General features: G+C 42.6%; 4 protein-coding genes across 11 annotated transcripts; 3 read left to right on the forward strand and 1 right to left on the reverse strand.

The window, feature by feature from the left end:
• Positions 1 to 24,427: 24,427 nt before the first annotated feature.
• Positions 24,428 to 70,929, forward strand: LOC137084065 (apolipoprotein A-I-2-like). 6 transcript variants are annotated; one of them, XM_067450000.1, is made up of 4 exons: positions 24,428 to 24,530; positions 25,006 to 25,052; positions 25,278 to 25,410; positions 27,185 to 28,283. In XM_067450000.1, exons 2-4 carry the CDS (start codon positions 25,013 to 25,015, stop codon positions 27,756 to 27,758), a joined length of 747 nt encoding a protein of 248 aa, XP_067306101.1. In that variant the 5' UTR covers positions 24,428 to 24,530; positions 25,006 to 25,012; the 3' UTR covers positions 27,759 to 28,283. The 6 variants fall into 6 exon arrangements, 5 of the variants coding, with proteins under 5 accessions (XP_067306101.1, XP_067306099.1, XP_067306100.1 ...); XM_067449998.1 differs by lacking the exons at positions 25,278 to 25,410; positions 27,185 to 28,283 and adding exons at positions 69,667 to 69,799; positions 69,967 to 70,836 and having other exon boundaries at positions 24,482 to 24,530; XM_067449999.1 differs by lacking the exons at positions 24,428 to 24,530; positions 25,006 to 25,052; positions 25,278 to 25,410; positions 27,185 to 28,283 and adding exons at positions 28,993 to 29,095; positions 41,882 to 41,928; positions 69,667 to 69,799; positions 69,967 to 70,904.
• Positions 64,750 to 69,338, reverse strand: LOC137084066 (uncharacterized). The gene is made up of 2 exons (XM_067450001.1): positions 65,593 to 69,338; positions 64,750 to 65,519 (listed from the first exon to the last, which is right to left on the reverse strand). Exon 1 carries the CDS (start codon positions 67,792 to 67,794, stop codon positions 66,400 to 66,402), a length of 1,395 nt encoding a protein of 464 aa, XP_067306102.1. The 5' UTR covers positions 67,795 to 69,338; the 3' UTR covers positions 64,750 to 65,519; positions 65,593 to 66,399.
• A 606-nt stretch (positions 70,930 to 71,535) lies between the features above and the next one.
• On the forward strand, positions 71,536 to 82,483 carry LOC137084055 (T-box transcription factor TBX1). 3 transcript variants are annotated; one of them, XM_067449982.1, is made up of 7 exons: positions 71,536 to 73,637; positions 73,952 to 74,053; positions 76,708 to 76,879; positions 76,955 to 77,110; positions 79,064 to 79,131; positions 79,256 to 79,380; positions 81,726 to 82,483. In XM_067449982.1, exons 1-7 carry the CDS (start codon positions 73,573 to 73,575, stop codon positions 81,920 to 81,922), a joined length of 885 nt encoding a protein of 294 aa, XP_067306083.1. In that variant the 5' UTR covers positions 71,536 to 73,572; the 3' UTR covers positions 81,923 to 82,483. The 3 variants fall into 3 exon arrangements, with proteins under 3 accessions (XP_067306083.1, XP_067306084.1, XP_067306082.1); XM_067449983.1 differs by having other exon boundaries at positions 71,536 to 73,632; positions 73,951 to 74,053; XM_067449981.1 differs by lacking the exon at positions 71,536 to 73,637 and having other exon boundaries at positions 73,719 to 74,053.
• Positions 82,484 to 83,002: 519 nt separating this feature from the next.
• On the forward strand, positions 83,003 to 111,953 carry bace1 (beta-secretase 1). Its single transcript, XM_067449980.1, has 9 exons — positions 83,003 to 83,825; positions 97,804 to 97,892; positions 97,984 to 98,200; positions 98,927 to 99,064; positions 104,244 to 104,378; positions 105,757 to 105,858; positions 105,947 to 106,096; positions 108,233 to 108,404; positions 110,413 to 111,953. Exons 1-9 carry the CDS (start codon positions 83,553 to 83,555, stop codon positions 110,655 to 110,657), a joined length of 1,521 nt encoding a protein of 506 aa, XP_067306081.1. The 5' UTR covers positions 83,003 to 83,552; the 3' UTR covers positions 110,658 to 111,953.
• The last annotated feature ends 32,226 nt before the right edge of the window (positions 111,954 to 144,179 follow it).

A 144,179-nucleotide genomic window follows, 5' to 3' on the forward strand; every position in this document is an offset into this window, starting at 1 on the left:
AGAGGAGAGAGACAAGGACAAGGAAGAGGAAGGACTGGACGAGGTCAAAGTAGAGGTTGAAGAGTGCATGGTGGAGCCCAAAGAAGGGCCAGAATTAGGGGCACTGATGAAATAAGAGCAACTAGTCCATGTCATAAACCACAGGCTGTCATACAGAGAGGCTGGTGAACGAGAACAGCCAAATCTCAGCCGGGGCACAGTGGTATCCATTATTCAGAATTTCCAAGAAACCAACAGGTAGGATATTGTATAAGGGCTTCTCCTAATGCAAAGTGTAAATACTTTTATGTATTACAGTGGCTCTATGCCTCTGGTCTCTATTAAAGTTTTATAAACTAATTTCGGGAGAAGCACGTTCAGACAATTAAAACAAATTAATACTATGGGTTCAGGCAAAAATTTCCAAGCCCGGAGCCCTCCCTGGACAGCACACCAAATGCGCATAATCTATAATCTATTTAATTGATGTAAGTGTGAACTCGTGACATATGTAACTGTATTATCTAAGTATTCAGCATCTACCTCCTTAAGGATAGCTCCTGAAGGGAGAACAAGAACTTGCTATTGTCAACATGCTGATTGCTGATAATGAAATAAAAGTGTAGGGACTTCTATAAATCTACTCTGAGATGGGTCATTATCTTTTTATTGAAATTCTGCATAAGAAGAAACAAAATGCATGCATTTACTAAACCCAACAACAACAACAATATGTGTGTGTGTGTGTGTGTGTGTGTGTGTGTGTGTGTGTGTGTGTGTGTGTGTGTGTGTGTGTGTGTGTGTGTGTGTGTGTGTGTGTGTGTGTGTGTGTGTGTGTACTTGTTTATATTACATTGAGGGGACCAAATGTCTCCACGATGTAATATAAACCTGAAATCACCTACATTGTGGGGACCAGCCAGCGGTCCCTACAATGTAAATGGATTTATGTGTGTGTGTGTGTGTGTGTGTGTGTGTGTGTGTGTGTGTGTGTGTGTGTGTGTGTGTGTGTGTGTGTGTGTGTGTGTGTGTAGAGGCTTCAAAAGACACACAATCGATAATCAATAAAAATATACCGTCTATTGTACAAACCCAAATCTAAAAAAGTTGGGACAAAGTACAAATTGTGAATAAAAAAGAATGCAATAATTTACAAATCTCATAAACTTATATTTAATTCACAATAGAATATAGATAACATGTAAAATGTTGAAAGTGAGACATTTTGAAATGGCATGCCAAATATTGGTTCATTTTGGATTTCATGAGAGGTTATACAATCCAAAAAAGTTGGGACATGTAACAAAAAAGCTGGAAAAGTTAAATGTACGTATAAGGAACAGCCGGTGAACCTTTTGCAACTAATAAGGTTGATTGCCATGATTGAGTATAAAAAGAGCCTCTTAGAGTGGCAGTGTCTCTTAGAAGTGAAGATGAAAAATGTGGCGAAAAATGGAGCAATATCAGAAAGGAGTTTATCAGAGAAAAATTGCAAAGAGTTTGAAGTTATCATCATCTACAGCGATAATATCATCCAAAGATTCAGAGAATCTGGAACAATCTCAGTGCATAAGGATCAAGGCAGAAAAAACTGCCTCTGGGCCCTTAGACGGCACTGCATCACATACAGGAATGCTACTGTACTGGAAATCACAACATGGGCTCAGGAATACTTCCAGAAAACATTGTTGGTGAACACAATCCACCGCGCCATGCACCGTGGCCGGCTAAAACTCTATAGGTCAAAAAAGAAGCCATATCTAAACATGATCCAGAAGCGCAGGCGTTTTATCTGGGCCAAGGCTGATTTAAAATGAACTGTGGCAAAGTGGAAAACTGTTCTGTGGTCAGACGAATCAAAATTTGAAGTTCTTTTTGGAAACTGAGACGCCATGTCATCTGGACTAAAGAGGACAATGGGGTTGCATGAATAGGGATGGCCTACTGCTTATAAATCCAATAACGCTATTTTTAACAGTTTTTTTTTAGACTTTATTATAATAAAAAGAAGAATTAAGAAAATAATTAACATTGCTTTATAATCTAAAAATGTAAAATAGCTATAGCAAAATAAACAGCAATGTTTAATCAAAACAAATATAAAACATCTATTACCAGTGCATTTACCGGCATTTTTTGTTCCCTTCCAGTCAGAACACTACGAGTTACGTCAGTACTGACAAAATGGGGTTTTCGCTTAGAAAGCCAGCTGCATTCAATCTCAATTAAAACGATCCAATGACATGAAAAAGTCATGGGTTGGCGGAATTTGCTTAATGCAACCCCACCCCACTACGTGGGTATAAACGGCATTGCATAGCAGTCACGCATGTATGTTTCTGCTTCGGAGTGAGTACTACTTGCCTTCCTAAGTGTTGTATCTCTTCAAGACGAGTGTCTCCCCAGAGTGTTGGTGATACGGCGGATTCCACAAGGCGGGCTAGATTCCTCCGGAGATGAGGATTCGGCTGTGCCGCCTACCGCGGGAGTGTCGGTATTGTCTGAGTCTGATCCGGAGCTGACAGCCATGCTAATCCAAGCCTTGGGCTCAAGTGGAATGCTCCGCCAGGTCCCGAGGGTTCGAGGCTGGATGATTGGTAACTGGGGACCGCCCGCGCCGAGCGCGCCTGTCGGCCGTCAGTGCCTTTTTTCCCAGAGGTGCATGAAGAGGTCTCGAAGTCCTGGAAGTCCCCGTTGTCTTTCTGCAATCATTTGGTGGCTGCTTCCGCCTTCACGGCGCTCGATAGCGGCGCGGTTACAGGGTACACTGGGGTTCCCCTGTTGAGGCTTCTGTTGTGATGCAACTGCGTCCTCAGAGCGCCCCTGCATGGTGCGGTGACTCAAAGCACCCATCTGAGGCCTGTAGGTTCTCGTCCTCACTAGTGTGTGCCGCCTCAGTGCCCCGGCACTCTCTGTCCCCTCTGTTGCCAGCCCCCTCCAAGTCGAGACCCCCGTAGGATGCTTCTTCTCCCCGGGTCTCCACTGGCAGGGAGCGGAACTCAACCCCGCCCACTATCCGGGCCGCTTCCATGCCTCCCGGGTCTGGGCCGGTCGTTCTGCTTCGCTGCCCCACGTCGGGTACGCCTGTGGCTTGCATGATCCCCTTCGTTCAGTTCCTGGGGGCCTGCCTAGCGCTCCCAAAGCTGTCCAACAGGCTCGCCCACACCATCAGGCTTGGCTATGCTATTCATTTCGCACAATCTCCTCCCCGCCTCTGGGGAGTCCGCAATGCGATGGTGGGTGGCAATGCCCCTGTCCTACTGGCGAAGGGTGCCATCGAGATCGTCCCTCCGGCCGAGATAAAGTCCGGCTTGTACAGCCCTTCCTTCATTGTACCCAGGGAAGGTGGTGGGTTACGACCAATCCTGGACCTGCGCATCTTGAACCGAACCTTACACAGGCTTCCCTTCAGGATGTTGACAGCAAAACGCATTTTCGAATGCGTTCGTCCACACGATTGGTTTGCAGCGATCGACCTGAAGGACGCGTACTTTCATGTCTCCATACTTCCTTGACCCAGACTGCTTTTCGGTTTGCCTTTGAGGGGAGAGCATACTAGTACACGGTTCTCTCCTTCGCATCCTGAACTATTCTGTTCCTCAGCCACTCGCGACAGCATGTTTGCAAACACAGGGACTTGGTTCTCCCCCATCTTGCCCGTCTGGGCCTTCAGGTCAACCGGGAAAAGAGCAAACTCTACACAGTGCAGAGGATCTCTTTTCTCGGTATGGAGATCGACTCGGTCACCATGTCCATGCAGCTTACGAGCGGGCGCATGCAGTCGCTGCTGGCCTGCCTTCGCCTGATTGAACGCAGGAACATGGTCACACTGAAACTATTTCAGAGGCTCTTGGGGCATATAGCATCCATTGCCAGAGTAAAGTCGCTCGGGTTGCTTCATATGAGACCGCTTCAGCGCTGGCTTCGCGACAGAGTCCTGAGGTAGGCATGGCAACACGGCACGTTCCGGGTCCAAGTGACCTCGGCCTGCCACCAAACCTTCATCACGTGGAGGAACCTCCAGTTTCTACGGGTGGGAATTCCCTTAGAACGAGTTTCCAGTCATGTTGTGGTATCCACACATGGCTGGGGTGCCATGTGCAGAGGTGTCAAAAGTACTCGCATTCATTACTCAAGTGGAAGTATAGATACTAGGGTTTAAAAATACTTCTGTAGAAGTTGAAGTATCAACTCAAGCTTTTTACTTAAGTAAAAGTGTAAAAGTACTGGTTTCAAAACTACTTAAAGTATAAAAGTAAAAGTAATGTAAGGAAAAAAAATGCCATTAAAGACAAAAGCTTAGGCCACACCACAGGGGCCTATAGTGCACTACCCCACCTCCTCAAGAAACATTTTTCTAAAGGTCATAATGACTATAATGTTATATTAAAATGTTAATGTTGAAAAATTTGGGAGGCACTGGCTACCTGTTTCAGCCGCATATATACCCATTGAAAATGAATGCATTTTAGTACAATGGAAATATACCATTATGAGTACTGCTGAGCATTAACATGTGTTTCCTGAAGCGGAAGATATGATGACTAGTTGCCTATAAGTAATGTTATCAATAACCTTTATTGGAATGTAAATGTAGGCTACATGTGTGATCAGTGTTGCCAGATTGGGTCGACACTTTAGAGCCCTACGGGCCCTGACTTTTTTTAAACCCCTAACCTCATACCCACTGTCGGCCGCTGACTGCTTGATTGTCACTTTAAAAAAAATTAACAAACAAACAAATTATCCAAACATTTTTCTAAATTAACTTTAATAAAGAAACTAAACGAAATATAACTACTTGGACATTACAAACAAAGCTGAACTATTTTAATGACTGCAGGAGTGTGTCATAGGATTGTGCAGGGCCTGTGCAGGGCTCAAAGCTCAACAAAACCAGCCCACTTTCCTCCTCTGTCAATATATAGTAAAATGCAATTTATTCCTGTGATCAAAGCTGAATTTATCATCATTACATTTTGTGGAAACCATCTAAACATTTGTGGTAAAATTAAAAAAAGAGAGAAATTAATACTTTTATTGATCAGACATGCATTTAATTGATCACAAGTGATATTGTTAATATTACAAAAGATAATCATTTATTTAATAAATGCAAATAAATGCTGTCCATTGAACTTTCTATTCATCAAAGAATCCTGAAAAATAAAATGTATCATGGTTTACACAACATTTTAAAGCAGCACAACTGTTTTCAACACTGATAATAATCATAAATGTTTGTTGATTATAAAATCATCATATGAGAGTGATTAGTGAAGGATCACGTGACACTGAAGACTGGAGTAATGATGATAAATTCAGCTTTGATCACATAGGAAAAAAAGCTGTTTTAATTTGTAATAAGATTTCACAACATTACCTTTTTAACTATTTTTGATTAAATAAATGCAGCCTTGGTGAGCAGAAGATACTAAACATTAAAAAACTGCATTATTCATATGATAGGCTACTTTATTGTCAATAAATAGGCTACATTGAGATGGCTTGAAAAACACACATAAAGCATATATTGTGGCACTCGTCTGATTGTCTTCGTCACGTTTCAGCTCATAACGATTGTTTTCCTTCAGCTGCAGCTCCAGCGTGACAGGGGTATTACTTCTACGAATCCGCTTTTGGAATTTGGACTTTCTGTGAGAGCGCCCTCCTCATATTTAGATGTGAATAAAATGACAGCAGGTCATGCATAGATTATTTTTTGTCTCTGATTTTAAATCTTAATGTATTCACATTGGTTTCTATGTAAATACACTTGCCTGTGACCTCAAGAAGCGCTCTATCAACCGAGATTAGAGAAGGCTGTCTTTAGCGTCCTTGTTAATTTGGCCGTCGCCGCGCAGGGTAACGCTGGTTCGAATCCCGCTCGGAGCGGGTCGACTAGAATCGGTGAGACCCAATAAAAGTGCGGGGGACGAAAATACATTTTATTATAAGTGAGGGGGACACGTCCCCCGTAATCTACGCCCATGCCACTGCCAAAAGCCGTAATTCATTGATACTGTACAATAATCCGCCGACAAAAAAATAACAATGCGCTTAGCTTTGCTCTGACAAAACTACAGTAGCCTACCCTTGTGAAGTTCATAGAACATGCACTTAGCCCAGTCAAAACTGATTCATCATTGATTCAAACCTCTTTCAGCAGCTGTTGGGGTTGCTAGTTGCAGATGTCCTGAGTGTGTATATTATGATGGACAGGAATCATGATTATATTTATAAAGAGTCTTCGAGTCACAGGTGTAATCCACGTTTTCTGTAGAAACGGCTTTTATATATATACTGTATGTATGCCACTTTAGCATAGCGATCACTTGAATACATCTACGACGAGTTATCGCGCTAAAAACCTGGCTGTCATGAATGAGCGCGTCTGCTGCTGATTGACTGAAAGTGCGTGCTCGTCCGCTGGAACCCGCCCAATCTGGCAACACCGTTTGTGATTTGTGCTTTGAGTCATGTGCAGGCTCGATGGATCGCGTAGTAACCAATAGGGTGTCGGAATGGTATGTGTTTACACTTCTCATCCAACCACAATCAAATTCACACTACCCGGATGACGCGATTTATTTGCATAGTTTTTTTAAACAAGATGAAATAAAAGAGGAGTAACGAGGCTATTTTTAAAAAGTAAGGAGTAGAAAGTACAGATAATTGCGTGAAAATGTAAGGAGTAGAAGTAAAAAGTAGGCAGAAAAATAATTACTCCAGTAAAGTATAGATACCCAAAATTTCTACTTAAGTAAGGTAACGAAGTTTTTGTACTTCGTTACTTGACACCTCTGGCCATGTGCAATGGTCATGCTGCCGCTACGCTCCCGCCGCATGTCGCAACTCGCCCGCCACCTTTTGTTATGGAGTGAGAAGCATCTGAGGTCGCTTCGTGCCATTTATGTCCCCGGGAAACTGAACCGTGCGGCCAACGAGCTGTCGCGGTTTCAGCCTCTGCCGGGGGAATGGCGGCTCCATCCCCAGGCGGTTCAGCTGATATGGGACCAGTTTGGCGATGCACAGATAGATCTGTTTGCCTCCCACGACTCCTCCCATTGCCGCTGGTACTATTCCCTGACAGAGGGGACCCTCGGCACGAATGCACTAGCTTACACCGCTCACCATGACCTGCTGGACTCTAAGATGGTGGGACAGCACGACCTGATCCGCAGGTTCCTCAGGGGGGCGAGAAGATTAAATCCACCTCGCCCTTTACAGGTAAATGGTAAATGGTAAATGGACTGCATTTATATAGCGCTTTCAACAGACCCTATGGCCATCCAAAGCGCTTTACATGTTGCCTCACATTCACCCATCCATACACTCATTCATACACCGACGGCGGTGTCTGCCATGCAAGGCGCCATCCAGCTCGTCGGGAGCGGTTTGGGGTTAGGTGTCTTGCTCATGGACACCTCGACACTTGGTCAGGTGGAACCGTGGATCGAACCACCAACCTTCCGGTTTGTAGACAACCTACATGAACCACTGAGCCACTGCCGCCCCAGCGGCTCAGTGGTTCAAGAGGTACCCTCTTGGGACCTCACAGTGGTCCTAACTGCCCTGAGGATGGCTCCCTTTGAGCCACTGCAGACGGTGGAGCTTAAGTTCCTGTCTATGAAGACAGCGCTCCTCGTTGCTCTCGTTTCGATCAAGAATGTGGGGGACCTGCAGGCATTTTTGGTTGACGAAGCGTGCCTGGAATTTGGGGGGGCTAACTCTCACGTTATCCTGAGACATGTGCCCAAGTTATCCCGGATATGTGCCCAAGGTTCCTACCACTCCCTTCAGGGACCAGGTGGTGAACCTGCAAGCGCTGCCCTTGGAGGAGGCAGACTCAGCCTTGGCACTGCTCTGTCCAGTACGCGCCCTTTGCGCTTACGTAGACAAGACGTGATGCTTACAGACCTCAGACCAGCTCTTTGTCTGTTACAGAGGGAAGCAGAGAGGGAAGGCTCTCTCCAAGCAGAGGTTGTCTCAGTGGATAGTGGACGCCATTGTCCTGGCTTACCAGGTTCAGGGCTTTCCATGCCCCCTTGGGGTTAAAGCACACTCCACTAGGAGCGTAGCTGCCTCTTGGGCTTTAGTGCGTGGGCTGGGCGACACCGAACACATTCGCCAGGTTTTATAATCTGTGAGTGGAGCCTGTGGCCTCTTGTATACTTGCCCCAGATGGCCAGTGACTGGACACACGTTGGTGTCTTTGCTTGCTGCGCCATTCCCCTCCAGAAAAGGACCGGATACGTGCGTGCCTCCCAGTTTACCTTGGTAGCTGAGCCGGTCCCTCATCATGTTAAACTCCGAGACAGGGTGCACAGGTCAGCCCAGGATGCTGGAAGACAGCCGCTGTGGCGTGATTAGACTGGGACCCCCATTTTGTCAGTACTGTGTAACCCGTAGTGTACTGACTGAAAGGGAACGTCTCGGTTACGTATGTAACCCTCGTTCCCTGAAGAAAGGGAATGGAGACGTTACATCCCCATGCCACATCCGCAGTACCGCTGGTATGGCCGGGGCGGTCGGCCTCGGGTCTCCTCAGCAGGTAACATAAATGCATGACTGCTATGCAATTCCATTTATACCCACGCAGTGGGACGGGGTTGCATTAGGCAAATTCCGCAGACCCATGACATTTCCATGTCATTGGATTGTTTTGGTTAAGATTGAAGGCAGCTGGCTTTCTAAGCAAAACCCCCATTTTGTCAGTACTGACGTAACATCCCAGATAGCATGGTGACATTGATTCAATGTTGAAATTCCATCAGAATCATCATTTTGGTTGAGGTTGAAATTTCAATGCTAAGTAATATTGGATCAATGTTGAAAATTCACTGCTAAATAATAACCGATCAATTTTGATAATTCCATGCTTTTCAGTGTTGAAAAGACAAACATTGAATCAATGCTGATGTTTGGTCATCTTATTTATCCACCGGTGAGGCTTACGGTCAATCTATCTGTCCCATTATTCAACATGTTAAGGCAAGTCCAAATCAATTGGCTACATTTGTGTGAATGTGAGCACATTTATTATCCTCAAAGGATACGATGAGTACACCAACGAGTGTGTGGATTAACAAAGAATACATAAATGTAAATTTTGTAATTGTAAGCCTTTCTTTAAATTTTCCTGGAAGAGTTAAAATTGTATGCGTGTTTGATTTCTGACTCTTCCAATAAGAAAGCTGTAAAAACTATGAATCTTTTTAAAAGGTATATTATTTTCCTGCTTACTGGCATGTAATGTTGTCATTCTGTGTTTCATGTTATTATAATACAAAATGTAAAAAACAAATAAAAAAAAAACAAAGAACTTCTACCATAAATTTAGTCTATATCAGTTTTAAATAAATAAAAATGTAGCCTATTATTATTATTTAAATCATGTAGAATGTACATGCATTTCATTATTTATCTAAAGAATACAGAGTTAATAAAGAATTTAGAATATGTGTCCCTATCGAATGTGCCACAATCCAATCCAGCAGGTGGCGGTAATGCACCTTCAAGACATCCACCAATCAACCAGAGCAAGCGCAGCTGAACAGACTTCAATCGCGAAAAAGAGACACAGGACAACGACTGTGTTTTTTAGAGGTAAGTGTCCTACAAAAATATAATTATAAATTGCAACTTAATTTTAATGTAGTGTTTTTATTCATCTTTATGTTTTACAACTTGTGTGCTTCTCCTGAGCTAGAGTGAACTGCAATGTTAATAATAGTCACATGAACGCCCTCGTAAGTTACACAACCAACGGCCAGGATAATCTTAATACATTGAGTTTCAGTTTGTTTTTCACCAAACTATATCATTTGTATTCATTTTTTTTTCTTATGATTGGCATATACACTGTGAATTGCGTCCGAATTCTGACTCGTGCAACTATTTTGTCGTGCGTCGTTTGTTGTGAGGTGTGCATCTATTTTATGTTATGATTTTAGTATTAAGATGATTAATCTGTGCGTGCAACGAGTAAAATGTGCATTTGTGGAAACGGTCCTGCACATGTATTCATTGACTTGTGAGTTGATCCTATTTGATTCATTTGGATTTTGAGACCATATAGAATCGACTCACAAGTCAATGAATGCGCGGCGCGGATCCACAAACGTATTTTACTTGTTGCACACACAGATGAATCATTTTGAATCATCCTATATTCGTCCAGTGTATAAACGAGAGGCGATCGGAAGGTTAGATGAATTTCTGGCTTGTCAGTAATTGTGTTCGCCACTCGTGAGAGTATCTCACAGCTGAAGCAGAACTAGAACTGATTGACCTGTCAGCGCGGTGAGGGGAAATACAATCAGTTCAGCTCTGCTTCAGCTGTGAGATATCATCACGAGAGCAGATCACAATTACATCATTACAGTTTAATCTTTAATGCAGCAAGAAAAAAAAGAAAAGAGTGAGATCTTTAAGTACTGTAGGCAGCTATATCAAACTACAGAAATTTAGTAAACAGTTATGCCTCCAGTTCGTGTTGTAAATAGAAAAAAAATCTCTTCCAAACCACCATGTAGCCTATACAGCTCCGCTATTTGGTCATTCATTTACTTGTTTCATTTTCACACTTTATTTATGTACTATTAAATACAATAATATTATTAGATAAAACACCGGATATATTCACTTTGCTTTTTCATTCATTGTGCGTCTGCAGGTCCTTTAAAGTCTATACTAAAAACCATTAAATAGTCCTGAATTTAATGTTACCGTTTTAACTGGGATATCAAGATTTTAATCAAATTTTAAGTTTCACTTCATTTTGTAGTAGGCTATATTTGTAATGTATAATTAATCACATTTCCAAATATTTACTAACTTCTTGTTGTTTTAGATGCTGTGAATGCTGATAAAGAGGCATCAGAGTTTTTCTTTGCTAGGACGGTGCAAAACTGGCTCCATTGCAACCTGAAAGGCTTCGGGGCATTGCTCATGGTGGAACCCCCTGAGTTTGGAGTATTTTATTCTTTCTTCTACCTTCTTTCTTTCAGTAGTACTGTGTCATTTCTGTATTTATTGGCAAGTTTACATTTGTATTTACTTCCATTTTGCAGATGCACGTTGTCATGTTTTTCCAGGCTCTTCTCATTTGTGTTATAAATTCAGATGTAATTGTTTTAAGTCAATGTGAGATTTCCTGTTGTAACTGTGGGGGCATAAATAAAGACATTTGCATCTAAACTGAAGGATGGTGTTTACTTTGAGTGACTTTTTGATGCAAAATCATCTCGACTGCAGCCACACATGGTCTCTGATTAAAATGAATAAAATAAAGAGACAAATTAACTGGCATAGAATCCTGCTGTACATAAAGCAAGATTGATCTATTTTTCATTGTTGAAATAACATTATTTCACGGTGCAAACCTGATGAAAAATCAATGATATATTTCAATATTGATTCAATGATATTTTGATTGATGCATTAACATTGATTCAACATTGATTCACTTAAATAAGTGGTTTACTTTTAGTTGGAAAACTATTGATTTTAAGCCCATCTTGATTTATTTTTCATCGTTGAAATAACATTATTTCAGGGTGCAAACCTGATGAAAAATCAACATTCTCAACATTGACATCTCAACATTGATTCAATTATATTTTAGTTGATGCATTAGCATTGATTCAACGCTGATTCACTGTTTGTCTGCTATCTGGGATCTCCATTCCTTCCTTCAGGAAACGAGGGTTACATACGTAACCGAGACGTTTTATTTAAGCATATGATAAGAACAAGAAACAAAGTACAAACAAATGGTCAATTAAATACAATAAATATACAATAAATCAAAGATGCAAATAAAATACAGTGCTTTCATTTCAGGAAGGTCTACTAACATTACTGTTTGGGTAATGGCCTACAAAAGACATCTAATAAAGTAATCAAATATTTTAAAGCTGCCAGTATCTTTCTTTTCTCCTTTGTTGTTTGATCCACAATAATGGTACAATCGTCAGAGTTTATTTGACGCTGCCCCTTTACCAACTGCTCTAATAATATACATACTATTATTTCCCAACTACTAACGCCAGTTTAAGACATAAACTGTTTTTAAACCATGTGAAAAAAAATTCTCTGATGATCTGATGAAACAAAGATTGACCTCTTTGGCTTGAATGGCAAGTGTCATGTCTGACAGAAACCAGGGACCACTCATCACCTGGCCAATACCATCCCTACCATGATGAATGGTGGTGGCAGCATCATGCTGTGGGATGTTTTTCAGTGGCAGGAACTGGGAAACTAGTCAGGATCGAGGTAAATATGAATGCAGCAATGTACAGAGACAACCTTGATGAAAACCTGCTCAAGAGCGCTTTCGGCCTCAGACTGGTGTTAAGGTTAATCTTCCAACCGGAAAACAACCCTAAGCACACAGCCAAGATAACAAAGAAGTGGCTACGGGATAACTCTGTGAATGTCCTTGAGTGGCCCAGCCAGTGCCTAGACTGGAACCAATTGAACATCTCTGGAAAGATCTAAAAATGGCTGTGCACCAACGCTCCCCATTCAACCTGGTGGAGCTTGAGAGGTCCTGCAAAGAAGAATGGGAGAAACTGCCCAAAAATTGGTGTGCCAAGCTGTGATTGGTGCCAGAAGTGCTTCAACAAAGTATCGAACAAAGGCAGTGAATACTTATGTACGTGATTTTTTTTTTGCTCTGTATATAAAATAAATTTGCAAAGATTGCAAACAAACTTCTTTAACATGTGGTATAGTTTTAGAATTGAGGAAAATTAATAATTTAATACATTTTTGGAATAAGGGTGTATAACATAAACTGTGGAAAAAGAGAAGTGCTGTGAATACTTTCCGGATGCACTATATCTCCAGAAGCTGCCCAGACAGTTGTGCGCTACTTCTACTTAGATGACTGTTTAAAGAGTGTAGCTAAAGAAGAAGATGTGGTGACCTTGGCTAAAGATCTCCGTACCTTGTGTGCCAGCGGAGGCTTTGCTTTAAGTGGATAAGCAATAGTAGGAAGGTGTTAATGTCAATCCCTGAAGTACAAAGAGCTACTGACAAGAAAGACCTAGATTTAAGACATGACGCTTTGCCAGTCGAGAGGACCCTCAGTGTACAGTGGGACACAAACTGATACTTTCACCTACAGTATGAAGCTGTAAGTGTCAGGATGGTTAATTAGATTAGATTAGATTAGATTCAACTTTATTGTCATTACACAAGTACAGGTACAAGGCAACGAAATGCAGTTTGGGTCTAACCAGAAGTGCAATAGCTGAAAGTGCAGTATTTACAGTGGTTGAATAAGTGCAGGACATGGTTATGTACTGATATAAATAGAGATGATTATTGCTATAAACAGAATATACAGGTTAATATGTACTATATAAATATAATATACAGATAACTATTACTATAAACAGATTATACAGGTGAATATGTACAGTAATGAGTTTAGCAAAGAGACAGCTTTTGGAAAAAAAACCTGTTCTTTAGTCTGCTGGTCCTGGTCCGGAGGGACCTGAAACGTCTGCCAGAGGACAGGAGAGTAAACAGTCTGTAGGCTGGGTGAGAGGAGTCTTTAAGGATGTTGCGAGCTCGATGCAGACAGCGTTTCCTCTGGATGTGCTCGATGGCAGGTAGTGGAGTCCCTGTGATGCGCTGGGCAGTTTTCACCTCCCGTCGCAGTGCCTTGCGCTCTGCAATAGAGCAGCTCCCATACCATACTGTAACACAGTTGGTCAGGAGGCTTTCTATTGCGCAGCGATAGAAGTTCACCAGGATAGTCGAGGAGAGCCAGTTCTTCCTCAGTGTCCTCAGGAAGAAGAGGCGCTGGTAAGCCTTCTTGACCAGGCTGGAGGTGTTGGTTGTCCAGGACATGTCCGCCGAGATGTGGATCCCCAGGAACTTGAAACTGCACAGCAAAAACTCCAGTGTTAAATTAACTCTCCTCAGAGTTTATTTGGCTCCACACTCAAGAGTGTTAAAAGTAACTCTGAAGAAGTGTTAAAGGTAATGAGATAATTAAGAGATTAATTAAGTGATAATTGGCCATTAGTGATGACACCTGATGATAACAAGCAGAATCACTGAAGGAAAGAGTCACCATTTTTAAGTCACCATTATGGAGATCAGTGTTTGCTTTAGTTGGGTTCTTGACCCTTGGCTTTTTAATGTTAGTTATTTTTTCTGGCTGCTTTATTTGTGTGTTTGTAACACATTTTGGCAAAGAAAGCACTGAGAAAATCTGTTCAGGAGTTGATGATGTTTTGATTAACACAATCATCATTTAGTGACTGGATCAGCTAATATCATTCTGAGACAAATTTCTAGCTATATGGGGAATGTTGATTTTAGATTATTAATTACAACAGCTCTGTGAAGTTAATAGGATGAGATTCTGCACAAATAAAGATTTCAAACTACTTTGTTGCGTTAGACACTCACAGACATCAATAATCAGTGTATGAATCTCAACAATGGTGACAAACAGCATATCAGATACACAGTCACATAAAAGTCACATAAAACAGCAAAAAGAAAAATGGTGAGAATAGAAAGAAATCAGTAAATCAGTTCATCTTATAATTTATGCATGCTGCAATGCATGCTGGGAGCCATGGGCGAGTTTTGATTGGTGCACCCAGAATGCACTGCAAAAGCTGTTTGATGGCCACCATTGCTGAGATTCATACACTGATTATTGATGTCTCTGTGTGGCTGAATGACAAGCGATTCAAACCTTTTTTTTTTTTTTAGAACAGAATAATGTTGAAAATCCCTCTGATTATATTGTAAACACCAGAGCATATGCTGTAGAATTACAGAGCTGCTATAATCCATAAAGTAAACCTAACTCAAAGATTAGGCTCTAAATGGCACCAGTGATTCAGCTCATGAGGATTATGTCAAAACATAACCATCACCACTTGGTCACATTTTCTCTGCACTTGTATAGCTGTTTTAAAGCAGCCAGGCAAATATTAATGTTATAAAATCAAGAGCCCAACTAAAGCAAACACTGATCTCCATAATGGTGACTTAAAAATGATGACTCTTTCCTTTAGTGATTCTGCTTGTTATCATCAGGTGTCATCACTAATGGTCAATCATCACTTAATTAATCTCTTAATTATCTCATTACCTTTAACACTTCTTCAGAGTTACTTTTAACACTCTTGAGTGTGGAGCCAAATAAACTCTGAGGAGAGTTAATTTAACACTGGAGTTTTTGCTGTGTGGAGACACGCTCAACAGCCGTTCCGTTGATGTGGATGGTGTCGTGTGTGCCTCTTGAGACTTTCCTGAAGTCCACGATGAGCTCCTTCATTTTGCTGGTGTTGAGGAGCAGGTTATTTTCAGTGCACCATGTGGCCAGGTGCTGGATCTCCTCCCTATAGGCAGTCTCATCGTTGTTGCTGATGAGACCATTCACCATAGTGTCGTCTGCAAACTTGATGATGGAATTAGATCCATACACAGGCTTGCAATCGGAGGTGAAGAGGGAGTAGAGAAACGGGCTAAGCACACAGCCCTGTGGTACACCAGTGTTGAGTGTGATGGACGTGGAGCAGATGGAGCCTGATCGAACATTCTGGGGTCTGCTGGTCAGGAAGTCCAAAATCCAGTTGCACATTGAGGTGTTGATGCCCAGGTCTCCCAGTTTGGCTATTAACTTGGTTGGGATGACAGTGTTGAATGCTGAGCTGAAGTCAACAGCATACGTGCATAAGTGTTCTTATTGTCCAGATGTGTGAGCACAGAGTGCAGTGCCATGGCAACATCATCCTCTGTGTTCCTATTGCTACGGTAGGCAAACTGGTGTGAGACAATGTGGGTGGTAAAGAATCTTTTAGGTGTGCCAGGACCAGCCGCTCAAAGCATTTCATGATGATGGGTGAGTGCTACAGGGCGGTAATCGTTAAGGCACGTCGGGCTAGAGTGTTTTGGCAATGGCACAATGGAAGTGCATTTGAAGCATGTTGGTACAGCTGCTTGGGCAAGAGACAGGTTGAAAATGTCTGCAAAGACCCCAGCGAGCTTCTGCGCACATGCCCTGAGTACACGTCCAGGGATGTTGTCTGGTCCAGCTGCCTTGTGCACGCTGATCCGACTCAGTGCATTGCAGACATCTGTAGAGGAGAGTGTGATTGGTGGGTGGTCAGCTGAGGGTTTGAGCTTGGTGGCAGTTTCTCTGTTGTCTCTTTCAAAGCGAGAATAAAAGTAATTTAGCTCGTTCAGGAAGTTGGCATCAGTGGCTGCGCGAGTGGAGTGGGTGGGTTTGTAGTCACTGATGGCCTGAATGCCCTGCCACATGCGTCGAGGGTCAGAGTTGGAAAAATGGGTGGAAAGAAGCGAGGACTCAAATGTAGTGATGTTAACAGTTACACCAAAGCTCCGAAGCATGTGCCAAAAAATTAAAGGATTTTCAGTGAATCTTTGTATCGATGCTCGATTCGTTCTATCAAAATCATGTGACCAATGATGTCCGAATGCATGACACAGGGCTTGCCCTTGTGGGTTGTTAAGGTGTATTGCATTGCATTGAACCATTTGTTGTTATCGTGCAAATTTTGAAAAGTTGCGAGAAATGTGAGATGTTCTGAAATGTGGGAACACTTTCATTTGACTTTGCCCAATAAGGTTGGTAATATTTTTGGCTTTTGTTCTGCAGTGTAATGTGTGTGTAATCTACTTCCTTTGTTCATGAGTTTTATTTGTTTACAAACAGGAAAAATTTCCACATTCCGAAATTTTGCGAAAACACATTCCGCCGAACTCCAGAACCTGCCGAGCAGACGGAGGCTCACTTTACAATATTCATCATTTTATCGCGATTCGATATTTATTATATTGTTTATCAGCCCATCCCTAGAAAATAGCAGCAATTACGGGCAGAGAAGTCGTGCAAGCATAGATGGGCATCAGAGCGACTGCAACAATGAGCAATTAAATTAAAGGCACATTAACCCATAAACGCATACCTCGGGTCATTACCCTCCTCCTCCTCATTAATTTTTTAAAGTTAGACATCAACCTTCTCAGTATTCCTCAATCAATCTACTTTAAACAATATTACAAGAAAAAAAATAATTCAATTATAACTGAATGCCTGTTTTTCCACTAGTTTTTGGTCAAAATTGTATAGGGTCACTAACGACCCGAGGTGTGTAAGAGTGTACGTATATTTTTTCCTGCACTATGATAAATGAATCTATAATGACGAAATAGGTGCAATTCAGCTTTATTCCACAAGGTGGAATGATACGCAATGATGAAGTGCCGTTACACTGCAGGCAGGAAACTTAACAATAATCGGCAAAACTTGAAATATCTCAGTGATTTACTGCAGAGAGCAAGAACTGAACACAGTCAGATATTAGAGTCACTGAAGACGGATCTGTCAGAGAAGAAGCTGTCAGAGAGTGAAATATTGATTTAGAAGATGTTGAACATGAGTTTGGAGAATATGCGTGAGATGGCGAATATGAGCAGAAGCTGAACGTTTTATTTTTCCATGTTCCATTTGTAACAAGATAAAGCAGACTGTGAAGTAGTAAAACTTTTTACATACTGAATTTCATCCATTCCAGCTGTCAAAAATCCCCTTTTCATTTAGTGTATTCCCCTTTTCACAAGTTTTAAAGTGCCCCTATTATGGATTTTTTTAATGTAGTGTGTAACAGTTCTAAGTGAATGAAAACATCCTGCAAAGTTTTAAATCTGAAAGTGCACTGTATATTGTCTTTCAAAAGTAAGAGTTGACTCTGAGTCAATAAAGCAAGCCGTTTTGTTGTGACGTCAAGACGAAACATTAGCATATTGCCTGTCCACTTATTGCACGCTTAGACACCAGGGGAAAATACTGCAGCAGATACTGGATAGCATCCTGTCGTGAAGACACTGTGATCTACAATGTGTTTATTGTGTTTCATATTGTGTAGGTAATTGTTATTGTTTAGGCTTACTGGCTATATCGTGTAATTACTTATTGAAATACATACATAATGCTGTAATGCATCCTGGGAGCCATGAGTTTTATACTGTGGTGGCTTAGTAGGGTTGAAGCCAAACTCTTCAGGACATCAACTCTCTAGGACCAACTTGCCTACCCCTGACTTAGAGGTACAAAAATGTACCCTTAAGGGTACCACCCTAGTGATGGCCACTTGTAGTTTAAAAGGGACAATTTTGTACTCTTTTTTAAGAGTGTACTGTTATGCACTACACACAATGTATAGTAGAAATTGTATAAGTAATTATAAAAAGACTGTTTTCATAAATAAAATCATCTTAGGCCAATAAGATTGACAGCTGATGAACTAAATTCTTAAATAAATTATGGTAATCCTTAAAGTAATCCTTTTCCAAACTAGTTGAATGAACTATTTACAAATGTATAGTCTTTTCTGATGTTCTACTCTTTACTGTATTTCCATATTTTGACCATTTCCCAGATTTAGGAGGTATGGTGTCTCTCACACTGCCACCATGTCCGATTAAAAATGTAATGGATGCGGTCGGGCAAATGCAGAGTTAACTCTAGTGGAAATGAACCCCAAACTAATGAAATTAATTTTAAATAAAAAAAGAATATATATAAAAATAAACATTTCAAGATATTTATGTGCCATACAATGTTAGGATTTTAGATTCATAAACTCAAGCATATGTATGCATAGTTTATATAATTAGACGATTATGAAAATGATAACATTCTTGGATAATTTTCATGTGGAAAACATGATTTCTTAAAGGTCCACTGAAGTTCTCTGGAACGCGCCGCATTATTCAATGTGTTGACGTGATTTCCCCTGAAACGGCTTCGGCTGTTAGCAGCTCCTCCCCTTTTTTTGAAACAGCCAATAGCGTTTCGTTAATATGCAGTTTGACTAGAGCGCAAGAGCGGACCTTCTCTCTCTGTTTGGTAAAGCCAGTTTCCTCTAACACTGTTTACCATCATAATCTCCTCCATATCGCGTTGAAATGCAGCATTCTGTGCAGAATTCAAATGGGTCGATATTAGGGCTGGGATAAACGATCTTTTTTAAACGATTAATGTAGCGATTATTTTTTCGATGCATCGATTAATCTAACGATTAATTTTTCCTGTCCGATTCGGTTACGATTCGATTACCGATTATCTCCCCATTAATTGCCTAATAGCAATTTATACATGTTGATTTAATTATCTGAATGAAAAAATGAATTCCTTAACATTGCAATATATGTTTATTGCTCTTAAAATTCCAAAGTAAGACTATACAAGAGCAATGCATTCAATAAAACCTTGAAAACATAAAGTAGGCTACACACACACACACACACACACACACACACACACACACACACACACACACACACACACACACACACACACACACACACACACACACACACACACAAATAAATAAGTATTAACCTACAACAAAGAAACATATTATACGATTTTTCTATGTATGCAACTCAGCCTACAGGCTATGCCCATCGATTAAATATCAACAAGTTGGCTAATCAAATCCAGGGACACTGCAAGCGTGAGCGTGAGAGTGTTTTTGTTTCGGCTCCCATGTTAACAGGTTCTGCACACTGACTGTGACGCGCGGAAAACGCGTGCATGCTAGAAATAGAAGAGCGCCTATTTTTCACGCGTGTTGGGAGCGTCTCCAGGCAAAATAGAATAGGAAAAGATGTTTATATATCATTTTGACACGAATACATATTATTAAATTACATTTTCATGTTTGAAAGTCTGTAGGTTTACATAAATGCAGATATAGGCTTAATTTTAATAATAAAAAACGTCAATTATCGATTTTGAAATATTGCAACTGTCAATACAGAACGAAATATTCTGTAGCCTATTTTGCCGTCAATACCATGGATATGTGGCTACTCCCGACGTTTTCTTTGCTGTATCAGTAGGCTATTTCTGTTTAACATTAGGAATAGGGCTTCCCTCCGCATCAATAGCAGCAGCAGCGCCGCGTCAGACACGCTTCAAGTGTGCAAAGGCAGAGAAAACGTCACGCAGCCCCGTGGCTGACCCGCAACAGAAACGCCACGCGCATCCGCGGCATGACAGTGAAAAATGTTACATGTAGAGTGCATTACGGGCGCCAATACTCCGTTTAAAACCAGAATAGTCCTGGGATGAAACTGCTCACTTAGAGGATGGATACCCTCGGTCACATCAGCGCGATTAGACAGTGAACATTTTAAATTTAAAACAGCTTATTATGTAGGTAACGTAGCCAATGTGTCCGATGCTTTCACTTGATACACACGTTTGTTTTTGTGATTAAAATACATCAAATATTACCAAAACATCTGTCTTCCTGTGTGCAGAAATTTGTTTATGTAGCCGTGACAACAAAACGCGTGCGCGCATGCCTGTGATGCTCCGTGCGCACCGCGCGCCAACCCCATAGACTGTGGCCAACCCGCAAGCCTTGCACTTCTGAAAGTCTGAGGAGCCACTCGTGTTGCTAACATAGATATACATAATAAATAATATACTTAATTACATAATATACTTTATTATGTACATCTATGGTTGTTACTACTCTCCGGCGCCGCCATCTTTATTTTGAGTCTGACGAATCAACGCGCATATTTTGCGTCGACGTATTTTTTGCGTCGACGTCATCGATGACGTCGACGCGTTGTCCCAGCCCTAGTCGATATGTTTGTTGTCTGCGCGACTCGCGCATATGATCCGCTGCGCTCTCGTGTCTGTAGTCTAAATTTAGACCAGAGCCATTGGGGTGTGTGCGCTGCTTCGGTGCGTGAAACTAACGTGAAAACAGACTTTATCCGCCTCAAATGAAAGCATATTTACACTGAATCGTTTCCTATCACATATATAGTGTGCTGTGTGCCTTTCACCATGTAGAAATTATTAAATGTGTGTTAACAACTGACCGATTTCAGCCGCAGCTTCAGCAGATTCTAGAGCGGATTCTGATTGGACAGAAGATTTGACGAGAAAGTCTGCGATGATGTCACCAAACTCTGAGATTTGTTTTAGCGGAAGTGGGAGACTGTAAATTTTGAATGCTTATATCTCCTAAATGCAAATTTTGTCATAGTTTTGGAGCATACCAGCTTATTCATAACTTTAAGGCTAACACAGTCATACTAAAAGCTAAACAACTTCAATTTTGATTTCAGTGGACCTTTAATGTCTAGTCACCTATCAGGGCCATTTTATGATTAATTGAAATACATTTCTTACATACAGTTCCTTTAATGCTCACACTGCTGAGACTGCTCTTTCCTAATTAAATAATAGTACAAGACCACATGAAAAATATCTCCACTTTTTTATCCACCCATTCCAACCTGCCTGCACACTCTTCTTCACCTTTTTTTCCACACTCCCCATGGCTCTGGACTGTCACTGCACTAGCCATTATTTGTAATGGAAAGGAGACAAACATAGGAATGTTATTCAAGCATTAATTAAAATTTAAAGAGCGAAAGGTTTGAATTTGCATGGTGGTAACATACTCAAGTTTTTATTGTACATTTTTTTACTATCCCGTTATTTTGGCTTGAAATTTCATTTCTTGGAGATATGAACTGAATTTAGAAATGCTTTTGAAATTAAAATCTTTGCATTTAATAAACAAAATACATTTTTGAAATAAAAATGGAGACAGCATTTGGAGTGGAATAAATGCTAAATAATCCGTTCCCTGAATCCACAGTATTTGTTGTTTTTTGAGTGTACACAAATAAAAGTAAACAGTTTATAGTTTATTATGTCTTGCCCAAATCAAAAATGATGGCGTATTGGTGTGGGAGTTGTTTAAAATGTCATAAAGGGAAAAAAATCCAGCAGAAATAGCCTATTTACTGTAGTTTCATAATTAGGCTATGTTTAAATATTAGCCTATGATACTATTATTTAATTTTATATATGAAAAGTGAGCACAACCTTCTAAGCACAGTGTTGTAGTACTTGAGAACGGTCTTGGTCTGGAGACCGGTCTTAAGATAATTTTTTTTAAGGTCTTGGTCTTGTCTCGGTAACCACTGCATTTCTCCTCTGTCTCGTCTCGGTCTCGAACTTCGAGGACTCGGGATTTTATCTCAAGACCAGTCATGATCACAACTGCAAGGATATCACTAAATTGCCGGTGCATTGTCTGATTTAACAACATTGATGTGATTAAAACTTATAATGCAATCAATAACTTCTCTGTAATGTGATTTCTATTGTTACTGTGCTGCCGGGTTCAAAAGCAATGCAGCATTGTCTCAAAAATGCCCAAAATTGATATAAATGGCCAAAACATTCTAAGGTGTAGTTTTTAAAAAATAACTTAGAATATAATGAAGCAATATCACAAGAGCAATAGAGCTTTTTTTTATGAATATAAGCGTGATTGCAAATGATACTGATTCAAACAATAAGTTTATATTAAATTACACATTTTAAACTGTCTTCGCTAATTTCGGCAATGTTTCATTATTAAATGAATCAGCTGCTTTGAACAAATCGGTTGAATAAATGATTCTGTGAATATTAAAATGTTTTATTGTTAAAATAATCTTAATATTATTTATGAAAGTGTAATTGTACCATTTTAGATGCAACTTCTGTGCCATATGAATTTTATTGTCAGTGACTGGTATCAGCGCTATAGTGTCTTGCTATTCTAATTGCATTTATTAATTAAATATAAGTAATTCCTCAGATAGTAGAGATGGATCTTTTAGATGAATTTAAGGAGCGCTGCTCTGGTCTTTGTCCTGACTTGGTCTCACCCTGCCATGGTCTTGGTCTTGTCTTGGTCTCAACCCCACAAAGTCTTGTCTTGGTCTCGGCACACGCTGGTCTTGGTCTCGACTTGTCTCAGTTTAGGTGGTCTTGACTACAACTCTACCGCACACTATGTTGTTTAAAGAGAAAAATATGTTGTTTTAACGACATAAGCAGGGCTTGACATTAACTTATTTGCTCACCAGCCACCGTGGCTAGTGGTTTTCCAAAGTTACTAGCCACTCAGCATTTTCACTGGCCACAATTTTGCAGTTTGGAAATTACATTTTATATGATTAAAGTTGACTTTGGCATGCCTAAATTACTTGATTTTGAGTCATTTTACATGATTTTGAAGAAATCCCTTTCAAACTTTCACATGCAGAGTGAGATAGCCTACTCTACGTTAAATTAAGCGTCACTACACTGAAGCTAACCCCCCTATAGGAAATGTAGCAAGCTAAGCTACAGCAACTTGGCAAAAGTAGTTTTTTATATCTAAGCTAGTTATTATTTATTTAATTTTACATTGAACCAACTTCATTCCAATCAACGCTATCTCTGTGATCAATAAAATTCGATAGACAAAAAAAACAGATAGACATGCATACTTTTTCAGTTCGGCTATTCAAAAATTGTCTAAATCGATTTGGTAACAAAAACATGTGATCCATAATATTAACAAAACCAGGTGTCAAGAGTGTGTGTATGCTCATCTGTAGCCTATGTGTATGATATGTGTTTGCATTTATGCTCAATTTAGACTTGGGCACTTTAGCAGGAAACCAAGTTAATTTACAACTCAACTCAGATCAGCTCAAAGTAAGCTACAGTAGCAAAAGAATTAAGACCTGCTCCAAATAGTACCAACATGGCAAAAAACAAAACGTGCCTGTGTGTGTGTGTGTGTGTGTGTGTGTGTGTGTGTGTGTGTGTGTGTGTGTGTGTGTGTGTGTGTGTTTGTGTTTGTGTGTGTGTGTTCTCCATGGAAAAGTTTCATTCACTCATATCAAGAGGTGGCCAGGCTGGACCCAGATTCTTTTAATAAGAGGTGTTTATTCAAGAGACACAATAGATTCTTTTAAAACTTGAAGACGATTTCTCTTTTGTCACCGCGCGGATGAAAGTGAAGTATATCCGCGACTTGGCAGTTGGTTTCCAATTTGAGCTTGATCTTCAGAAATTTAGCGATGCTACTGCCCAACACTGACAAGTACAACTGATTGTGCGTGTGACAGAGCTTCTGCACGCTTTTGTTGTCATTCAGCGCGATTCCGCCTATCCCGCCTATCCCGCCTTCACTTACTGCAAGCTGATCGATAAAGAATTGTAAGACAATTTTAATTTTGTGATACGACGGTCTTCGCATTTCATTTGGCTGTAGGTTGAAATTATATTCAACCCGCCAAAGTGGCTAGTGGGAGTGGCTGCCATACCCGCCACAGCTTAAATCTACCCGCATTTGGTGGGTTGGCGGGTGTTAATGTCAAGCCCTAGACATAAGATCTTGTTATATCTTTTAGCTATTTACGATAAAAGATTTTGTTAAAACGACATAATATCTCCGGAAAACCATTAGGTATGCCCACCACTGTTTATAAATGCAGAGTCTGAAGCTGATCATGTATGCATGCGTGCGTTTAAGCAGTCCTCCTATTGAACCCTGTGGTGAGGGGGCGAGGGGTTGAGGTTCAGCTCCAGATACCTGCCCCCTCCCTCCCACTGAGCTTTATAAAACACATATCTCTGGCCCTGCTTCTTCAGTCTCGTCCCAGACCAGCTACATCAACAGGTAAGCAGCCCGACCTCAGACTCTATAGAGTAACTCAGGATAGGCTTTTGTAAAGAAACATCTGGACCGTTTGGACTGTTTGCAGAACAACAAATGTGACTGAATTGTATTTTTTTTATTTATAGATCACTGACAATACATGTTTTGTATTGATTTTTGTGGTTAAAAGTACCAAAAGTAATTGTTTTGGTTTGAAGACTAATGACAAATAATGATAAATGATGGTAGTCTGATAGGCTGACATATATTGTAATGTAAACCTGAGTGGTCTGAGTAGATTGCATATTCTGCAAAAGTTGTATTATTAATCTAGAACAATCACAGTACTAAAAGGTTTAATAACATTAGAATGAATTATGCTAAATCGTGTCTACTCTTTCTTAAGTTAAAAATCTCAGACCTATGAGACCGTCATTGTGAGCTGCTTTAACTATATTACCAATATCTGATGTTTGTTTGTTTGTTTTTGACCCAGATCCACGATGAGGTTCGTAGCCCTTGCCCTCACTGTTTTGCTGGCAGGTATATAAACCAATTGCTTCTTTCAAAAAATTGTTTTCCTTAATCAGGAATTTTGTTAAGAAAATTAGTTTAAAAAAGGACATAAAAAAAGGATTTTACTAGTTTATGCCAGTGGGTTAAGAAATAAACCATTTTAAAACCTTAAAATCTCGCACAATTTTGCTTTTCAAATACTATTCCTTTGTTTCAAACTCAAGCTTATAAAGTGACATTTCCTTTGTCCAGGTTGCCAGGCCCATTTCCTGCAATATGAAGCTCCATCACAGCTGAATCAAGTAAATGTTTTTGCAGATCAGCTGAAACATTTCACACACAAGGTCCTCACTCACTTCGATAATACAGAGTTTGAAGATTACAAGTAAGAAACCACAAAATCTTTTTAATTCTAGATAAATTCTTCTATAACAACAATGAATTTATTTACCAGTGTTAGCATGGTTTTAATGTTAAAGTCAAATTAAAACAACCCATTTATTTTCTGTAATATGTAATTTTCTACAAAAGTGTACCTTTTAAGGTACAAGTAGCCGTCACTGGGGTGGTACCCTTAAGACAGGGATATTCAGATCTTGCCCTGGAGGGCCAATGCGCTGCAGAGAGTGGGTGTGCTTGATCCAACACTGATCAAGCACACTCACCTTGGATTTTCTAATGATCTTGAACTTTAAATGTATGACCAATCACACAATACTTCTTAGACACCCACAAGAAAAAAAATCTGCTCAGGCGATGTGACGAGAACAAGCTGCGACCAAGGCTGGAGAACAAAATGACCTAAAACTTTTTTCTCTGTTCTTGCGGAGTATGTTGCAGCCTTTGAGCACATTTAATAACAAAATGTGCCTCCTGGGCAAGATTTGAATAGCCTTGCCTTAAGAGTACATTTTTGTCTGTCATGGCAAATTCTAAGTCTCAATTGTCTTCAATATGTCAAAGAAAGTCTCACTGAGTCGAAGTTCCAGGTCTAAGGAAGGTAAAATGTATTGTATGAACAACAAAGTGAAACGCCAGTTGAACATCTGACCATCTCATTCTTAGCTCACATTTTTATACAGTTCTAACTCATGATTTCATTGCAGGTGCATTACTCCCCACACTCAACTGCCACAGTTGCTCCATTCATAAACTTATCTATCCTTCTTCGTAATGGCGGCCGACTGCCACTTGTTTTTCTTTCTCTTCCAATAGGCATCATTATATTGATCTTTCTTGAGTCACCTCATAGTTTTTCCACAATTATATACAAGCACCATTTTTTCTATAATCTTCCTTTGTTGGCCCTTCTTTTATTTGACTTTTTTTTTTTTTTTTGATGCATAGTCTAAGTCTACTAAAAATAAATGAATTTCCTCTATACGTCCTAGAGAGTTGATGTCTTGCAGAGTTTAGATCCAATCAATCTAAGCCACCACAGTATAAAATCCATGGCTCCCAGCATGCATTGCAGCATTAAGTATGTTACCATTGTTGAGATTTATATGCTGATTCTTGATATCTGTATGCATCTCAATTTCCCCTTAGAATAGGTTTAAACATCAAATTTCAGAACATCTCATCTGGCAAGACAATTATTTATAAATAATATTAGTCAGTGATGAGTTTAGGCAAACATTTATCTTTATGACAATTTTTGTTTATGGCTTCTTTTTATTTGAACAAATGTGTTTTGTTAAATCTGTAACATAAAACTACAATCTCACATAATAAGTCAAGAGTCAAACTACCCAACTAAAGGAAATACTGATCACCATAATGGTGACCAAACATTTTTAATAAAACATCAACATCTAAAACTGTTAATTCTCAATAAGAGCTTCTATAGATGTCTTTGAGGGTTGGAGCTAAACTCTGCAGGACAGCGGCTCACTAGGCATGAACTTGCCTACTCCTACTCTAAGTAGAGGAAAATAATAATATAATTGTGCCCTAAGGACCAATAATGTACCTTTTAAAGGTAGTTATATGTTTTGTTCCAAGGAACAAAATTGTTTCTCAAATGTACTTTTTTTCTGAGATTGTGTCATAATTAATGCCATTAATATGTCCGAACAGAATTGAGGCTACCTTACATTTTAAAGAACGTCATATAAATGTTTCCATTAAAAACCAACCTAAACCCCCATTCTGTTTAGGGAATTCCTGGGCCAGTCTGTGGACAGCCTCCATGGCTACTTTCAGGCCCGCTTTGAACTCATCACTCTACTTGTTAATGTTGTGCTGGAAAACAACGCTCCCATGCTGAAGAAATGGACCAAGGACATCGAGGACCTCCGCAAGGACCTCGAGCCCAAGCGTGAGGAGCTCAGGCAGGTTCTGGAGAAACACTTTGAGGAGTACAGAGATGAGCTAAAACTTTTCCACGAGGAGTACTTAGTCATGCAGCATAGGCACAATGAAGAACTTAGATCCAACCTGGATCCAATGGTCAAGAGCGTGAAGGAAAAAATTGGAATCATCTGGGAAGAGACCAAGTCCAAACTGATGCCCATCGTGAAGCCTCTACATGAAAAGTTGACGCAGGAAGTGAAGATCAACCTGAAGCGCTACATGGAATATAAGGATAGGATGGAGGGGCTAGTCCTGGAGTTTCGTCAGAGGGCACGATCTGGAAGACTGTGGAAAATGTTGAATGACTTGAACGAGCGTTTGAACTATCGTTTCAAGGCTATTTTTGAGGCTTTCCTAGATTTTTTTAGAATCGAATAAACCGACCATTTTTAACACCACCTTCACTTCCTGCTATCAAGTACACCTCGACCCATCATCTGGATGGCTTCTAACATTTAGATTTAGAGTAATAACAAAAAAAAAAATGTTATCTTGTAAAAACATATGTATGACAATCCTTTCAACCATGTGTTGTGGTTGAATAGTATGGGGTCAAAGGTCAAGTACACTACACTAAATATCATTATTTACATTCTTGTGCCCTGTTCCAGGAATAATATGATTAAATCATGTATAAAATGCCAATATCCTGTTAATCACAACATCATCCTGCAGAGTACACAGATGTCTTTTCTAGAGGAAGTCCAAGCTACAATTTTGAAAAAGTGTAACCTGAAGAAAGAAAATGTTCAGAATGACGTAAAATAATTGTGTAAAAGAAAAGTACTCAGAATGGTTAAAGTCTCAAAGTCAAACCTTTATTTGTCAAATATGCAATAACAGCAAACAGTGGCGACAAAATGTGTTTTTGTATTAAAGGGATAGTTCATCCAAAAATGAAAATGTGATGTTTATCTGCTTACCCCGAGTGCATCAAAAATGTAGGTGTGTTTGTTTCTTCAGTAGAACACAAACCATTGCAGTCTGCCAGTCATAATGCATGTGAATAGATAACAACTCTATGAGAGTAAAAAAAAAACATACTTAGACAACATGCACAAAAACCCTGCTGCTTGTGATGACACATTGATGTCTTAAGACACAAACCGATAACAGTATTTATGTGTTTTGTTTTATTTAACTCATATCAGATGAATCTCATAGTGTTCCCATTCGCTATTACTTCTGTCTGGTAAGGTGAAACAGGCACGATTTTATATATATATATATATATATATATATATATATATATATATAGAGCTTAGATAAAGTGCTCAGAATTGTTAAAAGTCTCAAAGTCAAACCTTTATTTGTCAAATGTGTAATGACAGCAAACAGTGGCATATGTTGACAACGAAATGTGTTTTTGTATTAATACTAAAAAACAAATCTCTTTTTTTTGGAAAAAAGAGAGAGAAAATAAGAAGTCCCTTATGTAAAGGAACAGATGTTAAGACCAAACTGAAAAAAATGTGCCTCATGGGACAAAGTCTAAATTGACTGCATGAAAAGAAATACAAAATGGTCATTTAATATTGAGAAGGGAAGAGGGCCTCCCTCGTAAATGTTTTTTTAACCATTGAACCCTGTGGTGAGGGGGCGAGGGGTTGAGGTTCAGCTCCAGATACCTGCCCCCTCCCTTCCACTGAGCTTTATAAAACACATATCTCTGGCCCTGCTTCTTCAGTCTCGTCCCAGACCAACTACATCAACAGGTAAGCAGCCCGACCTCAGACTCTATAGAGTAACTCAGGATAGGCTTTTGTCAGGAAACATCTGGACTGTATGGACTGTTTGCAGAACAACAAATGTGACTGAATTGTATTTTTTTATATATAGATAATTGACAGAACATGTTATGTATTGATTTATATGGTTAACAATACCAAAAGTAATTGTTTTGATTTGAAGACTAATGACGAATAATGATAAATGATGGTAGTCTGATAGGCTCACGTATATTGCAATGTAAACCTGAGTGGTCTGAGTAGGTTGTCTTGTCAATCTAGAACAATCACAGTACTAACAGCTCTGCAGCAAATTCGAATAATTATGATGTATGCAAATTTGGACCCAAATGTGGGTCGCAGAACTGAAGTGGTTATGAACATTAGAATGAATTATGCTGAATAATGTCCACTCTCTCTTTGGTTAAAAATCTCAAACCTATTCATCCATTGTGAGCTACTTAAAGGGGGGGTGAAACACTCAGTTTCAGTCAGTGTCATGTCAATCTTGAGTACCTATAGAGTAGCATTGCATCCTGCATATCTCCGAAAAGTCTTTATTTTTTTATAATTATATAAGAAAGATGCGCTGTTCCGAGTCTTTCCGAGAAAAGCCGAGCGGGTGGGGGCGTATCGTGTGAGCGGAGCTAAATAATGACGTTTGCGCGCTGCTGCTATTGTGTTGAGTCGAGTGCGTCGTAAAGCTGTGTCATCCCTAACAGCGGGAAAAAACTTTATTCAAAATAAAAATATGGCTTTTAATCAGATACAGCCATACATCTATGATCCGGAATCAGACCCAGAGGCTGCAGTTGAACAGGAGCAGCAGCAAAAACGACTAGAGCAGGACGTCTCTATGTGGTACAAGTTATACACTAACTATATAATATGCTTAGCGGCTTGTGTTATTTACATATTTATACTTGAATTATATCGTCGTATTTTTGTCTTTGAAGGTGTACATGTGGGAAGTGCAGTTGTGCACGTGTGTGTGTGTGTTTACGCGTGGTTTGTGTAGACGTTAGTAAGCGGACTGGTTTTGCACGGCAGGCTAAGTTAGTGTTTACATAGAAAGACATGGAATAGTAGCACATTTGAATGAAGAAGCGTGCTTATTTAGTTCAACATATTTCCCCACTCTTTGTGTATTGTTGTTTGGAGTGCTTTTACAATACACAAACATAAAGTTACACATATAGTGGCCAGCTAAACAAATGTACACGCACTACACATCGCATGCTCCATTGATCAATTAACTATACGTGATCATGTTTGGGCTACTTGATGAGCATAGGCAAAAACACAGACATTTGAATCAGTCTTACTCACAGCCTGCGGTTCTAACGTTGGGACCTTTATCGTTGGGACTGCTCCATCCTTCAGCATTAGGCGATCGGGAAAATCCGGCGTCGAGCTGGGCCTTGTTTATGAAACAGTCGGCACCGAAATGCAGCGAACAGATATAAACATTCGCGCAACTCAGTTGCTGATCCGGAAAAGCAAATTGCATCCACTGTTGCCTTAACGCGGGGTTTTTGGGGAATCTGTTGCAGGACTGTCTTGGTCTGGCAACCAAAAACGCACTTTTTTGGTGACATTGTAATTGTGCACATCACCTGTGCAGCAGCCTACGAGCCAGCGCTTTGATGGGCGTAGCCTGTTACTTTCGCTCTCTCCCTCTCTCTCTCTCACGCTCTTCCGGTAGAATTGTCCGTACGGCCCATACAAGGAAATTCCGCCCCCATTAACGTCAAAGGGGACGCATGATCGCAAAAAACTTGCCGAAACTTATGACTAACCGGAAGTAGTATTTTTGACAAAGAAATACTCCCATCAAACGTCCACCTTAACTTTTGAAACTTTGTCCATGTTTAGTATGGGATTCCATGTCTTTAACAGTGTAAAAAGATCAGTATGCATGAAACAGCATTTCACCCCCCCCTTTAAATATATCTGTTACTAAAAGGTAAAGTAATGCAGGACTAATTCATATTCCTACATTTATACTTCAGCTACTAATATTAACTAATATAGAAACAAGTTTATGGGATCAGATTCCCGCCTTTTGTATTGCAGTCACGCATAAAAAAATAAGCGTGAATCAAATTTTAAAAAACACGTGAAAATATAATGCACAAAACGTCTCGGTTACGTATGTAACCCTCGTTCCCGGAAGGAGGGAACGGAGACGTATGTTGGATTTTGACCAACGAATTGGGATCTGACTTTAGAGACCAATCCTACAGCCAATGCAATTTGACATGCGATCCACGCTAGATCAGCGCTTTTTCGATCAGCCGACTAGTGACTTGGACTACTAGCGGAAGCACAGCGCTTGGCGACGGGACCTCCTTTGGGGAACGAGGGTTACATACGTAACCGAGACGTACGTCGGACTTTGACTGACGAATTGGGATTCCTTTTGAAAACGCCAGGAAGCTGGCCCTTCCAGCGTCCTGCTTGAGCGCACTGTACCGTCTAGTATGGTACGGACGTCAGGGCTCCAAGCAGGGAGGACAGTCACTGCTGTTTCTGCAAGACCCACTCAGTATGACTATTGGATAACGCTGGGAAAACGTCGCTGTTTTGGGAGATGGAACGCTGCGGAGCCACGGCACATGGAGGGCATGGTGGTGGAATACACATAAGGACTAACTTGACGGGGTAGTGCAACATATGGCAGTCTCTGGGGTGGTTCCAACCTAATAGTATGGGGGAAAGAACACGCTCAGAGACGACAGAGCGGGCTCTGTCCAGGGAAAGACATGGGGCTCCGGTTGGGGAGTGGTAGGAACCTTGGGCACGTAAGACTAACGTGACGCATTTCCTGTGAGCACCACTTAATGAACAGGTTCCACTTCAGAGCATAGATGCGCCTCGTAGAAGGGGCTCTAGCTGAAGAGATGGTATCTACGACTGCTTGTGGTAGTCCATCTGGAATCTCTGTGTCCCATCCAGGGACCAGACATGAAGATTCCAGAGGTCTGGACGTGGGTGCCATAGAGTGCCCTGTCCCTGAGAAAGAAGGTCCTTCCTCAGGGGAATGGGCCAAGGAGGGGCTGTCGCGAGGAGAGTAAGTTTGATTTGCGTTTGGTCTTCGCACACAGGTGCATCGCAACCGACTGCTTCGACTGGAGGGATCCCCTCGTAGCCCTTAGCCGTACCACCATCGAGGGTAAGCTCCGGGTCAGACTCGGGCAATGCTGTCACACCCGAAGGGGGCAATGCAGCTTTATCCTCAAAGCCCATTAGCTCATCCCCCGATGCAGCGACCAACATCTCATCGTCCGCCGTAGCCCCAAAAGTGATGACTGGCGCTCCACGCGGGAGGTCAGCGCGCCCGAGGGGCCATCTGACCCGTTGGGTTTGCCCTGACCATCACTCTCAGGTCCCCACCATGGTCATCAGCCAAAGTAGCAGCCCTCTGCTTTGCAGCTGGAGGACCGCTAGATCGGGATGCGCAATGGTGCCCCACCTCTCTTGAGGTACTGGAGTCTGGACCGTAGCACTGCGATGGTCATATTCCCGCAGTGGGAACATGACTCATCCACGAAGGCAGCCTCAGCGTGCTGAATGCCCAGACACGTGAGACAACGAACGTGCCCGACCGCACCCAGAAACACACGGTTTGAATGACATCTTGAAAAAGACGCAGGGTCAAACTGTGTTGCTCTTTTGTAAATGGAAACTGCTCTTTTCGCGTGCTGAAGCACTTAGGGAGATGACCGCAGCTGCACAATGTCCGTTCAGTGCAAGCTGTGTGAGCTCTCAATGTATATATCTCAATGCCCAGCGAACCAATAAGCTCTTTATTGTTTGGGGAAAACGCCCACCGAACCAACAAGCTCTTTTAGTTTCACTTTCACGTAAGAGGAGCATACATTCAGATGTATTCCTGAGTAGAGCACTGTCCAAAGTCATTGTAGTACAATGAAAGTAGACATAAGAGCAGCATGTATTCCGGTTTTTAGATGGATGACAGCTGATTGTTAAGTAGTCTGATGGCTTGAAGATAGAAGCTGTTGTTAAGTCTGGTTGTCCGTGAACGGATGGATCGGAAACATCTGCCAGATGGCAGTGTGGCAAACAGGTGATGAGCAGGGTGAGTGCGGTCCTTGATGATGCTGCAAGCCTTTCTCAAGCAGCGAGTTTGATAGTTTTCCTGTATGCCTGGGAGTTCATGTCCAACGATGAGCTCTGCTGTTCTCACCACTCGCTGAAGAGCTTTGCGGTCCAAAGAAGAGCAGTTGCCGTGCCATACAGTGATGCAGCTGGTCAGAATGCTCTCTATAGTGCAGCGGTAGAAGTTTGACATGATGTTAGAGGAGATGCCAAACCTCTTCAGTCTCCGCAGGAAGTAGAGACGCTGACGGGCTGTTCTCACTATGGTCTCTGAGTGTAGGCTCCAGGAAAGATCCTCAGAGATGTGAATGCCAAGGAACTTGTAGCTCTTAACTGTCTCTACTATCTCTCCATTGATATGAAGGGGAACATGACCCTCTCGCTGTGACTTCCTTTAATCCACAATTATCTCCTTAGTCTTGCTAATGTTTAGAGAGAGATTGTTATCAGCACACCATGTAGTGAGTGCATTAACCTCATCTCTGTAGGATGTCTCATCGCCATTAGTGATGAGTCCTAGAATATTTGTATCATCAGCAAATTTGATGATGATGTTGGAGCTATGCTTAGCATACAGGATGTCCGGTCTTCCGGTCAGGATGTCCAGGACCCAGTTACATAAGTGACTGTTGAGACCCAGATTTTTCAGTTTGGCTATAAGTTTGGTAGGGATGATGGTGTTAAATGCAGAGCTGTAATCAACAAACAGCATCCGCACATAGGTATCTCTTCCCTCCAAGTGTTCTAGTGCAGGGTGTATGGCCATTGCAATGGCGTCATCCATGGATCTGTTAGAACGGTAAGCAAATTGTAATGGGTCCAAGGTGTCAGGCAGAGAGGAGCAGATGTGGGATTTGACTAGCCGTTCAAAGCACTTCATGATGACTGATGTCAGTGCTACAGGGCGGTAGTTGTTGGGCTTTCTGGGATGGTCCTCAAATGGTTCAGATCATTCTTAGAAGAGAGATGTTATTATGTGAGTATAGGTGTCCATAAGTCTGAGTGGACATCCATGACATGTGGCGTCCCACAAGGGTCAATTCTTGCACCACTCCTGTTTAACCTGAATATGCTGCCACTGAGCCAAATAATGAAAAGTAACAATATTGCTTACCACAGCTATGCTGACGACACCCAGCTCTACTTAGCACTATCACCTAATGACTACAGCTCCATTGACTCCCTGTGCAAATGCATTGATGAAGTTAACAACTGGATGTGCCAAAACTATCTTCAGTTAAACAAAGACAAAACTGAAATCACTACATTTGGAAACAAAGATGAAATTCTCAAGGTGAACGCATATCTTGAGGCTAAAGGCCTGATAACAAAAAATCAAGTCAGGAATCTTGGAGTGATTTTGGAGTCAGACCTGAGTTTCAGTAGTCATGTCAAAGCAGCTTACTATCTAAATCAGCTTACTATCATCTGAAAAATATTGCAAGAATTAGATGTTTTGTCTCCAGGCAAGACTTAGAGAAACTTGTTAATGCTTTCATCACCAGTAGGGTGGACTATTGTAATGGCCTTCTCACCGGCCTTTCCAAAAAGACCATTAGACAGCTGCAACTCATCCAGAACGCTGCTGCCAGGATTGTGAGTAGAACCAGAAAATATGACCATATCACACCAGTCCTCAGGTCTTTACACTGGCTTCCAGTTACATTTAGAATCGATTTTAAAGTACTATTACTTGTTTGTAAATCACTCAATGACCTAGGACCTAAATACATCGCAGATATGCTGATTAAATACAAACCCAACAGATCACTCAGATCAGCAGGATCAAAACAGCGAGAAATACCAAGAGTTGACTCAAAGCAAGGAGAGTCTGCCTTTAGCTATTATGCCAGCCGCAGGTGGAACCAGCTTCCTGAACAGATCAGATGTGCTCCAACAGTAGCCACATTCAAATCCAGACTCAAAACACATCTGTTTAGATGTGCATTTACTGAATGAGCAATGAGCACTGTACGTCCGACTGATCACACCTTATCTATGCATCATTTTTTTTTTTTTTTTTTTAGTTTACCTTTGTTCTTTTCTTTGGTTATTGTTATTTTATTATTTTTAATTCTCTTTACATTGTGTTCTTTTTCTTATGCATTTTTATCCCTATTTTAATTCCTTTCTATGTTAAGCACTTTGAATTGCCATTGTGTATGAAATATGCTATATAAATAAACTTGCCTTGCCTTGCCTTGCATACAAAAAATTTAAGTAAGAGCAGAAAACATGATTTTGTGTGCAATTCAGATAATTTTGAATTTGTGATTCAGTTTTGAGCAATATAATTTTAAACTTGTTTAAAGCTTATTTTAAGCTTATTATTTTTATTTCTGTGACCGCGTTGTTTGTGATTCTGATTAACTTTGCATAGATTTTTCAGTTTCCTTTCAAAAGGGAACGAGACGCTGCGTCAGCTGACGCTACGGGGAACGCCTTCAGCGTGACAGGTGTCTGAAATCGCTATCAAATCACAATCCTACTGACCGTCGGCAGCTGGTGATGTCATCACTGTGCGACCAGGAAGTATAAAAGGGCACCTTGCCAACATGACAACATCCTTTCGTCTTCAGGGACTGTTTTGTCTGGTTCGCTGGAAAGTCTAAAATGAAGTGCACACGTAAAGTGAAGGGAGCGTACAGGAAGTGCGCTGATCCGTGTCCCAGGTTTCTCACGCCTGAGGACACACACACCCTTTGAGTACTCTGCCTGGGGGAAGAGCACACGCGGGAGGTTCTCAAGGGGGCTTCCTGCGCAAACTGCGAGCGTTTCCCGTTAAGGACGCTCCGCTCTCGCCTGGCCTTCTTCTCGAGGGAAGAAGAGCCAGCATCTGGGAGCGGTCCCGCTCACGCTGAGGCGGAGCGGCGCCGTCTGTCCTGGGGCTCCCAGATGGACCTGGCTCATCGTCTGGAGAGTACAGTTCTCGCGGACGATCAGCCAGGTCACGAGAGCAGGCTGAAGGAGGAGGAGTCGGATGGAGACTCCTCCTCGTCGTCAGCCCATGCTCTTCCGGTCGACCAGAGGATGGCTGTGGATGAGGAGGAAAATGAAGCTGAGGCTGAATCCTCCCAGCCATCCTGCCCTGTGTATGGGGAGCTGTTAGATGTGATGGGACGCGCGGTGCTGAGACTTCAGCTGCCGTGGCAGAGAGCCAGGGAAGAGGCCGCACGCCCTGACAGATTGGGCGATCGGTTTCTCCCCGACCATAGCTGCCCAGCTCCCGGGAGCCTTCCATTCCTCCCCGACCTTCACGAGCAGGTCGTGGGGGCATGGAAGAAACCCTACTCGGCGCGAATCCATCGGCATCAGCGTTTTAACTTCTCTGATGTTGAGGGATTGGCCGAGGCAGGGTATGTGTCGATGCCGCCCATCGACGAGATGTTCGCGAACTATCTCACGTCCGGGCGGCCATCGACACTAAGAGCTCCAGCCCTGCCGTCGAAACCATTAAAGACGACTTCGCGTCTGAGCGGCAGGGCATACACGTCGGCGGGTCAGGCGGCGGCGGCCTTGCACACAATGGCGGTGTTACAGGCCTATCAAGCTGATCTGCTGAGGGACCTCGATCAGGGGGAGGGCCTACACCCTGATGCGATGGATGAGTTGCGCCGCACCACAGATCTCTCTCTCCGGGCGGCCAAACACACAGCAGTCGCCATCGAACGGTCGATGGCGGCTATGGTCGCCACGGAGAGGCATCTGTGGCTGAACCTGGCGGACATCGGGGGGAAAGAAAAGGCTTTTCTCCTCGATGCCCCGGTCTCGCCCTCTGAGCTTTTTGGCACCTCCGTCGAGGCGGTGGTGGGAAGGTTCAGAGAGGCGAGGGCGCGCTCAGTGGCATATAGAACGTGTATTCCGCTGAGGTCCGGGGCGGCGCCCAGGCAGGAGGGTGTCCCTTGCCCTTCGAGATACGAGGATCGTCGATTGGGCCAACGCAGCAGCGTGGCCTCTCGGGCGCCCCCTCCGTGGAGAAGTAGGACGCAGAAGAGGTGGGACACCCGCAACAGGAGGAGGGACATCGGGGAGAAGAGCCGCTTCCAGCGCCGGAAGCGAGGTGGTGAGTCTCCGCCCCCGAGGGCGCGGAAGTGATGTAAATGTGTCCCCTCCTTTGTTTTTCTGTTGTGTTTCTTTCACAGCGGGTGAGTCCCCTTTTAGGGCAAACATTCTTCTTTTAATGCCGTATGTTTGGACTCTATGCTTCCCTGAGGGATATTTTGTCTACAAAAGATGAAGAAAAGTGTAACAGTTGGAGAAGTGGGCCTGTAGTTCCCCGGTAAAGGTGGCTAGAACGATGTTTGTATAAACACAGTGTGTTTATGTAGGCTGTATGCTAGTGTAGCAACAGTAGTTTATAAGGCTGTTTCTCTTCTGGATATGTGTAATATGAGCAGTTGAGGCCACCGCACATGCCGCGGGCATGTAGCGGTGATATAAACTGACGTATGTTCTCCTGGCGAACTTTTTTAGCTGTAGCCACCTCTGGGTAGCGTTGGCACCTCTGCTAGTGAAATACCTAGATGAATTTGTGAGGTTAGGCTAGCGCATGAACTGCAGTAAGGTCTGTCCCAGTCCTTTTTAGGGCCGTTGTTTGTGGGATTATCAGACCGATGCTAGAGCATCAAGTTGGCCTAGGCTGTTGATGGGATGACGGTGGCTTGGTTGCCCCGGGCTCCTGTCGGTATTCCCGCAGGAGTTTGGTATCCCTACCCGGCCTCCGGCCAATGCCCACCCCCCTTCTGCATTTGGGGGTTGTTATTAATGCAAAAAGGTGTATAGCAGAATGAATCGCGACTCAGCCAGTGGTCGTGGGGACGGGGTAGGCGTCTCTTCGCTGGTGCGCAGTCAGACTGGTTTTGCTAGCCCCGCCCCCCAGAGCTAGTGAGGCCGCCACTTCTGGGCGGCCCCCCAGCTTGGTTCAGGAAATGGCCGGTTATGTGTGTTCAATATCTTTCACTTTTGCTCTATGTCTTCTGCTTCACCTTTTTAGGCTCGGGTCGAGCTGTACTTCGCAACCATGTGAAGGCATCGGTTGGTAGGATGCTCCCCTGGAGTCGAAACACTGTCACGGCTGACGCCCTTGCGCGGACGGCGGACCGCTGGACGACCAGACAGCCGCCCTGGAGGCAGGTGGCGTAAGTTGTACTCCCCTCGATTTTAGAGGGTTCAAGGCGTTTTATGCTGAGTGCACTGCTGTGGGCATTGTGTTTTAGGTCCACGCTGGTAGGTGCTGCCTGAGAGACTGCGCCGTCGCAGAAGGCTGCTATGGGCCGCTGAGGCGGACCGACTATAGAAGGCTGGCTGGCGGGAGAGGCCAGCCGAGGCAGTCCGGGCAGTTAACTCTGGGTCAGGTGGCAGGCCTCAGTAGGCCTCCCTGCGGGTGAGTCGGCTGCAGCAGAAACCTCGTCATAAGTAGGCCCCTAAGGCCTCCCGGGGGATGAGTCCCCAGGTAGTGACTGGATACCCAGTCCTCATCAGCCAGCAGACAGCCACTGTCAGCCCGACTTTAAGGGCTCGCTGAGTTTCAGCACGCCACACATGGCGTCCCCTGAGGGGGTGACCTAGGGTTCCGACCATTGGTTGACAGGATCTGGGCCGCTTCAGGCCGTCCTATGGTCGTTTCCCGGCCCTGCGGGGTTTTCGGTGGGATTTGCCATCGGATAAGCACCGTCTGTCACCAATCTAATAGGGAACTGCCATTCGGCAATAGGCCTCTCCAGGCCGCCCTAAAAAGACCGGACTGTACGTAGGCATCAAACAGGCCTCCCTGGAGGCGAGCCCCGGGAACACAACAGCTCCCGACAGTTTGCACGTTGGATGGCAGGAAGTAGGCCGCTCTAGGCCGCCTGAGGGTGAGCCCCCGAGCTGGGACGCTTGCTAGGCCAGTGTATTATGCTGTCAGGCCTTTTTGGACCTTTTTGGGAAAGGATTCCCGGACCAAAGGTCTCGGTGACAAGCTAGCCATTAGCATGGGTGGCTTCTGGCGTTATAGCCTCATGAGCCCCCTGAGGAACCAGTAAAGCCACCTTCCTGCGGCTCTTAACAGCTAAAAGCTAACAGCTAACACTAACGGTGCCGGGTGGAGGCTCCTCATGGCCTCCCTGGAGGGGAAACGGTTCCCTGGAGCGGGAACGTATAACTGGCTTTGGGCTGACAGCTAGCGGCTTCCCGCCGGTGGGTCCCGGCCTGGGCCGGTATAACTCAAGGGCGGGCTCATGCCCTAGCACAATGAGACTCCGTTTCTGCTGCGCAGTCCCTTTAGGACAGGGACTGGCTAGCCTACAGCATGGGTTACCTACCAAGCTGGCTTAAGAGCTCCATTTGAGGGTCGATTGAGGGTCGTCTGCGAGCTTACGGCCGCTTGAGTCTGATCAGATGGGCAGGCCCCCTTCGGGGCCTCCCGGGTAGATCAGTCCATAGGCCTTTTTTAGGCCTCCTGAGCACCCCTGTAATAAATGTGTTCTGTAGATCCTAGGATCGAGCAGAAGAGACTCCCCTCAATAGCAAAGGTAAGAAGCACTAAGCTGAGTACTGCTCTCCAGGATTCCCATCTCCGAGTTCCGGTCTGAGGAGGACATTGCCATTTTGCAGTCCCTCAGTCTGGATGCTCATGAATAAGAGCAATGTCCGGAGGCTCTGTTTTGACAGACAGGGTTGGCCAAGCTGGGGTGTCCCACAGAAGTGATGCCAGGTGAGGCCTCCCTGGTGGCGTTCGGTGAAGGTTTTCCCGAATAAAGTGATGGGCTGGGGCGCCCTCGGGTCCCCTAGCCACATTCCCTTAAGGGACTCCTTCCTTCGAAGTAGTAGGTCCCAGGCCCTCGAGCAAGCCGAGAGTAGGAAACCTCAGTTAAAACTTGTTTAGGTTCTCTCTTAGGCATGTAGCTTGGGCTATGACCGTAGGGAATGATGTAACTGGCAGCCTGTGTGGCTAGAGGGGGAGTGGTTCAGACTTCCTGCGAACACTCGTCCAGGCAGTTCTCACTGCCAGTAAGGGGCGTGCACTCCCCTCAGCATGGCGGCGTGGGCATATCGTTCCCCGTAGCGTCAGCTGACGCAGCGCGAGTTCCCTTTCGAAAGGGAACGTCCCCGGTTACGTATGTAACCTTAGTTCCCTGAGAACAGGGAACGAGACGCTGCGTCACATGGCCATGCTTCAAGGTGTGCCTGCCCACAGTCCCTTCAGACGAAGCGGATATTGTCATGTTGGCACGGTGCCCTTTTATACTTCCTGGTCGCACGGTGATGACATCACCAGCTGCCGACGGTCAGTAGGATTGTGATTTGATAGTGATTTCAGACACCTGTCACGCTGAAGGCGTTCCCTGTAGCGTCAGCTGACGCAGCGTCTCGTTCCCTGTTCTCAGGGAACTAAGGTTACATATGTAACCGGGGACGTTTTGTGCATTATATTTCACATGTGTTTTTAATTTTTTAAATTTTGATTCATGCTTATTATTTTTTTAATGTGTGACTGCAATACAAAAGGCGGGAATCTGATCCCATACAAGTTTAACAGAAAGTTTAATCAGTAAGTAATTTCAAATTTAGGATTTAGTTCCTTATTAGGTAACCAATAATTACTGAAGGAGGCATCACTCAGAACTAGGTAACTAAGACAAATTATAATAATCACAACATTAACGTGTCTGAAGTGTGAGCAATTGTGTTTTTGACTCTTAAAAGGATAGTTCACCCAAAAATGAAAATGTGATGTTAATCTGCTTACGGATTCAAGATGTAGGTGTGTTTGTTTCTTCAGTAGAACACAAATGAAGATTTTAAACTCCAACCATTGCCATTAATGCATGTCAATGGAGTTTTTTCTATGAGAGCCATTATGAGAGACAAAAACACATACATACGAATCCATATTAAACCCTGTGGCTTGTGAGGATACATTGATGTCTTAAAACACGAAACAATTGGTTTCTCTGAGAAAACTGGCACGTTCATAGATGTGTACGTGTACATAGATGCCTCATTCGACTGATCCGCGCCATCCACGCAGGCACTAATGAGGCATCTATATATATATTATTATATGGCAACGGTTGGAGTTTAAAATCTTCATTTGTGTTCTACTGAAGAAACAAACACACCTACATCTTGAATGCCCTGGTGGGAAGCAGATAAACATCACATTTTAATTTTTGGGTGAACTATCCCTTTAACTTAGTCAAGTGTTACTCAAGTGTTACCTAGTCATGCTGCAGGAACTATATTAGTGATCTGGATTGTTATTTTAAAGTGACAAAATATGTTTGTTTTTTTACTTTAAAATAATGTTCGAGATCACTAGTAGTCCTTGAAGAGTGACTAGGGTAACACTTTAGTAATTAGTGATGCCTTTTATGACTTTATTCAAAATAAAAAAGATGATTAATTAAATCCCATACACACAATAATGTGGTTTATATTTTGTCAGTTAGTTACTAGTAATTATTAATAAGGCTAATCTCATAAAGTAATTATTGATTGCTTAATAAAGAACTATCTCCTAAATTCGATATTACTTACTGTTTAGTTCATTTTCTTTCCAAATGAGTTAATAGTAGCAGCTGAGCTGAATTAGTCCTGCGTTACTTCCTGTATAGTTATTTTTTAATGACGCACCATTTAACTAAAGTGTTACCTTTGTTTTTGTCCCAGGTCCATTATGAGGTTTGTAGCCCTCACCTTCACTGTTTTGCTGGCAGGTATATAAACCCATTTCTTCTCTCAACATAAAACAACAACAACAAAAAAAAAACAATAATTTTGTGGGGGTTTTTTGTTTGTTTGTTTTTCAGTTTAAAATCTATCCCAAGAAACATTTTATTACTAAAATAATTTGTGTGTATAATATATATATATATATATATATATATATATATATATATATATATATATATATATATATATATATATATATATATATATATATATATATATATATATTTTGTTCTTTCTTTAAGAGTTTTTTATTAGTTTATGCCAGTAGGGAAATAAATGATCATCAATGAAAAAAACTTTTTCTGAAAAACATCTTAAAGGGATCATGAACTGTATTGTTTTATAACGTTAACTTGGGTTCACTTATAATGTTAGTATGATTTAAATCAAGAATTGTCAAAATGTAGAAATAAAAGGCATTTTTCTACCCTGATTTTAGTCTCTGATTTGAAAGCTGTGTTTGAAGGGGTGTGTCTGCTGTGAAACTTCAGTTTCAACACCTACTGCTGTGATTGGCTGCTGTGAGACTTAAGAGTAAACGCCCACTGCTGTGACTGGCTGACATATTTGCATATGAAATAGCTCAGTGTTACATGTGGAACTGTCTTGAAAACCACATTTTTACCATTACAGCTCAAGGTTAAATAATCATGAAAAGTGTATATTATAGCCTTATAATTAGATCTATAGCATTATTTTTTTTAACTATTTTCTAACTTGATGGCCAACAACTCTCTGTTACCAATGTCATAGTTACGTTCGGCGGATGATAAACGAACGCTCAAGGGTGCATCTCGTCGTCTGAGGAAGCGCAACGGGAGAGATCTGCACCTACCCCCACCTCTGACACGTTGACCTCCATCACGAACTGACGTGTGGGATCAGGTTCGACTAAGATGGGAGCCGAAACAAAGCAACTTTTAAGGTTGGAGAATACAGCCTCAGCTGAATTCAACCACCTGAACATCGTTCTGGGGGAGGTCAAGGCAGTCAGAGGTGCGGCTAGTTGGCTGAAGTTATGAATGAAACGGCGATAGAAGCTGGCAAAACCCAGAAACCGCTGTATGGCCTTACGGGAATCTGGACTTGGCCAATCTATCACAGCTTTAACTCTGTCAGGGTCCATGCAAATTCTCTCAAAAGAGACAATGTAACCTAGGAGGGAAACAGACCGTTTCTCCGCCTTGACAAAAAACTCATTCTGTAACAGCCTCTAAAGCACTCGTCTGACATGTTGAACGTGTTCCTGGAGAGACAAAGAAAAACATCTATATGTCATCAAGGTACACATATATGAACTCGTCAACCATGTCTCTCAACACGTCATTGACGAGTGCCTGGAAAACCGCTGGGGAGTTGGAAAGGCATAACCATGTATTCAAAATGCCCCCTATGGGTTTTAAACACGGTTTTCCATTCATCCCCCTTCCTGACTGGCTTAAACGTGCAGTATGCAACTTTTGGCCACTAGGGGTCACTCATTCAAAATAATAACAACAGACGTACTTTGATGACGTCGGGAAAGTGCGTGGGCTCATGGGAGTTGTTGTCATTATTGCCACTGTCAACCAGCGAATCTGGCATCTCCAGCAGAAAACATGTTCACTGACAAGGTAATTGTTATATTACATCTCTATTATTGTTAAGTTTAGTTACGGCTTTTCACGTTATGTAATGCCAATCTAATGAAATAGCAGCAAGCTACCGTTACTTAACAAACTTATCAGTAACGTTAGCTAATGTGTGAGACAGAATGTTGTGCGGGCGGTCGCTATGTCAACACACCTATAAGTTGGTAGGCTATGTTGACATATTAACCGTGCATCATAATTTGAGTTACTCAAATTATAGATATGTTGACATGGCATCCGCGATTGTCGAACATTCTGTATATCAACTGTTCAATAAGGAAATACATTTCAATTTAGTTTATCATTACCAACATAAAACATAGTAATTGAGAGAACCAGCACCAGCAATACGTTGTTCATTGGAACACGCGCTGTGTCGCTCCCCACGTTCATCAATCATTCTAATAAACATTTATTTTGGAACTCAGAGATATATGAATAAGTAGATCATTATTAAATCGATATTATATGTAGCTAGTATTAACATATGATAAAAGTGAAGGTCACCTTATATTAATTGACCAAGATAGTGGCATATTACCTTATGAAGCTAACGTTACCTTCTCCAGCTACATATAAAACCAATAATAGCTAGTCCATCTGCGTTTTACACATGTCATCAGCGTGTCACCAAATATACGGATATAAATATACTTTTGAATCAGTTTTAAAAAGTCTCAGTTTCAGTCTCCAAAAACACAGAATCCGCCTGTTTGAAAAGCCGATGCAATACAAAATGTATACGTATTCAGCTAAACGCGTCTCAATGTGGTCAAGATCGCTATGCAATATGCAAACATACAGCATGTTATGATTATATGATTATTATGTTAGCTGAATGGTTACTTAAATTACCTGTTTATTAAAACGAAAGCGAGATCAGCATATCTCTCTGCAGTCCGAGCTTGTCACGAAGATTTCGCCATCTTTCAAAGGCTTCTCCAAGGTTTACACGTCTCTTGCTTCTTCTACTGTCCCAAAATCTTCTCGGGTCATTTTTTTTTCACCTGTACGTTTGCGCTTTGTTGAGCTGGCAAAACGTACAGGCAAAGAGTAGTCATGATCCATTATCGTACAGACTTTTTTATACGGGTGTTCCCCTTATACTGTCAGTGTTCCTCTTTGAGTTTGGGGGTTCCGCCGAGTTCCAGCAAGACGCAAACGTGGATATGACGTGAAAGACGGGCGACATAACGGAAATAAAGACACGGTCCGTGTCTTCGAATTAAAATATTAATTTCTCTGGATTTAGAAGTTAATTGGAACTGTCGGGATAATGTAAACACACAACTTTAAAAAATATATAACATAGATATAGTGATCTTTTATATTTTTAATGCTGAAACATTACATATTGTGCCTTTAACATTTATTGGTTTGCATTATTATTATTTTGAGTTGTTGGTTATTATATTTATTTTGGTTTAGTTATATTGCCAATAACTTGTTGCTTTATAAAATGTTGCTTCTATGTTTGCTCTGTCTTGTTTAAGTGAGCTCATCTTTTGACTTATATACCTGTCTTTTGTCTCAGTTAGGAGGTCAGTCTGTTCTGTTAGGTTCTCCTGAGTTTCTCTTTATATTGAGTTAAAGGTTGTTCCCTTTCGAAAGGGAACTCGAGCTGCGTCAGCTGACGCTATGGGGAACGCCTCCAGCGTGACCGGTGTCTGAGCTACTATCAAACCACAGCAATCCTATTGACCGGCGACAGCCTATGATGTCATCAAGGTGCAACCAGGAAGTATATAAGGGCGCCTTGCAAACATGACACCAGCATCTTCGTCTTCAGGGACTGTTTTTGTCTGAATGCTTCAAATCAAAGGTAATCCAGATTCATTTATTTTCTGCCTGGGATTAAGAGCATGCACAGTCAAGCTCTTGTGGAGTCATTTGTTCGATTGTGTGTAATGTGAGCGAAGTTTTCAATCCGAGATCGCTCCGTTCTCGTCTAGCGCTCTTCCTGAGGGAAGAGCGTTTTTGCATCTGAGATTAGTGATGTGATCCCCGCTCACGCTGAGGCTGAGCGCGGATGCGCGTCACATTCCCTCGGGTGGGGTCGCCGATCGCCGCGAGGGGATGTTTCCCTCCGGCGATCTAGCGACTGACGAGACTAATCACGAATGCTCGTAGGGATGGCTGGTGAGAAGGGAAATTAATTTCTCAGCCATCCTGACTGTGTATGCTGAGCCGATGGCTGTTATGAGCGCGCTGCATGCAGGCTGCGGCCGTCATGTGGGCGCATTAAAGGAGAGATCGCTCGTTTAAACGGAACGATCGATTTCTCCCCGGCCATAAAACCGTCGGCTCAGTTGAGCTTTTCCATTCCTTCCTGATCTCCTGACTGAGATCGTGAGGGTATGGAAGAACCCATATTCAGTGTATTCACGGGCATCAGCGGTGTTAAATGCTGATGTTTGGAGGATGGGTGTTCTAGCTCCAACCCTGCCATCTGAGCTTCTTTCAACTATGTTTCAAGAAGTTTAGATGGCGGGGCATACACGGCAGCGGGTCAGCCTGGTGCTACTTTTACGCCGTGTCGGTGTTGCAAGTATACTGGGAAGACCTGCTGAGGGATCTCAATCAGGGAAAATACCCTGACCCGCGGCGCAGCTGTGCGCCATATCAGCGATAGCAGGGCCTGAGGGCCAGTGTCACAGAAGCGCGGGTGGTGGTGTCCGAGGACCCGCACACCGCTGAGATCCGGGTCCCAGGCAGGCGGGAGGCGTCACGGTATACGGACCAGTGACGGGGCCTGAGTGCCAACATCGCCTCTCATGCTCCCCGCGGTTAAGGGCGGGGCGCAAAGAGGCGGACTCCCATATAAGAGGAATAGTATCACAACGCTGTTGGCGTGAAAGAAATATCCCTCCCTTAGGTGGGTGAGTTAAGAATTACATCTCATTTACTGCTCTTCTTCATTTTCTCCCCAGGCGCTTCTTACATCCGGCCCTGAGGGGGGCCATGACGATGATACTCTAGACCCCGCCTGGCTGGGCTGTGAGAAGCGCACCCTCAGGCGGTTGCGCTCCCAAACATGCATACTGTGAGTAAAACTTATGTGTGGATATCGTCGCGCAGGAGGCGAGCTGGTAAGTCCCCCTTGCGAGGGAAACATTTATTATTTATGTTGTGTGAGACTTCATGCTCCCCGCCAAGGGTTTGGGGATCACGGTATCGATGGAGGACACCATAGGGCCCTGTAGTTCCCCTGTCCGGTGGCTAGAACGATTTTTTTTTTAGATGCCGTTATGTGGCGTGTCTAGAGCTAGCTTTGCTAGGAGAGAATAGCCGCCATTGTATGTACAGCTGTGCGAACAGTTTTTTTGCCTTCTCTCTGTGTGATGAAGCAGTATTGAGGCAACCGCTCATTCTTGTAGGAATGTGCTGTTGTTTTAGGCGAGTGTGCTCTCCTAGTCAAACAGGAAGCTCTTAGCCACCCCAGGGTAAAGCGGTCAACGTTGCCCCTCGTGGAATTTCATAGACGGGAGGGTGAGTTTAGGCTTACGCACGAACTACAGATTTATGTCTAGCCTCGCAGGGCTTAGACGGAGTATTATTGAGGTTTTTTCGCTCCCCCGAGCCGCGTATAATACTCTTATGTAGGCTGGCCCTCTCCGGGCCACTGCATCGGTTGGCCTAGGCTTTTGCGGGATGGTGGGCATTTCTTTCCAAAGAAGGAAAGTAATTATAGCCCGAGGCCCTCGGTTTGAATATTGCAGGGCATTTTCTTTCGCATCCCTAGTCAGCCTCCTCTTACATTAGAGTCGTCCGGCCAAGGCCCGCCCCCTTCTCTGCGTTTTGGGGTTTTTAGTAATGCAGGTTGGTGTGAAGCAGAATGAACAGCGACTTAGCCAGTGGTCGTGGGGCGGGGTTTGGTGTCCCACGCTTGTACGCAGGTGGGCTAGTTTTGCGAAAACCCCGCTTTCCAGAGCTTGTTGTGGCTGCCACCTTCTGGCGGCCCCTGGCCCCATCCTGGAGGATGTTGGGCCGGTGGGTAGCATATTTGTGAATATTTTTTGCCCTCTGCTCTGTGTCTTCTGCTCCACCTTTTAGGGCTCGGGTTGAGCTGCACTCGCAACCTGCGTGCTTCGTAATGGTTCGGTCGGTTGCTCCCCTGGAAGCCGAAGCATTGCCATGGCTGACGCCCTAGCGTGAACGGTAGGCCGCTGCATGGAGGAAGAGCGGCCGCCCTGACGCAGGTGACGTAAGTTGTACTCCCCTCGCTTTGAGGGTCTAGGTACTTTCTGCTGAGTACACTGCTTTTGGCAATGTGTTTAGGCTATGTCTGTAGGCACTGCCGGATGGGACTGCGTCATCGCATGGAGGACCCCGTGAGCCTCCGGGATGAAGCCAGCCCCGGGAGGGGCATGGGCTACCAGCTGGCTGTGAGCAGCCAGCTTGGGCAGTCCTGGCAGTGGACTCTGAGCAGGAGGCCTCAGCAGGCCTCCTTGCGGGTGAGTCGCGACATCGGGCCAATGTGCGCCTGGGAGGAATATCCCCGACGATGTCGGCTTCAGCAGTACCTCGTCGACAAGCAGGACCATCATGGCCTCCCTGGGGTGATTCCCCAGGTGGTAACTGGATGTCTATGTCTTCGTCAGCCAAGCAGACAGCCACTGTCAGCCCGACTTGGAGCGGCCAGCATTCATCCGACCTGCCAGCGAGCATTCGTCGCTGGCATGGCTACAAGCCCAGTTAGTAGGCCTCCCTAGGCCTCCCTGAGGGCCTGCTGGGGTGCAGCAGGCCTTGCCGGGCTTCCCTTGAGGGGGTATTCCCGTGCTTCAGGTGTTAGACGGCAGGAAGTAGGCCTCACCAGGCCTCCCTGAGGGCCTGCTGTGGTAGCAGTAAGCCTCGTCTGGCTTCCCCCAAGGGGTCGTTCCTGGGCTTCAGTCACTGGATGATAGGTAGTAGGCCTCGCGGGGCCTCCCTGAGGGCCTGCTGGGATGCAGCAGGCCTCATCTGGCTTCCCCTGAGGGGGTACTCCAGGGAACTAGCGCTGGATAACAGTTCCTGGGCTCCAGTCACTAGATGGCAGGTAGCAGGCCTCACCAGGCCTCCCGGAGGGCCTGCTGGGTTGCAGCAGGCCTCATCTGGCTTCCCCTGAGGGGGTGGTCCAGGGCCTCGGCCACTGGGTGACAGGGATTAGGCCTCGCTAGGCCTCCCGGAGGGTGAGCCCCGGTTCCCGGTTCCTATGACAGTGAGCATGGTTGCTAGCCAGGGCGGCTAGCATGATCTGCTATCAGGTAGCAGGTCTCACCAGGCCTCCCTGAGGTCGTTCCCTGGTCTCAGTGCCGGCTACGAGTAGCCTGGCAAGTAGTAGGCCCTGCGGGGCCTCCCAGGGGAAATGAGTTCCTTGGACGGAGACACATAACTGGCTCAAGCTGACAGCTAGTGGTTCCTGCCATCAGGCTTCGGTCCTAGCCGGCAGCACCTGATGGCGGGCGCATACTCTAGCACGACGAGTTTACACTGCTGCTATGCGGTCCTTACAGGACAGGGACTTGCATAGGTTGCCTACAGCATGGTACCTACCAGGCAGGCTTAAGAGCTCCCCTCTTAGGAGGGTTGTCTGTGAGCTTACGGCCGCCTGGGCCTGGTCAGTTGGTCGTAGGCCCCTCGGGGCCTCCCTGTGAGATCAGCCTGTAGGCCTTCTCAGGCCTCCTGAGCACCCCTGTAATGTATGTGCTCGGTAGATCCTAGGATCGAGCAGCTGACTCCCCTCGCTAGCAAGGGTGGGAAAGCACTACGCTGAGCGCTGTTCTCCAGGATAGCCCGTCTCTGAGTTCCGGCCTGAGGCGGACACTGCCAGTTCGCAGTCCCTCAGCTTGATGCCTCTCCAGAGGCGAGTTTCCAGAGGCTCTGTTGTTAACAGACTGGGCTGGCAGACGGAAGCGTCCCGCATAGTGACGCCAGGTCAAGCCTCCCTGGTGGCATTCGGTGAAGTTCTTCCCGAATAGTGACTGGCTGGGGCGCCCTCGGGTCCCCTAGCCACATTCCCTTAAAGGAACCCCTTCTGTCGAACAGGTTGGTTCCAGGCCTTTGGGCGGCCGGGGTAGGGTACATGAAGGTGCCCCAAGGCCACAGCTCGGGCTATGACCGTAGGGAATGCTGTCACTGACAGCCTAATGTGACCAGAGGGGGAGTGGTTCAGGCATTTCAGTTGAATTTGCTTGTCCTGACAGTTGTCACTGCCAGTAGGCATGCACTCCCCTCGGCATGGCGGCGTGGGTATATCGTTCCCCATAGCGTCAGCTGACGCAGCTCGAGTTCCCTTTCGAAAGGGAACGTCCCTGGTTACGACTGTAACCTTAGTTCCCTGAGAACAGGGAACGAGACGCTGCGTCACTTTTGCCATGCCTCGGGGCCTGCCTGCGAACAGTCCCTTCAGACGAAGAAGCTGGTGTCATGTTTGCAAGGCGCCCTTATATACTTCCTGGTTGCACCTTGATGACATCATAGGCTGTCGCCGGTCAATAGGATTGCTGTGGTTTGATAGTAGCTCAGACACCGGTCACGCTGGAGGCGTTCCCCATAGCGTCAGCTGACGCAGCGTCTCGTTCCCTGTTCTCAGGGAACTAAGGTTACAGCCGTAACCAGGGACGTTTTGCTGACCTCAGTTTATTTAAGTCTTGTTAGATTATTTGTTAGATTTAATTGATTTATTTTTTATTCTTTATTTGTGACTTTTTGTATTTTTTGAGGTAAAATAAAACACATTCTTTTGTTGGAAAGCTGGTGTCCTCGTGCCCTACTCTCTGGCCTTCTCACACGAACCAAGTGATATGCATTGCATAAATCCAATTTTATGAAGATAGATGCTCCCTGCAACCTCTCAAAAGCTGAAGACATCAGCGGCAAAGGATACGTATTCTTTACCGTGATGTTCAGCTCTCGGTAATCAATACAAGGTCACAGAGAACCATCCTTCTTGCCCACAAAAAAGAACCCTGTCCCCGCCGGAGAAGAGGAAGGTTGGATGAATCCGGCCACTAGAGAATCAGAAATTATTTCTCCATGGCCTCTCTCTCAGGAACAGAAAGAGAGTAAAGTTTGCCCTAGGTGGAGATTTACCTGGCAGGTCTATAGCATAGTCATAGGGACGATATGGAGGAAGAGAAGCAACTTGAGACTTACTGAACACTTCCTTCCTGTTCAGATACTCCGTGGGCACGTTTGACATTTCAGTCGCCTTCTCCTGAAACACAGAAACAGAGACAGAAGAACAAGCAGAGACAAGACAAGACCCGTGGCAGGACTCGCTCCACATGGACACAGAGTAGGAGCCCCAGTCCACACAGGGATTGTGTTTCACCAGCCAGGGGTGCCCCAACACAATAGGTGCGACAGGTGAGTGCATGAGGAGGACGGAGATGGTCTCAGTATGATTGCCAATTGATGAGGGTTATGGGTCCAGTAGATAGGGAGATGTTAGGAAGTGGTTGTCCGTTGAGTGCACTGACGGATATCTGGTGAGGAAGTGATGAGATGGGAAGGTGTAACTTGTGAGCCAGGTGAATATCCATAAAGTTCCCCTTGGCCCCGGAATCCACGAGTGCACGTGTGGTGTGAGTCCTTTTGTTCCCCCATCTCAGTATTACCAGAAGGAGAGTGGATGGTGAGGGCTTCCCGGCAGAGATCCCACCCAATACTAGCCTCAACTTTACCATCGGGCTCGATCTTTTACCAGGCATGAGTGTCGAAAGTGTCTCCGACCAGCACAGTAAAGACAAAGTCCTTGGGACTTCCAACTCTCTCTCTCCTCCCTGGAAAGCTGGACTATCCCGACCTGCATGGTGGGCTCGTGATCGATGGGACCGACCGTGCTGTCCTCCATACTGCCCCGACTTCTGGTGCCTTCATGGTTGTGGACCGTTGGAATGTGTTGGCCCAGCTGGTTGATACAGGCATCCACCCGCAGCGCCAGATAGATAAGCCCGCTGAGCTAAGGAGATGAATCCAACATATAAATCTCTTTTTGAACACGGTCGGCCAACCCATGTAGGAACATATCCCACTGTGCCTCCTCATTACATTTACACTCAGCTGCCAGAGTGCGAAATTTGATCGATTAGTCGGCCACTGAGGAGCTTCCCTGTTTAAGGTCGGCGAGTCTTCTGGCCGCTTCCTTGCCCACTACCTTCTGGTCAAACACACTCTTCATCTCGGCAGCTAATGCAAGGAACTAGCTACAGCATGGTTCTTGGTTCACCCACACCGCTGTTCCCAACAGAGCTGCTTTACGCTTAAGTAAAGTCAGAACAAATGCCTCCTTGGCCTCTTCAGTCTCGAATGGCATGGGCAGTGGCAAAAAATTCATAGAACATTTAGCGAGAAACGCGCTACAAAAATCTGGCTCACCAGCGTAACTCTCTGGAACAGGTAGGCGTGGTTCAGGATGATGACTCCTTTCGGGTGCAATGGGGGAAACAGCTGGTGTGGGCGGCACAGTGGGAGTGCTCAGGAGGTGGATCTGCTGGGTGAGCAAGTCAACCCGGGCACCTGCGTCACGAGAACTTGGACAGCGCGTCTGTTGGAAGAGATGCTCTCCTGCTGCTGATCCATCCTGGCAATGCTATGCTCCACAAAATCCTTAAAACATGTTGCACTTGCTGCTTCCATAGTTGGTCAGATTATTCTGTAATGACAAACAGGGCGGAAGCAAATGCAATGCAAAAAGCAATGTTTATTGAACAGATACTCAAGAGTAGTGAAAGATCGTTGTACAAATGCTTCTGCACGAAGGCAGCAGAGCGGGAACACAGACAGAAGGAGAGCGTGACACAGGGACTGAGATGGGAATCCTGAAGACAGTGTGATGGTGAAGGTGAGTCTATGGTGAGATCGACGAATGAAGAGTCCAGAGTCTAGTACACAGGAAACACAGGGAACAGGCACACACCATGGGAGACTCAAACAACGATCTGACAACATGGAGAGGGAGATAAGGCATTAAGTAGGCTGGTGATGATGAAGTGCAGCTTTCGCTGATCAGGATAATGAGACGTAACGAGACACACCCACACCACACACATGAGACTAGAATGAGACGGCGGATATACCAACCGTGACACCTGTAGTGATCCTGCTTTCTAGAAAGTCACATGGCTACATTATTTGTCTCAACTGTAATTTTAATGTACAGGTACTTTTCAAAAAAATAATAATGTGATAAAACATTAAAAGTAAAAACATAAAACATAAAAGTTCATTATTTTCCATAATGTAATAATACAAATTAAACTTTCATATATTTTCGATTAATTGCACACCAACTGAAATATTTCAGGTCTTTTATTGTCTTAATTTTGATGATTTTGCCATACAGCTCATGAAAACCCAAAATCTCAAAAAATAAGCATATTTCATCCGACTAATAAAAGAAAAGTGTTTTTAATACAAAAAAAGTCAACCTTCAAATAATTATGTTCAGTTATGCACTCAATACTTGGTCGGGAATCCTTTTGCAGACATGACTGCTTCAATGCGGCGTGGAATGGAGGCAATCAGCCTGTGGCACTGCTGAGGTGTTATGGAGGCCCAGGATGCTTCGATAGCGGCCTTAAGCTCATCCAGAGTGTTGGGTCTTGCGTCTTTCAACTTTCTCTTCACAATATCCCACAGATTCTCTATGGGGTTCAGGTCAGGAGAGTTGCCAGGCCAATTGAGCACAGTAATACCATGGTCAGTAAACCATTTATCAGTGGTTTTGGCAATGTGAGCAGGTGACAGGTCGTGCTGAAAAACGAAATCTTCATCTCCATAAAGCTTTTCAGCAGATGGAAGCATGAAGTGCTCCAAAATCTCCTGATAGCTAGCTGCATTGACCCTGCCCTTGATAAAACACAGTGGACCAGGAGAAGCGCGTCGGTCATAGAAGGAGCTCGAATCGCAAGTAAGTCTATCCGAAATACTCTGTATTTGCTGTATTGCTTGGTGTTTTAATTACTAGAAGGAAGATACATTTTCGTTTCTGCACTTATTCCTTTTATTCATAACTTTGTTCCGTGAGCTACTCACAAATTGCACTTTAACCAGGGCAGTTTGAAGCGCGCTGTACGCAATCACCAGCCGTTATTAAATAATAATTGTTGGCTTTTAGCACAGGTAGTGAGTGATAGTTTGGTTTCGATTTGAGTCGTTGGCAGACCGTTGCGTTGATTAATCTTTGGGATAATTATAAGGGCGGACTGTATATTTAAGGCCGAGCAAGTTAGCCGGCCATTAGGAGAAGCGCGTCGGTCATAGAAGGAGCTCGAATCGCAAGTAAGTCTATCCGAAATACTCTGTATTTGCTGTATTGCTTGGTGTTTTAATTACTAGAAGGAAGATACATTTTCGTTTCTGCACTTATTCCTTTTATTCATAACTTTGTTCCGTGAGCTACTCACAAATTGCACTTTAACCAGGGCAGTTTGAAGCGCGCTGTACGCAATCACCAGCCGTTATTAAATAATAATTGTTGGCTTTTAGCACAGGTAGTGAGTGATAGTTTGGTTTCGATTTGAGTCGTTGGCAGACCGTTGCGTTGATTAATCTTTGGGATAATTATAAGGGCGGACTGTATATTTAAGGCCGAGCAAGTTAGCCGGCCATTAGGAGAAGCGCGTCGGTCATAGAAGGAGCTCGAATCGCAAGTAAGTCTATCCGAAATACTCTGTATTTTCTGTATTGCTTGGTGTTTTAATTACTAGAAGGAAGATACATTTTCGTTTCTGCACTTATTCCTTTTATTCATAACTTTGTTCCGTGAGCTACTCACAAATTGCACTTTAACCAGGGCAGTTTGAAGCGCGCTGTACGCAATCACCAGCCGTTATTAAATAATAATTGTTGGCTTTTAGCACAGGTAGTGAGTGATAGTTTGGTTTCGATTTGAGTCGTTGGCAGACCGTTGCGTTGATTAATCTTTGGGATAATTATAAGGGCGGACTGTATATTTAAGGCCGAGCAAGTTAGCCGGCCATTAGGAGAAGCGCGTCGGTCATAGAAGGAGCTCGAATCGCAAGTAAGTCTATCCGAAATACTCTGTATTTGCTGTATTGCTTGGTGTTTTAATTACTAGAAGGAAGATACATTTTCGTTTCTGCACTTATTCCTTTTATTCATAACTTTGTTCCTTGAGCTACTCACAAATTGCACTTTAACCAGGGCAGTTTGAAGCGCGCTGTACGCAATCACCAGCCGTTATTAAATAATAATTGTTGGCTTTTAGCACAGGTAGTGAGTGATAGTTTGGTTTCGATTTGAGTCGTTGGCAGACCGTTGCGTTGATTAATCTTTGGGATAATTATAAAAGCGTCCACACCTGCTATCCCTCAAGCAGTGATCAGTGTGTACTTAATAAGCGTGTCAGCGCTGTCGCGGTAGCGTCAGCGGGAGCGTTCAGCCCTCGTGTTCAGCCGCCTCGTGTGAAGACCGACAAGTGTAAAGACATTCGTTTTCGACTCGACCTACGATCGACTCCACCGTAGAACGAACACCGAGAACGCACTTAAGAATTTATTTATTTCTCTATCCTCTTTCTCCTTCTCTCTCTTCTCACAATGTGCTTTCAATACATACCCACTATTTCTACCCCTCGCTCCACTATCAGACGCAGACGGCAGCGCAACACTGCTAATCTGCGTCTTATTCCTTCCTCTACTAATATCCCTCCCTCCTTTTCTCTGGGTCTATGGAATTGTCAGTCAGCTGTAAACAAAGCTGACTTCATTCCAGCCTTCGCCACTCATTCCAATCTGAATATCTTGGCCTTGACTGAGACCTGGATCCGTCCAGAAGACTCAGCAACTCCTGCTGCTCTCTCTAACAATTTCTCCTTCTCACACACCCCTCGCCACACTGGCAGAGGTGGAGGCACAGGTTTTCTTATCACAAACAATTGGACATACTCAACCCACACCTCTCTCTGTAATAACATCTCATTTGAATACCATGCTATTACAGTTACAGCTCCTGCTAAAATCCATCTAGTAGTCATTTACCGCCCTCCAGGTCAATTGGGCACCTTTGTTGAGGAACTAGATGTGCTGCTGTCCTCATTCCCTGAGGATGGCAGCCCACTTGTAATCCTTGGTGATTTCAACATCCACCTGGACAAACCGTATGCTACAGATTTTCACTCCCTTCTATCCTCATTCGATCTCAAACTTCTTACTACCCCACACACACACAAATCTGGCAACCAACTTGACCTCATCTACATACGCAACTGCACTACAGAAAACACTTTGGTCAAACCCTTACACTTCTCGGATCACTACTTCATCACATTTAATATACATCTCACTACTCTTATGCTTCCACCTCCTCTACCAGTTAGTTTCAGACGAAACCTGCGTTCTCTTTCTCCCTCTCACCTCTCCTCCGTTGTATCATCCTCTCTTCCCTCACCCACACAATTCTCCTCTATGGATGTCAACACTGCAACAGACACTTTATGTTCCACTTTAACCACTTGTCTAGATACTATCTGCCCTCTGTCTTCTAGGCCAGCTCGCGCTACTCCCTCTAACCCTTGGTTATCTGATGTTCTTCGTGAACACCGGACCAAACTTAGGGCAGCAGAGAGAAAATGGCGCAAATCAAACGACTCATCTGACCTGAGTAAGTACCAATCTCTGCTCATTTCCTTCTCACAGGACGTCCATACAGCTAAATCCGCATATTTCCACAACAAAATCAACAGCACCTCAGACTCGCGCACACTTTTCAGAACTTTCACCTCTCTCCTCTGTCCCCCTCCACCACCTCCCACCACCTCTCTTTCTGCAGACGATCTTGCCAATTTTTTCACAAACAAAACCACACTCATCAGCAGTCAGTTCACACCTCCACACACACACACTTTTGAATCAGCCACATCCACAGCCAAACATTTTCTCTCCTCCTTCTCTACACTCACTGAGGACGAAGTATCTAAGCTTCTCCTCTCCAGCCATCCCACTACCTGCCCTCTAGATCCCATCCCCTCACATCTCCTACAAGCCATCTCCCCTACACTCTTACCAGCACTCACACACATCATCAACACATCTCTCTCCACCGGCATCTTCCCTACCACATTCAAGCAGGCTCGGGTAACCCCACTGCTTAAAAAACCCACATTAGACACATCGCTTGTAGAGAACTACAGACCTGTTTCTCTCCTACCATTCATTGCGAAAACACTTGAAAGAGTTGTTTTCAACCAGGTCTCATCTTTTCTCTCACAGTCTAATCAACTGGACGTAAACCAGTCGGGCTTCAAAAAGGGCCACTCAACTGAGACGGCATTACTGTCAGTTACTGAAGCCCTGCGGCTGGCTAAAGCTGCATCCAAATCATCAGTCCTCATCCTCCTTGATCTATCTGCTGCCTTTGACACTGTGAATCATCAGATTCTTCTGTCCACCCTCTCATCACTGGGCATCACAGGGACTCCACTCCACTGGTTTGAGTCCTATCTCACAGGTAGGTCTTTTAAGGTTGCCTGGAGAGGAGAGGTATCCAAAACACATCAACTGACCACAGGGGTTCCTCAGGGCTCAGTGCTTGGACCTCTCCTCTTCTCCATTTACACTACATCACTGGGACCCATCATTCAGGCACATGGTCTCTCTTATCATTGCTATGCTGATGACACACAGCTCTACCTCTCATTTCAACCAGATGATCCCACAGTAGCTGCACGAATCTCAAACTGTCTGGCGGACATCTCGGCATGGATGAAAAAACATCACCTGCAGCTCAATCTAGCAAAGACTGAGCTGCTTGTTTTCCCTGCTAACCCCACCATACAACACGATTTTACCATCCAGCTAGGTTCATCTCTGATTACTCCTTCGGGGTCGGTCAGAAATCTTGGAGTAATCTTTGATGACCAGCTGTCCTTCAAAGACCACATCTCGAAGACGGCTCGGTCATGCAGGTTTGCATTGCACAATATCAGGAAAATCAGACCGTTCCTTACGGAGCATGCAACACAGCTTCTTGTCCAAGCCCTGGTCATTTCTAGACTTGACTATTGCAACGCGCTTCTGGCTGGACTTCCATCTTGTGCAATCAAACCGTTGCAAATGATCCAGAACGCTGCAGCACGTCTTGTATTCAATGAGCCCAAAAGGGCTCATGTCACACCTCTATTCATCTCTCTGCATTGGCTACCACTCGCTGCCCGGATCAAATTCAAAGCCCTGACTCTTGCTTATGGATCTTCCACAAGCGCAGCACCCGCATACTTCGACTCACTCCTACGCGTCTACACACCCACCAGAAGCCTTCGCTCAGCTAATGAGCGAAGGCTTGTGGTACCATCACAGAGAGGCATGAAATCCCTCTCTCGAACTTTTTCTTTCATTGTTCCGGGTTGGTGGAACGATCTTCCGTCCTCCATACGCACAACAGAATCACTCACTTCGTTCAAAAGACAGGTAAAAACTCATCTCTTCCATGAGCACTTAATCTTACATTAAAAAAAAAAAAAAAAAAAAAAAAAAAATTCCCCCTCTATTTCTCCTTTCTTCTTTCCTTTTCTGGTCTTTGCTACTCTGAGCAGTGTACAAATCTTAGTATTTAGGGCACTTTTTGTGTTTCGTTGCCTCTTCTTGACGGATCACTTCCTGTTCTCCTGAGTTGTAAGTCGCTTTGGATAAAAGCGTCTGCTAAATGCATAAATGTAAATGTAAATGTAAATGGACCAACACCAGCAGCTGACATGGCACCCCAGACCATAACTGACTGTGGGTACTTGACACTGGACATAAGGCATTTTGGCATTTCCTTCTCCCCAGTCTTCCTCAAGACTCTTGCACCTTGATTTCCGAATGACATGCAAAATTTGCTTTCATCCGAAAAAAATACTTTGGACCACTAAGCAACAGTCCAGTGCTGCTTCTCTGTAGCCCAAAGTGGCTTGACCTGGGGATTGCGGCACCTGTAGCCCATTTCCTGCACACGCCTGTGCACGGTGGCTCTGGATGTTTCTACTCCAGACTCAGTCCACTGCTTCCGCAGGTCCCCCAAGGTCTGGAATCGGTCCTTCTCCACAATCTTCCTCAGGATCCAGTCATCTCTTCTCGTTGTGCAGCATTTTTTGCCACACTTTTTCCTTCCCACCGACTTCCCACTGAGGTGCCTTGATACAGCACTCTGGGAACAGCCTATTTGTTCAGAATTTTCTTTCTGTGTCTTACCCTCTTGCTTGAGGGTGTTAATGATGGCCTTCTGGACAGGGTCAGGTCGGCAGTCTTGCGCATGATTGCGGTTTTGAGTAATGAACTAGGCTGGGAGTTTTTAAAAGCCTCAGGAATCTTTTGCAGGTGATTAGAGTTAATTAGTTGATTCAGACGATTAGGTTAATAGCTTGTTTAGAGAACCTTTTCATGATATGCTATTTTTTTTAATTTTGGGTTCCCTTTCAGTCGGTCACGTTCGACGTACATCGGACTTAGACTGATGAATTGGGATCACTTCTGGGAGCCCCTATCAGCTTTGAGATATAGAAAACGGGCCAATGAACATTGGCCTGCGTGTTTTGCATATCGCACCCCGCCCTGCTGCGCGGGTATAAAGCGGAAGCGATCACCACGCACTGTTGTCATTCACTTCGGAGCTGAATGGCGTTGATGAAGCATCTGACTGCCTACTACCTAGCAAGAGAGAGAGAGAGAAAGCGTGTGCCGGGGGAAATTGCTCTTGTGTTGGCTAGACGGCACAAGACAGCTCGACAGCGATCTCACTGCTGCTGAGAGAGCTGCTGTTTTCACAGCAAACTGAGCAAATTGCACTTTACACACACACACACACACCACACAGTTGGTTCGGTGGGCGTGTTTCTTTTTCTGGTGAGAGCAGAAAACAGGCTGCACACAAAACCTGTTTATTTCTGCCGCAGTTGATCCCTGGGTGCTTCAACACCTAAAAGAGCTAATTTTTCGTGTTCTCACTGCGGGAACATGACTATCTGGGCGCTTAGGTCGAAACTCGCCTACCTCCGGGAAGGTGGAGTCCCCCTACCCATAGCTCGATCTAGGTCTATTCCTGCCCAGCAGAATATACCTACTTTGATGGATGGCCGGGGTGACCTGAGGATCACGGTTAGGGCAAACCCGTCGAGTGAGCCTCCGCGGGACCCTAATCCCTCACAAGCGCCGCAACCGGTGGTGCTTCCAGGGGACCCCGTCGGCCCCCCATTTGCGTGGCCGAAGGTGTCTTTTGGGGAACCCACGGACGAACAGATGTCAATCTCTGCATCGGAGGGGGAGTTTCAGTCCTCTGTGGATGAAGATTCGGTTGTACTGCCTCCCTCTGGGAGAGTGGCAACGGTCAAGTCGGACCTGGAGTTGACAGCTGACAGCTATGCTTTCCCGGGCCGCTGAAAAGGTCAGGCTTGAGCGGAACCCTCCACCACGTCCCGAAACTGCTAGGGTGGGGGGGTATGGGGGGGTGGCTGGTTCTCAGCTTCCCGCCCCGGTGCCTTTCTTCCCGGAGGTGCATGAGGAGCTGACTAGGTCGTGGAGAGCACCGTTTAGCGCCCGTCGGCGACCTAGTGACTCCTCCCCCTTCACTACCCTTGACGGCGGGCAGGCCAGGGGGTATGAGGGTCTCCCGCCCAACTGTGTCGGACGTCCGCCTCCAGCTGGCGCGGGGATCCGAAGCTCCTGTCCAGGGCTTGTAGGTTCTCTTCCGGTCTGACCGTGTCCGCCCTGCATGCCATGGCGTTGCTTCAGGTGCATCAAGCACAGGCACTCATGGACATGCTCGAGGGCAGTCCTGGCCCAGAGCTCCTCCTGGAGCTCCTGACGGCTACGGGTGAGGAAAACCACCGCCCATACTATTGGCCAGACGATGTCCACTTTGGTGGTCCAGGAGCGGCATCTCTGGCTCAACCTGGCTGATATGAGGGAGACCGATAAGACCCGGTTCCTGGACTCCCCTATTTCTTCGGCTGGGTTGTTCGGCAACGTGGTCGAGAGCTTTCCCGAGCAGTTCTCGGCCGCCCAGAAGCAGACGGAGGCCATCCGGCACCTCCTGCCCCGGCGGTTAGCTGCTGCCTCAACCCCGCCACTGGCTGCAGCACCTCCACCTGCTCGTCGGTGAGGGCGTCCGCCCACCGCCGCAGGCCAGCAGCAGCCTCCACCCGGGCGTAGGCGTGGAGCCGGCCACGGGAAGGACGTCCAACCCGCTCAGGCCGCTGCCAAGCCAGGTGGCAAGCGCCGTCGCAAGAGACCCTGCTCGACAGAAAGTGGCAGCAGCACCACCACTATAGCAGGTAGGCCCCCTCAGCGGAAGCAGGTAAAAGTGTTGCCACGCACACGCAGACCATCCGGGTCGGATCCCTGCATGCAGTTGTGCTGCCCCGCTGTGGGTGCGTCTGTGGTGCCATTAGTCCCGCTGGTGCAGTCGTTGGGGGCCTGGCTAGTGCTCCTCAGCCCGTCCCGCTGGCTCATCCGCACCACAGACTCGGCTATGTGGCTCAGTCTGCCCTGCGTCCCCCCAAGCTCAGGGGTGCTTGCTTCACCTCTGTGTTGAAGAAGCGCGCCCCGGTGCTTCAGGCGGGGATCGCAGTCCTACTGGCGAAGGACGCGATCGATTCGGTCCCTGCAGCCGATACAAAGACCTGCTTTTACAGCCTGTATTTCGTTGTACCCAAGAAAAGCGGCGGGTCACGGCCAATCTTGGATCTGCGGTTCTCGAACCGATCCCTTCACAGGCTACCGTTCAGAATGTTAACGCAGAAACGCATCCTCAGATGCATCCGTCCTCAAGATTGTTCTGCAGCGATCGACCTGAAGAACGCGTACTTTCATGTCTCGGTTCTCCCACGACACAGACCGTTTCTACGCTCTGTGGTCAACAGACGAGCATATTAGAACGAGGTCCCACCCTTCGGGCTTATGGTGCACGAGCACCTCAGCCAGTTGGGGCTTCGGGTCAACTGGGAGAAGAGCGAGCTCTGCCGATTCAGAGGTTCCCTTTTCTTGGTTTGGAGCTGGATTTGGTCGCCCTGAGAGCGCACCTCACCGAGGAGCGCGTCCAGTCTGTGTTGAAATGCTTGAATTCGTTAAAACGCAGGACAGCAGTCCTCCTGAAACAACTTCAGAGGCTCCTGGGGCATATGGCATCTGGAGTGGCGGTCACGCCGCTCAGGGTGCTCCATATGAGACCGCTTCAACACTGGCTACATGGCCGAGTCCCGAGGTGGGCAGGGCTCAGCGGGTCCCTCCGTGTCGTAGTTACACCAAGGTGCCACCGAACCTTCAGCCCGTGGTTGGACCCTGTGTTTCTACGGGCAGGGGTGCCCCTAGAACAGGTGTCCAGGCATCCGATTGTCTCCACGGATGCCTCATCCACCGGCTGGGGTGCCACGTACAACGGGCTTGCGGTTTCAGGTCTGCGGACGGGGCCTCAACTGCAATGGCACATCAATTGCCTAGAGTTGTTAGCAGTTCGTCCTACCCTGAGCCGCGTCAAGACGCCGCTCCAGGGCAAGCACGTTCTGTCCGTACTGACAACACTGCGGTTGTAGCGTAAACTGGTTCCCGAAACTAGTGCTCCTTGCGACAGCACCTCCTTGGCCTATTCCTCTGAGGGAGTACCTCTTGACTCAAAGACGGGGCACCCTCTGGCACCCGCGTCCAGACCTCTGGAAACTCCATGTCTGGTCCCTGGACGGGACGCGGAGATTCTAGGTGGCCTGCCACAGGCTATGGCAGACACCATCGCTTCCGCTAGAGCTCCCTCTACGAGGAACCTCTATGTGTTGAAGTGGAACCTGTTCGTCGACTGGTGCTCTTCTCACCGAGAAGACCCCCGGAGGTGTTCGGTCAGGGCCATGCTTTCCTTCCTACAAGATGGGTTGGAGAGAAGGCTGTCTCCCTCCACCCTCAAGGTGTATGTGGCCGCAATCGCTGCCCATCACAAACTTGTAGAAGGTAAGTCTTTGGGGAAGCACGACCTGATCGGCAGGTTCCTGAGGGGCCATTTCCAGGTCCCATTGGCCTCTATCAAGAGGGTAGGGGACCTGCAGGCATTTTTGGTCGACGAATCGTGCCTAGAATTTGTGCCGGACTACTCTCACGTAATCCTGAGACCCCGGCCTGGATATGTGCCCAAGGTTCCCACCACTCCCTTCCGGGACCAGGTAGTGAACCTGGAAGCGCTGCCTTCAGAGGAGGCAGACCCAGCCCTGGCTTTTCTCTGTCCTGTCCGAGCTCTTCAGACGTATGTGGAGAGAACACAAAGCTTTAGGACCTCAGAGCAGCTCTTCGTCTGTTTCGGAGGATAGCAGAAGGGAAAGGCTGTCTCCAAGCAGAGGATGGCCCACTGGATAGTGGATGCCATTGTCTTGGCTTATGAGTCCCAAGACGTGCCCTGCCCACTCGGGATTAGAGCCCACTCCACCAGGGGTGTAGCCTCTTCCTGGGTGCTGGCTCGTGGCGCCTCGCTGACAGATATTTGTAGAGCTGCGGGCGGGGCAACACCCAACACGTTCGCTAGATTTTATAGCCTATGTGTAGAACCGGTATCTTCCCGTGTACTCACTTCTCATAGTCGGTAGCACCGAAGTGCCCATAGGAATAAGCTCAGTGTTTGCTTTAGTTGAACTCTTGACTAGAGATGCACCGATTGCAATTTTCTTGGCCGATTCCGATTTCCGATTTTTTTGTTAGTGAGATCGGCCAATACTGATTTTTGCAGAATACGTTTTTCTTTCTATGAACTATAATTAAAGGCATATACAAACAAAAATCCACTTTTTACTCAAATCAAATTATTATAATATATAAAATTATAAAAATAAAATTATATAAAAATAAATTATAATAATTTGGCTCAAAATTGGCGACACATGTGACTGATCGGCCGATCGCCGATCATGCAGAAAATCGGCCAATTCCGATTCCTGGCTGATCAATCAGTGCAACTCTAATGGCAACCATATAAAACTCTTGCTAAAGAGTCAATAGTCAAAAGCCCAACTAACAAAAACACTTATACCATAATGTTGAAATTTTTTATTACTATTTCTAATTATCTACTGAATCTCAATAATAGATGTTGTACATGTATGAAAGAAATAATGTGGTTTGTAAACTCAGTGTTGTGAAGTCAGCTGTATTTCTTGTGTTTCTGCATGTCTCCTCTTTTTTCTGTTCTTGTTTCTCTATCTTTCAGTGATTCTGTCTGTCAGGTGTTCTTCAGTGTCTGAATTCACTCACTTTGTTTCATTCACTCTGTCAAGTGGACTCTATTAGTAAACTAGTGTATAAGGGAATAGTGAATGAGGTATAGGGTGTGATTTTGAACACAGCCTTTGAGTGTTGGCACTGTTAAAGGGTTAGTTCACCCAAAAATTAAAATGAGATTTTTATCTGCTTACCCCCAGTGCATCCAACATGTAGGTGTGACTGTTTCTTCAGTAGAACACAAATGTAGAATTTTAACTCCAACCATTGCTGTGTGCCAGTCATATAATCATGTGACCTGGTAAGGCTCTATGAGAGCAAAACATACAAACAAAAAAACATTCTTAGGCAATTTGCCCAAAAACCTTGCTGCTCCTGACGACACATTGATTTGTAAAGACACGAACCGATCGGTTTCTGTGAGAAACCTAACAGTATTTATGTTTTTTTTTTTTTACCTCATATCCCGACGAGTCTCATCAAGTTTTCCCATTGGCAGTAACTTCCGTTTGGTGAGGTCAAATAGCGGCATGATCATAGACATACATTATATAGATGCTTCATTCAACCGATCCGTGCAGGCACTAATGAGGTTTCTATATATATGCCTATGATCGCACCAGTTTTTGACCTCACCAGATAGAAGTTACTGCTGATGGGAAAACGTACTCGGTTACTTTCGTAACCTCGATTCCCTGAGAGAGAGAAACGAGTATTACGTATGGGGAAAACTCCTTTTCTCGAGAATATGAAGCAAAACTTTATTAATAAAGGTATCCATGTAAAGCGTAGTGCCGCTGTACGGCCATAGCCCAGCACGAGGAGCGCTCTGATTGGCCGGGCTGCGGCAACTGCAGGTACCTATGGTGAGGCGGCTGAGAGGAACGAACCAATGGGGGGAGTTCCAGAAAGCCCGCCGTACAAGGTGCTTATATTTGCATACAGGAGGCTATATAAGACCCTGATTCCCCTTAGGTGTCAGGTTTTAAGATTGACTGAAGCGATACCTGAGAAGCATAAACACGGCGCGGAACGTAATATTCGTTCCTCTCTCTCAGGGAACCGAGGTTACGAAAGTAACCGAGTACGTTCCCTTTCGAGAGAGGTTCCTCGTATTACGTATGGGGAACACAATGTAAAGCGCCGTGTGTGCTGACTGACCCAGTATACCCAAAGCACATGTCAATAAACCCCAGAGAGACCGACAGAGGCGGCTTGGGGAATGAAGAACTGGAAGAGTCGGTTCGTTTGAACAGCTGATCGGACATAGTCGGATCTTATGATGAATGAATAGTGCTTAAGGACTAATGTGTACAGGCCAAAACGTAAGGCAATCTATTTGCCAGGGTCAAGATAGAGCCTAGATGGAGAGAAGCCCTGCTTGTAGAGCTGGAACCTCCAATTTGTAGAATCTGATAAAAGTGGACGGAGAGGCCCAGCCTGACGCCGCCGCACAGATATCTTCCAAAGAAATGCCACACGACCAAGCCCAAGATGAGGCCATGCCTCTAGTGGAGTGGGCTTTAACGCCTATAGGGCAAGTCAGGTTTTTAAACTCATATGCCAGCGAGATCGCGTCCACTATCCAGTGTGAGAGTCTTTGCTTCGTGACAGCACAACCTTTAGTGCACCCGCCGAAGCAGACAAAGAGCTGGTCTGACTGCCTGAAGGGGGAGGAGCGCTCCAGATACAGTCTCAAAGCTCTGACCGGGCAGAGTAGGTTCGCGTCCTGTTCACCCTGAGACGCGGGTAATGGAAGCAGAGTAATAACCTGTGCTCTAAAAGGGGTAGAAAGCACTTTGGGTATAAAACCATGTCTCGGTTTGAGAACAACTTCTGAACAACAGACAGGACGGGTTCACTGAGAGTGCGTGTAGGTCACTCACGCGTTTAACCGAGGCCAGAGCCAGCAGAAACGCGGTTTTGAGTGATAAAAGCTTTATGGTCGTGTTCTGGAGTGGCTCGAAGGGGGGACTCTTCATAGCGTCTAAAACCACCGCGAGGTCCCAAATAGGGACCGAGAGAGAGCGAGGGGGGTTCAATCTCCTAGCCCCTTTAAGAAAACGTACAATAAGCTCACTTTTCCCTAGTGAATGTCCCGTGATCTGAGCGTGGTTAGCTGCTATGGCGGCGACATAAACTTTGAGCGTGTATGGAGAACGACCCACGTCCAGTAGCTCGTGGAGAAAAGCGAGCACATCTGCTGTTTCGACCAAGCCCTAGATGAGGCCATGCCTCTAGTGGAGTGGGCTTTAAAGCCTATAGGGCAAGTCAGGTTTTTAGACTCATATGCCAGCGAGATCGCGTCCACTATCCAGTGTGAGAGTCTTTGCTTCGTGACAGCACAACCTTTAGTGCAGCCGCCGAAGCAGACAAAGAGCTGGTCCGACTGCCTGAAGGGGGAGGAGCGCTCCAGATACAGTCTCAAAGCTCTGACCGGGCAGAGTAGGTTCGCGTCCTGTTCCCCTTTAAGAAAACATACAATAAGCTCACTTTTCCCTAGTGAATGTCCCGCGATCTGAGCGTGGTTAGCTGCTATGGCGGCGACATAAACTTTGAGCGTGTAGGGAGAACGACCCACGTCCAGTAGCTCGTGGAGAAAAGCGAGCACATCTGCTGTTTCGCATGAGCGTGCGTCAATATTTCGGATGGCACACTAGTTAGAATACACCGACCACTTCAGAGTATAAAGCCGCCTAGTCGCGGGGGCTCTAGCTTCCGCAATAGTGTTCATAACTCTGTCAGAGAGGTTTCCCGATACCAGTTGATGGGCCATATGTGGAGGGCCCATAGTTCGGGACTGGGATGCCAGATCTTCCCCCTTCGCCTGTGTGAGGAGGTCTTTCCTCAGCGGAATGGGCCATGGGGCTGTGTCTGACAGCTGGATCAGATCGGAGAACCATGTTCGGTTCCTCCAGAGCGGGGCTATTAAAAGCACCGTGGATGCTGTCTCCCTGATTTTCTTGATGGTTTGCGGCAGCATCGCAATCGGGGGGAAAGCATATAGCGGGAGACTGGGCCAGACATGGGCCACGGCGTCCCTGCGTTTGGAGAAAAATATTGGGCAGTGAGTGTTGTCTTCTGAGGCGAAGAGATCCACCTTCTGCCGAAGGTGTTCCAAATTAAGAGAACCGTTTGCGGGTGAAGAGACCATTCCCCTGGGGCAATGGGTCCCCTGGATAACATATCCGGACCCAGATTCAGAATACCTGGCACGTGAGCCGCCCTCAGGGAGCTCTGCCCATAAAAGGAGATGCTTCGCCATGCGGTGAAGAGAATGTGATCTCAGGCCGCCCTGGCGATTTATATACGCTACCACCGACATGTTGTCTGTACGAACCAAGACGTGGTGGTTCTTTATATGTGGAAGGAAAGCTCTTAGCGATAAGGCGACCGCTTTCATCTCTAGACAGTTTATGTGCAGCCGTTTCTCTGTTTCTGTCCACAGGCCAGAGATCGGCTTGCCCTCGTGTAGGGCTCCCCACCCTTGAGTGGAGGCATCTGTCGAGACCACTTTCAACTTCGTAACTGTGCCCATAAGCACACCCTCCGATACCACTCTGTCCCCGTCCAAGGAGCCAAAGCTTTGACAACGCTGTGGTTCACTTTGACGGGAAGACGGCCCCATTTCCACGCGTAAGGAGGGGCACGGGCGTGTAGCCAACGCTGGAGGGGACACATGTGTAACAGTCCCAGTCTGAGCACTGACGATGCCGAGGCCATAAGGCCGAGCATCCTCTGAAAATGTTTCAGGGGAACACGAGTTGAATGAAGCTGCCATGTTCTGGATGGATAGCGCGCGCTGTGTCGTTAGCCGCGCGTTCATGAGTCTCGAGTCTAAAATTATGCCCAGAAAAGATATCTTTTGAGTGGGGGACAGTGAGCTCTTGGCGATATTGATCCTGAGACCCAAACAGTCTAAATGGTTGAGGAGCCAGGACTTGTGTGTTAGTAGTTGTGCTCGAGTGAGTCGGGCTATCACTAGCCAGTCGTCGAGGTAGTTGAGCACCCGCATCCCTTTCAGCCTGAGCGGGGCTAATGCCGCGTCCATACATTTCGTAAACGTGCGGGGCGCCAGGGATAACCCGAATGGCAGGACCGTGTACTGATAAGCCTGCCCCTCGAAGGCGAATCTCAAGAATGGCCTGTGGTGGGGGGCTACCTGAACGTGAAAGTACGCATCTTTCAGATCTATCGTGAAAAACCAGTCCCAGGGGCGAATGGAGGGTAGAGAGCGCTGAGGAAAAGGCGGATCTCGCGCGAGCAGAGTAGGGCGACTTCCAAGATTTAGTAAGCTCGTCGTGTACCTCAGGGAAGAAAGGCGCGGGCTTCTGGGAAGAGAGGCGGCGGCTTTCTAGGTACCACTCATCCAGTCTGCTGCGCGTTGGCTCTTCGGGCTGGGACCACTCAAAACCGAGGTCTTCCACGGCCTTAGAGAGCACGCGGATAAGCTCCGTGTCAGCATCGGTTTTGGAGCTCGTTGCGGTCTGCGTCGAAGCGGAGGGCTCCGAGACAGAAACTGACCACTCACTACCCGAAGCGGCTGTGGAGAGGCTGTCCTCGTCTTCCTCTGGCGACGGGCCACCGAAGGAAACCGAACAGGCCGCTGCAGTAGAGGGGAGCTATTCCACCTGAGTGAAGGTGACCGGCGAAGGCGAGGCACGCGGGGAATCATCCGGCGTGCAGTTGCCCGACCGCTCTGGCAGGCTCTGGTTGCTGCGTTTCTTACGGCGCGGCCCAGCGGCAGGAGGAGGGACCTGGTCGAAGGTGGCGAGGCGAACCCGAAGGGTCTGCAGCGCCATCATATCACACTCGGGGCAGCCACCCCTGGAAAGCGCGAGCTGCGCGAGGTCCCGTCCGAGGCATGTCACACAGATGATGTGACGTCGTCGCCGAGGAGAGGGGCTCTGCACGAGCCGCAGGAAATGCGAGGCATTTGCAACAACGCCTCGCGCTCTTTTAGAAAGAAGAGAGAATAAAACGATACTGGCGCCGAATGGCCTAGCTGGAATGGCAGAGAAGGCGGAGACCGGGGGAATCCGTCGTCCTCAGCTGCAGGTTCCGCTGGTGCTTGTTCGACGGCGGTGCTTCTTCCAGAGGTCAGCGAAGGTGTCGCTGAAGGAGATAAAATCTGACACCTATGGCGAATCAGGGTCTTATATAGCCTCCTGTATGCAAATATAAGCACCTTTTCCGGCAGGCTTTCTGGAACGCCCCCGATTGGTTCGTTCCTCTCAGCCGCCTCATCATAGGTTCCTGCAGTTGCCGCAGCCCGGCCAATCAGAGTGCTCCTCGCGCTGGGCTATGGCCGTACAGCGGCACTACGCTTTACATGGATACCTTTATTAATAAAGATATGCTTCATATTCTCGAGGAGTTTTCCCCATACGTAATACGAGGAACCTCTCTCGAAAGGGAACTTGATGAGTCTGGATATGAGGTTAAAGAAATAACATAAATACTGTTTTTTTTGTTCTCATAGACTTGTTACCCATTCACCCCATTATATGACTGGCACACAGCAACAGTTTGAGTTAAAAAATCTTCATTTGTGTTTCAATGAAGAAATAAACACACCAACATGTTGGATGCACTGGTGGTAAGCAGATACACATCTTATTTTCATTTTTGGGTGAACTAACCCTTTAATTTACAGTATATTCTTGTTGGCCATGTTCTCGAAAATAATAAATATGACCCAGAATGCTTTGTTTCTACAATAAATTAGTGTTTTCATGGAAAATAGTATGTTGCAGTCAGAATTTGGCCATTTTTTAACAGCAAGATTTAACAGTGTCAAAACCTCAAGGAAAATTTGAATCCTTGTGACCCCTTTAAAATTTTGCTTTAAAATGAAAATCATCTGATTTCCAGCCCTTCATTCCCAAACTCAAGCTTATGAAGAGATATTTCCTTCGTCCAGGTTGCCAGGCCCGTTTCCTGCAGGATGAAGCTCCATCACAGCTGAATCACGTGAAGGCTTATGCAGATCAGCTAAAGCAGTTCACACACAAGGTCCTCACTCACTTCGATGACAGAGAGTTCAAAGACTACAAGTAAGAAAGTAACAGTGTATTTACTTACAGAGTAGCATGGTAATAAAACTGCCAAAATAAAAACGATTCATACATAGCATAAATAGTCTTGTTGTAATTGGTGCCATTGATATGTCTGACCAAAAATGGGGCCAGTGACAACCAACCTAAATCCTCATTCTGTTTAGGAAATTCCTGGGCCAGGCCGTGGACAACCTCCATGGCTACTTTCTAAACTGCCTTCAAGCCATAACCCCATTTGCTACTTTTGTGCTAGAAGTCACTGCTCCTATGCGCGAGAAATGGACCAAGGACATCGAGGACCTCCGCAAGCAGCTCGAGCCAGAGAATGAGGTGATCAGGCAGGTTCTGGAGAAGCACTTCGAGAAGTACAGGCATGAGTTCAAGCCTTTCCTTAAAGAGCAAATAGCCATACAGCGTAGGCACTATGAGGAACTCAGAACCAAGCTGGATCCAATGGTCAGCAGCTTAAAGGAGAAGATTGAAAACAACTGGGAGGAGACCAAGTCCAAGCTGGTGCCCATTGTGGAGGCTGTGCGTGAAAAACTAATGGTGCAGCTCTCGGAACTGAGGACCAACCTGGAGAACTTCATCTATGAATGTAAGGAAGAGCTAGAGCGCAGAGACCTGAAGTTTCGCAAGATGGTGCAATCTGGAGAGATGAATGAAAGGATGACCGAATTTGGCAAGAGGGTGAAGCCTCAATTCGAGGGTATTTTTAAGGATGTCAGAGATGCTCTTATGCATTTGTGAATTTTTTTGTCATTTTTGACATTTACATTTTATCAATGCACAAATAGTAAATTGTGCGCACGATTTAGCCTACTAGTTTTTTACTGTATGTCATGTGCGGGGCTCCATAATATTGGGCTAAAAACACAACTATGAATAAAAGAACAGTGAAACCTGTTCAATCAAAACAATGCTTTGCAAAAAAATTAAGCTGCTTTGTTTTTAAAAACTTACAAAATAAAAATCATAAAAACTAATAAAAATAAATAAATAAAAAAACGTTCTTGCTATTTCTTCAATGTCTTAATGTGTCTAATCTGGATGTTTTATTGAAATAATCATTATTGAAAAAATCATTAAAGGGTTAGTTCACCCAAAAATGAAAATTCATTAATTACTCACCCTCATGTCGTTGGACACCCGTAACACCTTCGTTCATCTTCAGAACACAAATGAAGATATTTTTGTTGAAAGCTGAGAAAGGCTTCAGAAAGGCCTCCATTGGCATTCAGTACATTCCCACTCACAAGACCCTTAAAGGCACTAAACACATCGATACAAAGTCCATCTCACTATAGTGGCTGTACAATAATTTGACGAAGCAACGAGAATAGTTTTTGTGTGCAAAAAAAAATCTAAATAATGACTTTATCCGCCAAGTTATTGTCTTCTGTGTAGGTCTCTGATGTGAACTCAGGTGATAGCGGCTCCTTCTCTTCTGGGTCATGAACGGCGGAGCTGCGTCATATTCTCAAGCATGTGTCGAGTTAATGTCAATAACTTGATGGATAACGTAGTTATTTAGATTTTTGTGCGCACAATAACTATTTTCATCGCATTGTACAATTATTGTACAGCCACTTTAGTGAGATGGACTTTGTATCGATGTGTTTAGTGCCTTTATGGGTCTTGTGAGGGGAAATGTACTGAATGCCAATGGAGGCCTTTCTGAAGCCTTTCTCAGCTTTCAACAAAAATATCTTCATTTGTGTTCTGAAGATGAACGAAGGTGTTACGGGTGTCTAACGAGGGTGAGTAATTAATGAAATCATTTTCATTTTTAGGTGAACTAACCCTTTAATGTCATATATAATGTAATTAAACATATCACACATGACAAAATAACATATATATTTTTTTAAAAATTAAATAAAAGTGTTGGTGTTATGGGTAAACATTTGTTTCATACAAATGCACAACAATGGCCTTTAAAATAAATAGAGTACATGCTTTTTTTTTACACGTTAGATCTGATTAATGAGTTGATTAGAAAAATGTGTCACCGGTGATCAATATATCCTGGTTTAGTGATTTGTTGCTGATTAGTAATAGGGCAAGATGGATGGGGTGGCCATATTAATGTCCTCAGGCAAGACTTTATCAACACTAAACCATAATTTTATAATGAAAAACACAATCCTGTGCTATTCAGGCTTATTGACAAGTTAGAACTTGATAATCCAGTCTCAGAACCATTCACCAGTGTCTAGATTTGCAATCAAATCCAAAAAATGGTCCAAAATGTGATGGGATGCCTTTGGTAAAACTAGTCAGTATTTCATATGAAGAGCATATGATTCATCCATAAATGTGAATGGACGTTATTAACAGATCCGTCTTCACTGCTTGTCAGGACCTTAACGCTCAGTTGAGAGTGCACATGGAGAGCTATTCAGTCCCTAAATGAGTAATCCTGGATCAAAGGTCATCACTATGACCTTGCAGGAAAACCTTTTCCATCTGAACAATGGAGGTAAAAGTACAATTAGCTTTTTGTTGAGTGTTGGAGGGGTGACAATGAAGCATCGATCAGTTGCTGCCACGACCAAAAGATTCTTCTGTTCACAGTCAATACTTTTGGGTGAGGTGTATATAATTAACAAATAATTGTGTATACCGAGTGTGATACAGAGTAAGTTGGTGGGCATTGTGGGTCATGGGTTGTGAAAGAGTGATATGGATGAGGTGCAGAAATACTGCATATTAGATCTTTCAGAAATTATATATAAAGCCACGACTGCAGCGCCATGCGCCACAGATGCATGGATTCAGACACACGCAGAGCTCGATTGTGTATGCGACTGGATATTGGACCAGGTTTCCTGAGTACAGCAGTAATGATGAATGGTAATATTCATATTTTCCTTTATTTGTACTTTGTAAAATATAAAATATTGTATTTTTCATCTTGTTTTAAAGTAAAAAAATATATTGGCATCCTAAAACAGTAAGATACTGAAACGTGCTTTCAGAGAAATTTCAGAGAATCCTAGCATCTTTTGGTCTTGAAATCAAAATGGACCCTCTTTATTTTCTTATTGAATGTTACTCGTCTTATTGTAAGTGATTTAGTTGTGAATATTTATATATGACATTGAAATCAAAATCTTAACCATAAGTCATTTGCTATATTTTTGCTTGTTTGATAAATGGTTTAATTTGAAAATATGTCACAGTATAAAAGTTTTTCATTTCATTTCATTTTATGCCTAAATCTCTCTACATTTTGTTAAAACAAAGTATCTTGGTGTCATGTTCGGTTTTGATTCACTTTGTTTTATGTTTTCATGTCTTTTATTTAGCAGTTTTCATAGTCATGGTTCCTGTTTGTAGTGTGCTTTCCTAGTCTTATGTGTCATGTTCTGATTGGTTCCCTTGTCTATGTGTCACATTCTCATTGTTCATTGCTTTCATTAGTCTTTCTGTGTATGTAGCCCTAATGTCACTATTGTCTCTTGTCTAGCTTTGTATTTATATCCTGCTGTTGGTGAGTTTGTTTAGTCCATGTCCATGTTCAGTCTTTGTTTCTTTTGTATTTTGTTCATGTTTTATTTGAAATAAACCTCACATGGTTTCTCACTTCAACTTCAGTGGACATTTGTCACAGTTGGTCTTTGATCATCTAATCATTTTACCTTTTGCCAGTATCTGAAATCTCAGAGTTGTCGCAGGCTGGTTCTCTGGTCCTGCCGTGTTCTCCAGACGATGGGCCGACGTGCAGCAAAGCGCCTGAAGTTGCCAGCGTCAGAGTTCAGCTGGAAATGCAAAGCCTGTGGCGGCAGTTTGACCAGCTGGGCACCGAAATGATTGTAACAAAAGCTGGAAGGTTTCATCAATTACTACACATCTGCTAATACGACATCTAGAAGCATTATTTCTTGTGTAATTCCATATTTACATTGTCTGAAAAAAAGTGGTTCTAGGGTATTGTGTGTGTGTTTTGTGAGGTAGCAAAGATGTTATGAGTGGTTTCTAGGTTGTCCTAATGGCCTCATAAATGGAATCATGGCAGTAGTTAAGGTTAGAGATTTGAGCAATGGTAATAATGGTGGTTGCCTCGGAAAACACCACTAATACACTGCTAGCATTATTAATATTTTTACATGCATGTCAAATCTCATGTTGTTTGTATTTATACAGAAGGATGTTTCCTACATTTCAAGTACACATTTCAGGCATGGACCCAGCAGCAGAATATGTTCTCCTAATGGACTTTATTCCTGTTGACGACAAACGATACAGGTATTTTAACAGAAACCTTTTTGATGAATTTAGCATAATGCCAAGACCAGTTTGAAGAGATGCCAAAAGACTCCCTGCATCCAAATTCACATACTATCCATACTAAATAGTATTCGAAAATAGAATTAGTATGTCCCAAATCGTAGTATGTTGAAAATGGTTTTCAAAAAATACCCGGATGGTTTACTATTTCCGGTCAGAATTCGAAGTATAGTTTGACGCACACTCTTAACGCCTGATATTGCCCACAACCCATTGCGAGTTGCGAGGATTCGATTAGAACTACAAACGTGGATAAAAAGTGTTAAAAAACTACAAACATGGCGGATGTGCGAGTCCGGCGGTTAAACAGCACTAGGTAACGTTTCAACCTTCATAATATATTTTCAAGACTCTTGTGATGATACATCGACTTACAATATGTTGAATGACACGTCTGCCATGGCTTGATGGGGTCTGTATCGTTTTTAATCGTACTTTTAAGTTTCGGGTAGTAACCCGAGAACAAAAAGAACTACAAAATTCGACTGCTTTACGGCATATACGTCACTTCCACCAACACACACACTTCCTTACATTCGGACGTGCGAGCCCAACTTTGTTCGTCAGATAATATAGTCATGTCCGAAGCAGCACAGACAAATAAGAAAGAAAAGTTTTTGTTGGAGAAAAGCAATAAGAGGAAACGAGAAAGTGATGGGATTAAAGGCAGGACGAGGATCAACATGTGACCAGCGTTTGCTCGTCGGCGTGAGCTGAAGGAGGCGCGCCCGACCGATGCTGTCCTGCTTGTTACGGTGATTACCGACCACTCAAACATTGAACTGAAGTATCATATAGATTCTGTAAAACGCTAACCAATAGACTACTATAATGACGCTGGCTTGTAAACGTGAGCATCGCGATTATTTGGCATTTGAAAAAAATCAAACCCATGAAATTATATTCATGACATGCTGAAACATAAGCCACTGAATGTACCTGGGATGAAGACATTTCACACACGCCGCCAGAAGAACACCTGCATGTGAACTCCTCCTGCAGTGTTCAGGGGAACTGTTAGTGCTGCACCGACCCGCGGGGACGCTTTTATGAAGTTATTCGGCCCGCCCCGCACCACTGTATATATTTTTACAACCCCGCCCCGCACCCGCGACCATTAAATAGATATACGGGGTCCGCGGGTTATGAGACGACCCGCACATCACTAGTTCAGGGCTATCAGGGCTGTCATGTCAACAAATGCACGTGCGATGGCGTCCCCTGTTGTAGGATGACAGCTTACGACAGTAGTTGAGGACATTATTTTTTCCCAACTGTAGGGGGATCCCGAGAGCAAAAGTTACCAAGTGCTGCTTTAAGTAGAGAGGTTTAGATAAAGGGGTTTGAGTGACCAATTATCAGTATTTAACCCAACAAAAATATATTTATTCAGTGTTATCCACATTATATTTCACCTGCAGCAGCATTGTGAACTTTTGTAATGACACGTTTGGCCATTAACTTTTAAATGCATCGTTATATTTCAACTGCAAACACAGGAGGAGAGTCTCTGACCCACAAAGACACACACACGGCAGATCAACGAGCGGCTACATTTCTCTCCGATACGGCAGGAGATTAAACTGAATGTGGAGGATTTGAACTCTGACGAATCTGACGAGGACTGACAGCAGATAAACGGTGACGGGATGCTATTCTGCTACACACTCAAAAGTGTATACTTTTTCTTCACAAAAAGAGTACATACTTTTAGGACGTAGTATAAGTAGGCAAATTGGGACACAGCAACTCTTTTTAAATATTTTTTAAGCTGCCTCTTCGTCGCCATCTCTGTTTGAAACCTGTAATTGCAGTTATTTGCAGAATTATCATCTTTACGTGCATTGTGCATCAGCGCGGCTCCTCAGTGGATGAATCTAATGTTTTGAGAAGTGTGTGTGGCTCTCATTCACTGCACCGGTTTGGATTCTGTTCTTCAGAATCACAGATTTTATGGCTTAGAAGTATGACCAAAATAAACACCAGAAAATGTAATCTAAATAAGTAACATGTCTGCTACTTTTGCTCTGACCAAATAAGATTTTTTTTTTTTACAATAAATCTCCACTATTAGCCTTCTTAATGATATAGCTGCTGTGAGAAAATGCTACAAATGATCCGCCACCTGCAGCATCTTCACATGTGACAGCCTGCTAGCCGGACTCCTCCTTTATGTGTACAGACGTGACGTAATGATGCAAAGACGAACAACGGCATGTTCAAATTGTGACCCAGTAGTACCACTCAAATTATAACACATTATTACAAACTTACCATAGTAAATCGGGCTAAGGAAAGGCGATTTGTTTTGAACACTGGCTAGTTATATACTTGCTCAAATTGAATTGGATCATTTTTAACCAAAACTAGTTATGGATTGCAGCTTCAAATGACATTCACTGTAACAGGACACTACAAACTATTTAAACACAAATTTTACAGAACAATTATGTATTTTTTTCATGCTTAAAGTATGGGGTTGTTGACCTCTTCCATTTCACGGTCATCCTGACTGGGAACTTTGCAGCTGAAACCCTGGTCTTAAGCATGTTGAATCTGTATTGATTTGAGAGTTTACATAATTTGGACGTTTTTGATTTCCCTATGTGCAGGTATGCTTTCCACAGCTCATCCTGGTTAGTAGCGGGACGTGGAGATATAGCAGCGCCGGGACGAGTGCACTTCCATCCAGACTCACCTGCACGGGGTGCCCAGTGGATCAAACAGACGGTCTCATTTGACCGCCTCAAACTCACCAACAACCTGCTGGACGATAATGGCCATGTAAGAGACGCACGCAAGTGTACATAAGTGTCTAGCTTCCTGTAGAGTTTCAAATACTTGTGCATGTGTCTGTAGATGATCCTGAACTCTATGCACCGTTACCAGCCGCGACTGCACGTGGTGCTGGTGGACAGGAGCAGAAACAGTCAGCGCTTCGCTCACCGCAACTTCTGCACTTTCAGCTTCCCTGAAACCCGTTTCATCGCAGTCACTGCCTACCAGAACCACAGGGTAACAAACACCCAACATCCACCCACAGATTCCTCATACAGCCCATTAGCCTAGGACTAACCATCAGGATTCAATTAGTTATTATGCTTTTATTAAGCTCAAGTGTTAATAAAGTAGTCTAGGCTAACTAATTCGAATACATTTCGGTAACACTTTATTTCAAAGGTCCATTTTAGACTTTTTACTATATGAAATGTTGCTCCTAAATGTGCTCAGTATTGTGTAATCTAAACTAGATATAAGTAGACTGTCTACTTAATATCTGCAAACACTTGTTTCTCAATGTTTGCACAAAATACATTTTGCTGACTAAAGAAGTAAACCTGCGAGAACGTCAACTTTTTCTACTCACCTGAACCCTAAAACCTAAACTTGTTTCTGCCACAAAATAAAACATTTTAAAAGATAATTGCGACTTTTTATCTCACAATTGCAATTTCTTGCAATTCAGTTTTTTTTCCCCTCAGAATTATGAGCTTTAAAATGTCGCAATTGCGAGAATTGTACGTTTATATCACACAATTCTGCCCTTATATCAAGCAATTGCGACTTTAAATCACAAAATTAGGACTTTATATCTCACGATTCTGACGATTCGGAAAGTCAGAATTGTGAGATAAAAAGTTGAAATTATCTTTTTATTTTTTATTCTGTGGTGGAAACAAGCTTCCATACATTTCTCTCATGTGTTCATTTTGTAAATAAAGACTATATATTTTGGAATATCAATTTTTGTCTTTATATTTGTGCATGTTGGCTACAACGGGCAAAATGATTTAAATATATTTGAAAAACGCTATCAAGGCAAATTCAATAAATGTGTTATTTTTCAATCGTTAAAGGCATATAAAATCAAGCACCTATGCAGACGCTTCTACAAACATTTGTGAAAGAATGGGCCGCTCTCAGGAGCGCAGTGAACTCAAGTGTTGCCACCTGTGCAATAAATCCATTCATGAAGTTTTCTCACTACTAAATATTCCATCTCCACTGTTATTTAATGATAATTAAATAAAGTGGAAACAAAGTGGAAGCAATTGGGAACAACAGCAACAGTTTCACCACGTGAAATCACAGACCGGGGTCAGCACATGCTGAGGCGCAGAAGTCCCCAACTTTCTGCAGAGTCAATAGCTACAGACCTCCAAACTTTCTGTAGTCTTCAGATTAGCTCAAGAGCAGTGTGTAGCAAGCCTTACAGCTCATCCAAGAGCTGTAAGGCTCATCCAAGCTCATCCAAGCCTTACATCACCAAGTACAATGCAAAGCGTGGGATGCAGTGGTGTAAAGCACACCGCCATATTTACATTTACAATTCATCATTTTGCAGACAAAATCATTTTTTCCAAAGATACTTACAAATGAGGAGAGCAATAGAAGCAATCAGAAAAACAAGGACAACACCATGCAAGTTTTAGTTATTCAAGCATGGTGCATGTACACTTTTTTTTTTTTGTATTCCTACCACTGGACTCTAGAGCAGTGGAGACGTGTTCTCTGGAGTGACCAATAACGCTTTTCTGCCTGACAATGTGATGGACGATGCACAAAGCGTTGGTTCATAAAGAAACGGATGAGCGAGTTTGGTGTGGAGGAATTTGACTGGCCTGCACAGAGTCCTGGCCTCAACCTGACAGAACACCTTTGGGATGAATTAGAGCCGAGACTGTGAGCCAGGCCTTCTTATCCAACATCAGTGCCTGACCTCACAAATAAGCTTCTGGAAGAATGGTCAAAAATCCCCATAAACACACTCCTAAACCTTGTGGAAAGCCTTCCCAGAAGAGTTGAAGCCATTATAGATGCAAAGGGTGGGACAACTTCATATTAAACCCTACGGATTAAGAATGGGTTGTCATTAAAGTTCATGTGAATATAAAGGCAGGCGTTCCTAAACTTTTGGCAATATAGTTGCAGGATGTCTATATGGCCCTCATGTCTTTCCTGTCACAGATTACCCAGCTGAAGATCGCTTGCAACCCATTTGCCAAAGGCTTTCGCACAGCAGATTCTGAAACCAGGTAAATGTTTTATGCTCTGTAACATTAGACCAGAGATTTTTGTGGTTGATGTCACTTTCTGTAATTGTCATACTATCTACAGCTGTTGTCAAATGGCTAAGAGCATAATTATTTTTAATCTTAGACATTCAGCTCAATGCCAAACAGAATCCCCTCGACTGTCTTTGCCCTGGAACCTATTTGAGGGAACATCTGTGACCGGCGCTGTGCGTGAAGACCAGAGGCCACGACACCAACCACAGCCACAGCGTGAGTGCACTCACTCGGATGATTATATTTCCAACATTTTGGAGACAAATGCATGACTCGTCTTGACATTGCCATAGCTATTTTTATAACTACTGTAAACAACAATACGCAAGGAAAAGAAAAAGGGGAAAAAATGCACACATTTGGCATAATTGAACAAAAATAATTGAACAAAAAAAGGACAGTAAAAATAGTCTCCACATTCATATGAGTGCATCTAAATACCAGTTGCAATTTCATACAAGTGACTTTTATTGTATGCAGTCTCTATTTGTGAATCTTTAACTCTTTCACCACCAAACACAGAATTTATTTGTGTGAGAACTCTTCCCTACTAGCCTGACAAACCAGACCCACATCATGATGTTTGGTCTGGAAACTCCCCATTGACAGCTCAATCCGAGGGGCGGATAAACGGTTGTCTTTCAAACTCCCTCTGCAAGCAATAGGAAAGCGCTACACCAACCAGAGCAACATGATGCGGAGCTAGTTGATAGATTAAACTGTTAAAATGAGCCGTATCTGGTCGGTAAAACTCTGAACACATTTACCCTTCTTAAAAAATGAGAATTCAGTGCCGTTGTTTGTTTTTTTCTCAAAGAAAAGCTTAACTCCAAGTCTTCCAGAGTCAAGGCCAAAGCTGATTCGAAAGACCGCCGTTCGCCAGTTTCTGTGTTTACAAGAAGCACGCAGAACCTCCACAACTCTGCCATTATTATGTTAAGCCCGCCCACTGACTCTATACACGATCTGATTGGCCTGATCAGAGTTTAGTTTTTCCAGCACACAAGTCTACGGAGAGTTGCTAGACGACACTCGCTGCAAATTAGATTTCTGGCTACTTCCCTGCCAAACAAACATTTTCGGGTTTTCGTGTTTTTACTGTCAGATGCAAGGGGGCGCTATTACGCATCTGCTAGATGAGTACAGAATCTCCAGATCATACACACGAGGAAGATGCAAAAACAAACAGGCAATCTTATGTAAGCAGATGCATTTGTAAAATAACGTGATCATCCACATTAAACACCATATAAATCAAAAGTGCCTAATGTTAGCGAATAAGACCCAGGACGAGCTACAGGACTGTGAAGCATTAGAGGTGTTGATGGACTCCATCTACTCCATCTGTGTTTGATCATCGCTCTGAATCTGATCTGAATGCAGTTTTTGATAACAACCACAACAACAACAAAAAATCTCTGCTTTTTGTTCAAAGTGTTGCTTTTTTATGATACTTACCCATATCAAGAGTTGATAAAAAAAATTATTGCATGAAGCTAGAATAAAACATGTTTTTTGTTTGTGTTTGTTTTTTGTTTTTGTAAGGGTCAGCTTTCTTTATATATTGCATTCATAAAAAAATATTCTATGGACTATTACATTTTTGTAGCCTGACGTGGTCATACTCAATTCTAGTCAGAATATGAGTCTGAAACCGCTCCATTGGGCTGTGATTATGAGGCGTGTTTCAACCCAACCAGGAAAGACATTAATTGGACAGACCTACAAAGGTCTATCCAATTGATGTCTTTCCTGGTTCGGTTGAAACACGCCTCATAATCACAGCCCAATAGAGCAAACCAATCAGAGCAACAAAACGACGCATTGTCAACAGACAGAGCTCAAATGCACTGTGTTGCCAAGTCCGCGTTTTTTTCCGTGGTTATGTAAATATGTCCAAGGGTTGAAGCGACTATTATGTGAAATATAGTCCCATAAGTGCGAATTTTAGCAGGCAACCATGCCAAAATAACACACATTTTACCCCCCCAAACACCATTTTTCCCACGGAGAACCCCACGAGAAGCCATTGTTTAGGGCTAGTAGTTGGCGGGTTTTGTTGTAAAAACTTGGCAACCCTGTTTTCACACGCGCTGGAATAAACAATCTTTGTCGGTGTTGTAAAAAAATAAAATAATTTATTGATACACTTACCCAACATGATCGTCATCTTTGAGAGAAATAGTGAAGGTGAATGCATATACAAACAAGCTCTCCGTTTAGGATTCGAGTAAATATAATCCAAGGCAAGCTCCTTTGATGACGTGATGATTATGTTACTGTTGATCATCTGTCCGTCATCGTCTAAAGCCCGCCCTGATGATTTCATTGGTCCGAACAGTTTCTGTTCAGGGATAATTACTCCTCTATGGAGCAAGGCCAGACCGAACTGCCCGACCTAAAAATGTTGTGGCTGGGCTAAATTCGGCTGGCATCCAGGCTAACATTTTTGTAAAAATGGTCCAAACCCCTGGTGGTGGCTGGCAACCTTTTTTTTTTTAAATGCTGGCAGGGAAAGAGTTAATCTTGTTTATTGTAAAGCTCTGTTTGTCCCTTTGCAGTCCGTTCAAACCCTCATGATCCGGCCCTACAGACAGCGATGGATGAAGCAGCGCTGCCATATAGTGAAGGGATGGACTGCAGCACAGACAGGAGGGACGGAGGGTCTCATGGTCATTTCTACAGCACCCCTGTGTTCTTCACATTGCCCTGCCAGTGGGACGGCCTGAGCAGAGCAGACAGAAGCCTGATCGGCTAACAACACACTTGTGCAGCTGAGCGACAGATAGACAGAGGGATATATTGTTGTAGTTTGTATTTATTATTTTTTTTTGCAGGGGATTGATCTTTTTATTTAAATAAACTCAATAATTAAATTATTATGGGTTTAAGGAAATAAAAATGGTAAAACTCGTCCTGATCTATAGTTGTATGCACACATTTACTCTTGTTTGTATGTTACTGTCATTTAACATACCCACCATAAAACAGTTGTTAAATGTTTAGCTACTTGTATCTTGCCATGCACACACTTTCACTGTAAAAATGTGTTTGTATTCACACTAAATTTTAGTGACCATTAGCCTCCCTTTTTTGATGTGACCATCATTGACATGGTGTGTTTTTAGACCACAGAGGCAGAAAGAAAGAAAGAAAGAAAGAAAGAAAGAAAGAAAGAAAGAAAGAAAGAAAGAAAGAAAGAAAGAAAGAAAGAAAGAAAGAAAGAAAGAAAAAGTTGAGGCACTGTAAACAATTGCCATGAAAACAGACACAATAATTATGATTTTTTTTTATTTGTTACAACAAATTAGTCTGATGAATAAACTGCAAGGCCCATGATGCATCATTCCAGCGCTTGCCATTATTTGTGTGTGTGTGTGTGTGTGTGTGTGTGTGTGTGTGTGTGTGTGTGTGTGTGTGTGTGTGTGTGTGTGTGTGTGTGTGTGTGTGTGTGTGTGTGTGTGTGTGTGTGTGTGTGTGTGTGTGTGTGTGTGTGTGTGTGTGTGTGTGTGTGTGTGTGTGTGTGTTGGTTGGAGTCAGCTCATAGGCTACGCTAGTGTAAAGGATATCAGATTCATCTTTGCGAATCGGTTTGCTCCAATGAACCGGTTCAACAAAACGATTCACCGTATCTAACCTCGGGATTGCGATATTTCGCTAGGTATCATTGTAGCATATTTGTCTTAAATGTTGCGTGGAATGTGTGTTGCTTGTGGGCCCACCTAAAAAAATAATAAAAAATAACTTCAACCCGCTCTGATTCGAATGCTTCACGAATCGCTCTGAATCGAATCGTTCAAGGGAATCGATTCACCCTGGTGATTAATTCAGGTATCGGACAGCGCCACAGTGCGTGCGGATGCAGGGAAGATGGAGGAGGCAGGAGCTGTTTGAGGACATATAGATGCGGATTATGGAGGTTTGCGCCGTCAAATGATCGAAGAGCAAAAGATCGCTCTGAATGAACACGACGTCGAGCACATTTCAATGGCAGACATTCAACGACAGAACTCTAAACGAGCGTCGCCCACCTGCTCTACTTCTGCATTCATTTAAATAGAAGATCGCTCGTTTTAACGGTTCATTTCTTAAAGAGCATGCGGGGAGCTTTTGCAAGACATCAAGTTCGGAATCTCCATATTAAAATTATTATAAATAAGAAAGAAGAATGTGGAAAACAGGAATGGTTGCCGTTGGTTGTGAATGCGGAGGATGGAGAGAACGAAGGATAATAAACACGAGTCCGAATGTCCTTTAGTGCTCGCGGGGATTTGGAATTTGCGCATTCTGTTGTCGGCATTCTGTGCATTATGACGCCATAATAGAACTTGCAGATCCGCCACTTGACGCGTTCTAAAGTAAACAAAGAGAATTTATAGCTTGGGAAGATGCAAGTTCCGCGTCTGCTTCTGTATTCGTGGTCATTTATGGCCCTTCTGCCGGTCACCTCCTCGGCTGGCAGCCCGGGCTCGGTGTTGCTCCGGTTCCCCCTGCAGCAGGGGCCCCTCTCACAGCCCGCGGCCGCCCGGGTCCCCTCGAGAGCCGCCAGGGCACGCAGAGGAGTCCGTGCGGTGAATTTTGTAAACATGATTGACAACCTTCGTGGAAAGTCAGGACAAGGGTATTACATCGAAATGGCCGTGGGCACCCCACCTCAGAAGGTGAGACTGAATCCAAATAAACCGGCTCATAACAAAACATGTTTGTGAAGCATTGACATTTATACTCAGAAATAAAGGCCATTCTAATTGTATTGTCATAGTTTTCTTGGACAGGAAAGATGTAAGACAATATAATCTATACAAATTGTGTTTTATTTTTATAAATTCTAAAAATGTCGGCTTAAGTGTGGCAATTGTCACAATAACCAATGACATTGAAATAACAGACACTTATCCAAATAAACCATAATATAATGAAAACATTTTGGTAGTATCTCATTTGGAACCCATTTACAAAAAGTATTACATATTTACATATTAGGCTACTTAAAAAAAAAGAGGGAAAAAAGCTTTTAATCAATTATGGATTATTTACTTTGCTTTATTTGTTACTGAACTAGTGAAATAAAATAACAATTTAAAAAATGATTTAAAGTGGTTAAACAAAAGAGATATAGTATACCAACACCCAGCAGTTAAATATTAATCTTCTAGATAATTTGCACAATTGTCACATTCTAGTTATTGGTGTTTCCTGGTGTTGTTTTTTGGTTAGTAGGCCCCATTACACTATGTACTGTGTGTAAGCAGTATTGTATTCATTCATGCATGGCATGGCTCGTTTAGATCTTAGTGCTTTATGGAAATATTAGACTATTGATTAAATGACTAAACGCTGACCGTGGGATTGAAACAGAAGCAAATGTGTTTTGTGAAGTGTATGGGTTTTGTCCACCTGCCACAGCTGTAGTGTAGAGCACAGGCTGACACAGGGATGACCGTATGACACTGCTCAGTTTTCATAGTTCCAGCCCAATCCTGCAACCCTGCGCTAGATTTACACAACAACCGTGTACTAAAAGAAAAGTTTTTCTCTTGTGTTTTTCGCATTCAGACAAACTTAGTTTTTGTAGTTTACACTGAGACGGTGTTTTCAAAAACTTGCACTTTGAGGGTCTGTGTTCAACTAAAAACGTTAAGATTTTAATGCATTTTGGCCATTCATTTACATGACAACAGCGTTTTGGGGACCTTTTGAAGGTGCATACAGTCTAAAGTCCCCGTTTGGAGTTTGTTTTGGGAGTTCGAAACAGCTTGCTTTCAGGAAAAGTTTGCTATGGCTGGTAAACACTAAAGTAGGTGTGCGTGGAGGCTCCGCCTTCTTTCACATGATAACCTTTTCTGGTTCATTTCGTGTGTTGAGTCCATAGAGGTCAGACGTCCGTGCATGAAAACCTGAACAAACTGGAGAACTGCTTTATAGTAGAAACACTGACACTGTTTTCATTCGTGGAGGAAGTACTGAATCTCAGTACTTAAGTAAAAGTACAAATAACCAGAGCCATTTACTTAAGTAAAAGTAGAAGTACTACAACAACAATCCTACTTAAGTAAAAGTAAAAAAGGACTTGATTTTAAATGTACTTTTAGTATTAAAAGTAAAAGTACTTTTATAACAATTTTATTCTCTTACTGTCTATATTTTAATAATTAAAAAGAAGACAACAGTATGGGCTGTTTTAATTCAGTTAGTTTTGGGTTAATGAAGGCTAATTGTGCGTATCATCCGTTGCCCAGTTTACATTCTGACTCACAATATCAGGGCGATCTGCAGAGTTAAATATCAATGTTCAGAAGTAACATTTTCATCAGCTTTGATGTATTTAAATCTTCATATTTATGAGGATTAATCTTAAATATAGGATATTCTTCAGCTTTCCTTTTATATTCTTAAATTTAATCAATAAATTAAATTAGAATAACGCTATAGGGTTGTTAAATTAAATCATTTACACTGACAAATTACAACTGCATTAAATCATGTTATGAGATAGTTTTAACTATATATTTTTAATACTATAAGAAACGTTGGAAAGAATGTTTAAACATGAAACTAAACTACCAGTAGGTGGCGGCAGGTCTTAATGAGTGAGTCATTGAATCGGTTCGTTCAAACGGCTGATTCGTTCATGAATGAGGCAGTCGTTTACGAACAGGTTATTGAATCTTTGATTCAACTGATTAATTCAAACGTTGAATCATTCATTAACACACTATTGCGGTGAGACGCGTTGTGGTTCTGATGTGGAAATATGATCTGATCTTGGAAATATGTTCGCTGCTGTAATAGAACAAAAGCAGTTTATATTGCATCTAAAATGTAAGTGACTCATTTTAATGAATTGTTTATGGAACTGTCATGAAATCAGTGTCACATTTTCAGTCGTGATGGTATTCAGGAAAACAGCACTCTTGGGCTGTCATGTGATGTTTTAAACTGTATTATACGTTATAAAATATAAAAACCTCCACATTTTGAATATTTACTGCAGTATGTTACTGGTATTCTCTGTACGAGCGGCGTTGGTTTGTTTCCATTTCTTCTCAAGAGTTAATCGCTGCGCGATTGTCAACAGTGCAACCGTCAGTTCATACATTAGCCTATTATTATCCATTAATTATCCAAACAAACCTTAATCTCGAGCCCTGAAACTGATCAGAAAATGTAACGAAACGTTGTAGAAATGTAGTGGAGTAAAAAGTAAAATATTTGCTGCAAAATGTAACGAAGTAAAAGTAAAAAGTATGCACTATTGATTCTACTTAAGTAAAGTACAGATACGTGAAAAATGTACTTAAGTAAAGTAACGAAGTATTTGTACTTCGTTACATTCCATCACTGACTGTTTTTCATGTTTAATATGGTAAAATGCTTAATTTTTAGCAATCTAGTGTATAATGTTCTTTATAAATAAATGTACTACTAGAGGCTGAATTGCAGAGCTTGTGCAACCATATCCACGTTGCTATGATCAGATTTATTAAAAATGTTTGCTGTTTTCTCATTTTTGTTGTATGTATTTTGTTAATGAGAGGAATGTGTGCTGCATATATTGACATATGCATCTAACCGTTGCTGGTCGTGTTTATTTCGAACTTTGTTTTACCCCTAATCGAAGAACGAAAAAGAACTTGACCGTGCATATATTGGGGCCATTAAAGGTGCACTATGTAGTATTTTTGCAGTAAAATATCCAAAAACCACTAGGCCAGTATTATATATTTTGTTCAGTTGAGTTCTTACAATATCCCAAATGTTTCCAACTATTTGTAAATTGTGAGAAAATTGCTATTTTAACTAATGAACCCGGGACGTGTCAGCATAGCGTTTGAGGGAGTAGCCTGTCAATGGCGTCATATCTGCGCTACCCTCGGTTTTATTTGGCAGAAGCGCTTTTCTCTTAGCAGTGTGAACATGTCACAGCAGCGCCGAGCGAACGCACAGAGTAACGTCATAACATAATTTTAAACACACTTAAATGTATCTAATATGATAAACAGAGCTGCTTTACCTTATAATCATAACTGGAAACTACAGGCGCCCAGCGACTGTGTCCTGTCATAATAAAAGTCCCGGTGATCGCGAGCCGTGTATGTGTAACAATCGCTCCAGCGGCCGTGCTCAGCTCCACAACACTCGGTCCTGCTCTGCTTCACACTACAGTAACTTTAATAACCGCATTCATAAACACATATCCCAAGATACTGTGCTCACACTTGGCGTCATCAAACTACGCTTTTGTTTAGAATAGGAGCCCTCCAGTGGACGGAAAGTTGCATAGTGCACCTTTAAGGCATGTAGTGTTTCTTTAGTTAGTAACATTAGAAGGGTCCTTCTGCGCTGGGAAGATGAATCTGTATTTAAACTGGTTAATTAATATAGTAGAAATGTGAAATTATTTTTGAATTTGGTGCTTTCTAGACTGAGAAAAGACAGAAAATGTATTTTTGTCTCATGGGGATGAAAGACTACAATTCCCAGAATGCTTCACTGCCCTACGAGGCCACTCTCAAAGCCACAGTTCAGTTAGAGAACAGACACTACAGTTAAAAACTGAACGTGTCTGTTCATATAATGTGATTGAGCCGCTGAGGTCACGGCACAAACACAGCAGGAGTCAGATTACATTCACCGTAATCAATGAGCTGAATGAACTCTCGTGATTAGAGCTGAGGAAAAAGCGTCCACGCTCACGGCATAGATTCCCAGCACATGTTCAGTCTGGAGTGTTTCCAGTTCATGCCTTTGGAAACTCAACTTTCAAAGGAATTAATTTGAGAAGTTAAATCACTTACTTTGCTCCACACTGCACCGCACCGCTCCGCACCGCACCGCTCCGCTCCGTTTACATGAATACCCGAGCTGAGTGCTGTGACCCCATCCCCCATATGCAGGATGAAAACATGCAGAAAAAGCTCCCTCTGCTGGCTGTAGTCTTTAGCCTCTGGCCAAAAAAAAAAAAAAAAACTTTTTTTCCAGAAATAAAATGCATAAATCTCTTGTCTCAGGGGGATATGTGGGGGGGTTTTCACAAGTCCGTGTGAAAGGGGATCTTTTTGACAATGTTGTCCTTTGTTCACGAATAACACACTGGGAAAACGTTTCTGTTTTTAGTACCGCGTTGTCATGGGATCGTACCCTGAAGTTAGCAGTTTCAGGACCAGTGGCGCCACCAGGGGGTGGCCAGGCCCTGGCCACCCCGCTGGCCATGGCGTAGGTTTGGGGGGGACGCTAGGTACTAGTCCCAATCAATATTTAGAATAAGCAAAATGACCCGTCCCGTATCAAACCAATACGGACGCGATGCACAATATTGGGTTTTAGCGGCGCTTTGCTGCCATAGCGACGGAGTCTCGCGAGCATGTGCTGGAAACTTGCGCGTTTTTTAAAAAACATGTCGAGCTCGCGTCCACAGTTTGAACGCGAAGATTTCCAGATATAGGGCTGAATAGAAAAAAAGGTATCATGAGTGGGTCTGTCCAGTAACTTAAGATGAACCTAAGACAAACTGCACCCTTTGCAGAGAAGCATTTCAGTGTCTCTGTCTGTCTGACTGAAAGCATGCGATGACAGACACATCCGTGAACTAAAGGTAGGCCTATTGTTTTTTTAATGGATAATATAATATTCCATACATTATCAGAGCTTGGCAGACTTATTTTTCTAGACATTAGAACGGTTAATTAATAGATTATAGCATATTAATGTTATCAATTTATCATTTAGCAGTTTGATATTTAAAAAAATATTTAGATTAAAATGAGACAAATAATTACATAATAATATAGTAATAATAGTAAATTAATAAAGAAGATTAAACATTTTTGAATTTCAGAATTGTCAGTAAAGTGGTTACTGGTTCAGAATGACTGCTTAAAGAGACAGTGCACCCAAAAATGAAAAATCTGTCATAATTTCCTCACCCTCAAGTTGTTCCAAACCTGTATGCATTTCTTTATGTAGAACACATATGAAGACACATTCCTACCATGGAAGTCAATGTTGCCCCCAAAGCAAACATTTGGTCACAAACGTTCTTCAAAATATATTATTTTATGAACGAAGAAACTCATACAGGTTTGGAACATCATGAGGGAGAGTAAATGATGACAGAAATTTCATTTTTGGGTGAACTATCCCTTTAAAGTACACCAATACAGGCTACTAAAGAGATCTTCAGAAATAAATAAAATAATCAAAAGTAAAATAATTTAAAATGTGTTCTGTTGTATACTTGATTCCATGTTTATTGTTGAGCTGCTGTCATTGTTTCATTGTCACTCTTATCAATCTTTAACTGCCTAAGTTCATAAATTATTTTCAAAAACGGATTCAAAACTGATTTGAAAAAAAAAAAACATACACACAAAATAACTTATTTTCAATATAAAAAGTGATGGACTGGATATTTTTTGACCTTTTATCACAGTCTTGGACATGTCAAAGATTAGTAACAACACTGGCTTTGATGCATTGTTAGTTTGTGTGCAGCATCAGATTTACATTTTTTTAATCCCTCATTTATATGCAGTTATTATACTCTGTACAAATGCCAGAAACTAAGCTTCTTCTTTTTTCTTCAGCACAGGCCTATCTAAAGGGTTAATGGTGCCACCTGGTTATCAACTGTAAAAATTACACATTTTACCTCTTCCCAAAAGGGAAAACCACCAACAAGAATGCATGAGTATATGGTGTCATGGCTTTCCAATATTTTTTTTTTGGCTATAATGGAAGTCAATGGGGCAAAAACAGGCACGAACAGTAAATGAGGGAGGAAAAATCTGATGCTGCACAAAAACTAACAATGCATCAAAGCTAAAGTTGTTACAAATCTTTGACATGCCCAAGACTTTTATATATATATTTTATATTTAAAATAAGTCATTTTGTGTGTATGTTTTTTTTTTTTTCAAATCCGTTTTGAAAATAATTTATGAACTTGGAAAAAATAAAGAGTATTATTATTTTGGTACTGGATAATTTGAACTGAAGAGCCTCATAAATTAATAGACTTATTAATAAACTTTGCGCGCTCAGACAGCAACAGGTCAGCTCATGCCCGTCAGTCAACAGTTTTAAAAGAAGTTAACGTTAGAAGACGAAGACTACTGGTAAGTAAATAAGTTAAAAAATATTTTTTAGTAAAAGACGACGCGGAATTATGTGTCGTGACGTGCTACAGGCCGGTTTACTACACCAGTAGAATACAATTCTGAAATTATGGTTTCTAGTTTTGGTGTGCCACCCCAAGATTTTAAGTGGCCCCATCTGGCCACCCCTATGAAACATTTCTGGAGGCGCCACTGTTCAGGACACCAAAGCGCTTTTGTCGTGTAAATGACGGAAAAAGCACATTCTGTTTTTAGTGGAAAACTGTTGTGTTAACATCCCCTTAGAATAATGCCCAGTACATACACTACAACAGATCTACATGCCGCCTTTTTGTTATAAGAAGCATGTTCCAAATGGTAATTGTTCTATTAAAACATTTGCATTTAAAGGGATATTTATGCATCTTTTATCCAAAGCGGCTAAACATTTTCTTAAAGGGTTACTTCAGCGATTAGCATATGGCCTTGTATCAGTAGAAACCCTGGAATATTTTCAAATGATTGTGCTTTCCCCCCTCATATCCCCCTGAGACAAGAGATTTATGCATTTTATTTCTGGAAAAATTCCTCCTATGATGCGAATTGACGATATTTGCATCATAGGAGGAATGTTTGGAATAAGGCTAAAGACTACAGCCAGCAGAGGGAGCCATTTCCGCATGTTTTGAACTCGCGCATGGGGGATGGAGATCACACTCACAGCTCAGCTCGCAGCTACAGGCACTCATTTAAACGGAGCTATGGTGAGCAATGTAAGTCTTTTAACTTCTCAAATTAATTTCTATGAAAGTTAAGCTTGCAAAGGCATGAACTGAAATGCGCCAGACTGAACTCGCGTTGTGAATGTATGCCGTGAGTGTAGTCGCGATTACCTCAGCTCTCATCACGAGAGCTCATCAGCTCATTTATCTGACTCCTGCAGTTAGTGCTCAGTGCTGTGATACTCACCGGCGTGACTCACTCATTATATTGAACAGACACGTTCAGTTTTTAATTGTAGTGTCCTCAACTCAGTCACATTAATCAAGTAGGTGGCTTTGGGAATGGCCTCACAGGGCAGCGAAGCATTCTGGGAATTGTAGTCTTTCATCCCCATGAGACAAAAATACATTTTCTGTCTTTTCTCAGTCTAGAAGGCACCAAATTCAAAAATAGTTTCACATTTCTACTACATTGATGACCCAGTTTAAATACAGTTTCATCTTCCCAGCGCTGAAGTACCCCTTTAATTCATGCATTTGCTGGGAGTCATTGCTAGTGTCATGCTCTAGTGTTTGAGCTATGGGAAGTCTAGATCTAAATTCTCTCAGAGTGATAAAAGCATGCTTTTTTCAGGTCGAGAGAGAACTCTGCTGAGCTAGTATCATCTGTTTTGTGTCCCTGTTTAATGTGTGCCATGCACAAGTTTTAGGAAATGAATTAGTGTTTTTTCACACAAAACATCAACTGTCCATTGCCACAAAATCATTACTGGTCACCAAGGTCACATAAAGTATGAGGAAGAGGAAGCCGTGTGTGTAGGGCTCAGCGAGGAAGCATGCGCAGAGAAAAATGTGTGAAGCAGGTCTCGGAGAGGAAGGATGCACACAAGCCAGACTCAGTGAGCGGAATAACAGGAAGCCCACAGGACAAATCAATGATATGAGGAGTCAGCTCAATTCTAACTACGCAAGAGAAACGCTGAAGATTTGCTGAGAGGATTAGGCAGTCGTGGTAAGAAGGTCAAGTGCGTTATCAACCGCCTTTGAATTCAAAACCACGGATAAATCTTAAACGGTTGTCTAATAGAATTCATTTGGAGAGATGTATTTGGAACAACTCCGTAAAGTCTACATTTGTGAATGCATGGCTTTGATATTTTGGTCAATGTGTTATCAATATACTGTATGTCATCATCAGCCATTGAAAACCCTTGATTAGCCAATGCTGAGCCCAGAGTGACTGAGGATGTATTTTGCAGCTCTTTCTTGTTCTCAGGTTTCCCACCCCCCGTCCTGCACTGTCCTGTCTGTCGCTCTGTCTCGCTCTCCCTCGGTGTGTATCACATTTTGCTCAATCAGTGAGTCTAACGCTGAGAGGCAGACTGCCAGTCAGTCGCTGGTGGCATGCAGGAGGCCGATCGATAATATATCTCATTCTTAAATACCCCTTCACGAACACACAAACACCCACAAGGTCAGAAACATTTGACAACAGAGCAATAGTCAGCTGAAAGACCTGAGCCACATCTAGAGATCGTATCTGTATCATTTATAAATCATGCGTATAACAGATTTGTACGTAGAGTGTGCATGTGCTAAAATCCACGTTCATATTTTTTTATCTTCGACACGGAAAAGTGCTCAGGGTCTGAGCAGCAGATGTACACACTTGTCCTTGTGGCAGAGAGTCTACTGCAGGTATTTGGAAATGTAGATTATTTGAAGGAAATGTAAAGGATTTGGATGTTGACTGCTGCTCTTTTATATGTTAATGACATTAATTAGGCAGCATTTACATGGCAGAGACCTGAAGCCATTAATGTTTTAAGGTATGCTTTTATTGTTTCTCTAAATCACACGTATGCACGTTTGAGAGAAGATAAAATGTAGGACGGTTTCTACTCAACATTTGATATTGATTCCTCAGGCTATCATAGAGACTTGGGGCTGATAAAACAAGTATCCAGAACACCTTTACTGGAACACAATAGCTAATACGCAAAAAAAGGTATTACATCACAATGTCCCAAAAACGCTGCATAGCAACTCCTTGCTAACCACTGGCATCACGGAGGGTTTGCATGGGGTGAGCAGCACCAGTGTTGGGGTAATTCACATGGGACGTCCTCATCAACACTTGACAGAGGCTGTGTCTAGAGCTTGGTGCTGACTGGCCAACAGCCAATTAAATTACTTTTTTGGTGTTGCATGAATGGATAGTCTCTGCGCTAGGGTAGTTCTGATTGGCTGATTCTTGCATTGGCACTTGAAAAATTATGCCGTGGACAACACCAGAGACGCACCACAGTTGAACCTAATTCAGTTCGGGATTGTCTGATGTTGTCACCCATTCAAAGTTAATGAGAAGCGTTGACGCCGACGCCTGTGTGAATTCAGCATAACGCATTACTGTAATCAGATTTCTTTTTTAAGTAAATGGTTAAGTAACACATTACTTTTAAATTTACAACAAAATATCTAAGGCTGCATTTACTCCGCAGGTCTTGATGCACAATTCCGACTATATCGGATTTTTTTGATGACCCGCTAACATCATTGTAATAAGCTTTGTAGGCGGGAACCGACGAACGTTTAACAACTTTTATTAAATAAACAAAACGAAAGGAAACCGCGGGCAGCCCCTCACGGACGACTGCCCGCAAATACCCACATAACAAAACGCGGGAAGCCCCTCACGGACGACTGCCCACACACTCCTCAAAAAAACGTAAACAAAACATAACGTAAAGTTCAGGCCTGGTCCTCTCTCGTCTTCCGCTGCCTTCGCTCCTCCTTTTATGCTCCCGTCCCTTGGCCGCGAGACGAGACCGGTGTGTCACGCAGCTGGTACTCATTACCATTCGTCACCGGCCCGCTCTCGCGGTCCCTCGTCCCGCTGCTTGCCACACCACAATCATCTTTTAAAAGTGCCCCGTATCCAATATTTGCATTTACACTATTTACTGGCGAAACAGCCCAAGACGTTCTTAACCGGAAAAGGAAGTAAAATGGCGACAATGAACGCAGACAAAATGATTATTCCATGTTTTGCTTTCTGCACTTTTCCACACATCTTAAAAGGTCAGCACATTTCTCTCGTAAGGTGGAGAAAAAGAGGAGAGCCCTTGATGGGGTTGCCAGGTTTTTACAGCAAAACCCGCACAATTGCAACTCAAAACTGTTAAAGTAGCCCAATTCTGCGGGAAAACTGCGGACTTGGTCGCAGTTCTTGTCCACCTGAATTGACGTCATTCGCCTCCGTCCCTTTCTCAATGAAGTACGATTTGCACTTACTGGGGAATATCCGATCTGACCGCTTACATGGCAGACACAAATGCACATCGGATTTAAATCGGATTTATTACCACATATGAGAATCCGATCTGAGGATATCGGAATTCATGCAGGGTTTTTTTCCTGCTTACACGTTCACGTCATATCCGATCTGTGCCACATGAGAGGAAAAAAATGGAATTGGGTCACTTGAACCATGGGGCCTAAGTTTCTTCTTCAATAAGTAACTCACTTTGTTTTCCAATTTATTGACTGGCAGCTCTCCTGTCCCCATGAGTGCAGATTGCGTGTGTTGAGTAGAGCAGGCTTTTACCCATCTCACTTGCAATAAAGGAGATTCTATTCCTCAAAATGAAAAAAATGGGCCACACAAATCCTGAAAAGTGAAGCCAAAGTGCTTCCATCGTCCCAAGGTGGTTGGTCCGAGTATAGATCATTAACCTGCCCTCTCCATGTGAGACAAACTAAACAGTCAAAATACTCTTCACATATTTGTTTTCTGTCATTTTAGGCAGTTTGTATCACACTGATGTTAAGTCAAGTGTTGTTTATATATATATATATATATATATATATATATATATATATATATATATATATATATATATATATATTAGGGCTGCACGATTAATCGAAATCGAACCGCAATCGTGATTTGGCTTGTGTGCGATTATGAAAGCTCAAAGGCTGCGATATAAATTAAATAAATAAATGCCCAGTGTGTTAGCGAAGAGCGGCTCTGTGATAAACGCTGCTCCGTCTGAAAGACTGCGAGTTTGAGTCGCTTATAACTTGCGTTTGAAAAAGCAACACAAGTCAAACATCTTCACAAACTAGTGAAGCACTCATAAACCTGTTCAGCAACAGACAACGTTTAATAACATGTTTAACTCACTTCATATCGTCAGTCGAGTGTTTGTGAGCCGATGTGGCTTCTCATCAGAGTGAGGCAGATGATGCGTTCTATGTCAATCAGCACTGCATTATAATACACTTTATTACTATGAAAATACCTTTGACGGCTTGAAGAACTCAAATACACCACATTTTGCTGCAGTCGTGTTTATTGTCGTCATGTTTAATCAAAGCGTCTCTATCTTTTGTTTACAGAACGTCATTACTTCTCTGAGGCAAATGTGGCGTTTTCCGCTCAAGGGTGCCCTCTAGCTTTCAGTATGAATTAAAAACTTTGGATAATCAATAATAAGAAAAAATTATACTTAATACATTTTAAAACTTAATAAACTTAAAAAATTATAAATTTATTGGACATATGTTTTTCTTCAATGTACAGGAGTTTTTTTCCCCCACAGTGGATGCACAAGAGGTTCATATTTCATATTAAAGACTGACTTTAAGAAATTGAAATCACAGATAAACAACACACACACACACACACACACACACACACACACACACACACACACACACACACACACACACACACACACACACACACACACACACACACACACACACACACACACACACACACACACACAAATCTTTTATTTTATTTTTTTACAATAACTCCTTAGGCTTAGACCTTTCTAATGTTTTTAGTTATAGGCTGTCTGCATATTACAAAAATAATAATTATTAGTATTAGTATTATATTGTTATATTTATTCTGACATACTCTTTTTATTTGTAATTATGAAAATGTTATTGTAATGGTAATACGTCTTATTTTTTAAAATATTTTACCAGTAATAATAATCATAATAATTATTATTAGTCACATTAATATAAAAACACAAAATGTTATATACACACACTTTACATTTGTAAAAAAAATTATAATAACAATAATCACATTTTAAATCGCAATCGCAATTTTATCCAGAATAATCGCAATTATATATTTTCCCCAAATCGTGCAGCCCTAATATATATATATATATATATTTATTTATTTATTTAAAAAAAAAATTATAGTTTGGTTATAGTTAGTTATTTGATGCTATTACAACAGGGGTGTGACATCATGATTGACAGGTGAGATTGACAGCTTCTCTGAGTAAAGTAGTTACTGAGGCACTAAATTACTTTTTTCGGGAGGAGACTTGAGCTTTAACTTTAATCTCTACATTTCCATAACTGTTAATTTCACATAAAGAGTTCTATAGTAAACTGTACTAACCGATTCTGAAGGGAGTGTGGCTGGGACATGGAATCCGCAGCTCAACTTTATGCTCGAGCTCCACGCCAAATGTTAGAAATTATGTTCAATTGGTTTTATTATGAACTGATTTGTTTTCTTACTATGCATATTTTAAATTGATATCATTCATATACTATACTTGGGATAATCATTAATGACAGTTTGTGAAGATCAGATTTGTCGTCCAGCTTTTTTTACAGTCTATGATTAAAACAATGAAATGCAAACTCAGAATATTAAGCAACCTGCAATAATAAAATATGTTAAATAACAAATATAAGTTCTAAATCTAAATTCACCTTATTAACCAATGTCTACTGATCTTTGATGATCCAATTGTCATGTGACACACATTTTTGTAAAATTTAAATAGAGGAATCCTGTCTGGAGAAGCGTCAGTCTTTCTGCTCACATGTAAATAGTGATTCCTCCATGGTGCGTGCACAACTTGCTTTTAAAGGGAATGGGAGATAAGACTCAGAAGATTGGTTTATTGCACGCTACACCCAAGACACACCCATGACTCATTAAGAGACTAGGCACAACCCTTTTAGACCATGTGCCGTGCACTTGTGTGGCACGATTTAGACCATGTGCTCAGGTCTTTAAAATAGGGCTCTTGAACTTTCTTCCACTGCATCCTGTTCTTCTGCACTCCAGAATGGCAGCACAACCGAAAGGTTTGTTTAAGCTGCGCCCTCTACTGTGCAGGTGTGAATCTGCATCAGCCTTACTTCACTTTTGGTATAAAAGGGCCTTTACATTTGCCAAAACTTTATTTTATTTAAAAAGCAAATATTTTATTTAAACAAGCAAGCCCAGTCTAGGTGAGACAAAGTATTGTAATGTTCCATAAGGTCACTTTTTTTATGGCGTAATGCAATATTCTATTGCATTACTTTTACAAGTCACTCTCCCAACAGAGCCCCACACTGTAAAAAAAATTGTTGGTTTGACTTAAAAAAGTAAGTAACCTGGTTGTCTTAAAATTTTGAGTTTATTAAAATAAAAAAATTGAGTTGATACAATGAAGGAAATTTGTTTAATAAATAGAAACTCAAAATATTATTGTATCTGAACCACATAAAAATTTGATAAATCATGAAAATAGCACTATTTGGCATGTTTCACTGCATCATCAGAAATAAAACACACAATTACCCAATATGCTTACAAAATCTTTTAATAATATTTAATAAAGGTTGTTGAATCTCAAAAAAATTTTATTGTATTAACTCACAATTTTAATTTCAATGAACTCAAAATTTCAAGGCAACCAGGTAACTTTTTTTCGAAATAATTTTTTACAGTGCACTCACATTTGTCTTCAGTTAATTACAGATCAAATCCCTTTGTGTTTCAGTTGAACATCTTGGTTGATACGGGCAGCAGTAACTTTGCAGTCGGTGCCGCCGCTCACCCGTTCCTCCACAGATATTACCATCGCTCTCTGTGAGTAGTAGTAGCTAATCACACAAAAATGTCTCATGACACATGTTATAAAGACTAAGAAACATTATTTTGTTTCTGTTTGTGTGGATAGTTCGTCATCGTACAGAGATCTGGGCCGTGGTGTGTATGTGCCGTACACACAGGGCCGGTGGGAGGGCGAGCTGGGCACTGATCTGGTGTCAATTCCTCATGGGCCCAATGTGTCTCTGAGGGCCAACATCGCTGCAATCACCCAGTCTGACCGCTTTTTCATCAACGGATCCAACTGGGAGGGAATACTCGGACTGGCCTATGCCGAGATCGCAAGGGTCGGTTCCTGCAGTGTTTCTGTAACATGGCTGCTTGTGCTGCTATAACTTCACAATGCTTACGTGACAGGGATAGTTCACCCAAAAATGAAAATGACCCCATGATTTACTCCCCCTCAAGCCATTCTTGGTGTATATGATTATCTTCTTTTTGACAAATACAATCGGATTTATATGAATACATATCCTGATGCTTCCAAGCTTTATAATGGCAAGCAATGGCAGCCAAAAATTTGAAGCTCAAAAAAGTGCATCCATCCATTTTAAACATGGCTCCAGGGGGTAATAAAATATCCATATTTAACACGTTATAAAGTAAAATATCGAGCCTCCGCCAGACTGTCTTCTGTATTCAATTTACAAAGACAGTGAGTCTGACGTTGGACGTAGCGTAAGAGTTTTGAACTGTGAGAGGCGTTACACTTTCTTTGTAAGTTTAATATGGAAGGCGGTCTGACGGAAGCTAGATATTTTACTTTATAAAGCCGTGTGGAGTATGTTTAAGATGGATGGAAGGACTATTTTGGTCTTCAGATTTTGGGGTGCCATTATTAAGCTTGGATTAGCCAGAACATTTTTAAAATCACTCATTGTATTCGTCTGAAAGAAGAATATCATATATACCTAGGATGGCTTGAGGGTGAGTAAATCCTGGTGTAATTTAAATTTTAGGGGGAACTATCCTTTAAAGAAGAGTCTCATCTAATCATGTTTTCCGTCTTTCAGCCAGATGAGATGCTAGAGCCGTTCTTCGACTCTCTGTTGAGGCAGACCAGTGTCCCAGACATGTTTTCTCTGCAGCTCTGCGGAGCAGGATTCACCCAGAACTACAGCGCCGGCAGCTCCACTGTAGGGGGCAGTATGGTGAGGAATTGTTAATTGACCCCAAATTGAAATTCTATTATTTATTCTAAATGACTGTCCAGTGATTTGTACTCAAGACTCGGACTCGGTCTCGAGACCATATTTTAATGGTCTCGGTCTCGTCATGGACTCGTGTGCCTTTGGACTCGGAATTGACTCGCACTCGAACATGTTAGGACTCTGACTTATTTCCGAGTCCACTCGAGTCCCGTTCAAAATATGAATGATTATTACTCTATGTTAATATTTCTAGGTAATAATTGATGGTTGACACTTCCAATGATGTGTGGTTTTCTTAAGCGCAACTGCACGTTACTCAGGGGCGTAGTTTATGGGGGGGATGTAACCAAATCCCATTCAAATCCCTCAGCAACCCCCTAAAATTTCAACATGAAAATCACAGTAGATCAAAATAAAAATATGTAGAATTCATTTGTTTGGAAACAATAATTTTGTTCCTAATCAAATATGAGTTTGTCATAATAAAAGGACAAAAAAATACTCCCCCTCCATTGAACCGATTGGTAACACCCAACCAATGAGTCGCACTTTCACCATAACAACGCAAGTGGTGTTTTTATGGGAGAGCAAACGTTAGCGGCAAAAATGAAGAGAAGCGCTGCACAGCAGACTACATTTAACTGTTGGTCAGAGAGGGATGTAAAAAATAAATAAAGCATGTACTGAGAACAAGGTTAGGCTAGACAAGGTTAGGCTCGGACTCGACCCTCTCTGAACTCGGTCTCGACTCGGACTCGACCCTCTCTGAACTCGGACTCGACTCGGACTCGACCCTCTCTGAACTCGGACTCAACTCGGACTCGACCCTCTCTCAACTCGGACTCGACCCTCTCTGAACTCGGACTCGACTCAGACTTGACCCTCTCTGAACTCGGACTCGACTCGGACTCGACCCTCTCTGGTCTCGGACTCGACTCGGACTCGACCCTCTCTAAACTCGGACTCGACTCGGACTCGACCCTCTCTGAACTCGGACTCGACTCGGACTCGACCCTCTCTGAATTCGGACTCGACTCAGACTCGACCCTCTCTGAACTCGGACTCGACTCAGACTCGACCCTCTCTGAACTCGGACTCGACTCGGACTCGACCCTCTCTGAACTCGGACTCTACTCGGACTCGACCCTCTCTGAACTCGGACTCGACTCGGACTCGACCCTCTCTGAACTCAGACTCGACCCTCTCTGAACTCGGACTCGACTCGGACTCGACCCTCTCTGAACTCGGACTCGACTCGGACTCGACCCTCTCTGAACTCGGACTCGACCCTCTCTGAACTCGGACTCGACTTTCTCTGAACTCGGACTCGACTTGGACTCGACCCTCTCTGAACTCGGACTCGACTCGGACTCGACCCTCTCTGAACTCGGACTCGACTCGGACTCGACCCTCTCTGAACTCGGACTCGACCCTCTCTGAATTCGGACTCGACTCAGACTCGACCCTCTCTGAACTCGGACTCGACCCTCTCTGAACTCGGACTCGACTCGGACTCGACCCTCTCTGAACTCGGACTCGACTCGGACTCGACCCTCTCTGAACTCGAACTCGACTCGGACTCGACCCTCTCTGAACTCGGACTCGACTCAGACTCGACCCTCTCTGAACTCGGACTCGACTCGGACTCGACCCTCTCTGAACTCGGACTCGACCCTCTCTGAACTCAGACTCGACCCTCTCTGAACTCGGACTCGACTCGGACTCGACCCTCTCTGAACTCGGACTTGACTCGGACTCGACCCTCTCTGAACTCGGACTCGACTCGGACTCGACCCTCTCTGAACTCGGACTCGACCCTCTCTGAACTCGGACTCGACCCGCTCTGAACTCAGACTCGTCTCGGACTCGACCCTCTCTGAGCTCGGACTCGACCCTCTCTGAACTCAGACTCGACCCTCTCTGAACTCGGACTCGACTCGGACTCGACCCTCTCTGAACTCAGACTCGACCCTCTCTGAACTCGGACTCGACTCGGACTCGACCCTCTCTGAACTCGGACTCGACTCGGACTCGACCCTCTCTGAACTCGGACTCGACCCTCTCTGAACTCAGACTCGACCCTCTCTGAACTCGGACTCGACTCGGACTCGACCCTCTCTGAACTCGGACTCGACTCGGACTCGACCCTCTCTGAACTCGGACTCGACCCTCTCTGAACTCGGACTCGACTCGGACTCGACCCTCTCTGAACTCGGACTCGACCCTCTCTGAACTCAGACTCGACCCTCTCTGAACTCGGACTCGACTCGGACTCGACCCTCTCTGAACTCGAACTCGACTCGGACTCGACCCTCTCTGAACTCGGACTCGACTCAGACTCGACCCTCTCTGAACTCGGACTCGACTCGGACTCGACCCTCTCTGAACTCGGACTCGACCCTCTCTGAACTCAGACTCGACCCTCTCTGAACTCGGACTCGACTCGGACTCGACCCTCTCTGAACTCGGACTTGACTCGGACTCGACCCTCTCTGAACTCGGACTCGACTCAGACTCGACCCTCTCTGAACTCGGACTCGACTCGGACTCGACCCTCTCTGAACTCGGACTCGACCCTCTCTGAACTCAGACTCGACCCTCTCTGAACTCGGACTCGACTCGGACTCGACCCTCTCTGAACTCGGACTTGACTCGGACTCGACCCTCTCTGAACTCGGACTCGACTCGGACTCGACCCTCTCTGAACTCGGACTCGACCCTCTCTGAACTCGGACTCGACCCGCTCTGAACTCGGACTCGTCTCGGACTCGACCCTCTCTGAGCTCGGACTCGACCCTCTCTGAACTCAGACTCGACCCTCTCTGACTTGGCTCGGACTTGACTCGGACTCGACCCTCTCTGAACTCGGACTCGACTCGGACTCGACCCTCTCTGAACTCGGACTCGACCCTCTCTGAACTCGGACTCGACCCGCTCTGAACTCGGACTCGTCTCGGACTCGACCCTCTCTGAGCTCGGACTCGACCCTCTCTGAACTCAGACTCGACCCTCTCTGAACTCGGACTCGACTCGGACTCGACCCTCTCTGAACTCGAACTCGACTCGGACTCGACCCTCTCTGAACTCGGACTCGACTCAGACTCGACCCTCTCTGAACTCGGACTCGACTCGGACTCGACCCTCTCTGAACTCGGACTCGACTCGGACTCGACCCTCTCTGAACTCAGACTCGACCCTCTCTGAACTCGGACTCGACTCGGACTCGACCCTCTCTGAACTCGGACTCGACTCGGACTCGACCCTCTCTGAACTCGGACTCGACCCTCTCTGAACTCAGACTCGACCCTCTCTGAACTCGGACTCGACTCGGACTCGACCCTCTCTGAACTCGGACTCGACTCGGACTCGACCCTCTCTGAACTCGGACTCGACCCTCTCTGAACTCGGACTCGACCCGCTCTGAACTCGGACTCGACTCGTACTCGACCCTCTCTGAACTCGGACTCGACTCGGACTCGACCCTCTCTGAACTCGGACTCGACTCGGACTCGACCCTCTCTGAACTCGGACTCGACCCTCTCTGAATTCGGACTCGACTCAGACTCGACCCTCTCTGAACTTGGACTCGACTCAGACTCGACCCTCTCTGAACTCGGACTCGACTCGGACTCGACCCTCTCTGAACTCGGACTCGACTCGGACTCGACCCTCTCTGAACTCGAACTCGACTCGGACTCGACCCTCTCTGAACTCGGACTCGACTCAGACTCGACCCTCTCTGAACTCGGACTCGACTCGGACTCGACCCTCTCTGAACTCGGACTCGACTCGGACTCGACCCTCTCTGAACTCGGACTCGACCCTCTCTGAACTCGGACTCGACTCAGACTCGACCCTCTCTGAACTCGGACTCGACTCAGACTCGACCCTCTCTGAACTCGGACTCGACTCGTACTCGACCCTCTCTGAACTCGGACTCGACTCGGACTCGACCCTCTCTGAAGTCGGACTCGACTCGGACTCGACCCTCTCTGAACTCGAACTCGACTCGGACTCGACCCTCTCTGAACTCGGACTCGACTCAGACTCGATCCTCTCTGAACTCGGACTCGACTCGGACTCGACCCTCTCTGAACTCGGACTCGACTCGGACTCGACCCTCTCTGAATTCGGACTCGACTCAGACTCGACCCTCTCTGAACTCGGACTCGACTCAGACTCGACCCTCTCTGAACTCGGACTCGACTCGTACTCGACCCTCTCTGAACTCGGACTCGACTCGGACTCGACCCTCTCTGAACTCGGACTCGACTCGGACTCGACCCTCTCTGAACTCGGACTCGACCCTCTCTGAATTCGGACTCGACTCAGACTCGACCCTCTCTGAACTCGGACTCGACTCAGACTCGACCCTCTCTGAACTCGGACTCGACTCGGACTCGACCCTCTCTGAACTCGGACTCGACCCTCTCTGAACTCGAACTCGACTCGGACTCGACCCTCTCTGAACTCGGACTCGACTCAGACTCGACCCTCTCTGAACTCGGACTCGACTCGGACTCGACCCTCTCTGAACTCGGACTCGACCCTCTCTGAACTCAGACTCGACCCTCTCTGAACTCGGACTCGACCCTCTCTGAACTCGGACTTGACTCGGACTCGACCCTCTCTGAACTCGGACTCGACTCGGACTCGACCCTCTCTGAACTCGGACTCGACCCTCTCTGAACTCGGACTCGACCCGCTCTGAACTCGGACTCGACTCGGACTCGACCCTCTCTGAGCTCGGACTCGACTCGGACTCGACCCTCTCTGAACTCGGACTCGACTCGGACTCGACCCTCTCTGAACTCGGACTCGACCCTCTCTGAACTCGGACTCGACTCGGACTCGACCCTCTCTGAACTCGGACTCGACTCGGACTCGACCCTCTCTGAACTCGGACTCGGACTCGACCCTCTCTGCACTCGGATGAATCAGTGCTCTGATTCAAATGAGACAAATCTGAATAAAGGTCGTCATAAAAATTGCCTATATGATTTTTGTGCTATTGTATAGTTCTGTGTGAGGAGCAAAAGTGCAGTCATGTAAAATGAGTAAATATATCTTTGAATCAACATGCTGTTAAAAAAACTGTATGTAATGTGTAACAAAACAAATTCACTGACATACTATAAAAATGATTTGTCGATTCACAGACTGTTTTTATTCTTTCCAGATAATTGGGGGAATAGACCCGTCCTTATATGTTGGGGAGCTGTGGTACACACCAATCAGACGAGAGTGGTATTATGAGGTCATCATCGTGCGCATTGAGGTTAACGGACAGGATCTCAATATGGACTGCAAAGAAGTGAGAACAAGTCTTCTGCTTCTAAGCACACACAAACACATATCCAGTATCTTCAAGCACGTGTGCTTTCATGACTCTTTTTTTTTTCTTATATGAAGGTCACATTTAAACATCAAAACCTATTCCATTAAACCTCCTGTTTTTCTTTTGTTTCAGAGTTTGTGTAAATAGCCTCCACCAACAAGGTGGTTTATTTGCACTTGGTGTAAATTGGCACTCTGTAATTTATTCTATGACTTATAAAGAGGCAGTTGAATGTCATACCAACATTAAGTATTTAAATGGGGTGATTTTACTCAAATAGCCTATAGGTTTTAATGAATAGCCAAGATACCTAAAATGTATGTCTATTTCATGGATAATTGAATAATAACCCCATGGATTACAATAAGTATTACATTTAAAAATAGTCACACTTTGCCAATTATTATGACCCATCTTACCCCAATGGTCTAATTTTATATTTTCATTTTAAGAACTATAAAAAAAATAAGAACTATACTTTATACTCAACAAATAAAAACAAACCAACCGACAAACAAACAGACAAAAAAAACACACACAAAAAAACAGCATAAATATGTTCACAAATTAACAAATAAACACAGACAACTTTGATATTCAACATAATGTAATGTCAGCAAGCACTGTTCTCCAGAGACAGAAAATTCGATTTTTTCAGAAAATTAGAGTAATTTTTTCGAATCCCTAAATCTCACTAATGTTGATATTCAGATGCAATGAAAAAAAAAAAAGTTCTAGCTATTTGTCAAATCTGTTGAAAATAGATGTTGTGCAATCTAAAATTTGATTTAATTGTATTTTGGATGCATAAAAGCTACCTATGAATTATTATTAGCAAGACAGAGGAGTGCCCACTGTTGGACATTTTTAGTAGTGCAGTTTAAGGAGCTTTTTCCTAAATGCCAAAGCTATATACAGCTCTGAAAAAAATTAAGAGACCACTTAACATTGATTTCTCAAGCGGACACCCCCCCCCCCAGCATTTGAGAGCTCATTTTGTCAAGATTTTGATCTCTTATTTTATTTACTTGGCGACTTTTTTTATCATTAAAATTTGGCTGGGTGGTAAAATTGCTAAAAGCAGACATTCTCATTCTTTCTTTCTTTCTTTCTTTCTTTCTTTCTTTCTTTCTTTCTTTCTTTCTTTCTTTCTTTCTTTCTTTCTTTTACGTATCCTGGATTAATGTTTAGGTTTTTTTTTGGTATTTTTTTTTTTACACTATGTTTTTTTGATTTGATTGTCTAGATAATGTGTTAAAAATTGTAATAAAGTTGTTTGAAAAATCTCTCTCTCTCTCTCTCTCTCTCTCTCTCTCTCTCTCTCTCTCTCTCTCTCTCGCTCTCTCTCTCTCAGTATAACTATGATAAGAGTATTGTGGACAGCGGCACTACAAACTTGCGTCTCCCTCGTAAAGTGTTCCAGGCTGCTGTGAAGGCCATTGAAGCGGCTTCATCGGTCGGTTTATATCATCTCAACTGTTCTCATTGTTAACCATGCTAAACGTTTTCAGATTTCTCTCATAATTGGATTTTTGTCTCCACAGACTGAACAGTTTCCCTCAGGTTTTTGGCTAGGGGAGCAGCTGGTATGTTGGCAGGCGGGCACCACACCCTGGCATATCTTCCCTGTCATTTCTCTCTACCTAATGAGTGAAAATAGAAACCAGTCCTTCCGTATCTCCATCCTGCCACAGGTACCATCATTTTGCTTTTCTTATTCCGTGGCTATGACAACTTTCAGAAAGGCATACTGACTCACCCTCATGTGATTTTTTAAACCTCTGACTGTTTTTTTCATAATCCTAACTAGGGATGCACCGAATCCAGATTTTTGAGGTTCGGCCGAATACCGAATCCACTGGTCAAGATTCTGCAGAATCCGAATACCGAATCCACTGGTTAAGATTCTGCCGAATCCGAATACCAAATCCACTGGTTGAGATTCTGCCGAAACCGAATCCAACTCCCATCCTCAGTCCATTATCACAGTAAATACATTAATGACATAAACAACGTCCACAGCAGTGTATTTTTAATTTAATTTTAATTTAAAAAAAGGCAACATTGTGCCAGGATGACTGTGCCGTATTGCTGTCTGCAGATTCCTTCATGCACAACTCTTATTCTTTTGGATGGGAAGTTCAGTTCTTTTCCGCGAACCGGTTCTTTCGGACAGTTCGTTTCAATGAACCGGTTAAAAAAACCGGATCACCGCTTCTTTTACGTCTTTACGTAATGACGTCATTTCTATCGTCCCGGCGGATGAAAATACATTCAAACACATTCATATAAAGTATTTGTAATTAAAACTTAGTATAGTAATAATTATTATTGTCATCATCATCATCTTGGATACATTTTTTAATTCATGTTTTGCAAAAGCACTCAATACAGCCACTGTCGTGCAAACACTGATGTTTTACACAGATTAAATAAACTTACATTGACATAACATAAACTTACACAAATCCTTGGTTCACCCGTGCTCATGTATTATCAGCATCCGTTTTCCGAGAGAAACAGCAGCCGTCCCACTCCGAGAGAAACAGCAGCCGTCCCACTCTGAGAGAAACAGCAGCCGTCCCACTCCGAGAGAGACAGCAGCCGTCCCACTCCGAGAGAGACAGTTCGATTCAAGACGGCGCATCACGCATGCAGTATCTCAGCTCACCGGTTCTCACAGCAAAACATGTCTCAGTTCAGTGAACGGTTGGAGTTACAACATATACTTCAAGATATTAGTTTATTTCTAGTCTGAGGGATTGTCACTCATGTCAGAAAGTGAGTAACTATAGTAACTTGTGGGATCAGCGTTGATTTGAGACGCGAACCGTTTAGAACGATTCAGTCCGATTTGGTGAACTGGTTCGACCGGATCACTAAAAAGATCTGGTTAAAAAGAACGATTCGTTCGCGAAACCGGACATCCAGCGGGTATTGTTTAGGGTTCTTGCCACCACGAGACAAATTGGCATTGCAAATTGAACATATAGCTGGACTTGAATTGCCTTCTTGTGACTGAAAGTACTGCCAGCACATTTTCTGTTCACAAGTTCATTTTCACTTTCTCACAGCTTACTGCATTCGAATGGTCCACCTAGTAAACACGTTGCCATAATCAACCGCGGCATCATCGAGCAGTATCGCGTAGTGCAAGCCTAGGGTTCGGTTCGGTGGAAAAAAATTCCAAGGTTCGGCAGAAACCGAACCCAGTCAAAAAGCCCAATATTCGGTCGAATCTGAACCCAAATCCTGGTTTCGGTGCATCCCTATTCCTAAGTTTGTGTCGTGCCTACTAAACGGTAACACTTGCCCTACTCTCATTCTACTGCAGAACGTACTGTGCAGTCAGCTAGTGTTCTAAAAGGATTAGGATACTTGACAAATAGTTATAAGTGCTCATATATATGTGTCAAACTCCTAGAGGGCCACTGTCCTGCAGAGTTTAGCTCCAACCCTACTAAAAACTTGAGCTGTTTCCGAAATCTGTGTCCGACAAAGTTTGTATCCCACATGTGAATGTAATTCACACACTGTACCAGCTACAACCACTAAACCTTGTAGAGTTGCTGGATCTTTTTTTATATATACACAGATTATCAGGCATGACATTATGAGCGTTATGGCCAATAATATTGTGTTGGTCCCCCTTTGCTGCCAAAAAAGGTACTCGTCGAGGTATGGACTCCACTAGACCCCTGAAGGTGTGCTGTGGTATCTGGCACCAAGATATTAGCAGCAGATTCTTTCTGTCTACACAAAAATGTATCAGTTTTATCATATTTCATAATTCCGAATAGCTGATGTCTGTCTCTCTCGGCTCTCTGCAGCAGTACCTGAGGCCGGTGGAGGACGTTGCCTCGGCTCAGGAGGACTGTTATAAATTCGCTGTGTCCCAGTCGAGCACTGGTACAGTAATGGGTGCCGTCATCATGGAGGGCTTCTACGTGGTGTTTGACCGGGAACGCAAACGCATCGGCTTTGCTGTTAGCACATGTCACGGTCAGTGTTGTGCAAGTTACTTCCAAACTGTAATATATTATAGATTACTTATTACTGCTATTTAAAAGTAATTCTTTACATTACAATATTACTGTCTCAGAATTGTAATGCGTTACATTACTCCTGTATTACTTTTGAGTTACTTTCACCAAAATAACTACAGAAGCAACTCTTAACATTCTGAGATGTAGGCTACCAGAGAGCATTTTACATCCAGAAGGTGATATGATGAACCATAATGACTGTGGGGTATCAGGCTAACAATAGAGAATTGGCTCAAGACAATGCAAGAAATCATGACAAATAGAATCACAAACGATCCAATCTGTTATAAGTATTGTAGAGGTAAAGTGATTATCTGGGAATAGCTTCTGTTCATAGACACAACAGAACTGTGTGTAAACTCTAAGTTATAACAATATGCGCATTTGTTCTTTTCTTATTGTTGCGACATCGATAGAATTTCGGTTTTAGACAAAGGTTGCATTTGACAGCATTTACATTTGACTATTAGCCTACGTTCTTGTCCTTATCTGTGATAAACTAAGCAATGCGCATCCAGTAATAACAGGAACATGCCCACTGCCGCTCAGATATTATTAACAGGAGCGGATGCCAAGCGAGTGCTTTCAATAAATTCCTATGAAAGTTATGCTTCCATATGAACTGAAAACGCGCCAGTGCGCGCACACCGGAAATGACAGCTCGTCAGTAAATGCGCGCTCTGTGCGGCCAAGCAGATTTTAGTTTCGGTTTAAAATTAGCCTATTATTCTTAATGAAAAACACAACACAATGACAAACTCCCTTTATTAGGCGCTTTTACATTTCACTTTGAAACCAAATCTTCCGCGATCATCTGACAGCTCAAGATCTGACTCCTGCTGCGACGATCGGATCATCGTCGCAAGCGTTACTGAAAATGTACCGAGTAAAATATTACTGAAAATTCATTAGTAATGCCTTACACTACTGCGTTACATCAAAAAGTAATACGTTACTGTAATGTATTACTTTTGTAATGCGTTACTCCCAACACTGGTCACGGTGAGAGAGCATTTTCTCTGGGAAACTTGCAATGGGTTCAGAAAACATTACTTATAACACTTGGGCCACACACAAATAATTCTGTTACTTTGTATTTTCTGTATTTTATAAAAAGAAAAGCTTTTGAGAAAAGCTCATGCAGCATTTGTTTTGAGATGAGACGTGTGACTAAACATGGCGTAATACAGCACTGCCCCTCTGGAAGTTTCTAGTGATCCTCCTGAACACCTCAATCGGCTGGTTCAGGAGTGTTAAACATTTTCCCCTGACATTGACAGAATTTTCCGGCTTTCAATGTTATGCGGTAGAGGGCGCTATTAGGCATCTTCTGAAAGAATACAGAATATCCCGATCAAAACACAGACAAACAGGAGCAGAAACAAGCAATAAAGGTATTTCTTATGTAAATTGTAGTTTGTTTGTTTTTTGACTCAAACTAGAGTAAAAAATATATTTATTTTTTTCAAAGAAGATAGTTTGTTCTTTCTTTTGATATATTGCATATTCAAATATTCATCACAATACAAAATAATTTAGGGGCCATATCATTGTTTTTATTTTTTTTTGAAACACTGGTGGGGAAGAGTTAATTCTGAAACTTTTCTGAATATTTCTATCTGGACACCACAGTACTTTGGGAAGCCACTGTATTAAAATGGAATTAACTTGTTTTACCTGCAAAGCACCAGAATTAATAATTGTAGTCATATTACAGGTCAGATAAGGTTGCAATGCAAACAACAACAAAAACATAATGCAATGCGATGCGAAGTACAATAAAATAAAAAAAAACACATTGCACCCACACAGAATATTACAGTAATTAGGATTTTAATAGATTGTCATTAAGAGGAATGAAAATTACAAACATAAGAATCATCTGAGCACATTACCACAACAAGATGTCACCTACCAACCCAACTTCTTTTTCTTATTCTGTGTTTGTTCATGTTTCCGTTTAGTCCACGATGAGTTCCGCACGGCCTCGGTGGAGGGACCGTTCCATGGCGTGGACCTTGAGGACTGTGGCTACAATGTCCCTCAGACCGACGAGTCCACTTTAATGACCATCGCCTACATTATGGCAGGCATCTGTGCCCTATTTATGCTGCCTCTGTGCCTCATGGTCTGCCAGTGGCGTTTTACACGCTGCCTTCATCCTCTGGGCGCTGGAGATTTCTCTGATGACATATCTCTCCTAAAGTGAGCCATAGCAAAACGTACAGCATTTAAACTGTTCGTAAAGATGGCCATCCTTGAGGTTCAAAAAGGGGAAGTATTGATGAGGCTACAATAATTATAACTACATATGTTATAATTGCGAATATGCACACACTCACACAGAAACACACTGTCTCTCTCTCTCTCTCTCACACACACACACACACACACACATAAACACGTACGTGGGCTGTCCCACTTTGGAGGGATTTCGTAACCTCTAAACTTTTTTGAGTACATGTGATGTGTGAGTGATCTCTTATCTCAGAGACTTTTAAGTGTGGATAGCTGTCCTGGGACTGTTCAAGTAAAGTTATGTAAAGTTATGTAAACTATATGAGTGGGTGTGTCTGTGTTTGAAAGTGTGAGAGAGTTTGTGTGCTATATTAAGATGTCATGTTCTATAATACCAATATTGTTTGATGAATATAGGGTAACTCTTTGAGTCACTGTTTATAACTTATTCCAGTCCCCAAAAATACCATAAGGAACTCATTACTATTACTTACTAAGGAAACATGCACTTCCGACTATATTAATTGAAAGCTTACAGTAAATAGACTTATATAATTTGTAATAATGAATGTCACAGGGAGAGAACATGTCCAGTCATATTTTACCCCAAAAATTTTACCCCCAGAAAACAGAAGTTATATTTAAAAATAAAGCCTATTTTTGGGACTAAGAGTTACAACTAAGTAATTGCATTGTGATATTATTTTCATAACCATTTAAATTATTTTATTTTCTGTAAATGTTTCAGTACCTCAATACAGATAAATACAAGTAGTTAAATAAATAATATATTATTTATTCATTGTATTTTATTTTAACATAAGGAGTGGACTTAAAATGGGATCTTAAAATTCTTGTTTTTTTTAATATTGTAGTCATATCTTATCTGGACATGTTTTCTAGAGATTTACATTCATATCTAAAGGATATTCATCAGCTTTTGTATCATTACTCTGGACACGTATGGAGCTGAAATGCTGACTTCACATTGCAAATATTATTGCACACACACTCACATGCAACCCAACAATAAATGCACCTAAAACAATTGCTGCTTATTCTTATGCATATAATAACTCACATATAAGAGGAAAAGCACACACGCACTCTTACATCTTCTTAACCAAACCTTCAGATTAAGTCACAATTTAACATGTCTAAACTGACAAATCTGCAGAGCGGGTTCCTACTGCTACTGCTAATGTGTAACATGTATTAAAGGAAATCCAGATTGGCAGCTCTTACATCCAATAAAGTTCATAATACAATATAATTGTGTGACCTCGTTTCTGATATTATGTGTTGTAGCACGATAATCTGCTCTTTGCTTCCTTTGCCAGTGAACAGAAGTGCTCATTCAATCCTGTGCCTAGTTCACAACAAAGGAATTTTTAGATTCAAAATTGTAGAAGACAAAGATAGAAGACAACATTACATTGAAGATAACATAAAGCTGGGGTAAGGTCTTTCTGGTAACCAATGTTGATATTTCAAATCACAAAAACAAACACACCCCTATTTTGATAGCTCTGCCCCACACATATGTAACCAATGGAGATCGCCGTCCGCAACTAGCGGCCATCTTGTCACAGGCAGCTTTGCTCACTCGTAACCAGCGTTGGGAGTAACGCATTACAAAAGTAATACATTACAGTAACTTATTACTTTTTGATGTAACGCAGTAGTGTAAGGCATTACTAATGAATTTTCAGTAATATTTTACTCGGTACATTTTCAGTAACGCTTGCGACGATGATCCGATCGTCGCAGCAGGAGTCAGATCTTGAGCTGTCAGATGATCGCGAAAGATTTGGTTTCAAAGTGAAATGTAAAAGCGCCTAATAAAGGGAGTTTGCAGAGGTGGGTAGTAACGAATTACATTTACTTCGTTACATTTACTTGAGTAAATTTTTTGGGTAACTTGTACTTTTAGAGTATATTTAAAAATGGGTACTTTTACTTTTACTCAAGTACATTTCTTGTGAAAAAACTGTACTTTTACTTCGTTACATTCGGTGGCGTTCCTCCGCTACTGTCAATGGTGATAATTAATTATATATTTTAAAATAAGTTATGACTTGTTCGCAAGTCTCGCGAAACGTTGGAGAGTCTGCTTCGCGAGAGGTGGATATTGTCACCCGCATAAAATAAGCGCGCGTTTAGTCAGAAGATGATGGCCGAAGCAGAGGGAGATGTGTGAGCTACGGCAGATCACCCGTACGTGGCCTCAAGTTCAGCCTGTTTTCAGTCAGAGATGTCAAAAAGAACAGTTTCATAATTTAATGCATGCTGTGTTCACCAAAACGAACTGACATCTCAGCATACAATAATTCCAGCTCCAACCTGAAAAAACAGCGGTAAGTGTAACAATGATGCCTATATTTGAACACTATTAATGGTATTTGGTAACTATGGGCACTTTTCCTTTATTGTAATACACACTGTCCGAGTGTTTTCCTCATATGCGCCCTTGTGCAAGCATTGACAAATCGTTTGAATCCTCCGAACACACGTCCACAAACAAACGTTCACATCTGCACATTTACATATCTTTTTTTTTCTCACAAAACGAGCAACCTCATTGGCAAAATGTACCTGTGGCAATGTTTTTGCAAACCACAAAATACGCACCAATACACACTGCAGGAATTCCAACAGAAATGAACACTATAGGCAGAAAAACTGCATTTTTTTAGTCTGGTTTGTAAACTAAAACATTTTGAATTTTGCGTCACAGCTCCATGTTCTGCTTTTCTGATTCACCAGACTTGCTCGATAGCTCAGCTGATACAGATTTGTATTTACAATGCGAAAAGCTTGAGAACGAACCCCATGAAGAACGAGTCATGATAAAAGAGCTCAAAGACAAGTTCTAAACACAAGCTAAAAATACATGGACACAATTTTATTTTTGTCACATTTGCTGTTGTTAACACTTTCGGGTAGGTTTAGTGTGGGTGTACGTTAAAAACACAACGTAACAAAACATGTCAGATTCACGCAAATCTGTTCTGGAAAAAAATAAGCTTTTAGCGCCACCCAGTGGACATTTCACTTTGAAACTGTCGCAATATGTACATATTGGTACATACTTTGTGGTTTGCAAAAACGTTGCCATAGGTACTGATGAGATCAGGCTAAAAACGAAACAAATTGAATAGCCTAATGTGACATTTTGCATTTATACACATATCCGGACAGACAACAGTCTGCAGTATATACATACATTTAAAAATGGGACTGTATTTTTAAGAATGCATATACTTATAAAAATATAAGAACAAAGTATGTTTTAAAAAGAGCTGTGGTTAGCCCAGCACACCATTAATTTACACGGTTTAACCATTAAACACACACACACACACACACACACACACACACACACACACACACACACACACACACACACACACACACACACACATACATATATATATATATATATATATATATATATATATATATATATATATATGGAGGTGTGTGAAAGCTCTCTAAGTAGTCTGAAATTCAGGGTTTTTGGATCTTATCAATCAGATCGAAAGTAACTAGTAACTAAGTACTTGAGTAGTTTTTTCATCTAATACTTTTTTACTCTTACTCAAGTAACTATTACGATTGTTACTTTTACTTTTACTTGAGTAAATATTTCCGTAAGTACTTGTACTTTTACTTGAGTAAAGATTTTGGCTACTCTACCCACCTCTGGGAGTTTGTCATTGTGTTGTGTTTTTCATTAAGAACAATAGGCTAATTTTAAACCGAAACTAAAATCTGCTTGGCCGCACAGAGCACGCATTTACTGACGAGCTGTCATTTCCGGTGTGCGCGCACTGGCGCGTTTTCAGTTCATATGGAAGCATAACTTTCATAGGAATTTATTGAAAGCACTCGCTTGGCATCCGCTCCTGTTAATAATGTCTGAGCGGCAGTGGGCATGTTCCTGTTATTACTGGATGCGCATTGCTTAGTTTATCACAGATAAGGACAAGAACGTAGGCTAATAGTCAAATGTAAATGCTGTCGAATGCAACCTTTGTCTAAAACCGAAATTCTATCGATGTCGCAACAATAAGAAAAGAACAAATGCGCATATTGTTATAACTTAGAGTTTACACACAGTTCTGTTGTGTCTATGAACAGAAGCTATTCCCAGATAATCACTTTACCTCTACAATACTTATAACAGATTGGATCGTTTGTGATTCTATTTGTCATGATTTCTTGCATTGTCTTGAGCCAATTCTCTATTGTTAGCCTGATACCCCACAGTCATTATGGTTCATCATATCACCTTCTGGATGTAAAATGCTCTCTGGTAGCCTACATCTTAGACTGTTAAGAGCTACTTCTGTAGTTATTTTGGTGAAAGTAACTCAAAAGTAATACAGGAGTAATGTAACGCATTACAATTCTGAGACAGTAATATTGTAATGTAAAGAATTACTTTTAAATAGCAGTAATAAGTAATCTATAATATATTACAGTTTGGAAGTAACTTGCACAACACTGCTCGTAACAGTGTGTTTTAATGGTGCATGTACTTTTAAATAACCATAACTTGCTCAAATTTCAACCGATTTCCAAACTGTTTTGTTTGTTATAAACGTCAGAGATGTAGTTATGACACTACATACTTATGAATAATTATAACCATGGACTTCAATATTTAAGTAACGTTGAACTGAACAGATAGGTGCAATGAATACACACACACACACACACACAAGGTATTTATGTTAAATCAATATATAGGCTACTAAAACTGTGTAAAATATTATATATATATATAATATTTTACACCATATATATAGTTATATATATAGCTATCTCTGGAAAAAAAATTCAGAGATATATATATATATATATATATATATATATATATATATATATATATATATATATATATAGGTTTGATTTTTTATTCCATACACACACACACACACTTTATAATAAGAATATCACTATTATAATAAAATAATTTGTATTTAAAAAAAAACAAAACATGCAAACTAAGTAGGGATGTGCTGATATAAATTTTTCATGTTGCGATTAATTGATGAAGTTTTATCACGATATACGATATTATCACGATATTGAAATAAGTTGCAAAAAAAAAGGGTTGCCATAGCATAACAGCTTTAAGAACTATTTGTAATAACAAAAATAACTGAATGTTTAAATACAATAATGCACCAAAAATATATACAGCTCTGGAAAAAAAAAATTAAGAGACCCCTCATTGAGAAATCAATGTTAAGTGGTCTCTTGATCTTTTTCAGAGCTGTAAAAGTACAATTTTCAAACAGATTAAAGTGCAAAAGAATTAGGCTATAAAGAACAACAGGTAGGCTTACAAATTACAATAAGGTCTCATTAGTTAATGCATTCACTAAGATTGAGCAACATCTACATTTGGTACAGAAAGTATAATGTTTTTGTTAATGTTAGTTAAGAAATACTGATCATTGTTAGTTTTATCTTAGGTCCATTAAAAGTTATTTTGATTTTAATGTTATTAAACAGTAACTAAGAAATTAACATAGAATGATTAATTCTTTATAAGTATTTTTCATTGTCAGTTTGGTGAATAATGAATTAACATGTTCACTAATGAAGTCGGATGTCTCAAAGTTTTACTGAACAATAACAAATAATTAGAACAGTTCTAATTATTAGGGTATGTTGTAGTCCAGATTAAAACATAAAAATGTTTAAATTTGAAAATAAATAGCCTATTAAGTCTTTAAGTATTAAGTATTTGGTGCTGTGATGAACAACATTGAGATTAGAGGGCAAAGTAATCTTGAGTGCAGTATAAACAAAATTATAAAGTGTTAATAAATTATTATTTACGATATTTTAAAGTGCCCACGATAACAATATCGTGTATTCATTATCGTGATAAATCGCATTATCGAAAATCGGCACGTCTAAAACTAAGTTTATTTTAACTTTAAAAATGCAATTTACTAGGATTTTTCCCCCTACATTTCAATGTGCCTACTTCAGAGATCACTTTACCACCTAATTTTGCCTACCATCAAATGCCTTACCTCTTTAGAAAGCTGAGACCCTGTAGTTCCTTAGGATACAAGGACTTAGGATTTTTTTTACACAAGCTTCACGATTAAGTCGTTTATCCAAACGAAATGCTGCAATTTCAACGTGTTAACGCATCCAGATTTGTAGCCATGTTAATAACGTTTGTAAGAAACCAAACCATTTGTAAATCCGTCAAATTTTAAGCGAGATAAGAGTATTTATGTTCGTACAGATCACTCAGCTTACATCAGGTTCCACAGAGCCCGACGGAAAGCTTGCCTGTGACAAGATGGCCGCCGGTGATGATGGTGACTCCGCCGTAAGACATCTAGCCTTTATTATGGATATCTATGGTGTTACTAACCCAGGTCGAATGTTCAATGAAAAAGTCACCCCTTCCATCACAAAAACACAGACAGGTCTCTTGAACAACTCGATCACGAGCACTACAGACCAACTAACAAACATATTACAGTTATGACAAGATTAGAGGGATATCGATCACAAAATGAGGAAACAAACATATCAGGAATATATTATCTGACTTGTCGGACATATTTTGGGAGCTGACGCTTGAAACAGACAGTGAGGAGGTTTAGATGCTCCAGTCTTTTACGGTGTGGAAATGAATGGGTCTTTATCTTCAATGAAGTGAACGACAATATGATCACAAATGGACAAACAAGCGAACATGGCACACGAGTGTATTCAAGCAAAAGCCATAATAAAAGATTCAAGAATTTTCATCCCTGAAAACAAAATGAAAGGAACTGTATGTGTCACGGATCTGCTGGGCTCCTCCTCTTTGCTCTTTCCTGTTCATTACATCTCCCCTACAGGTGATGGAGCACAGGTGTGGTGTGGTGTGCTTGTGATTGCCTCCAGGATCGTGTGTGATTGATTTCAGTATCTTGGGCTTTAAAGGGATCCCATGGTGTTGAGACTTGTATGGCTTAATATAACATAAATGATGTCTCTTACTGAATTATGTAGTAGAAAACCCATGAAAGATCTACGTTATTTAAAAAATCGATTTTATATTTGGACCATGGGCGGCGCCATCTTGTTTGCGTTCTAGGTTGATGACGTAGATTGGTTGAACTCCTCAATCAGCTGGCATTACCCGTAGCTATTTTTACCACAACGCAACTCGAAAATTGTTTCAGAGTTAAACAAAACCAATGAACTGCTTTGTAATTGTACTTAAAACACACTCAAACATACATGTGCACACAAACTCTCTCTCTCTCACAGACTCACACACACCCCAACAGATCAGCGCGAACACACACACACACGCACTGCGTGCGCGCATACATAACCCTGAATCCCTGTGTTGATATCATAGATAGACTTTTGATATGCAGTAGATTAACTGTAATGCCTAATGTATCCAGCAGAGGGAAATATCTATGTAGGACGATGGGGTAACGTGAGGAAGAGAGGCAGGATGTTTTGGTGATGATGCATGGGATTGGTTTGTGCATTAAAGTTTGAGCACGCTCAGTGAATTAACCTCAATCTTTTAACTTTCATTTTTAAGACACAAATAACATTCCCTACTTTTGTTCACTAATACAACTTGAAGGAGTGAATGAAGACGAGTGTGTGAAGTCGGACAGCTGTTGTGTGTAAATCGGCTGTACACTCGTTATTGCGGTGCAACGTGAGACTGAATGACTGCACTCGAACATGTCCACTATGGTGTCGGACACCACTACAAATGGCCGTCCCTTCAAATAATGCCCTATTTCAGGGTATAGGGGTCGATTTCAGATTCAGCCCCTGTCGTGGAGACTGAGCAGCCCAACATCTCGATTGAGACAGCGCAGTCTGTCAGGTGTGTGCCCGCCCGCCGATCTGTTTGTGACTTGTGTAGGTGAGTTTGTGTGCACATGTATGTTTGAGTGTGTTTTAAGTACAATTACAAAGCAGTTCATTGGTTTTGTTTAACTCTGAAACAATTTTCGAGTTGCGTTGTGGTAAAAATAGCTACGGGTAATGCCAGCTGATTGAGGAGTGCAACCAATCTACGTCATCAACCTAGAACGCAAATAAAATGGCGCCACCCATAGTCCAAATATAAAATCGATTTTTTAGACGTAGATCTTTCATGGGTTTTCTACTACATATTTCAGTAAGAGACATCATTAATGTTATATTAAGCCATACAAGTCTCAACACCAGGGGATCCCTTTAAAGATCTCTCCAGAGCTGGTTGAAGAGTCCGCCGCTTCTCCTTCTCTCCCGCACCGTTTTGACATTTTTGTTTCCTTTTGCATGACACTTCATATCGCTTGTTGCATACATGTTTTATGGTAACACTTTACAATAACAGGACATCAATAATCATGTATTAATACATGAATTAATAGTTATAAATGAGTCATAAATGAGGAGCTATCCGGAACTAAGACATGAGTCATAATGATTAATGCATGAATACAGCAGCATTAATACATGTTAGTACATGTTTGGTAATTAATGCATTAATTAACAAGTATGGGTAAACTAAATCAAACAGGTTCCTTAAAATAAATAAGAAGTACTCTGACTTTTAATTAAACATGTGATTTAATACTGTCATAATTTAAACTGTAAACTGTATTCAAATCTCCCATCTGCAGCTTTGTGACAAATAACATGATTTATTTAGCCATCAATTTCACATATTTGTCTAATCAAACGTGGAAAATAGACTAATAACTACCACTAATAATTTTCATTTGATATAAACCGTTTTCTGATTGTTATAGTTCAATTACATTTAGTCATAGCTATAGTTTCTTCCAGGAACTACAGTATGTTTGGTTTGTTTCTGGTGGGACATTCATTGAGACAGGGGTAGCTGCAGCTTGGAGTAATGGTAAGAGGTAGGGGCCATAGACATAATATACGTAGACGCCCCATGATGTGCTGGAGCGTGATCCAGCCTCGCCGCCATATAGGTTGGGTCTCTCCACTCAACGCTAGCATTCAGAGTCTACGGAGAGCAAACAATTATGCCCGTATTTTGTGCAGCTTACGGTTGCAATAACGCAATATTGATACCAGATCGCATGGGATTACATTTCACAAGTAAGATTGAACAATAATTTAGGTTATTTTACAATTTATACATCATTATCATTTCATGCTTGTGTTATTTGTGGTGTCTGTATTTCACAAAGTAAGTGTAACAGAGGCCAGCTAGTAGTAGTTGCTGTGCGAGTAAACCTCACTCCTCTGACCTCAAGAGATGCTCTAGCGACTGACGCTAGAGGTTGCAGCCTTTAGCCGCCTTGTTAAAGTGTCTGACTCTCATGCCGGCAGACCCGGGTTTGAGTCCCGGTCCGAACAGGAGGGGTTACATAAGGCTGCACCACATCGCAAAATGAACTACCCTGGAGTTACAGAGGGCAAGCATACGCAAGAAGCTGTGCAAAACAGTTCTTTTTAAAGGATTTTAGCTCCCCAGTCCCAGTTGCCTGACAGGGTAATGTAAGATGCTGGAATGACCTGGAGTTATAACGTTTACTTTAGGCCTTTACAAAAATAATAATTCTGAGCTGGTACAGTATATATGGGACCTTGTATGTATATGTGTTATAGAAGGTGTGTGTGTGTAGGTGTGTGTGTGTGTGTGTAGGTGTGTGTGTGTGTGTGTGTGTGTGTGTGTGTGTGTGTGTGTGTGTGAGAGAGAAATAAATTCAAGTGAAAAATCAAATTGATTTCTTTATTAAAATATAAAATTCATTCATTTATACATTTATCAATATGTCATAGTCTACCATATGTCTTAGTTAAAGCTCGTAATACGAAGTCTTTCTACATGAAAGCAGAATTTTTCAATGTGTGACAGCGTCCTGTATCATAACCAAGTCTCTGCAGTTTGTAACAAACCAAACCGTGTGAAAATCCGGTAAAAACTCGGGGAGTTATGATCATTGTAGTTGAGAATACATCTTTCTCAGTAGAAATAAATGCAGGGGGCGGTGCATTGGGGACCCATCCAAGACGGCGCCGCGCTGATACGTCCGCTCCAATAGAGGGAATTCATCGACGTCACTTTCCCGCCGCAACACGCCCCCTCAGCCGGGGCTGAGTGGCAGAAGAGCTGCTGCATTAATGGAATTAATGGAGGAAAACACGAGTAGAGCAAACGATCCTTACAACTTACCAAAGATTCAGTGATCCATGGATAATGATATGCAGCCAGGAATCGTGTTTTCCTGACATTTTTAGGAGCCTGATTTCGATATGAATGTTTTTAACTGTCATTTATCACATTATTCGAGTGACTCCCACATGTGGATGGGTCAGTCTTTTGAAGCGTGTAGTGGTGGTAATATACTTTATATTCACTAAAAGCTGTCACTTATTCAATAATCTCACTTACAGAGGATTGACCTTGACACTCAGCACCTCAAACACCCGAGCGAGAGGTGAGTGATTCCAAATTCAACACCTGTGATTGATTGGTCAACTGCATTGAAGATATCTACAAACATGTCTGTGATTGGCTATGTTACTCACCGAGGCGAAAAAACGTTGGAAATGTAATAAATTCACGTGTGCAAATACAGATACACACCGAATCTTTTGCTAGCTCCTTTTTGCTGATAATATGCAATTATTACAAATTCTTACGGAGGATTACATATCCTAGACAAGCAGTTATGGGTAGCTTTTCACTCTAAAAGCAGAAGAAGCTGCAGGTGGCAGTGGTTTGAGTGAGAAAATTACACGCTATTATCAAGTCCGTCTCATATCCGGAACAGCGATGTCCATTGGGTCCGTGGATGAGCCTCCCCCTATCCCCCTTCTGGCGCCGGGCCACACATTTTGTGTGTTTTCGCTGCATTCGTGCTGTAAACCAGTGCTGCCTCTTAGTCTTTTGCCACTCAATGGGGCGTAATCACAGTCGCTCCAGCTGACAGTGACGTCACGTGCATTCCCTCAATAGGCAGCGTCAGTCTACGAGGCGTCTACGTATATATAGTCTATGGTAGGGGCATAGGGTAGGGGCGTGTCAGGAGGTAGGGGGCGTGGTTAGAGGTTTCCCATTGGTCAAAGGAGCTTCCTCCTGGCAACTGCGTTGGCCAATCAGCAGTAACCATAGTTTTACTATCATATGAATCAGTGGAGGAATGAGTTTTGACTGAGAATACAAGCCTTTGATGACAAATTCAACTGATGTTTTAAAAAACTTAATTTTAAAGGTGTACTATGCAGCTTTCGTCCACTGGAGGGCGCCTATTCAAAACAAATCGTAGTTTGATGACGCAAAGTGTGAGCGCAGGTAGAGAGAGTTTAGAGGTTCTAAATTCTAATACTAGGAATTTTAGGAATATCTTTTTTAAAGTCAGTCCAAAATGAAATAGAAAAAGGGTAATACAAAAATAAATGTTTAATATTCAAGTTTTTTAATGATTGATCCTAAAAAAGTCATCGCAGTGGCGATGACGTCACGTAACCCGCGCCATAGAGAAGGTTTCGAAGGTAACGTACTTTTGAATGTATTCTTAATATCATTATTGCTTTTTTACAGTGAAAGAAATTTATTTTGTCTTGTATAATTATTGGTGTAATTATAGCGATTCAGTTTATGGCTCGCTTTTATGCGGATCAGGAAGCTTTTCGCGTCCTGATCATAGACTGTAAAAAGACGAGAAGACCTCACGGCACGCCCCATTCCTTTCCGACCTCATTGCACGCCCATTGCTTCCGTCTGCAGTTACCTCTACTTGCATTCATTAGTGGCGCTCTCGGTGCTCCTAGCGTGTTAGTTGTGTTCCTTCTGTTAAATGCTGGCATTTTATCAAATAATAATGTCGACTGCTTTGGTTAACCGAAATAATAATTTAAAGGGGGGGTGAAACACTCAGTTTCAGTCAATCTCATGTCAATCTTGAGTACCTATAGAGTAGTATTGCATCCTTCATATCTCCGAAAAGTCTTTAGTTTTATCATATTTATAAAAGAAATATGGGCTGTACCGAGTCTTTCCGGAAAAAACCGAGCGCCTGGAGGCGTATCGTGTGGGCGGAGCTAAAGAATGGCAAGCGCGCAAAGCGGTGACGTCCTCAAGCATGGAGAAACCCATCGCTATCTCAACTAATACAGATAATGATCCACAATCAAATCTGAGGCTGAAATAAATTGAACAGGAGAAACGGCAACATCAGGACGTCCGTCTCTGTGGTATGGACTGTATTTAGGGGCCTTTGTGTGCAGTTTATGAGGACATGATTCGGTTTATGGACTATTGTATGTGACTAGACTTTAGAGGTAGCAAGCAAAACGGTTTTGCACGTCAGAGTCAGAATAGTGTAACGTTATACAGAACAACAATGGAGTAACCGTTAGCGCATTTGAATGACGAAGCACGCGATCGTATCGTTTACTGATGTTTACTCATGCGACGGTAGCCAATAGCAGAGACATTTGAAGTTGATTTACTCACCGGCATCTTCCAAAGCAGGACCGCTCTGTCAAAAACACACTTCTTTGGTATGATTTGGTGAAGTCCTGTGACAGCAGTGACCGTGGAAATCCACTTTGCGACGCGACTGAAGCGATGCCTTGAAGCTTCCCGTCATTTCTGCGTTCAAATCGGTTCAAATGCAGCGCTGCCTTCCCGGAATGCTGTGCTGAAGCGTTGAAGTCGCGCGACGTCACCCATAGGAATAAAGTGGAGCGCGACAAGTGTTCACGGACGACTGGATCTGCACCTGAGAGACTGTTTACAGCGTGCATTTCCTCTCTCTCCCTCTAGTCACGCGCGCGTGAACCCTTCCGGGAGAAGAGCCCATACGGCCCATACAAGGACCTTCCGCTCTATTTAACGTCAAGTAGACCCATACTCGAAAAAAACTCGCCGAAACTTGTGAGAAACCGGAAGGAGTATTTTTAACACAGAAATACTCCATCAAACGTCCAACATTAGTTTTTGAAACTTTGTCTATGTTTAGGATGGGAATCCAAGTCTTTAAAGGTGTAAAAAGCTCAGTATGCATGAAACAGCATTTCACCCCCCCTTTAAGACAAGTTTGTATGATTGTTTTATTGGGATATTTCTGGAGGTATGTACAGTAATTAACTGTATTTTTTAATTGTTTAAATGTATATGATTCGATTAGCATTAGCCGGTGGATGTGCTCTGCTTTACATGTAAACGTGCCTTGTGTGTGTCTTTACAGGTATGTTTGGGCTTTATTTTAAATCCATATCAGTTTAATTATATAAATAAAATAACTAGCCTACAAATACTTTGTATATTTTATTAATTTTGTAATTAATGAATTGTTAGTGCATCATAGTGTCATGACTTTACTTGAGGGGGCACATCATGATTAATTCATTAATAACTAACCATACACTAACATCAACTCATAGCTTGTTAAAGGTCCCGTTCGTCGCGTGTTTTCGAAGCTTTGATTATGTTTACAGTGTGCAATATAACATGATTTCATGTTTCGTGTGTGAAAAACACAGTATTTTTCACACAATTGACTTATCTGTACAGCACTGTTTTCTCTGTCCTAAAAACGGCCTGATGATTTCCTTGTTCTATGAAGTCCCTCCTTCAGAAACGCGTAACGAGTTCTGATTGGGCCAGCGCTTCCCGTGTTGTGATTGGACAGCAGCTTAGCGCACGTTGCCCGTAAAGGTCCCGCCTCTTACCATAACGGGGAGATGCAAGCGCTGAATGCGCGCTCTTCTCCACGGGCGAGAGCAACGAGACCACGCCCCCTATTTTGCGTGTTCTTGTGGGCTGAGGGTTAGTCAACAAACTGTTCTAGTGACGTCATTAACGCAGGAAGGGCAGCGGTGTAGTCCAAACCGGCCGTTCGCTGTAGGCTTTGAAAGGGAACTTCTGTTAAATAAAATATCTCGCTTGGCATTGATCTTTGAGCTTTATAATTTTACAGGTATTATTTATGCTCTAACAGCAACATTACACACTAACTAAAGTTTGAAAGATGGAATCGCGAAGAACGGGACCTTTAATGCATCATTGTGTCATGACTTCATGATTAATTCACTATTAACAAATTCAGCTCATGATTTATCATAAACTTACTATAAAATTCACATGTAACTAGTGTAACTAGTATTCAGCCCAGTTAAGGGAACGGAGGTACCATATCATCATGGCCTATGTGTGGGTGGAGAGAGAACTGTACGGATCCCAGCAGACGTTCCATCACTTCCAGACTTAACTGCTTGTTTCCTGTTTGGTTATTTTTTAGGGACTGATTCCTCAGAAACCGTTAACCAACATCGTAACCGAACGTGCAGCGGCTCTGGATCCTCGGATCAGCAGTACAGAATCGAAAACCGTTTCTTTCGGACATGTTCGATACTGAGAACCGATGAGCCGATGAGCTGAGCATGCGTTTTATTTGTTCAGAGGAACGAAATGCAGGTTAAGTGTATAAAACGGATCACGTTTGGAAACATCATCACATAAAGCTGACTGATCACTGTATTATTTTAAAGTTCGTAACACAATGGATTGTAAAATGGTCAAACTAAGCATTTATTTGTTTTATCAATAATGCATAATATTTTCAGGCTGAGTTTTTTTCTTATTTAATTGAAATAGATTAATTAAAGTCGATACACATTAGCTTGCAGCATTTCGCAGCTCAGCACACACACACTGCTACAGCGGTGATCCGTTTTTTTTAACCGGTTCATTGAAAGGAACTGTCGGAAAGTACCGGTTCGCAGTAAAGAACCGAACTTCCCATCACTAGCAGGCTGATGTTGTTGATGGTGGATCTCCTTGATGTCGTTGCCTGCCTACATCCGGGTGCGCGCAGCAGTCCTTGCAAACAACTAATCGTACGATGTCAAAGTTTATTTACATCCGCCACAATCGATCATATACTAGTTCATTCACCATTCATTGGAATGTCCGTGTTTTTTTATTATTATTTTTTATTTTATTTGTTGTAATGACATATAATGTCTTGTTTTTTATGTTGGTTTGTGTAGGTTATTTGAATTTGCCATGTTGATATGAACCTCCAATGAAGTTGCACGTCATTCTTACGTCAGACGTCATTTCAATCCACTCTAGAAATGAGTTAGGGGGTCAGTTCATAAACTCAGAGCTAATCTTGTCTAAATAATCAATAACTGGGAAACTACTTGAGTGAACTTTTGTGGTGTCTGAACAATATTGCAGCTTTGAGTACAGCTCTGCAATTTTATTGAGTTTCGAACACTTGGGGAATACAGTGTAGTTTGTCTGTTATTTCGTGTTGTCTTGTCTAGAGTCTTGTCTTGTGTTGGTTCCTGCCCTAAGTTTCCCTGGACACTGTCTCCTACCGCCTGACAGCAAAGCTGATTCTGAGAGAGAACATCAAGCCTCCAATTCAGAAATCCTGACAATAATGTTCTCAAAATGTTATGTTTAAACATTTAAGGAATATCACAAAACATGTATAATTGTTTTATAGAGTGTTATCCTAACTTTCAAAAGAACATTATAAGAACAAAAAATAAAACTACCGTTGAAAAAATGTATAGAGCAATGCATGGTAATGTCCTCAGAACATTCTAATAACAAAACATTTCTAGCTGGGTGGAGACACCCCTCGCTGCAGCCTGTAGCACGATGACGTAGCTGGATCAGATCCAATACGTACTGGATGGTGGATCGTTATGGCGACGTCATTCATACCGATCCATGGGTTAACTTAATGCATGCGCTGGGTCTTAAGTGACATATTTGATCAATATTGTAGATGATGTTCTAACCTGTGTAGTAGTACTGATAAATAGTAGGCTAAAAAATAATTATTAATGAATAAGTCATCTTTTCATAAATGTGATGCTTAAGTTATCCTAGTTTCTCTCTACATGCATGCAAAATAGTTAAAATATTAATATATTCTGGTCATATTTGCTGTTAAGTGGTAGCAAAAATGAGTGAAGTAATTTTGGACCATAATGCATTTTGGTGTGTCATGTGACTTAATATTGTACCAAAAAGAAGACCAAGGGTCATTAAGCATCTCTTAAAATGCTGATATTTTGATCTTTTCGGTCACTGGTGGACTTTATCACATGTCCTTCTGATAACACTAATAAAACATTTATAATGCTTTAATATTAATAAATAATCAATTTGATCTAAAAAGATGCACTTAATTAAAATGCTAATATTTTGAGATGTTCAATCACTGGGGCACTCTAGAAATATCACATGTCCTTCTGATAACACTAATCAAACATTTATAATGTATTAATATTAATAAACAATCTATTTGATCTAAAAGATGACCTTAAAATGCTGATATCTTAAGTTTTTCAGTCACTGGTGCACTTTAGTAATATCATGAGTCCTTCTGGTAACACTAATAAAACATGATATATTAAAAACGATCTATTTGTTTATTAGCCATTGTTTATTCATAGAAAGGCTCATTTTGATTCTTGAAGTTATTTATTCCAACAAAGGAATAATCTACACAGAATAAACTATTGTTTAGTTACAGTAATATACTGACGACTTTCCTAAGAATAACAGGTTTTAATGGGGAAAAGTTATTAAAGTCATCAACAGATTGTGAACTAGGCCTCGAGAGAGTATCAACCGCATTACGGTCTCGAGAGTTGAGCTGTTGTTTCAGCACGGGGGTTCGGAGAGCTCGCGTGAGGTGCGCGCCTCGGCGCTTCCGCCGGTACTCACGGTAGCGCTCCGGGGCTCGAGCACCCACGGAAAATACCGAGCACCCATGTGTGCCAGACTGCCAGTAGGCTACATTCATTTAAAATTAAAGTGTTGTGTCGCTTCAGTAGCCTGCTCCAATCCTATCCACAGATTTTACTGTATGGACTTGTGTGACTGATTCTTCATTTCCCACGAAGCTGATCGCTGTTACGTCTCAGTTCAACTTTTCATCTCCAAACCTGTCTGTATTTGTGAGAAATGGCGTTGTCCTGATTTGAAAGATATGCTTCTTTACGGCTTTATTATCAATTAAATAGGTGTGTGTGTGTGTGTGTGTGTGTGTGTGTGTTCGTGTCGGCCGCTGTCCATTTCCTAAGGTTCTGAAATGCAAAAAATGTTTGACTACTTTTTTTACGTCTTTTTTTAAAGGGCGCATGCGCCCATGAGCATTCACGGAGGAAAACATAAATCAGCGTCTATTACCGATCATCAATACCGAGCTCCGCGCTTCACATCGAGACGATCCGTGAAGCTTTTAACCGGAGAAATGTTTGAAAATACACAAGTTTGTGAATCTGCGCTGTGTACTCTCACGAAAATAAACATTCGCAAATATCCATGGCAACGGCCGCAGCCGCAAATCACTGATTGTGACGTCACAGTGCAATATAATCTGGCTCATCTCGAAGTGAAGTTCAGTCATTTCTTGCAGATCAATCCGTGTTTGCTTGATTTCTGCGAATAACTGCTCAAAGTGCTTTATATCTCTCGACCTGCGTCATATTACCTGATTTGCAGAATTTAATTCGACCCGTGCTATTGAATTCAGTCGGATTGTGATTAAAGTTCATAGCAGATCATCAGAGATCACCTGGAGCAATGGGCCAGTGCAGATCTAAGAGTTATGTGTTAGAGCATGAGGTGTGTATGGCTGCAAGACCTGCCCAAAAGACGGCGAAGAAGGAGAAGAAGGAGAAGAAGGGCGGGTTCTTTAGATGGGCTCGGAAATCAAAGAAAACATCCATTGATGCCCAAGAGAGTCAGTGCACAGATAAAAACCAACAGCCTGAGACCATTGATGACCATCAGAGTCAGTGTGGAGATGATAAAAACCAACAGCCTGAGACCATTGATGACCATCAGAGTCAGTGTGGAGAAGATGCCACCCCACAGCCTGAGAGATGCTCTGATCATGCTAGCGACACCGAGAGCACTTCAGAGTCCAGCTGTGGGTCGTTCCACACGGCTAATGAAGGCACACTCAGCATTGACCTCTCATTGGACGAGGCTGAGATGGACAGCTGCACTGACAGCTGGGTCACCTGTGTGTCCTCCTACACACCTGAGCCGGAGATGGAGAAACACCATCTAGAGCACGAGCAAGCATCCACCAGCAGTGAGGAGAGCAGCTCCAGCTCCAGCTCCAGCTCCAGCTCCAGCTCCAGCTCCAGCTCCAGCTCTAGCTCTAGCTCTAGCTCTAGCTCTAGCTCCAGCTCCAGCTCCAGCTCCAGCTCCAGCTCCAGCTCCAGCTCCAGCTCGTCAGAACAGGACACTGCTTGGACCCATGAGAACGAACTTATCAATTTGAGTCTGAAGGGAAAGACAGGTCAGTTTACTATCAAATTTTAGTACACGGCTCTGTGAAATACTTTATTCTGATTGGTCATTCGCACATTCCAGCGGTATGTTTCGAAATTATTGTAAATACGAGTTTCCAAGCTAAAAATGGCACATGAACGCCCTCTGATGTGGTGTCTACCGCTGTGAGTTTCGGAAATAATTTTGATACCCAAGTTACCGAGATGGGCGTGGCATAACCGTTAAAAATGGCGGATGGGAGACGAATTTCTGCTGTGGCAGGTGTTTTATTAGTTTTTTCTGCAACAATTTTATTGTCTTGTCACTAAAGTAGTACATATTTACATACATTAATAATCATTTGAAGCATACTGTATATTTTAAACACATGAACATCGCATGTAGGTGACCATCATTCTAGAATAGTGAGCAAGCTGACTATCTAGTGTGGTAAAGTAGCTACACAAGGATGTATGACTGAAAACTATTACCATTTTAGTCTTTAAGCGGCCTTATCTTGTCTACATTATGCCTTTATTGTGAATGTGATGATAAACTTTCGTGTTGTGCTGCTGTGTTTGCCAGTGATTCTATGATTTTCTGGGACCGGGAAATGACTGAAATGGTTCTAGTGTTAAAATTAGGGCTGTGCGATATGAACATAAAACATATCATGATTTTTTTATTTTTTTCGATTTTAATCACGATATTGACACAAACAAACATGCTTTACAGTTATAAATGCATTCTGTGTGAATTTAAAACATATTTCCAAACGAAGCAAATTAGAGCTTAATGGAAAAGTTAACACGTCTCTAGAACAGACGGCCTAAATAATAAATAAAATCTATAAATATATTTATGAATGAGACTAAATGATCTTACCAGTGTTTCGGTCGCTCTCTCATGCGGTCTTTGAATTTGAAATGAGCTGCTGAATAAAAAGCATCATGAAACTTTTGCTTTCGTTGATGTGAACTCCGTTAAATGAGGAGATTTTTATTTGTATTTGTTTAGCTTGTTTCGTTTGCAAGCGCCATTGGAGCATCAGCCTGTCTTCATAAGCATTATGTTTCCTGAGTTTGGTGTGTTTTTAACACTGTCTTAGTGCATTAAGCCACGTTAAGCGTTTCCTTATTGTTTTAACGTGTAATTAAACGCGTTGCGTTCATCTTCTGGTCTCATCTGATTTTTTGTGCATAGTATAGGCTACTTTATTAATATCAAGCCGCGCATCACTGATTAATGTGGGTAATCAAAACAACAACAACAAAAAACAACCCAGACTAAAGTCTACAAAATTGGGAAGTTTCCCAGCGCCGCAATGGACATTATTTTTAATGAAGGATAGGCCTGTTATCCACATATTTATTAAAATTAGAAGAATGAAATGTTTGATTTTGCATAGTGGTAACTCAAAGTTTTTTTGTTTTTTTTTTCTCTCGTTATTTCGGCTTTCATTTCGTTAGATTTCGTTAATTTTCGTTAATTTTTTTAATTTATTTTTTTAAATATGAACAGAATATAGAAACAAAATAAATGATTGAAATGAAGACGCGTTTGGAGTGAGTGCATGCAACAGCCTTTGTGAGTGTCGGCTACACAAATAAAAGTAGACAGTTTATAGTTTATAATTATATCTTGCACATATCTGGCTAAAATGTCTATTGTACTGTGAGTTATATCCGCTGCCATAGGCTAAATGTCCATCAGAATGCGGCGACTTCGTAGGCCATGGGTTAAAGAAAACCTAGCTTATTTAATTAGGGTTTGTTTAAATATTAGCATATAATATATATTTTTTATTTCATATGTTGATGTGTTATGCCTAGTCTGTTCCGTTCTCGCACTCAATTTAGGCACGCTGCATTCTGATTGGTTTGGATAGTATACTGGGAGGTTGGGGCCAGAAGCAGAAAAAATCGTGCTATGAAGCGATTTAGAAACCGCACATGCTCAAATCGTGATTTTATTACGATTTCGATTCATCGCACAGCCCTAGTTAAAATAACATTTTCCCAAGACGCACACAAGTATGAACCTGGCGTCCTCCATTCTTTCCGACAACGAAGCACCTGAACACAGCAAGCTCGTAATCACGACTTCTGAAGTGGGAAGTAGGAAACTTCCGATAGCACGTGAAGGCTGCATTATTCCCAGATAACAACCGGCAGAGTTGAATAACACACAGCTCATCCGGGTACTCGAGATATCTTGACTGGCACTACTTATTATGCTTAGCACTGTCGTTGACTCTCTGCCGCATCTCGTGGCTGTAATACACTTAACCGCCATGGGATACAATGGAAGACTTCAAGGGTTTACTTTATAACATTTTAAATATGGATATTTTTTCTTACACAAACGCATCAATTCGAATCGGAAGGCCTCTATTAACCCATCAGAGCCGTGTGGAGCACTTTATTTGAAGGACAGCTGCATTTTTAATGGACTTCAAAAACAAGCTTGGATTAATGTTAGCCAGGACTTTTTAAATATAACTCCGATTGTATTCGTCTGAAAGAATAATGTCACACACCTATGATGACTTGAGGGTGAGTAAATCATAGGCTTAGTTTCATTTTTGGGTGAACTAACCCTTTCAGCATTCATTTCAGCATAACTAACGTAATGGTAAAAACAAATCTTCAGCAATAGATAAAGGCTTAAAGCAGTTTGGAACTGTTTTTCTTCGTGGAAGCTTTGCGGAAGAGCTAATAAAATATTTAATCTCAAGACAATATTTCATGCCTAATTTACTTGAGACAAGTAGCCGTGTAATAAGCGGGATAATGTCCACCCAGCCGGTTGTTATCGCAGAATAAAACCCTTCAGAGTGACACAAGACCGCTCCGCTGATCACTCTGTCGGGGTTTATTCAGCGATAACAACCGGCTGGGTGGACATTATCCCTTACCTAGCAATCTCTAATCAGCATGATTGTGTGTGGTGTAAATTGAGCATGTCTTTGTTTTGTAACAGGGGACATCTTGCAGCATTATGTATGTTTGGGACTGCTGGGCCACGGATCATACGGAAAAGTCTTTGCGGGAATCCGACGGTCCGATTCACAAAAGGTTCGATCTTGTACTCTCTTAAATTCATTAACAGCTCCATCATGGCTGATTTCTGGAGTCATGTGACCTCTGCAAAGATCATTCATTCATATTAACCCATTCTAACCAAAACTTTCTTTCTTTCCCCCTTTTTCCTCGGAGAACAGGTGGCACTCAAATATGTAGAGAAGAGTGAATTTGTGGAAATCGTCCGTACTGTAAGTAGGCTGGTCCTCTCAGAGTATACACTCACATTAGCTTTGGGATATCTAAAGTACATTTTGCAGGCAAAAAACAGGCCCATTGTTAACAGCTTTCTGTTGGATTTTCCCATAACCCTCATTCTTCCCTCGCCCTAAAATTATACTTGTCCAGAAACAATTTTAATAATGGGGGTAGGTCCTGATAAGCCTATATCAGGGTTTGTTGAAGGGAAAAAAAACATGACACAAAACATGACAACATGAAAGCACACAGCTAGTGAAAAACACCAGCTGCATGCTACACAATACAAGACAAAGATAACACACGGACAGAAGAGCGCACACTCACATGACAAGACTCATTCTGTACACTCACAACAGAGAACAAAACACGAGGAGCATGAATGTCCGAATACCAACCCAAAACCAAAACCCAACTAGACCGAAGTGCTGGGATCCGAACACCACGCCCCACACAGAAAACTACAAGGACAGAAGAGCACACATCTCGAGCATCCTCAAAGCTGTGTGCTCACACAAGACAAGACGAACAATACAGGACTGTCAGGGCTGTCACAAAACCAAGAGAAAGCTAGACCGACAGCCTTTTATATATCTTTTTATTTGATTTCTCTTTACAACTAATTTAATTGTTTATTTTATTTCTTACACATGGCATTCTTATTTCTTATGCATGTGTTATCACTATTCTAATTCATTTCTATGTAAAGCAGTTTGAATTGCCATTGTGTATGAAATGTGCTATACAAATAACATTTTCTTGCCTTGCCCTTTTCTAACAGGGTTATTATTATGCAGAATTTAGTTTCTATTTTATTATATTTGTTATGTATGTTTTATGTTTCTTTCTTATTGTTTTATTTTCTCTTCTTTGTATAGTTTGAAATACATTTTCATTCATTCAAGTCAAAAAAAAAAAAGAGTTTGGGGTCAAAATGACCCGAGGGAAGGATGAGACTGCTCAACAGTAAATGTGTCCGTAACTTCAGTGTCTGTAACTTCAGTATTTCAATTCAACAGTCTTTGGCATACATCTGTTGTAGTAATTCATTAAAGCTACACTGTGTAACTTTTTTTGTTTATTCTTAGCTAAAAACAATTAGTTCTTTCAAAAATATATGTGCTCATTAATGTATATATAATGTAATAGATACGGGTGAGGGGTTTGAATGCCGGTCGCCATGTTACCCCTCCATCTTGAAAGTACATTAGCCAAAGAAGGACATACCCGTAAATTCAAGCTTCGCCTTTCACGTTTTAACACTCGATGGCACCGTGTCGAATGTGAAGAGGGGGATTGCCATGTTAATCTTGGAGGAAATCGGCCACCGTAGGAGTTAAAACGAAACTGGAATTGAGAGCAACAGAAACTGGATGGTCATATACCTTTTCACCGCTAGATGGGGGAAAATATCACACAGTGTAGCTTTAAAGTTAAGCCACGTCCCCTAACGTTCTGACTTTGGTGTAACTTATCTCTCCTCTAGGGTATGTTTGGAAAAACCTTACCAAATGAGGTCGCCATGATGGCTCTTTTGAGCAAAGGCCCTGGTGTTCCTCAAATTATCAAGCTCCTGGACTGGTACGATACGCCTGATGAGTACATACTGGTCCTCGAGCGGCCCACGCCGTGTGTGAATATGCGGGTGTTCTTGCTCCTGCACGGCGGAAGGATCGTTGAGTCGGTGGCACGAGCTGTAATGCGGCAGGTCGTCACTGCAGCAAGAATATGCTGCGAGCGGGGAATCTTCCACGGCGATATAAAGCTGGAGAACCTGCTCATCAACAAGAACACCCTGCAGGTCAAGCTCATAGACTTCGGCTGTAGTATGCACTTGATAAAATCTGAATACTCCACATTTTGCGGCACAAAAGTGTACACGCCCCCTGAGAGTCTCAAACATGGGAAGTTCCACGGCAAGCCTGCGACGGTCTATAGCCTCGGTGTGGTGTTGTTCAAGATCCTGTCAGGGAAATATCCTCGCACGCCGAAGCAGCTCGCAGAGATCCTAACTGAACCCTGGTACACGGAGGAGATCTCCAAAGGTGAGAGCGGGTCACACAGCTTCAAATAATGGGAAGCATTTTACAGTGCGGGTGCACTAATATACATTAATTCATGCTTAAAGGTGGGGTGAAATGCTGTTTCATGCATACTGATCTTTTTACACTGTTAAAGACTTGGAATCCCATACTAAACATAGACAAAGTTTCAAAATTTAAGGTGGACGTTTGATGGGAGTATTTCTTTGTCAAAAATACTACTTCCGGTTAGTCATAAGTTTCGGCAAGTTTTTTGAGATCATGCGTCCCCTTTGACGTTAATGGGGGCGGAATTTCCTTGTATGGGCCTTACGGACAATTCTACCGGAAGCGCGTGAGAGAGAGCGAGGGATAGAGCGAAAGTAACAGGCTACGCCCATCAAAGCGCTGGCTCGTAGGATGCTGGACAGGTGATGTGCACAATTAACAATGACACCAAAAAAGTGTGTTTTTGGTTGCCAGACCAAGACAGTCCTGCACAGATTCCCCCAAAACCCCGCGTTAAGGCAACAGTGGATGTAATTTGCTTTTCCGGATCAGCAACTGAGTTGCGCGAATGTTTATATCTGTTCGCTGCATTTCGGTGCCGACTGTTTCATAAACAAGGCCCAGCTCGACGCCGGATTTTCCGATCGCCTAATGCTGAAGGATGGAGCAGTCCCAACGATAAAGGTCCCAACGTTAGAACCGCAGGCAGTGAGTGAGACTGCTTCAAATGTCTGTGTTTTTGCCTATGCCCATCAAGTAGCCCAAACATGATCACGTATAGTTAATTGATCAATGGAGCATGCGATGTGTAGTGCGTGTACATTTGTTTAGCTGGCCACTATATGTGTAACTTTATGTTTGTGTATTGTAAAAGCACTCCAAACAACAATACACAAAGAGGGGGGAAATATGTTGAACTAAATAAGCGCGCTTCTTCATTCAAATGCGCTACTATTCCGTGTCTTTCTATGTAAACACTAACTTAGCCTGCCATGCAAAACCAGTCCTGTCTACACAAACCACGCGTAAACACACAAACACACGTGCACAACTGCACTTCCCACATGTACACCTTCAAAGACAAAAATACGACGATATAATTCAAGTATAAATATGTAAATAACACAAGTCGCTAAGCATATTATATAGTTAGTGTATAACTTGTACCACATCCGACGTCCTGCTCTAGTCGTTTTTGCTGCTGCTCCTGTTCAACTGCAGCCTCTGGGTCTGATTCCGGATCATAGATGTATGGCTGTATCTGATTAAAAGCCATATTTTTATTTTGAATAAAGTTTTTTTCCCGCTGTTAGGGATGACACAGCTTTACGACGCACTCGACTCAACACAATAGCAGCGCGCTGCTGCACACGTCATTATTTAGCTCCGCTCACACGACACGCCCCCACCCGCTCTGCTTTTTTCGGAAAGACTCGGAACAGCGCATCTTTCTTATATAATTATAAAAAAAATAAAGACTTTTCGGAGATATGCAGGATGCAATGCTACTCTGTAGGTACTCAAGATTGACATGACACTGACTGAAACTGAGTGTTTCACCCCCCCTTTAACTAATGCACAGATAATCATGAGTTAATGCATTACTCATGAAGAACTAACCCAGTTATTAATGATTATTGCATGAGCAACTAATGAACATCCATCATGATTAATAGATTAAGTAATCATTAAGTTGTTATAAGTTAAATGTGTGATTGTATTAAACCCCAACGGGTCAAAGCCATGCATTTCATTTTCCGGTTGTCTGCTTTAATTATTGATTAGCTAAGGATTTATAAAGGTATCATTACGTTATGACTTTACTTGTTGAGACACATGACTAATTTATTAAACAGCCACAATTGCATATTACTAAACAATTAGTTAATAGTCATGTGTCCTAACAAGTCCTAACATAATGATACCTTTATAAATCATTAGCAAATAATTAATTAAAGCAGACAACTGGAAGTTGAAATGCACGGCTTTGACCTGTTGTGGTAATTAACACATTAATTTACATTATTAGTTATTATAATATGTTATTAAGGAATTAATACATTATGACACATTTAACTAATAACAATTAAATGATTACTTAATTCTTAAACTTGACTCTATTAATCATGTATAATCTTCATTAGTTGCTGATGCAGTAATCATTAATAAATGGGTTAGTTCAGCATTAGTAATACATTAACTCATGATTATCTGTGCATTAGTTAAGCATGAATTAATGCATATTAGTGCACCCTTATGGTAAAGTGTTACCAAACAATGTGTTCAGGTGCACACAGTATAAAACTTACAGTGCTAATCCGACATCTCCGCTCTCTTTCTCCACAGAGTGCCAAGATCTGATCTCCGCTTGCATGGAAAGCGATCCGGCACGGAGGATCAGTCTGGAAAAGATCCTCCTGCACGACTGGTTTCAAGCACTGATCCTGGACTAAACGTGTTAAGAAGTTAGACAACGCCATGAGGCAGAGCGAGAGACGAAAGCAACCCTGAGAGTAAATACACAAAAAACCTTCAAAAGTTAAATCCCATGGATTCATACGTGATGAGAAGAAAAAGAAAAGATGCGTAGATGCAATTACAGATCAAGCACACAGCACACGCATGCACAAGAAGCATTTACATAATTATTTGTGTGAATGAGTGTGTGTGTGTGTGTGTGTGTGTGTGTGTGTGTGTGTGTGTGTGTGTGTGTGTGTGTGTGTGTGTGTGTGTGTGTGTGTGTGTGTGAGGCTGTGTTCCATTCGACAGGCTCCCTACGCAGTGAGGGACAGCTCAGGGTATCTGAAGGGAGCGAACACATCCAGTTTGAAGGGCGCAGGGGATAAGGGAACATCGATACATCACTTCACAGGAAGTGGAGCGCACAATACACTCAACTTTCATTGCGCGTTGGATCACCAGTGTAACCTAAATCAAATGTAGTGTATGTTATATAAAATATATATTTTACAAAATAGATTTTAATCTAAAATTACAATAAAATCAAAGCCATATGCATTTTTTTGTTTTACTAGCAGTTGTGCATCAAGAACACATTTATACATAGATACCCACATTATATTGAATGACAGTTACATTACAGCGTCATATCTGTCAATAGTCCATTCAATATTACTAATATTATTAAGTAGTCTATGTAATATAAATTAATAAAACTAATAGACTAATATAATGTTTTGCTTATATTTATTAGATACACACGGTGTGTTCTGTATATTTATAGGCCTGTTATATTATTGTACGTTTTTATTTGTTATATCATAATCTGCGCGACCCCGTCGTTGCTTTTCTTTGATGATCGGGGAGGGAGCAGGGAACACTGAGTAGGGACCCTGTCGAAGGGAACACAGCTTGAGTGTGTGTGCGCGCATACGTGTGTGTGTAGATCGGTAGACAGACAGACAGACAGACAGACAGACAGACAGACAGAAAGACAGACAGACAGACAGTCAGACAGACTATAGATAGATAGATAGATAGATAGATAGATAGACAGACAGACAGACAGACAGACAGACAGACAGACAGACAGACAGACAGACAGACAGACAGACAGACTGACTGACTGACTGACTGACTGACATAGATAGATAGATAGATAGATAGATAGATAGATAGATAGATAGATAGATAGATGCACGTGTGTGTGTGTGTGTGTGTGTGTGTGTGTGTGTGTGTGTGTGTGTGTGTGTGTGTGTGTGTGTGTGTGTGTGTGTGAATGTGACTGTTTGCGTGCGTGCGCGTTGTGCTTGATAATTCATATAAAAAAATGAAATTACTATAAAATCAAATATGTCATTTTTTACCATTTTACGTCAGCTCAGGAATGTTTACTATGCGGCTGCGTGTGGGATAGAAAGCACTCGAGCCGAGACTACAATTATTAAGCACCAAATCAAAATTACACAAAATGTCAAAACACTTATTTTGGTGGCACTGGCCCATTTACTGACACAATAACTGGTTTAGAGGCATGAGTAAATGTTTTGGGTGAGTAACTACATTGTGCAGAGCATTCAGCAAACAGTTACAGTTGAACTACAGTTTAGAGAGTGTTAAGACTGTTTAGAAAAATGAACTGAGAAAAACTAATCATTACTAGTGTATTTATGATTAACTAATGCATAAGTCTGGACCCTTAAACTAAAGTGTTACCAAAAACACTAACAACAGGTAGAATTATAAGGTTTATTTACAAAACAAGAACGACGCCCATCCATCCAGTAGTAACCCAGAATACTGTCCAACACTTCAGGGAGTGGGGAGCGGTGATTCTTCCATCTTAAAAATATATCTTAATGATGACATGCTCGCAATGCCAAATGCTGAGCAGTTAGTTCATGCGTTGATGAGCTCAAGGCTAGATTATTGTAACGCTCTACTGGGTGGTTGCCCTGCTCGCTTAATAAACAAAATCCAGCAGGTCCAAAAAGGCGGCAGCTCGAGTTCTTACTAGAATTAGGAAGTTTATACAAATGTTTTACTAAAAATGACAGTTCAATGATTGTAAGGGCTGCATTAACTAGATCAGCCGGAACTGGGAATATCTCCTATAACACCCGATGTACTGATTTACATCATAAGAAGAATGGCATCTACGCTAATTTTAGTCTCTCTGTTTATGCCGAGGTTTACTGTAGTCTGCCGGATCCGGGCCGTATCCAGATCAGATGGAGGACCTGCTCAAAAACACGACCACAACAAGAGAACGTGTCAACTAGACTCTCCCCTGTGAATCATCGACTCAACAGCCAGTGGCTCAGATCCTCAACAAGCCCGTCTCCGGAGTGATGACTCTTCAACCAGATGCAACTGGACACATATTCAGAATTTTCCAAAAAGATTGCAACCGTCACCTCTGTTGCCTTTGGATTTTGGCTTGCACAGCTGGGGACACTAAATATTATTAGCTATGTTAATGATCTGACTGCATTGACACCATTGTATTGTTAGGGGTTACAGTTTTGACCCATAGACCAGATATGCGAAATGAAGACCAGGAGTCAGGATGTTCAATCATCGGAGAGAATTTTACTGAAGAATAGTTTGCAGTTTCATCCGTAGAGTCAGCTTCAGAGTCTCTCAGGGCGGTGTCAGGCCAGACTCTACTCTACACAAAATTACCACACCAGTTATACCAATTTCAAGGGCATGATTTACATCATTACAAACACGTGGAAAATTACTGATTGGCATAAAGTCTAAACAATGTGTCACGCGAGAATAGATAGGAGATGTTGTTGTTGTTGTTAATCAGGATGTATACATCAGACAATCCCAAGATTGGGGTAGTGTTGACTTCAGGGGAGTCCTAGAAAGACGCCAAGAGGTCTAGGGTGTGAGAAAAGAGGTCCAATCCAGTCCATAGACCTGCACAGAACATGTAACACACACACACACACAAGACTCTAGGGCACATCTCTCCTCCAAGGTTAGCGCAGCAGTGAGCTTATCAACAGAACAAGATATCAACACCACATGACAAACAAATCTCCAGAAAGAAAAGTATGACTAATGTCATCTACCTCATTCTATAAAGAAATATAAAGACAAAAATGTACTTCTATCAATGGGAAAAATCACACTATAGAAATGGGAAGTAATCACAATTGGGAGACTCAAATCCTCCCACCCCTTCCTGTCCTGGGGTTACTAACAACAGGCAGGATTCACCTCTTGGAAGTTCTAACTTTCTCTCCAAGGTCAGGTCAGGACCCAGAGATAGAGGTCAGGCTATCTATGTCAGGGCACAGAGATAGGGGTCAGACTGTCTTTGTCAGACCGTCTCTGGAAAGCAAATTAGACACCATACAGCAGACATAGAGTCAAAATCATATTAAATAATAGTTAAATGTATTAATGATCACATAAAATTGATTGTCAATAATTTATTATTTTGAAAGGATAATAACTGATTATTTAATTCATGAAATATTAAAAATCATTCAAAAGGATAAGATGCATATGATGAAGAGGCAAGGGTGTCGGCCCACTCCCCCCTTCAGTATTGAGAATTGAACTGACCTGGATGATAACATCACTGTTCTCTTCAGAGCCATTGTCCAGCTGAATCAAATTTTGTTGCATTATTTTTGTCTTTATTAAAAAAAGCACTATATAAATAAAGGTGACTTGACTTGACTTTTGGTGATGAAACTTAATGAATAAGACTTGTGTAGTTGTTCAGCTACATCTGATTGTGCATTTCAGTTTTTAGAATCAGAATATATTTTAATTACTTTAGAAATGTTGCAGATTTCTGATTTATACAGGATTATATTGTGTTCAGTTTTGAACTGAAGTTTAACAATTTTAAGAAGAAGATGGATGGATGGATGGATGGATGGGTGGGTGGGTGGGTGGATGGATGGATGGATGGATGGATGGATGGATGGATGGATAGATAGATAGATAGATAGATAGATAGATAGATAGATAGATAGATAGATAGATAGATAGATAGATAGATAGATAGATAGATAGATAGATAGCCCGATTCACAGTAGCACCAGTGGTTTTCCGTGGGAAATACAAGCTTTAACCTTTCGTCTTTGCGCCGTGACGTCACGTCCGTATACATAAAGGAGTCTGGGGATCTTTTGTGGCCTTTTCTTACAGCAGCTGGAATCATTAAACTTCTCATTTTGATGGCGGCTTGTAATGCAGAAAATGTAAAACGGCAGTCATAGTTGACAACTGGTACGCTGATAGACAGCCCACACACATAGCTCAAAACATTAGATTCATCCACGCTGAGGAGCCGTGCCGATTTACAACACACGTAAAGAAGATAACTCTTCAAATAACTTCAAGTGCAGGGTTCAAACAGAGATGGTGATAAAAAGGGAAAACGTACTGACTGCAGCTTTAAAGGTGTGGTATGTAGGACTGACAGCTAGTGGTTGAAATAGGTAATGCAGTACAACTTCAAAATATTGGAGGAATGTTGTCCCATTCTTGTCTAATACAGGCTTCTAGTTGCTGAACGGTCTTAGGTCTTCTTTGTCTCACCTTACTCTTTATGATGTGCCAAATGTTTTCTATTGGTGAAAGATCTGGACTGCAGGCTGGCCATTTCAGTACGCAGATCCTTCTTCTATGCAGCCATGATGTTATAATTGATGCAGTGTGTGGTCTGGCATTATCATGTTGGAAAATGAAAAGTCTTCCCTGAAAGAGACTGGATGGGAGTCCAGATGGGACTTTTCATGTTTTCTGGGTTAATAGAAGCACCAGGACCTGATTATAACTCTTAAACATGGAAAGAGTCAGATTTCTGTCAGAATCAGAATCATGATATCTCCAATATCATTCAATATGTTTAAAGTAAAGCCCAATGTGAACGATTGTCATTGTGACTCCAGCTAAATAGGTTAAATGTCTACTTATTATATTCTACTTACCTAGGTCTACATGAGAGCAATAACATGTTTATATACTATAATCTACTGTATATTACGCATGCTATATACGGGTCAATGACATGACGTCAATTCTGGTGTCCATAGTATATTCATAATATAAAAATATATAACTTTTTAAATACACTACATTAAATGACTTGACTTAATTACTCTTAATCCTCTTACGTCATCATATTATACTGGCACACGTGCCATCTGCTCTGCAGATTTCTCTGCCTTCACGAAGTTGCATCGTAAATATGAAATCGACCATCTATGTCTCAGCACTTCTGCAACTACGGATAAGTGGAACTTGTTCTCCCTGTGGTGAAGTGTAATGGCTCGGGGATGTGGAGAGCGAGCAGGCGGGCCACACCCCTTCTCTCTCTCCATCTCCTGAGCACACATGGTGTTTTGTCAGTCGAATATTCACACTAACTAATTCCTAGCCGGAAGCACGCGATTTGGTTTCTTTCGTGTTGGATAGTGATGATTTTGTGCTAACTACAGCGCCCGACTCCGAGGATTTCAGGCCTGTTTCTATGGATAGCGCTCTCCCGCCTAGTGGCTAGGAGGCACAGCCTACTCTGAGCTTTTCGATGTGATTTAACACTATTGAGAAGCTTGCGATCGACTGGTCATACGAACCCCGCAAGTCACTCAGAGGATTTTGGGCCTATTTCTATGGTTGACTCTCTCCTGCCTAGTGGCTAGAAAGAGCGGACTTCTGTGGCCTACTCTGAGCTTATTGATGGGCTTCCACACTGTTGAGAAGCTCGCGATCAACTGGTCGTATGAACCCCGCGAATTTCAGTCCTTTAGTGGCACTCAACTAGCGAGAAGGTAGCTGCCATTTTTAGTGATCTGCATAACTAAATTTCACTAAACTAAATTTCATAACTAAATTTCCAGATCCTGTAAACGGCTTTTCTCCGCTTACTTTACTAACGCAGCAGCCGCTGACTTCACCAACCTCGTTGTTTCTGTGGAGTAGATTATTCCGCCATTCTTGCGGCCTTGAACACACTGGCCAAAAACAAACAAAAAAAAACACTCTAGTTGGACGCTCTATGGCTGGCTTGGTGGCTGCAGAATGGCACTTATGTCTCAACATTACGAAAATCCTTCTTTTGGAAGGATCTCTCTGGTAAGAGGAGTGACCAGGGTCATCCCCCACCTACTGCGGTTTGAGGAGCCCGCGGTCACCCGTTTCCTCGCCTTAGACCTCAGGCGCCTTGAGCTGAAGCGGCAGCAAGCCCCCTGCTCTGGCTCCGACTCATTCCTGACCCTCAGCTCAGAAAAAGGGGAGCTTTGGGACATACCGCGCTCGTGTTTCTGCCTGCCTCACGGTAACTCTCCTTATCCAATCCTATAAAACACTTCCGTTTCATAGAGAGTCTTGATGTTAAGGACTGGTTCAACTACATCAACTGGCATGGAAGGAAGGAGACGTTTCAGATTTTCTCCCCTTATGTCTATCGAGTTTCCACTTTCCGGTTAAACGGAGACATACGGTTTGCTCCCTTTGAGCCATTGGAGTCAGCTCCCGAGCGGATCCTGACTCACGAGGGAGCTCTCTTGTTTGCTCTAACTTATCTGAAGCAAGTGGGGGACTCACTTTGTTAGTGAGGCTTGTTTGAATTTCGCTCCTTGTCTGCTTAAGGTTACCGTAAGGCACAGACTGGGGTATGTGCCCAAGGTTTTGTCCACTTTATTTCATTCACAAGTCATCCCCGTCCTCTCTTTCACAATTCTCCTTTCGCCTAATCAGAGGTAAAAAGCTTCATTTGTTCTGCCCTTTTCGGGCTTTGAAGCTGTATGTGGATCATTCTGGTGGCTGGAGGAAAGTGAAACTAACTTTGGTATGTTTTGTTGTTGGCCGCTGCAGGCTTGCCACGTCGCAAAACAAAATTTCCCATTGGGTGACAGAGGCTATCTCTGGCTTATTTAGGTGCGTGGGTTACCTTCACCTCTTGGCATTCGAGCACACTCTACCAGAGATTTGGCTTCCTCTCAAGCACCTTTCAGAAGGGACTCTTCTGCAGGACATTTGTGAGGCAGCATGTTTGTCTTCTCCACACAATTTTGTTTGGTTCTACAGCTTGGATCTTTACATGGCTCCGGGTTTGCATGGGCTTTTCGCTTAATCTGGCCATTTAGGTTTTTGTGAATCGGTTTCTCATTTAAAAAATGTTCCTATAGCATTAAATGTAAACAAAGATATAACATTTTAACTGCAACATTCAAAGGATGTTTTAGTAATGTTTCTGAGGTAACAAGTTGTACAATGATCTTAAAAAAACATTGTCCCAAAGTTTCAAAATAACAAAGGAAGAACATTCTCGCCGCCACATTAGGAAACTGTTTTGTGAATATCATTGATCGATGAGATGTTGAATGTTCTTTATAAATGTTCTTCTAATGTGACAAGTTAACAAAATTAGAACATGTTACTTGCAACCTTTT

The sequence above is a fragment of the Pseudorasbora parva genome, chromosome 8 (assembly GCF_024679245.1).
Source record: "Pseudorasbora parva isolate DD20220531a chromosome 8, ASM2467924v1, whole genome shotgun sequence".
NCBI lineage: Eukaryota > Metazoa > Chordata > Actinopteri > Cypriniformes > Gobionidae > Pseudorasbora > Pseudorasbora parva.

Excerpts from the sequence above, each read along its gene's own strand:
- LOC137084065 (XM_067449996.1), top strand. The coding sequence starts at position 55,119 with ATGTGCTTTCAATACATACCCACTATTTCTACCCCTCGCTCCACTATC. Across the intron at positions 56,182-69,666 it reads AAACGACTCATCTGACCTGA|GTTGCCAGGCCCGTTTCCTG; the intron begins GTAAGTACCAAT and ends TCCTTCGTCCAG. Across the intron at positions 69,800-69,966 it reads AGAGAGTTCAAAGACTACAA|GAAATTCCTGGGCCAGGCCG; the intron begins GTAAGAAAGTAA and ends CATTCTGTTTAG.
- LOC137084066 (XM_067450001.1), bottom strand. The coding sequence starts at position 67,794 with ATGGACGCGGCATTAGCCCCGCTCAGGCTGAAAGGGATGCGGGTGCTC.
- LOC137084055 (XM_067449981.1), top strand. The coding sequence starts at position 73,848 with ATGGTAATAATGGTGGTTGCCTCGGAAAACACCACTAATACACTGCTA. Across the intron at positions 77,111-79,063 it reads CTGCCTACCAGAACCACAGG|ATTACCCAGCTGAAGATCGC; the intron begins GTAACAAACACC and ends TTCCTGTCACAG. Across the intron at positions 79,381-81,725 it reads ACACCAACCACAGCCACAGC|TCCGTTCAAACCCTCATGAT; the intron begins GTGAGTGCACTC and ends GTCCCTTTGCAG.
- bace1 (XM_067449980.1), top strand. The coding sequence starts at position 83,553 with ATGCAAGTTCCGCGTCTGCTTCTGTATTCGTGGTCATTTATGGCCCTT. Across the intron at positions 99,065-104,243 it reads CCACTGTAGGGGGCAGTATG|ATAATTGGGGGAATAGACCC; the intron begins GTGAGGAATTGT and ends TATTCTTTCCAG. Across the intron at positions 108,405-110,412 it reads TGCTGTTAGCACATGTCACG|TCCACGATGAGTTCCGCACG; the intron begins GTCAGTGTTGTG and ends GTTTCCGTTTAG.